The following is a 144179-nucleotide window of genomic DNA, read 5'->3' as shown; positions in this document are numbered from 1 at the left end:
CACGGATGCGGAGATACCTAATATGTATACAATTTTTTTTATTTATGTAAGTTTTACACAATGATTTCATTTTTAAAACAAAAAAAATGTTTTAGTGTCTCCATAGTCTAAGAGCCATAGTTTTTTCAGTTTTTGGGCGATTATCTTAAGTATGGTCTAATTTTGGGGTGCATATGACTTTTTGATTGCTTGCTATTACACTTTTTGTGACGTAAGATGACAAAAAATGGCTTTTTTGACACCGTTTTTATTTTTATTTTTTTACGGTGGTCACCTGAGGGGTTAGATCATGCGATATTTTTATAGAGCCGGTCGATACGGACGCGGCGATACCTAATATGTATACTATTTTTTATTTATGTAAGTTTTACACAATGATTTCATTTTTGAAACAAAAAAAATCATGTTTTAGTGTTTCCATAGTCTAAGAGCCATAGTTTTTTCCGTTTTTGGGCGATTATCTTGGGTAGGGTATGATTCTTGCGGGATGAGATGACGGTTTGATTGTTACAATTTTGGCGTACATGCGACTTTTTTGATCACTTTTATTACCTTTTTTGGGAAGTAAGGTGGGCAAAATTTAAATTTCATCATAGTTTTTTATTTTTTTATTTTTATGGCGTTCACCGTTCGGGTAAAGTAACATTACCGTTTTATAGATCAGGTCGTTACGGACGCGGCAATACCAAACATGTATAGGGAATTTTATTTTTTTCATTTTTAATCAGTGATAAATGTGTTTTTTGATTTTTACTTTATTTTCACTTTTATTCACTTTTTTTTGACTCAGACCCACTTGGTTCTTGAAGATCCAGTGGGTCTGATGTCTGTATAATACATTACAGTACAATATATATTGTACTGTACTGTATTTTACACTTTGTCTGAACAGATCTATGCCTTTTAGCACAGATCTGTTCAGCACCATGGACAGCAGGATGCCTGAGACGGCGTCCTGTTGCCATGGGAACCTTCCCCGTCTGCTCAGTACTGGCCAGAACTGCGCAGACGGGGAAGGGTAAGTAGGGGATCTGTCGGGGGGCTGTCTGGGGGCTCTCTCCCTCTCCATCGGGGGGCTGCAAAGGCACAGCAGCCCCCCGATGGGAGAGGGAGGGATCTCCCTGAGCTGTTAACCTTTTCCATACAGCGGTCCATACGGACCGCTGTATGGAAAGTGTTAAACGGCTGACATCGCAGCACAGATGTCAGCCGTTTATACCAGGGTGCCAGCAATATGCTGGCACCCTGGTATACCCACTAGACGCCAACGATTATTCAAGGGGAGGCGGGCGGGGGATCGGGACCGCGGGATCAGAAATTGCAGAAATCGCAGCAAACCGCAGGTCTGAATTGACCTGCGGTTTGCCGCGATCGCCGACATGGGGGGGTCACGGGGCCCCCCCGCGCATTTAGCCTAGGTGCCTGCTCAATGATTTGAGCAGGCACCGGGTACCGATCACTGCCGGCCGGGGGGCAATGATCGGAACAACACAGGGCGTACATGTACGCCCTGTGTCCTTAAGTACCAGGGAACAAGGGCGTACCTCTACGCCCTATGTCCTTAAGAGGTTAAAGTGTATAGTATACCCGCCGGTACTCGCATATCTAACCACGACAATCTTTTTCTGGGGAACATATCGAGAACAGTAATACTAACGTTTGTGGACGAGTCATTTTCAGGTCATTACCAAAGAAATCATTTGTGCTTCAACCACTATAATGTGAATTATGCGGCCTTATATTTGGATGGGCAACAGATACCCGCAAAACCGTTTCAACCTAATTTCCAAGACGAATCAGCGGTTCGAGAATATATGTCGCTTGTGCATATTTCGAGAAAGCATAATGCTGACAACGCTTTATCCGTGGACTGGTCCGAATTTTTGAATGGCTACACATTGTTCGCTTTTGATTTATCGCCGGATTAAGAACCCGGCGGTCATTTCTCACTAGTAAAAAGCGGAAATCTAAGAGCTGAAATTAGATTTGCTGAGCCGGTTGTAAACACTATTAACATGATTGTGTGCTCAGTTCATAAAAACATTATTGAAATAAATAATAGAAGGGAAGTTTTATATGATTTTCAATAAAAATGAATAATTATGAAATGACACGTGTTATTAAAATCGACTTTCACACCCGTCGCATATTTAAAGGTGTATTTCCGTGCGATTTATTACCTAAAAATAAAATCATCGACCGCCCGGCGGCCTACATTGTAAATACGGAAAATTAGTGTAAGCAGGGACGACACTAGATTTTAATTATATTACAGCCTGACGACGTATCTATATTTTTTGATAGTTATGGTGAGCTATTTCCTGCTGAATTCATTAAAAAATTTATTAAAAAATTATAAGACTATAAGGTATCAAAAAAGAAAAATCCAGGACGTCGCTAGTTCATTCTGCGGCAATTACTGCATCTATATCTCAAATTGTATAGCTAAAGGAATACCTTTTGAAAGTGTATTAAAAATGTTTACGAATGATTTTAGAAATATTGATCGTGTTGTGCGCTCCTTTGTAGCGAAGTGCATGAAACAATTATGTATACTCTGTTGTAATTACACACAAATTTGTCGGTCCCTAAGTGGTTGTTAAAAATGTAAGTTGACGTGTTGTAAATAAAGAAAAATTAATAAAACTTTTTAAAATGATTTAAATTTTGTCATCCTTGATTTTTTTATCGTTGCTATTATAATTAAAAGACGCCCGGCCGTGTAGTATACGTCTTTTGGACATGTCCGGGCATGTCAATATATAAAAGTCATATCAAAATGATATCACAGTGATATCAAATCACAAAATGACATAAAAGTGGTATAAAACCGTATCAAAATGTTATAAATGGGATATAAAGTGTTAATAAATTTTATATCAAATGATAAGCTTTTTATATCACTTTATAAGTCCTTATCAAATAATAAGCTTTTATTAACACTTTATATATGTTATAATATAATTTATATTAAACCATATAAAATTATATGAAAATCATATCAAAGTGGGAGGCATTTAGGCGTGGTTTGGGGCGGCGAGGGGAGAGAAATGGGTGGATCTGGGCCAGGTTAGGGCATTTCTGGGAGGGGTTATGTTGTGAAAAAGGGGCGGGGCACCTGTCACTTTGAGTTTGACGAGACATGTCCCACTATACTACTGACACCTTTGCATTAAAAAACACCTAAGTACTCTCTATAGCTGCTAGCATTCACAGGGTTAATATATCAATTTAGGTAACACTTCTTCAAAGGTCATGGAACCATTAGAACTCAAGAAAGCTCTTATTAAAGTCATGTTTTAATATAAAAAAGGGCACTGCATTCAAACAATTGGGTTAGTAAATATAACAAAAATATACAGAGATATAAACACAGTGCAAAATAACAGTTTCTAAAATAAAAGAAATAAAAACAGAACTTAATACATGAAAGGATGGTTAAGTCCGGTTGCCTGGGGAAGCAGAAATATTGTTCAGTCCATCAAGCTAGTGATCCCCAAGGAAATGACAGCTTTTCTCCATGCATGTGTTCTTGCTTCTGCCGGTTCCTTACCATTTTGATCACTGCAAACATAACATTGCGCAATTGCACTTTCAAATCATTGAACATGTGGCACAATCTCGCAGAGGGGGTAATCGGATTAAAATGTTGAAAAAACGCGAATCCTATTGGATTCATACATTACAGACATTGGAACCCATGGGGTTAAACCGGGAGTATGATTTGAATAGCTTCCTGTAATTTTCCAAGCTCCATTTTATATAATGTTTATATAAAAAAATAATTTTTATTCATTTGTCTTTTTATGTATTTTTTCAGAAAACGTGAGGAACCCCCAACCGCATCATCTGAATTACAAGTCGCCATGATCATTGACAGAATTCCATATGATCTTCAAATATCACTATTTTGATTGATGCTGCTGCAGTTGGGTCACTTCTCACGTGTTTCTGTTGTTGCTTTATTTTGTTTGATTGATCACTATGGTTACCTGATGTCATTTCCGCTTAGGCGGTCTATTTAAGTTTTTACAACCACTTGATGGAAACCAAGTCTGCCTCAAAATCTTTGTATTGAAATCTTTTCAGGTATTCATGTTAGCAATTTAATATTACCTCCATCAACTCCGTCCGAATGTCCTGTACACGTGCGTACCAAACATGGCGGAGGTAAGGGCAGGATAGCTGGAGTTATCTAATTGCTCCCTGTTACTGAGCTGGGATCGATTTGACTTTGATACCGTAGAAGCATATCCATGGCCTGAGTTCTCAGGAGGAAGCATGTGGCTCAAATATGGATTTGTCCACTTATTTCTTTGATGTATATTGCAAGATAGGGGTTTCATGTGTGAAAAGTTCACCTTATCCTGCAAAAAACAAGCTCTTATATTTAATGTGAATGGAGAAATAAAAACAGTTATGGCTCTAGGAAGGCAGAGAGTAAAAAACAAAAATGGGAAATTGCAGGGGTTAAAAAAGTAATATCCCCCAACTGGCACTAGTGTGTTTAAGAATAGAACTTGTGTCTATGCATTAGCAGACTTGGCCATTAAAGCATTTTGTCAGAGGATTATATTATGCAGTTATAGCAAATAAGGTGCATTGGTAGAATTGAAAGTTCCCCTAGAAACAGATTATATACAGTACAGACCAAAAGTTTGGACACACCTTCTCATTCAAAGAGTTTTCTATTTTTTCATGACTATGAAAATTGTAGATTCACACTGAAGGCATCAAAACTATGAATTAACACATGTGGAATTATATACATAACAAACAAGTGTGAAACAACTGAAAATATGTCATATTCTAGGTTCTTCAAAGTAGCCACCTTTTGCTTTGATTACTGCTTTGCACACTCTTGGCATTCTCTTGATGAGCTTCAAGAGGTAGTCCCCTGAAATGGTTTTCACTTCACAGGTGTGCCCTGTCAGGTTTAACAAGTGGGATTTCTTGCCTTATAAATGGGGTTGGGACCATCAGTGGCGTTGAGGAGAAGTCAGGTGGATACACAGCTGATAGTCCCACTGAATAGACTGTTAGAATTTGTATTATGGCAAGAAAAAAGCAGCTAAGTAAAGAAAAACGAGTGGCCATCATTACTTTAAGAAATGAAGGTCAGTCAGTCAGCCGAAAAATTGGGAAAACTTTGAAAGTAAGGGCTATTTGACCATGAAGGAGAGTTATGGGGTGCTGTGCCAGATGACCTGGCCTCCACAGTCACCGGACCTGAACCCAATCGAGATGGTTTGGGGTGAGCTGGACCTCAGAGTGAAGGAAAAAGGGCCAACAAGTGCTAAGCATCTCTGGGAACTCCTTCAAGACTGTTGGAAGACCATTTCAGGGGACTACCTCTTGAAGCTCATCAAGAGAATGCCAAGAGTGTGCAAAGCAGTAATCAAAGCAAAAGGTGGCTACTTTGAAGAACCCAGAATATAACATATTTTCAGTTGTTTCACACTTGTTTGTTATGTATATAATTCCACATGTGTTAATTCATAGTTTTGATGCCTTCATAGTCATGAAAATAAAGAAAACTCTTTGAATGAGAATGTGTGTCCAAACTTTTGGTCTGTACTGTATAGGGAAGGAGAAGTAAAAATTTGAAAAAGTGCTAGAGTTTGAGGGAATAAGCGTGAACTAAGGATGGGCAAATTAATTCTAAACAAATTGGATTTGTTAGGAATTTCACAAAAAATGTGTGATTTGCTCAGGACAAATCAAATAAAAAAGGTACCCAGCCGCATTTTACTGTTCATTTTGGAAGGGAAAAACCACGAGGGAGGAAGAAGATGGAGGATAACATGACACTGGGTAGAAGTGGGGAGGAGGGCTTGACCTGATTGGCTCAGAGGCAGCCAGACAGCCTGGATCATCCAATCAGGGTAGGGAGATGCCTAGCTTAGCCAGCACCAACTTTTTGTGAGTAGTGTATAATAATAAATTTACAAAAATGTGGGGTGGAGGCAAGATAAAAGTAAAAATGTGTAAAAAAACAAAAAAAAAAAAAACAACATTTTCATAAAAGGAATCTTAGGAAATTAGAGGGTGATATATACCAATTTTCAGAGCAATTGGAACAACTTTGATTCTTGGCGAATCAATTCTGGTCTGAACATAACTTTTAAAAAAACGTTATCAAGTCCGGCAGGAAATGAATCTCAATAAGTTAACACATCTCTAATGTGAACCTTTAGCTATACGATTAAAATACATAGTTTTGCATATTTCCTCACGCTTTACTTGTGCAGTTACATCCACCAAACCATGGTGACACTTAGATATGATAATTTTCCATGGCAATGAATCAAAGGTATAAGAAAAGTGTCTGGAATTCTCAGGATCACATTGCAGTGGTCAGGGAGGAACTGGAGCAGAGGATGCGAGAGGTAGTAGTTCTGGTTGTCACAGTCAATAACAGAGGCTTTCCTCATACCGTTGCTGCTATGCAGTGAAAGGAGGGTGCATGCTTTCTTCCCTCAGGTTACCCTGTTTCTTGGGCTCCTGCCTGATGATAGTTGTAGTGCCCGTGATATTAAGTGTCTGTATGGGTACGAGGCAGAATATGTGGAGTGGAATGGCTAGCCTATGGTGTATGAGTCAGAAAACTAAGCCAGTGGTAGAAGAATAAATGTCTCTCTTTACTGTAGTGCACAATGGGAATTGTACTACATCCATCTATAGCAGACACAGTTCCAATCTTAGATAGTGCAATTCTTTCTCATACAGTGATATATAGATTTAAGCAAGGATGGGAATTATGGCCCTTTACTTTTTATTCTAAGAATCTTTCATTAGAATATATGACTGGCAACAGTACCTTGTAAATAATGAATGTAGCGTCCACCGCAGGATACAGGGTTTTGAAGGCACATCTGGCCAGGACATTTCAATGTTTGAAGGGTGTCTCAATGGTGTCCCGCCATAGCAGCAAAATCTGAGTGACTGTAGTATACAGGTTACCTTGCTGACTCCAATGCTCAGCTGTACAGATTCTATGTTCTCTAATTCTCCCCTTTGTTTTTCTACCTTTCTGTGTATCTTGAATAGATCAATATACCCCCCCCCAACACACACACATATATATAATATTTCCCTTTCTTCCTTCATTTCTTCTACATTTTGATTTTTGCAGTTCTTGTCTTCTTGTAATGGCTTCACATAAAGTTTAAAATAAGACAAAGATACCTGAACAGATACAAAATACAGTTCTTAAGTGATAGTTTAATTCATGGAAGAAACAAATACCCATTCAGACTCTCCTTAACTATTACAAATATTATAGAAATTAAATGATTTGATCACTTTGTGTATCCTTTTCCATGTCTTGTAATAAAGGGACTGTGTCAGCACTCCTGACCATGTTGTGCTAAGTAGGGGATGGTGAGAGCAGTACAAACATGCCTTTTGTAGAGTTTTTCTCATCAGGAGCAATGAGAATATGAACTTTTATTCCCCTATATTTTGCTCAGGGCAGGGCTTTACTAGGAAGTGTTATCTGCGATCTGCATTCAGCTGCTTCACATTCTCTTCTCTCTACTTTGAGTGACAGCTGTAGCAGTTAGTCAGAAGATCAATAGAGTTGTCATTCACAGGGAAGAGGAAGTGAAGCAGCTCAATGCAGAGAATTGAGAATACTTTACAATGAAGCCCCACCCTGGCAACTTGAGGAGAACAAAATGTCATATTCACACTAATCCTGATGATAAAAAATCCATAAAAAGTATGTTTGTGTTGCTCTCGCCAGCCTCTACCAGGCACTGTCAACAGATTAGAATGATCAAAAATGCTGACAGACTTTCTTTAAATAGAATAATAGAGAATGGTCCTGGACTAAGACCCTGCTCAACTACTCCTAAACGTCTTGCATAAACAATAGCAAACTATAGGTAATGTTGGTGGCTGATGTGTATGTGGCATGTGGATACTAGCACTCTTCCAGTGATCAGCTGGATATAGAAAAGGGGTTGTCATAAATTGATAATGCACATGCAATAGGAGAACACAAACACTGAATAATAATGAATACTATTAAATATGCCATGGTAATAAGTGGATAAGGTTCCTCATAATCCTAAATGTGTGGAATGCATCACACCAACAGAGTAGTATTCCACAAAATGATTCTAAAATGTGTTTCTGCAACATTACCTGGACATTTATTTCACATTGAAAACTTCCTGAAATGGTAAAAATATCAGGCACAGACTATTTCATTCCCCAATTGCATTTTTGATTTATTTCTTGCAGCATTCTCATTATCTTTATGACACAGCCTGAACACTTGCAACAATACCCAGTGATAGAATGCAGCTCTAAAGCATTGCTGTTAACTCTTGAACGTGCATCACAATAATGATAGATATATCCCTATGGCATAAAATAAACTATCCACAGCTTTATAAATGAACAGGATGGTTTCTGAAATTGACTAAATTGCCTTCAATTATTAAAGCAAAAATAATAATAAAAAAGTTTGTGCTTTGGAGACAGCAAGCAATGATAATGTCTGTAAAGCACTGTGGAATATGTCAGTGCTATATAAGTGAGTGAAATAAATAAATGGTTTCTGAAATTGACTAAATTGCCTTCAATTATTAAAGCAAAAATAATAATAAAAAAGTTTGTGCTTTGGAGACAGCAAGCAATGATAATGTCTGTAAAGCACTGTGGAATATGTCAGTGCTATATAAGTGAGTGAAATAAATAAAAACTATATATGGTATATCATGAACAAAACCATACAAACATCGATCTATCATAAACCTATAGGTTGCCATATCTAAGATGTGGCAACTTTAATTTAAAATACACAAAAAGCCCATCATTTACAGCCAAGCTCTACAATACATCCAGATCTGCTCAGGCACTGAAGATAGAAAACATCTGCTAACAACGGGCATAGATTTTTAGAACAAGGATACCTTCCTTTCATAATAGAAAAACAAATCCAAAAAGCCACAAAGGTTCCAAGAAACGCCCCCCTGAATTACAACCAAAAACAGGGTACACCTTGTGGTCACCTACAACCCCAAAATGAACATTTTGAGCAGAATTGTTGGCAATCTCCAGCCTATATTCCAGAAAGATAATAGACTGAAACATGTTTTCCAACATCTACCTCTCTTTTCCTATAACTGCTAAACTTGAGGAATGTCTTGATTAGAACCAACAGAAATGGACACATTCTATTGTAACCAGGTGCACACAATAAAATCAAAAGGAAGACACACCTGGACCAGACCATAGTATCATATACTTAAAGGTCACTTTTTTTAATACTGAAAGGCAATTTTAAGACCAGCTAGGAGAGAAATTTTAAGACCAGCTAGGAGAGAAAAATCTGGGAATTCAAACTGATAAGTGATAACATCATTCCAGTCATTGAAAAGAGGACTCAGTCTAGCACCATGGTCAACCTTCTTCTGCCTCTGATTTAGACTGCCTCCAGATCTCCGTTATTCCTACAGTAAGTCTTAATGTAACACCCCAAAGTGGTGTTACCACTCCTGCACCCTGCTACTGTCTTTATTGGGCTAACATGAATGTCATCTATGTATTTCTATCCAGATCCTTTATATGGTGCAATGCTAATATATTTATGCAACTGTTATGTTCATGTAATATGCCTGGTTCACCAGTAGGTGGCAGCAAATATGGCAGAGCTATCTAAGATAGAATGTAACTTACCATTCCATTCTAACCTCCCTCTGTAGGGGAGTGGGCCAGCCCTACTTTCTGCAGGAAGGGTGGGGACCATTTAGTTCCAGTTTGGGTTTACCCCTGCAAGGGGAAGGGTGTGCAGGAACACATCTCTGCTGGACCTGCCCATGCCAGCCAGAGCACTTTAAGCTCTGTTGGCCATGGAGGCAGAATCCTAAAGCCTCAAGAGCCAGGAGTAAACTTCCTGAGCTGAAGATAAGTCAGACTACCGAGTGGAGTGCAGCATAAAGAAGAAGCCAAGTTACTAAGTCAACTTGTCAGTACAACAGAGTGAGAGAAGGATAGAGCAGAGTTGAGTTTGCCTACCAGTTTAATGCTAAAGCCTTTTATAACCAAGACAAAGCCTGAAACTGTTAAAAGAAACGTTTATTCAAAGCAAAGCTGCCATTGAACTTCATCTCAAGGTTCTGGACTCAAGTTATTTCCAATCCCTCAATTATTCCCACTTTTTATTGCTTCGGATTCAAAGCCTGGGGTCCAGCAGTATCCAGGTAGGAGCACCGTGACACATAAAGAGACATTTAGGCCGCACTACACCACTCAGCATTCCTACACCTGGAACGCGTTATGCGAAGTCCCCGGGGGGAGGCGCCTGTTGCATTAACCCTTATTGCGTGTCCATCTGTAACAATAACTGGAGTTTTATCTGTCTTGATTATGTATCATTCCATGTACAAATGTCTGTTGCATTGTTTAACCCCTTCTACCCGGGCCAGTTTTCACCCTCCTGCCCAGGGGATTTTTTGCAAATCTGACATGTGTCACTTTATGTGGTAATAACTTTGGAACATTTTTACTTATCCAAGCCATTTTGAGATTGTTTTCTCGTGACACATTGTACTTCATTATAGTCATAAATTTGACTCAATATATTTCACCTTTATTTATGAAAAAATCCCAAATTTACCCAAAAAGTTTGAAAAATTCTAAATTTTCAAAATTTCAGTTTATATGCTTTTAAAACAGAAAGTGATAACTCAAAATATTTATTACTTAACATTTCGCATGTCTACTTTATGTTGGCATCATTTTGTAAATGTAATTTTATTTTTTTAGGACGTTAGAAGGCTTAGAATTTTAAAAGCAATTCTTAAAATTTTTAAGAACATTTCTAAAACCCACTTTTTAAGGACCAATTCAGGTCTGAAGTCACTTTGTGGGGATGTCCGTTCCGTAGCACAGCCCAAAAAAATTTAACATGTCCTATTCTTGTCCGTTTTTCGGACGATTACCATGATGTAATATTATGTCAAAATGCGGTTAGTCACTTGCCGCCATGACGTACTATTACGTCATATATCGGGAAGTGGTTAAAGTGTACCTGAGTTTTCAAAAAAAGTTTGCATAAGAGCTGTGTTTTCTTTGTTCAGTCATAACTAAGAAGGAATGTGTCTTTTTGGGGCTTCATCAATGTCTTTATCAGCCTAATTATTCCCTGTTTCAGCTGCACATCTACATGCATTACACTCAGAAGCAAGGGGCGTATTCGTTCTCTGAAATTTGCCAGCACTGAACTGCTGTGATGTCCATTCCATTACTTCCCACTATGTCTGTTTTCAGCTCTGGAGCTGATAGAACATATAAGGAGGGGAAAATCACACTTATAGAAATGCAAGAGGCTCCTGAGAGATCAGATACAGTGTAGAAGCAATTATTTTATCAGGCTCCGAATCTCAGCTAGCTCTGACATGCTCTACTTGATCTCTGCCCCCTCTGTTACTAAGGATGCCTGATAACAGATAGTAAACTGCAAATTAGAAGTAAGTGAGTCCCCTAGTGGCAATGACTTTACTGTTTTTTAGGTGGATGCAGGCATACTTTTTAAATGAAGTGATTTATACATTTTCTAGTTACTCCATTCTCTATCAAATGAAATGAAATTGTGTGAAAGTACTATGAGTCTTTAAAAGCTATGTAAACCTTCGGAGATAATTTTTCTTTATAATTGCATTTTACTCATTTTTGGCTAAAAATCATATTTTCAATTGGCCTTTATTAAAAATATTGAGCCATTCTGTCAGAAAGGGTTAACTGTTTTTTTTAACTGTGTGACTGGTACTATCACTTTGTGATGATCATCTAATAACCCTTATCTCTAAACTACTAAGAGGTCATAAACACTTATTTAAGCCACATGCTAATTAGAAAGATAAGAACTGAGCTTTAATCAGTGTTTATAATGTCAGAGAGCAGAGATAAAGAGCCTGTCAGCTCCCCAACTGACGGCAAAGACAGAATATTAACAGGCTGCTAGTAGAGCATGTCAGCTCTGTACACAAAAAATGATTCCATGTTTTTAATAATGACCAATTGGAAAAAACTATTTTAGCTCAAAATAAGTACAATGCAATAATAAAATAAATTGCCCCCAAAGGTTTACATAGCCTTTCTCACAGTCATTCATTTGTATACTATCTGATGAAGGAGCTCTGTGCTTTGAAAACTTGCAAACATATTTTTTTATTTAGCCAATAAAGGTATCACTGTTATACTTTTGTCTTTTTAGCAAAGAGCTATCTAACACCACATCAGTATTTGGTCAGTGTTTTGAATATGTATTTATGAGAAAAAATATCATGGAAATATTTGTGCCATTTCTGTATTTTAGACTCTCTCCTTATTTTGGCTATGATAAACAATACTGACCAAATACTGACCGTGTGAAAGCTGCCTTTCGTCCAGACTTCAGGATAAAGTGTCATGTGCTGACGTGTCACCCCCTTTAATACACACCAAAGAGAGCATGAGAAAGGGTGCCTTCACACGCTGCAGTTTTTGTTAAAGAATTTTCAACCTCATTCTTGTGCACTGAACTTTTTAGTCACAGAAAATTTTGAAACAAAATCTGCAGCGTGTGAAGGCACCCTAATGTAGCCACCCTATCCTTATAACTGCTAACCGTCCTGGGGTTGAAAAAGGAGTCACCAGGGGTACTGTAGATCTCCTGAATAAAGATACTTGAAAAGGTAAATCGGTGGCGGTAAAAGAGGTGCATTTTTGAAATTTACTCACAATGATTTTATACCCTACACCATTATTATAAAAAACAAGAATTATAGCTAGGAAATATTGAAGAACAATTTATACAGGGCAACCTTCATTCAGCTTGCACACATACTACATAAAAATGGTAATATATTACCAGTAGCTTTCAATTTGAAATATCAGTTTGCGCAATATAATTAAATTTAACTTTTCATATTAATTTTACATTTCCCCAGGTTCCCTTCTCTCTCGTAAACATCTCAGTTCTATCATTCAGCACATTATTATCATATACTTCTGCAAATTAATTATGAAGCAGCCAGATAAGATGGGAAATGTTCATAGAGCACAGGAAGAAAACTATGAAATCTCAATTGCAGCATATAATGGGTAGAAAGCACCTTCCTTTTCAACATTGCTTTACACAGGAAATAATAATAATAACCTATAATAATCGAGGACCTGAACTACATGATGAAGATGATTCCCTAACCCTTTACTGATGCAGTAATTTTCCATTTTTGTTTTTTTCTCCCTGCCTTCCTGAGCCATAACTTTTCTATTGTTTACATAGCTGTATGAGGGTTTGATTTTTGTGGGACAAGTTGTATTTTATACCACCATTTAATATTGCATACAATGTATTGGGAAAAATTTGTAAATAGGGTGGAATAAAACAAAAATGCAATTCTGCCACAGTTGTACGGGCTTTATTTTAACGGCATTCAATATGCAGTAAAACTGACTTGTACTGACTTTTACTTTAACATTGACCCAAATACACTAGTGTAAGTAATACTGAAGGGCATGCTGACTGACTGTCTAGTGGCGCTGCCCAATCAGTGCTGACAGTTCCAGTCTGTGCAAGGACTCACCCCTTTGACATAAACTTCTAGAAGGAAAAAAAACAGAGGAAGACAGCACAGCTCCATAATTATTACTTTATGCAGAATGTAAGTATTTACAAAAACAAACATATCAGGAGAGCTGACGGGTGCTCCATAACTGATTTGGGTTAAATTGTTGATTTATGTGGAATAGTTAGACTATATTTTACCTTCTTTATAAATTGAGCTTATGCATAGTACATGTAATTAGATTAGTTCATAAAATGAAATAACGTTAGATTAGAATATTAGAACTTTTCTGAATAGGAAAGAGACCATAAAATGTCATATAAAACCAATATCTAAAACAAACTGTGAACTTTTCATACCTACAGCTTAGAGTGAGAAAGATATGAGGAAGACAAATGTCACAGCTAATACCAGAGATGAAAGACTTAATTACCTGACATTTATAGGGTTATTAAACATGTTCTAATATAAGGTAGATTGGGATATTTATTAAGTAGCTTGGAGATAATGAAAAAACTCTTGTTAAGGAGCAATTGACAGAATCTAGTCTCGTTCCGATGCCTACAGATTAACTGAGTTATTTACCAAGCACAACCCAAGTGAAACAGCAGCATGCAGCTTAGACTTCTGTACAATTCAGCTGTGATACAGACGTGTGCTTTTATGAGTAGGTGTACCAATTGGTTGTATTCATTAACCTGATTACTGTCATCACGATCACAGTGTGTGATGTCTCAGACAAGCATACTGGGGGTGCTCGCAAATACTGACCAAACCACAGGTCATATGATCCGAATTATGCCAAAAGATCCCAGGGATCGGTCTGATTGGGATTTGCAGCCCAAATGACACTTATCTAAATCTAGCTTAAATTAAATCTGTCACCAGAAATTTACTGCTAAAATAAGGCAGAATGCCCTATTGAGCTAGCCAAAAGGAATATAATAATATACATTAAAAAACAGGCTCCACTTAACAATACACACTCACATCATACCCTACCAAACAAAATCTTCAAAAATAAAAAGCTACTAGACCCAAAATACCACAATAAAACAACCATATTTCATGTTAAAATATAGTAAAGCCACATTAAATACAGATAAAAAACAAGGAGGGTGAGTCTGCATGCAGGATATAAACATAAATCGAAAATAACCAGTATAATGCAGGCAAGTGCCCAAGTGTCTCAAACAGTACAAAAGTTAAAAGCCCCTACATCACCAATACTACAGCAAGACTCACCAAGACTTGCGCTATTACCTTTCACAGATATCTGTTGCTTCATTCTGGAGAAAGAGTAAATGAGCAATTAAGTGCACTAAGGCGAGAAAAGGGCTAGCAGGGGGAGCAGGAGGAGTAAGGGTGGACAGAGTGGCTTGGGCCAGGCAGTGTAAACGTGATAACGCCTGCCTATTAATCAAAGTGCAGGGGGCGTGACAATTGCAGATAGCAGACCCTTTAGGAATAACGGCAACACCCCCATTGCACCTAGAGGCTGATTTGCATATATTGAAACTACATTTTTCTCAGCAATGCAGGCACATATGAACATGGGACCAACACAGATGCCTTTAGCTGCCAAGCGCACATGCAACAGGTCAGCTGCTGACAAATACCCTTTAAGGCCTTTTCAGGCCTGATCGTTAAGGGATAAACAGTGAATTGACTCATGTGACTCAGACTCTCTTTAAAGGTTTATAATGTGTTCTGTCTTTATAAGCTATGAAGGAATCAATTGCACCTCCATAAACATGACAATCACATTTTACTTTAAAACTGTATGGTAACAGTGAGTAGACTATCAACACTGATGCTAACCTAATATGAAGAAGATGCACATAGCGACCAATCAGATTACAACTTTCATTTAACAATTAACCTCTATAAAATGAGAGCTAAGTATCTGATTGGTTGTCATTAGAGATAAGCGAATCAAAGTTGACGAAGTGGAATTCGATCCGAATTTCAAGAAAAATGTGATTCCCACAGAAGCCGAATTTCCACTCGCTTCCTGGTAACTAATCGCATTTTTCCCTAAAATGGCTGCTGCATGTGTTAGCACATGGAGCAATAAACTCTGGGAACGAGGCATCACCCACAATGCCATGCATGCAGCCAATCAGCAGCCAGACAGCCCCTGTGATGTCACAGCCCTATAAATAGCCTCAGCCATCTTGGATTCAGCCATTTTCCAGTGTACTTAGTGCAGGGAGAGATGTGACAGGTAGGGCCGGTGCTACCATAAGGCAGACCAAGCGGCTGCCTTAGGTCGCACCCTGGGGGAGGGTGGAAAAATGAACCGTCTTTTTTTTTTTATCATTTACTTGTGAGTTGCACCGCAGCGCTGCCGGCCGCCAGCCCCAGCCTGAGTGCGCCGTGCGGCCCCGGCCCTCACTCACGGTCACAGGGTCACGCCAGGGAAGTGTGACTGGTGACTGACTGTGAGTCTGACTCACACACAGCCAGATTGCTGTAGCAGCAGGACAGGTGGGAAGGAGATCACTGATGAGCACACTTGGCGCCAGAGTGCATGGCATAAATGTGTTTTCAAATAATTATTACACAAACAACAATCATAAATAGAGGGTGGGTGGGGTGACCGTGACATGATGGGAGGGGGGACAATATCTGTAGTCTATGACATGGGGATGGGGCCAGGGACGGCCGGGGAAGGCGGGGTGATGTGCCATGGGGGGGGGCTGAAATGTGACACGAAGTGGATGATGTGACATGGGTTGGAGGGGGTGAAATTTGACATGGAGGGCTGATGTGAAATAGGTGATTTGACATGGAGGGGGAAAAATGTGGCATTGAGGCCTTGAGGGGGAGAAATGTGACATTGAGGGGGTGAAATGTGACATGGAGGGGGAGAAATCTGACAAGGGGGGAGAAATGTGACATGGGGGTGATGTGACAGAGGGGATTATGTAAAAAGGAGGGGGAGAAATGTGACATGGATGGCTGATGTGACATAGGGGGGTGATTTGACATGGAGGGGGAGAAATGTGACATGGGGGTGATGGCTGACATGGGGGCATGATGGCTTACATCGGGGCTGATGGATGGGGCTGATGGATGACATTAGGGGCTAATGGCTGACATGGGGGCATGATGGCTGACATGGGGGGCTGAAGGATAGGGGGCTTATGTCTGACATGGGGGTCTGATCTGAGGTCTGATTAACATTGGGGGTCTGATTGCTGGTCTGACCTGAGGTGTAATGGAAAATATTTTTTTCTTTTTATCCTCCTCTAAAGCCTAGGTGCGCCTTAGAGGGTGAAAAATACGTTCCTCAAACCAGCGATTGTTTGAAGCAGAGAGAAGATACCAGGACCACACAGAGGAGAAGCCAGCTGCTGCAGAAGGGACCAGGGCCAGGTGACCTGTGAGGGGGGGGGGGGGGGTGGCGCCAAAATGTAGCTTTGCTTGTGTTGGCAAAAATCCTTGCACCGGACCTGGTGACAGGCGCTAGGGACAGTGCTAGGAAAGACTTTATTGTGCTGAAAAATCGATTTAGAAGTTCAGGGAAAGATTTTTCAAGGTGTAGGGAAAGGATAGGGAAGCAACATCTACACTATCAAAGGAGAACAGGGTGCAAGAGGAGAGTGTACATCCTGGGTGATAGGAGTGATTCTATTACACCTTGCTGCACTAATTGGGGATCCAAATTGCAGTTATACTGCTGCTATTAGGTTGTTTGCACTATATGATACATCAGTAATTCCAGCAAATCTTGCTTGTTATCGGGCTGCAAATTCTGTGTGATACAGCCATTTACTGGGTGTATTAATAGGAAATATATGTATGTCCTATTAGCTGTTCTGTGTTGATTTTACATTGTTTAACTTTTTTTGGGGGGGGTATTAATAGGAAAAAAAAGGAAAAAATATGTGTCATAATTGCCGTTCAGCAGTGAAGTTACATTGTACTACAGCCATTTATTAGGAAAGATACTGTCACGGACGTACCGAGACATCTTTGAGACTGGCAACATGTTGTTTGATTTTACATGTTTATGTAAGGATGTGTGGCACGGGACCTTCAATGTATTACTCTGCTATGTTGTAAATTGCATAATTACTATAACATCATGATAAAAGTCTACATTGGAACTGCCTATCAGAGGAATACTAATAACCTATTTAGATTGCAAAGTTGGAAAATAGCAAATTTATGGGCTGTGTTGGACCATTACAAGTGTGATAGCAAACTGAATATTCAGGTTTGACACTGCACTTAGCAAATGACTTATATCATCACACTCTTCCTGTGTAAGGGGAGGAGGTTCCTCTAGAAGCAGAAAGTGAGCAGACGGAGCCTGTGTTTGGTGCTGCTGGAAACCACAAGGGATTATCTCTGCTGAATCTGAAAGGGAATGGACCGGCTCATGGTGGAGACTGGTTACAAGATGAAGGGGAGGTTTGCAGCAACGACCCCAGGAGTGTCGTGTCTGTAAGACCCAGTTCTGGCGTGGACCAGGAAATAAAGCAAAAAAGCACCAAGAACCTGCTCAAGGAACTCTAAGTGTGGCTTTGCCGCATCACATTGCACCACACTGTTGAACTGGCATTTGGACATACAATAACGCTCCAAGTACAGTTACATTGCGGTGTACAGTCTGCAATCTAATGCATAGCCCTAAGGGACTCATACAATGACACCTACCTATCTCACTGGCTGCTCATAGGGTGTTATATGCTGTGAGCTAGAGTAAGGATTAAAGTTACAAGAGATAGACATAATTTCCCTGTGGATTACAAATAGTATTGCGCAACACTTAGGGTGCACCCCAATGAGGAACTCGTCCAGGAACATACAAGTGAAGCTAGGCTGCTTAATGGACTTTGGGGAAAACATCACATTTACTGGTTTATTGTTAAATAGTGTTATATTTACTGATGGTTTATTCTCTGTGTACCAATCTGTTTTATATATTCATAACTTCTTGTTCACTACATTGTTCAGTAAACTCAACTGCTGGGAAAGAACCATTGTCTGTGTCTGTGTTGCATTGTGTATCCTCTGTACCTGTGGGCCCAGCCCTCAAGCTTCTTTAATTAACCTTGTGGATCAATAGGCGTCTGTGTTGTTTTTGGTACTGGCCACACCCTTAACCTCCAGGTGTTGCTATTGTGGTCATTTAACTTTCCCTATTTATAGTTATTTCTCCCACAATGCCGTGCGGTTTATAGCTTCAGTTGGACATGTGGATAGCTGGTGTTTGGATCTCGGTTGAGTTCAAGAAGCTATGGCAGCACCAGGGAAGTTAAAGGGGTTGGCCACTCTCCATGTATTTTCTACTACTGTGTGGGAGGCAGGGAAAAAGTACTTTCCCTAATATACAGTATGTCTTTAAGTAGATCTGCCTGTATTTTCTACAGTCTGAAGCCATGTCCTCTGATCGCCGCTCTGCTCATGGATGAACTGGCTGCACACAACATAGAGGAGCTTCGTGCATGCGCATGCGCTGCTTTTCCTCATCATTGCAGCGCATGCCCGAGTCTCACATAACCCTAATCCCCCCATCGATTGTACTATGTCCAGGGTCTGTGCTTGGAGCTGACTCTCATTTTACTGGCATCTAGCCTCCGCCGCAAAGCAACAGTGCACCCGAGAGCCCGGCTCACCCCGGCGTATCAGCATCCGCCGCCTGCAGATCCAGCACAAGCCCGCAACCATGTGACATGTATTTAGCGCCAGTGCCCTCCTGTGTTACCTACAGAAGCCCCTTCATGGTGCCCGTCACTGCCGCTGTACACGTAGTATATCCATAGAGTGCACGGAGGAACAGCCCCGCTCTCCTGTCACACGGCACATACAGGCGGGGCTAAGCTCTGTTCACTTGAATAAGGCTTAGCCCCGCCCATGCCATTGATACTAGTCGTGACGTCACTGGGCCTGCGGTAAATAGCGAGAAGGCCGCGGCACTACTGCCAGTGCCGTTGCCTTCTCAAACAGCTGCTCGGCAGGGATCCTGGGTGTCGGACCCCTGCTGATCAGATGCTGATGATCTATCCAGAGGACAGATCATCAGTTTAAAAAAACTGCAGAACCCCTTTAATGATAAATAAAGTTCCAACACTGTAAAGTAATTGTTGTGTCGCATGTCTCTTTATTCGTGGTATCAAAATTACAGCATGTGGATCAAACCTCACACTCCAACACCAGTTGACGCGTTTCAGACATATAGTCCTTAGTCATTACTGAGTTATAACTGCCATAAGACTAAGTGTCCGAAACGCATCAACTGGTGTGGGAGTGTGAGGTTTGATCCACATGCTGCAATTTTGCTACCACGAATAAAGAGACAAGCGACAGAACAATTACTTTACAGTGCGGGAACTTCATTTATCAATGTTTTGCTACCAAAGGACTTACTTACCTGTTCCGTGCACCAGGAGCTGATTAAATCTACTAAAGGTGAGCTGGAATTTTACTGTGGAAATAAAATTCCAACAAATCACAGCGCCAAGCATAGGCAGTCACCTATCTTATCGCAGACTATGAATTGCTTATGCTACTTACTGAAAAATCTTGTATTATTAAAAAGCATGTGACTAGAAAGTCGCAGTGTGTACAGTGTCTTATGGCAGTTATTAAAAACCTTTTGGAAAACCCCCCAAACTTCCCCTATAACAACTGAGAGCCTGGCTTACCCTGGGGAATCCGCATCCGCCGCTTGCCCCACACAGCGAGCCACAGCCCGCACAGAGTGATGCTATTAGGAGCTCCCCGCAGATCCAACACAAGACCATGACCCTGTGCAAGGCCATTCAGGGAAGGAACAGAGGGAGTACTAAGCCCTGCTCTGCCAACCCAGGAGGTGCCCTCTGTAGGTTCCATGGATGTCTGTATGTTTCTTGCCCTCTATAGGCTCCCTGGATTCAGCTGGCCTCAGTAGAGTTCTTACAGTAGTCCATTTACCCAGGTGCCCTCTGTAGGGTTGGTATCATTAGTTGCCCTTTGTAGGGTCCATGGAATCAGTGGTCATCCATAGGGTTAATTAATTCAGCTGCTCTTTATAGGGTCCATAGCTTGAACAGGTCCATGGATTCAGCACCCCAAATAAAAGATCCATGGATTTTGCTGTCCTCTGTAGTATACATGTAATCAGCCGTCATTCATAGGGTCCATGGATATAGCTACCATATATAGGGTCCATGGATATAGCTACCCTATATAGGGTCTATGGATACAGCTACTCTATATAGGATCCCTGGATATAGCTACCGTATATAGGGCTGTTTCACACGAGCGGATGCCGTGCGTGGCATCCGCTCCGTGAAAGAGTGCCAAGACCCGATGCAGACTGCAGAGGCACGGAGCATTAACATGACTGATAATGCTCCGTGCCTCTCTGTGATCTCTTTACTACGAAATCACAGTTGTCACTGTGATTTCGTCGGAATCAGTCTGTACCATCCTGGGGGCCGACTGACTCTTCAATCTGCATGACAGCCAGCACAAGCACAGGAAGAAGGTCATCGTACAAGCCTTCTCCAGGGAAGCCCTGGAGAACTTTGTACCCGTTGTTCTACCCATATTGTTTATAAATATAAATATATAATATATAAAGTAAATGTGTGCAATGTGCTGTTACAGATTATACTGCAATGTTAGTTTGACGTTGCTGCCATCTAGTGGTCAGAGTTAGTTATTATCTTGCCAGAGCTTGACGGGAAGTGGTATTTTTCTCAGAATGAGAGTCAGTAACCTTTAACCTGGAACTGTATTTCCTCCATTTCATGACTGCTCCTGGATCTAGCAGACTGCATGCAGAGGAGCTCTTGATCTATTCCTGGACTAATGGGGGAATTGTCTGTGAGTACTCTTACTGATGGAGTGAGGCTGCTGTATAATGTTTGATGTACTGACACATATGTTTTGTTTATGCTTATTTTGTAGTTTTACAAAGTTATTCAGAAAAAAAGAATACATACAGATCTGATGTCTCACGTTTCTTGACTTCTGAATTATTGTTAAGCTGTCTGACTAGTGTTATACAACAGTCAACGCAAAGCATAACAGTAAAAAGACACCCACGTGGCGGTCTGGAATAAACTGAGATGCCATTACTGCAGTATGAGTCTAAGATCAGGAACAAAGTACCAGGCTGATGACATGCTACCGCCGACACAGCAAGGCAGGAAGAAAATTCCCAGTGCCCAGCAAGACGATGCACAGTCACATGTGTCCAGATCTTCACGGGCTAGCAAGATGTCCTCAGCAAGTTCCTTAGCAGTTACAGCTTGTGCCAAGGCAGAAGCTGCCCCCGTCTAGCTACAGTACGCAGAAAAAGAAGCCATAATGATGCAGGAGTTAGCAGCAAAGAAAGCTGCCCTAGAACAAGAGAGAGCTAAGGAAGCAGCTAGGGAAGCTGCCATAGCACAAGAGAGAGCAGCTAGGGAAGCTGCCATAGCACAAAAGAGAGCAGCTAGGGAAGCTGCCATAGCACAAGAAGAAGCAGAATTAGAATCAAAATTGTTCATCCTGCAGCGACAGACTGCAGCTGCAGTTGCTGAAGCAGAGGCCGCTGCCTACATGGGAACAAGTCGGTAAGGAAGTTAAAAATCATATAAAGACTCAGAGGTTCCAGAAAAACCTCTATTCTCTGCAGATCGTACAAGTGAGTACATCCAGAACCTTACTGATGCGCATACAAAGGAACAGTCTCTTAAACCTGAAGCAAAGGAATTCAGGCCGAGATCAACATATACCCCCTGAGCAGGCCCAATCAACCACATGAGGTCAGCGGCTGCCAGCAAACCAAGAATGAAGCACCAGAAACCCCTAATAATAAAAAACAAATGTTCCCATCACCTCAACCTATAGATTACATGTGCGAACAACAATGTGCAGTGGATGTTACCAAATATCTAATTCGCAAAGAAATGTTTAGCTCAGGATTTCTCCAATTTGATGACTATCCTGAAAACTATTGGGCATGGAAATCTTCCTTTCTGAATGCCACTGAAGGTCTTAACTTATCACCAGCATAAATGCTTAATTTAATGATAAAATGGCTTGGTACTGAGTAAGCAGAGCATGCTAAGAGGATGAGAAGAGCAAACCTGTTCAACACTGCAGCAGGACTCAACATGACCTGAAAAAGACTAGAAGAAATGTATGTGTCCCCAGAGGTTAAAGAAGGAGCACTGTTAAAAAACTTGAAGTCTTTCCCAAGGTGGGCTACAGAGACAACGTGCGTCTACAAGAACTAAGTGATCTTCTACTAGAGATAGAATATGCCAAAGAGGATGGCTACTTGCCAGGACTTTCATATCTAGATACAGCTAGAGACACTAATCCCATAGCAGAGAAACTACCCTCAAATCTGCAAGACAAGGGGATGTCTGTTGGAGGTAAATTCAAAGAAGATTACGGAGTCGCTTTTCCCCCTTTCTCTGTGTTTTCTAGGTTTGTCCGACAGCAAGTGAAAATCCGAAGTGATCCCAGTTTCGCCTTGACCACCAGCGGCAATCAATCACACAGACCTGAGAGACTTCACAGACCTCACGGTAGGACCTCTGTATCCATACACAAAACAGCTATACCTTCAGAAGTCACAGACTACCAAAGCACCCACAAGGTACACACCATAGAAAACCCTGATAGATATTGCCCAATACACAAAAAAACACATCCACTAAAGAAATGCAAAGGCTTTAGAAGCAAACCCATTGCAGAGCGGATGTCCTTCCTTAAGCAAAACGACATCTGTTTCAAGTGCTGCGGATCTACTTATCACATTGCCAAAGACTGCAAAATACCAGTAGACTGTACAGAATGTGACAGTGAGAGACATATTGCAGCTTTGCACCCTGGCCCTGCTCCTGCCCCATTAGAGACTCTAGAACCCAGGAAAGATCAGGTCAGGGAGCAACAAGAGACCTCCTCAGTAATGTCTAATTGCACTCAAGTATGTGGGTAAGGCAAGAGTGCACGATCATGCTCTAAAATCTGTTTAGTGACTGTGTATCCCACTGGCAAAAGAGAAAGGGCAGTGAAAATGTATGCAGTGCTAGATGAACAGAGCAACAGATCCCTTGCAAAGTCAGATGTCTTAGATATATTTAACCTTAAGGCAAGTGCAGTTCCATACTCTCTAAGGACATGTGTGGGGATAAATGAAACCACAGGGAGAAGAGCTACTGACTTTACCATTGAATCCTTCAATAAGAAAGTGCAGTTCCCACTTCCTACCCTAATAGTGTGTGGCATAATACTTGACGACAGAACTGAGATTCCCTCTCCAGAAGTAGCCCATCACCACCCTCATCTCCGCTCAATTGCTCACCTTATCCCAGCTGTTGAGCCAGATGTTTCTATCCTTCTAGTTCTTGGGAGAGACATCCTTCAGGTACACATGGTGTGCCAGCAAATCAATGGACCTTATAATGCCCCCTATGCGCAGAGACTGGACCTGGGGTGGGTCATTGTAGGAGAAGTTTGCCTGGGGACAGTGCACCAGCCTGGCAACATTTGCACTTTGAAGACGTCTGTGTTAACAAATGGTCGTACATCCCTTCTCAGTCCCTGTCACAACAGCTTTGTTATCAAGGAAAGCTTTGGCAGGTCAACACAACACTGTGACTCTTCTACACTATATGGTAAAGAAGAAGTCAATTCCAACATTGAGACAGACAATCTAGGGATTACAGTGTTCCAGAAAACTAAAGATGATGATAAACAGGCCCTCTCTATAGAGGATCAGACCTTCTTGCAGATTATGGATAGAGAGGCTTACCAAAATGACAATCACAGTTGAGTGGTCCCTCTCCCCTTTCGCACACCCAGACGTGTTTTGCCTAGTAACAGGGATCAAGCCATGAAGCATTTGCATTCACTCAGCAAAACACTGCAGAGAAAGCCAGAAGTGAAAAGAGATTTCACTGAATTCATTGATGGGATGCTAGACAATAATCACGCTGAAGTTGCAGGACCACTTGAAACAGACAGGGAACACTGGTATCTACCAATGTTTGGTGTTTACCATCTACACAAACCTAACCAAATCAGAATAGTTTTTGATTCCAGCGCATAGTATAAAGGAGTCTCTTTAAATGACGTTCTGTTGAGTGGCCCTGACCTAAACAATACTTTGCTAGGTGTCCTCATGCACTTCAGAAAATAGTCTGTTGCTTTCCCAGCAGATGTGCAAAAAATGTTTATTGCTTTCTTGTCAGAGAAGACCACAGAGACTTTCTAAGTTTTCTCTGGTACAAAGACATAGACATAGACAAATAAATTGTCGAGTACAGAATTAAAGTGCATGTATTTGGCAATAACCCCTATCCTGCTGTCGCTATATACTGCATGCAAAAGGCTGCCCAGAAAAATGCAGAGTGCTATGGACAAGAAGCCAAACACTTTGTATTGAGACATTTCTATGTAGATGATGGACTCCCTTCTGCTAGCACACCTGAATATTCAATTTCCATCCTCAGTAAAGCAAAGCAAATGCTGGCAGAATACAATCTGTGTCTTCATAAAATCACTTCCAACAGCCAAAAAGTAATGGAAATCTTCCCTGTAGCAGACAGAGCTAAGGACCTTTAAGATCTTTGCCTAGGTACAGACACCCTTCCCCTGCAGAAAAGCCTAGGCCTAAGTTGGGATCTAGAAACAGATAGTTTTATTTTCAGAGTTTCCTCAGAGGAATAGCCTTTTACATGTAGATGCATTCTATCCGCCTCTATGATCCCCTAGGATTTGTATCCCCTGTGACAATAAAAGGTAAGGTCTTAGTTCAGGAACTGTCATCTGGGAAAAGTGAATGGGATGCATTGCTTCCACAGGGGACACTAAGTGAGTGGGTTCAATGGACAGAATCCTTGCACTGGCTGAGTGATAGAAAACAGAGTGTGGTTATTAACGGTACACACTCAGATTGGGTCACTGTCACTAGTGGGGTAAATCAGGGGTCAGTATTGGGCCCTATTCTCTTCAATATATTTATTAATGATCTTGTAGAAGGCTTGCATAGTAAAATATAAATTTTTGCAGGTGACGCTAAACTGTGTAAAGTAATTAACACTGAAGAGAACACTATACTGCTACAGAGGGATCTGGATAGATTGGAGGCTTGGGCAGATAAATGGCAGATGAGGTTTAACACTGACAAATGTAAAGTTATGCACATGGGAAGGAATAATGCAAGTCACTTGTATATACTAAATGGTAAAACACTCGGTAACACTGACATGGAAAAGGATCTAGGAATTTTAATAAACAGCAAACTAAGCTGCAAAAACCAGTGTCAGGCAGCTGCTGCCAAGGCCAATAAGATAATAGGTTGCATCAAAAAGGGCATAGATGCCCGTGATAAGAACATAGTCCTACCACTTTACTGTCACCGCCAGTTCTCTGAGAAGATCTGGCAGACGTTCTTCTGTACCTCTTGCATGATGTTCTTTGTTTTGGTTTCACTTTGTCATCTCCTTTCCTTCTCCCAGCTGTCACCTATTCACACTAATTGCCTCCCTTTATATTCCCTCCCATACTGCCTCACTTTGCGGTTCTACTTCCTGGATTGAAGTGATCACTGCTGGAGACTTCTGTTACTGCTTGTTCAGATAAGTCCTTTCTTGTATTGTGTTTCTTTGCTGGCTTGATTCTAGGTGACCCTGACTCCCTCCGTATTAAGTGCAGGGAGCCGGTGGTCGTGTCCCCTCACTATTATAGGGTTTTCAGGTGTCATACAGTCTAGGTACGAGGGCATGCAATCGTCTACCTCTGAGACCTTTTCTATGTGCTTAGCAGTCAGGGTGAGCTCTTAGGGTTTTACAGGGGTCACCTTTATGCTCCTTAGTTTGGGATCAAGCCAGTCGGATGTTTATCATTAATTTCCAGCTTTCTGCTATATCATCCGTGTCTCAGTTTCAGGTGACCGGTTCTGCTTGCGTTCATGGAGTTTGTTCAGAGCCTAAGATCTCGCTTCCGGATTTGTTCTCCGGGGGTAGTGAGAATTTTATTCGACCCTCAAAAAGATTTATTTGACCCTCGAAAAGATTTCCGCTGAGGGCCTGCTGGTGAGCTGACCCTCTAAAAGATTTAATTTTTTATATACGCACACTTTACACAGCAGATGTGGCGTGAATAATTTAACTGTCCACAGCGGACACCGTCTACGGAAAAAGTAGGATTGATGGCCTGCTGGTGACCCTCAAAAACAATAGGGGTGAGGGTCTGCTGCTGAGCTGACCATCTAAAACATTATGGGTGAGGGCATGCTGATGAGCTGATCCTCTAAAAGATTTTTGCTGAGGGCCTGCTGGTGAGCTGACCCTGTAAAACATTATATGGGAGGGCCTGCTGCTGAGCTGACCCGCTAAAACATTAGGGGCGAGGGCCTGCAATTGAGCTGACCCTATTAAAAAAAATAGAGTGGAGGGAATATATACAATCGGGATGAGAAGGAGAAGAAAAAAAGATTCAACCATATACTCTTTTTTTTGTGGTGGAAAGGTGCATGGGAATACACTACAGTATATTGGGTACATTATAAATTATAGAATAAAATTGTCTTTATGTTCATCATCAGCTCAGCTGTCCTCTGGTGGAGATGAGAAGTCGGGGGCAATCCAGGCCTTGTTCATTTTTATCTGCCAGTGCACAAACGGATACACTTATCTGTTATAATGCCACCAGCAGCACTAAATACACACTCAGACAAAACGCTGGCGGCAGGGCAGGCCAGCACCTCCAAGACGTAGAGCGCAAGTTCATGTCACGTGTTCAGCTTAGACACCCAGTAGTTGTAAGGCACTTTTCCCTCCTTGTACCACTAGGCCACACTTCAGAGTTACGTTGCTAGTGGGGTGTCATAAAAGTGTCCCATGCCTTGCAGAGTGTTGCCCTGCCTTTGTTGGAACTGCTGTGTGTTCTACTTGTCTCCCTTCTTCGGTTGCGTAAGGAAATACGGACTCTGCTGCCAGTTTTGTCAGATGGAAAATTTTGGAGCAATTTTCCGAAAAGGATCTTCTGGTATTGCACCATTTTGCTCGTCCTCTCCACCGAGGAATGAGAAATGAGAAGTTATCTTTGTAGCGGGGGTCGAGAAGGGTGAACACCCAGTAATCTGTGTTATCTAAAATGCATATATCGCGAGGGTCACTGGAATGGCTAACATGAAGTCAGCCATGTGTGCCAGAGTATCAACAGGCAAGACGTCTATGTCGACATCAGGATGACTCTCCATCTCCTCATCCTCCTCTTATGCCCATCCATGCTGAACAGATGGAATTACAGTGGAGTTTGTTCAGAGCCTAAGATCTCGCTTCCGGATTTGTTCTCCGGGGGTAGTGAGAATTTTATTCGACCCTCAAAAAGATTTATTTGACCCTCGAAAAGATTTCCGCTGAGGGCCTGCTGGTGAGCTGACCCTCTAAAAAATTTAATTTTTTATATACGCACACTTTACACAGCAGATGTGGCGTGAATAATTTAACTGTCCACAGCGGACACCGTCTACGGAAAAAGTAGGATTGATGGCCTGCTGGTGACCCTCAAAAACAATAGGGGTGAGGGTCTGCTGCTGAGCTGACCATCTAAAACATTATGGGTGAGGGCATGCTGATGAGCTGATCCTCTAAAAGATTTTTGCTGAGGGCCTGCTGGTGAGCTGACCCTGTAAAACATTATATGGGAGGGCCTGCTGCTGAGCTGACCCGCTAAAACATTAGGGGCGAGGGCCTGCAATTGAGCTGACCCTATTAAAAAAAATAGAGTGGAGGGAATATATACAATCGGGATGAGAAGGAGAAGAAAAAAAGATTCAACCATATACTCTTTTTTTTGTGGTGGAAAGGTGCATGGGAATACACTACAGTATATTGGGTACATTATAAATTATAGAATAAAATTGTCTTTATGTTCATCATCAGCTCAGCTGTCCTCTGGTGGAGATGAGAAGTCGGGGGCAATCCAGGCCTTGTTCATTTTTATCTGCCAGTGCACAAACGGATACACTTATCTGTTATAATGCTACCAGCAGCACTAAATACACACTCAGACAAAACGCTGGCGGCAGGGCAGGCCAGCACCTCCAAGACGTAGAGCGCAAGTTCATGTCACGTGTTCAGCTTAGACACCCAGTAGTTGTAAGGCACTTTTCCCTCCTTGTACCACTAGGCCACACTTCAGAGTTACGTTGCTAGTGGGGTGTCATAAAAGTGTCCCATGCCTTGCAGAGTGTTGCCCTGCCTTTGTTGGAACTGCTGTGTGTTCTACTTGTCTCCCTTCTTCGGTTGCGTAAGGAAATACGGACTCTGCTGCCAGTTTTGTCAGATGGAAAATTTTGGAGCAATTTTCCGAAAAGGATCTTCTGGTATTGCACCATTTTGCTCGTCCTCTCCACCGAGGAATGAGAGATGAGAAGTTATCTTTGTAGCGGGGGTCGAGAAGGGTGAACACCCAGTAATCTGTGTTATCTAAAATGCATATATCGCGAGGGTCACTGGAATGGCTAACATGAAGTCAGCCATGTGTGCCAGAGTATCAACAGGCAAGACGTCGATGTCGACATCAGGATGACTCTCCATCTCCTCATCCTCCTCTTATGCCCATCCATGCTGAACAGATGGAATTACAGTTCCATGGGTACTACCCTCTGTAGCAGAGGCAACTGTCTCCAGCTACTCCTCCTCTTCATGGTCCAATTCGCTCTGAGAAGACCAACCGAGGGTGGTCTGGCTATCACCCTGTGTAATGTCCTCCCCCATTTCCTCGTCTGCCACATTCAGAGCGTCGTCCTTAATTATGAGCAGCGATCGTTTAAGTAGACACAGAAGTGCAATGGTTACGCTGATAATAGCGTTATCGCCACTAACCATCTGTGTGGATTCATCAAAGTTTTTTAAAACCTCACAGAGGTTTGATATCAATGCCCAGTCCTCGCTTGTGAATAGTGGCAGTTGACTCGAAAGGCTGCGACCATGTTGCAGCTGGTATTCCACAACTGCCCTCTGCTGCTCACAAAGCCTGGCCAACATGTGGAACGTAGAGTTCCAGCGCGTGCTCGCGTAGCACAACAGTTGGTGAGCTGGAAGCCGTAAGCACTGCTGCAGCGTTGACAGACCGGCTGAAGCTTTGTACGACTTGTGGAAATGGGCACACATGCGGCACGCCTTCACTAGTAGCTCTGGCAAATTGGGGTAGGTTTTGATAAACTGCTTGTGACGGAATGAACCGTCACTGGGGCTTCTGGAGAAGCCTGATGGCTAGCCTCCTTCCTACGTACTATGGACCCAGAACTATGGAGACCTCCTCAGACCTTTTGGGGTTGCAAGGAACTATGAACTCTGATTTATGTGTGGAGTTTATATGCCACATATTTCCTATTGACCACTAAAGGTGCTGGGTGTGAATCCAGCAACACAAAAAGGGTTAACTCTGCACTGAGACTCCCACTGATTGTGTTAATGATGGGATTAAGATAGCTGACTCTAGTAGTAGCCGACTCCAGTGTAGATGAGTAGATCACCCTATGATACACTCAGGAGATAATCCCATCACATGTGTCTCCTCTCTCTCTATTCATTCATTAGGGAGGGGGGATGTTTGTTTGCATGTTGTTCTTGGTTTATTGATTTATGTTGTTAGACTTCTTGAACTGTATATATACTGAGTTGGTCTTAAATAAAGTCAGTTCCTGTTTTACCTTCAACATTAAGCCTCATCTCATGTGTGTGGGGATTGCTATACGCTGTATACTCCCCTGGCTATAATCCCTAGCTCTTGTAAGAGCTGTACCTGTTCCTTGTTCCTGCATTGCTCTCTGAAGGAAGAGAGGTTCACCCACTGGAACCTGGAGCCTTGTCGGGGTCCAGGGTGGGTAGGAGACAGCGAGACCCCAACCAAGCTGTGGTGGTTCATGGGTTCTGCAGTGCTTACGGTGTCAAGTGGAGTGCTTGGAGCCCTCGGGAAGCACTAGGAGCATCCATCAACGGAGGTACCCAGTCGGGGTGCCATGAGATCTGTTACATTAGTGGCAGCAGTGGGATAGCATCCTAGTGCGAGGAGAAGCAGCTTGGAGACAACGGTAATGTGTGAAGTATATTGAGGGCAACGCTAGTATCCATACAGCGACCCTGCATACAGCAGGATGGAATCGGCTAGTCTTTGGACAGCATTCCATGACGAGGAGGAGCAGGCGGCCGCGGACTATAGGGATACAGACAGAAAGGAATTCTGGTATGATTCCCTGGAAAATGCCTAGCGGCAGCGAGGTGAAGGTCTTCCCAGTTATGAGCAGAGGCTACAGAAGCGTGTGGTGATGCGGATGGGTTTCTTGGGAGAGCAGCTCCTGGACGAGTGAGTAAAAGAGCTCCAGAGCCTGGTATGTAAGGAGCTTTGGCTAGAGGACGCTTATCGGGACCTAAGGTGGCATGTCATTCAACATACCCCCTGGATGGCTGAGCACAACTTACCCGAAAGGAAGGATTATGATGGACCTGGGTTACTATGGGAGGCCTTGGAGGAGGACATTGAACTCGGCAGCATGGAGGAGTCTAGGTTTTGGGACATCTACAACTACCGGATGGGCATGCATGTTTATGATGACGGATGGAAGGTAAGCAAAGACATGACCTACCTGGTAACAAGAAAGTGGGAGCTGGAGCAGACCTACTAACACCTTCTCAGCTCCGTTCAGCCCCAACCTACCCGACAAGCAGAGCCAGATCTGCCATCCTACAACTGGGAAGACTGGGCGGTGATACCACCTGCTTCCCTACCAGCTCCCAAAGTAGGGAACTTCAACGACTGGTTCTGGGAAGACCTCCCGATGACAGGTAGAGATGGGACCTAAGTCTCTCCACCAACCCTACAGGGATGATGGGCAGCCAGCCCAGATCCCCAACTACAGCCAGCATTACCCGGAGTCCAAACAGTCGGTCTGACTCCCAAACGGCAGCCGGAGTTTCAGGGAGTAGGGACAGTCGGTCCTCCTCCCCAGCGACAGTATGTTTTGCAGGGAGAGGAGAGCAGCGTCTCCATTCCCCAGCGGCAGTGTACCTTGCAGGGAGAGGAAACAACCAGTCTCTCTCCCTAACCACAGGGGGACATCACCCCCTAACTCTGATTGTGCAGATGGGACTGCGGTCTCTGCACCAGACCTACAGGGATGATGGACGGCCGGTACAGATCCCCAACCAACTCTGCAGGAATGCCAGGAGGAGGAGGTAAGCAATCCATCCTCTCCACAGCCGATCCGCAACCAGGTCCTGGGGGTAGGATTCCCTGACCCCATCCCAGCGGAAGAGCTGGCATCTGGGCAGAGCGCAGTCGGCCTCAGCCCTCCCCTATCCTCTTGTCCAGAGCCTGACTCCCAACAGGCTACCCCAGTGGAAGAGCTGGCATCTGGGCAGAGCGCAGTCAGCCTCTGCCCTCCCCTATCCTCTTGTCTAGAGCCCAACTCCCCACAGGCTACCCCAGCGGAAGAGCTGGCATCTGGGCAGAGCGCAGTCAGCCTCTGACATCCCCTATCCTCTTGTCCAGAGCCTGACTCCCCACAGGCTACCACAGCGGAAGAGCTGGCATCTAGGCAGAGCGCAGTCGGCCTCTGCCCACCAAGTACCCACAGCTCCCATCTAGAGAGCAACAATGCAGCAAGGAGTAACAGATGCACACTCAACAGCTGGGGACATACATAACAGACCAAAATATATGAGAACAGAGTGCGGCGGCACCGCTACAATCAGCCACTACTTCTGGCCATGCGCCAACAATGCGATCCTAAACAACTTCGTATGTGGTGCTCCGCAATGAGAGGGAGAGTTGATTCAAAGTATCAAATGTAGAGAAGGTAAAAAAGGTTTGCGGCACTCACCGAAGTAGAAAAGCAGTTATTCTTTATTCATTCCTCTTGAGGAAGGTAACAAACTGGGTACAGGGGCGGACACAATGTTGCAGGTGGTGGCGGCTACGGCCATTTCGCGCGTACTGTCGCGCTTCTTCTGGCCTCTGTGGTCGTCATCGTGCAGCATTGCGCTTTATAGAGGCGGCGCCGCAAATTGGTTACGTAAAAACCACAAAGCATGGAAAAGAAGGCGTCAGGTCTCCTGACGGCAATAGAAGAAGAAGAAGAGGAAAGTGATGAAGCCCCCAACCCGTGTGCAATGGACATAGTGGTGAACCTCACGAGACTAGAACTGCCCCCGGGCTGCATCCCACTCCTGAACCGAGGGCTGGGATTCAGCCTAGCTGAGCAGTTCTGCCCAGTCGATTTTGAAATCGATCTATTCCTATCCGTCCGCAAATCATTTTTGAAAAAAATGTTCGCTGAATCCCCTCCCAGTGAGGTGGCACCACTGCCGGGAGAGGTCCCAGCGACAATCACGGGAACTGAGTTCCACTTAAAAGGTCGCTTTAATGAAGAGGAGATTGAGTGTATACAGTTTTTGGCCAACATGGAGACAGAGGAGACCTCCTGTAGTAGTCATCAGGTTGATAGATATGTATGCGGTGTCAGGTCCACCTTCCTTCCTCCCATGCCGGCCGGCTCGGCGATAGACCTGTTCCCCAAACGGGTATTGAGGGAGATACGTGTTCTGATTTACCCAGCAGCACCCCCGAACATTACTGGGGAAGAGTATCAGGCCCTTTTGTGGTTGAAACAACAGGAAAATATCGTCGTCAAAACGGCCGACAAGGGAGGGAACGTGGTCCTGATGACCAGGGAATATTATATGGAGGAGGCAGGTAGGCAATTAGAGGATGTTACAGTGTACCACAAGTTGAGAGGTGACCCTATTCCAGGAATCACCTCGAGACTTTCTGCACTTGTAGAGAAATACATTGTGGCCGGCTTCCTGCCGAGGGGCATGGCCAATAGGCTACATCCTGCTCACCCAAAAATCCCTGTGTGGTACTTTGTGCCGAAAATCCACAAGTCACTGACCCGACCCCCAGGTCGTCCTATTGTCGCCGGGATCGGGTCAGTGACAGAACCACTCTCCGGCTACGTGGACTGGCTCCTCAGGCCACTCCTTGTGGGTACTCCGACGTATCTCAAGGACACGGGGGACTTCCTCCGGGCACTCAAGTTCTTCGAGTGGCGGAGGGAGTTCAGTCTCGTGTCCTTGGACGTCGAGAGTCTCTATACCAGGATTCCTCATAATTTAGGAATCCGGGCCATTAACCTTGTACTCAGCAGGAGTAACAAGGGAACCATGTTTAACAACTTTATCCTTGAAGCACTGGACGCAGTCCTCACCAGCAATGTATTCCAATTTGATGGCCAGTGGTACCGCCAGGTACTAGGTACTGCAATGGGCACGCCAGTCTTGTGCACATTTGCGAACCTTTACCTGGCGGTATTTGAGGAGACCTATGTGTTCTCGGTGGGTAACCCCTTTCTGTGGTTCATACATCTTTTTTTGCACTATGTCGATGACATTTTCCTGGTCAACCTTCAGATTTATACTTTTTACCATTTATATAATTGAAGAACATTTTAGGGTTAGTTTTACTCTCTTTAGCAATTAATCTCTCGGCCTCTAGTTTGGCTGCTTTTATTTTATTTTTTTGCATATTCTAATTTTTTTCCTTGTTTTTCAGTGCTTCCTCGATACCCTCCTGTTTAAGTGATTTAAATGCTTTCTTTTTGTCATTTATTGCTTTCTTTACAGTTCTATCTATACACTTTTTTTTTTTTCTTGTACCTTAACCTTTTATACCCATAAGGTATGTACATCTCACAGTTAGATTGTAGGATACTTTTAAAAATATACAATTTTATGGCTATTTTGAGGACTTTGTCCCAGTTAGTTAGGCCTATGGCCTCTCTAGTTGGGTCCTTAACCAGTTGGGAAAAGTAGTTGTCTTTGGTTATTGCCAAAAACTATTTCTTTATGGGATATACAGGTTTCAGTTTCCCAGTCTATATCTGGGTAGTTGAAGTCCCCCATATTATAGACCTCATTATGATCGGCCACCTTGTCTATCTTGTTTAGTAGTAGACTTTATGTGGACTATTAGGTGGTTTTTAATAAACTCCTATTAGTATTTGCAGCAACTAGAGATGAGCGAAGTACTGGGAAATTACTTCATCACAAAGCACATTTTTTGTAAGTAGTGGGTGCAATGACAGGGAGCTGCGATACCGCCTCTCCCCATCATTGTACCCCTTAGATGCCGCGTTCTTACTTGATCGTGGCATCTGAGAGTAAAAACATCATAAAATCATACTTGACTCCTCCATTTGCTCATGCTGCCATCTTGCTTGAGGATCTTGCGCAGCGCGAGATTACGTCGTCCCACCGGCCGGCGTGGTGATGTCATATGTCACCATGCACGGGAATTTGGCCGAGATCTTCAATCAAAATGGTGGCCCATTCAGAGCAAATGGAGGAGGTAAGTATTATTTTTTATTATTTTTTTTACACTATTTCAGGTTAAATCAATTCACTAACACGAAGCATGAGGAAATTCGCTTTGCGGCAAATCAAATTTATCCTGAAATCGGGGGGGCGGAGCCAATGGAGCATGGTGCAGGACGCTTGAACTAAGAGCTCCTCATTAGTGATGAGCGGCAGGGGTCATATTCGAATTCGCGATATTTCGCAAATATTTTGTAGAATATTCGTCGAATATATTGCACTATATTGCCATATATTCTTGTTTTAGAATATTACGAATATTCGAAAAAACTAAGTTATAGCAATATAGCAAATATTCAAAAAGAAAAACGAATATAGAGCAATTTAGCTAATATAGTGCTATAATCTTCTTTGTCTAATAGTTGTAAGTTGAAAAAAATCGCAATAAAAATTTGAAAATTCACAAACAACACTACTCCTAAAGTCAAATATACTGCAGCCTTCTCATTGGCCCACAAGCTAAAAGCAGGGAGGGATCATGTGTACTGATTTTAAAAAAAAATTGAATATTCAAAATTACGAATATATATCACTATATTCGAAATATTCGCAAATTTTCGAAGTACCTATATTCGCGATAAAAATTCTAAATTCTAATATTCGTGATCAACACTACTCCTCACCACACCACCCGGCTTACCAGCTAAAACAGCGTTTTTACAGGCCGAATCATGGGCAAACTCGAAGATAGAAGATAAAGCATTTATATTATTCCACTCTCATGGATTCTCCAGGTGTGTGAGAGTCCAGGAGAATTCAGTTAAGATACTCACCAGATGGTATCGAACCCCAGATTTCCTTTATAGAATCAACTTAATCCAGTCCAATAAATGTTGGAGATGTTCTACTGGAGTGGGAAACATTTCACATATTTGGTGGACCTGCCCAGCTCTGAGACACTTCTGGCATGAGGTTGAAACTACCATAAACAAGGTTTGCCACTCCCAAATTAAACTCACAGGCCCTTTGATTTTATTGTGGCATCCTGAGAAAGACCTCAGACCAAATAAAGCTTCACTCACCACACATATGATTACTGCTGCAAAGCTTCTCATTCCCATTAAATGGAGAGAAACAGATCCACCCACTTTGACCATGTGGTACGAAAAAACGAACCTTCTATGTCAAATGGAGGAATTGGCGGGGTGGGAGAACAACAAAAGAAGTGAGTTCCTCAAAATATGGCAACCTTGGATATCACACATGGCAGAAAAATACGCTGAGGCTAAAAGGTAGCTACACCAGTTATGTTCCCTTTACTTTATTAACTATGTAGGTGTTGTCATCCCTATTTGTTCACATATCTCATGAAGCAGCAGTTTGCTGTCTATACGCAATAGATTTTGGCTTGTAGGGTTGAGATCCTGACTGACTTATTATTTTTATTTTTATTATTCTTTGATGTTTCGTTGTTTATTGTGACCTTTAATTGTCCTTCTTATATTGCTTTAACCAGAATGGCATGAGTCTAGCAGAAAGTATTATGTTCTCTAGCGAATGAGTGTATAGGGCAACAGTCAAAAGTAACGTGATTGGAGGAGTTAGTTGACTCCAGCTTAGGAAATAGTTACTGGCGCCCCTTATTTACATTTTTGAGCTCTTAGTGGTAGCTTGTTAGGTCTAGTGTCCATTCTGATTGATTGTCATTGAATTGATGCAATAATATGTGTATGTTCTAATGTCTGATGTACATATATGTGTTTTATATGTCTTGATTTTGAACAAAATTGACATAAATAAAGATTTTCAAAAAAATTTATCCTGAAATCTGGAGCGTGATAATTTTTTTCTGCAGATTTTCACATTGGATTTTACCATTTACATCAACAGCAAAATACCTCGACACAATCACGTGGGCAGGATTTGCCATGAATTTGCAGCATAATTTCTGCTATGCATGCTTCTACTTTATTTTAAACTGTATATTGTCTATCACTCATTTCAAATATCCTGGATTTCACAAGGTCTTCGGCTACTGCTGAAAATGATATTACAGAAATAGAGGTTATTAGCTGTTTAATGGTTCCATGTTTAAGTGCTATTTCGTTCACCTCCAGATCATTTAGTGGGTTATGCCATTTACAGAACACCTGTTGTTTTCATTTTCACTGCCATTTTTATATTAAAAAAGAGTAATGTTTGTTTCCCGTGCTTGTAATTGTGTCCATGCACCTGTTCTGTCAAGTAAATTTAAGCTGTATGAAATATTTACTTACATTATTAAAATAATGTCCCCCTTTCTATTTTTGTTCTTATTGCTTAGATTGACGTCAGTTTTGAACAGGAGTTCCAGTTTATTTCTGTCTTTGCAATAAAAGAACGATTATTTTACCAGGCGCTTGTGTAGTTTCTAAAATCAGAAACTATAATTATGCAACTTAATCTCAAATGAACTTACGTTTCCCTACTGAGTGTCACTATGGAGATGGAAGGTTCATTTGGTATTTAGATTTTCATTAAGAGTTAATGCACACAAACATATTTTCTTTCTTTCTTTCTGTTTTGCTTGTGGCCCGTATGCGGAACCTTTCATTTCAATGGGTCTGCAAAAAAAAAAGGAAATTACTCCATGTGCATTCCATTTCCGTATGTCCGTTCTGCAAAGAAATAGAACATGTCCTATTATTGTTCCGTTATAAAAAAATATGGAAGGCACATAGACGTCATCCGTATTTTTTGCGGATTTGTGTTTTGCGCACTGCAAAATACATGTTTGTGTGCATGAGCCCTTAACTGAGCCAAAACAATTTTCAAAGATTATAATTCAACATACATTACTTTCTGTGGGGCAGAGAATTCGTCTATGAGCCCATTAACACATATCTATTAGAGATGAGCAAATCGAAGCTGACAAATTTGCGAATTTCCTCACGCTTCGTGGTAACAAATCGCAATTTTCCAAAAATGGCAGCTGCATGTGTGAGGACTGAGGACATGGGGCATGGAACTCTGGGAAGGCGGGATCACCCAGATTGACATGCCTGCATGCAGCCAATCAGCAGCCAGCCCTGTGATGTCACAGCCCTAAAAATACGGCAGCCATTTTAGATTCTGCCATTTTCCAGCTTTCAGAATGCAGGAACAGACGTGTGAAGGTACAGCAATTGGAAAAACCTCTATGTTTAAAAAAAAATATGAAAAAAGGATTTATGAGTGCAGGATAAGGATAGAGACAAATCATTTCACAGCATCTTAGTGCAGGGAGGGACGTCAGAAGGCGCTAGGGACATTGATATGAAAGTGATTCACAAGTGCAGGGAACGATTATTTGGTGATCCAAATAGTCATTAGACAGCTCTAACATTCCAGATTTTTGTTATTGGGCTGAAAGTGTTATGTTGGAAAGCCTTTAGTGGCTTATATCTTAGTATCTTATCAGTACAGACCAAAAGTTTGGACACACCTTCTCATTCAAAGAGTTTTCTTTATTTTCATGACTATGAAAATTGTAGATTCACACTGAAGGCATCAAAACTATGAATTAACACATGTGGAATTATATACATAACAAACAAGTGTGAAACAACTGAAAATATGTCATATTCTAGGTTCTTCAAAGTAGCCACATTTTGCTTTGATTACTGCTTTGCACACTCTTGGCATTCTCTTGATGAGCTTCAAGAGGTAGTCCCCTGAAATGGTTTTCACTTCACAGGTGTGCCCTGTCAGGTTTAATAAGTGGGATTTCTTGCCTTATAAATGGGGTTGGGACGATCAGTTGCGTTGAGGAGAAGTCAGGTGGATACACAGCTGATAGTCCTACTGAATAGACTGTTAGAATTTGTATTATGGCAAGAAAAAAGCAGCTAAGTAAAGAAAAACGAGTGGCCATCATTACTTTAAGAAATGAAGGTCAGTCAGTCAGCCGAAAAATTGGGAAAACTTTGAAAGTAAGGGCTATTTGACCATGAAGGAGAGTGATGGGGTGCTGCGCCAGATGACCTGGCCTCCACACACAGTCACCGGACCTGAACCCAATCGAGATGGTTTGGGGTGAGCTGGACCGCAGAGTGAAGGCAAAAGGGCCAACAAGTGCTAAGCATCTCTGGGAACTCCTTCAAGACTGTTGGAAGACCGTTTCAGGGGACTACCTCTTGAAGCTCATCAAGAGAATGCCAAGAGTGTGCAAAGCAGTAATCAAAGCAAAAGGTGGCTACTTTGAAGAACCTAGAATATGACATATTTTCAGTTGTTTCACACTTGTTTGTTATGTATATAATTCCACATGTGTTAATTCATAGTTTTGATGCCTTTATAGTCATGAAAATAAAGAAAACTCTTTGAATGAGAAGGTGTGTCCAAACTTTTCGTCTGTACTGTATGTCGGTCTTAATCAGCTTGTCATGTAAGTTGGCACCACATGGTATTTCTATTGGATCAGAGGTCATTTAAATTAGCACACAGGTGGAATTAAGAATGTATCCTTGTTTATTGGTTTTACCATGTCACATGGGGGGCCTATTTGGGTATTTATATGATTGATCACCTTTTGTATCAGTATACTTAAGAAAGGCTACTGTGTAGCCGAAACTTTGTATTGCTATGTGTGTGCACTCTTGGTTCCCAATAAAAGTCAAACTAGATATGCTGCTGTGAAATCTTCTGTTATCTACAAAGACTGTGAACAGTCTTTTTTGTTTTTCCTTATGTGTCAATAAACACCAAACTGTTTAAGTTAAAGACTGTGATTGCCTCTATACTGTGTCCGCTAGCCTGTCTACCAGAGCAAAACCCCACAATATGCACTGCACTGTTGCAGTTATTTCTGGTGAAGGCGTATAGGGGCGTATTTTAGTAAAATAAGAAAAACATAAACGCACTGCACTATTTAATTGTTTTCTGACTAAAGCGTATAGTGATATTTAAATATGGGATTGGCACTCATATATGGAAAATGAACACTATTTATTATTGTGGGTAAAATAGGTATCAACCTATGGCATATACAATATCAATAGAAATACAATATAAATGAATGTAGTGATAAATCAAAACTCAATATGCATATTGTCAATGTTAAAAGATTAAAAAATCTGAAACAACGCAGGGACCGGTGGCACTTGGTCATCTCTCCTGCGTCTCCTAATATGGACCTATATAGGTCCTAGATGTTAATTATAGGCTTAATATAAGGTGGAGACAATGGTGCCGTCGGTCTCCGCTTTGGTACTCCTCCTAATGGGTTAAACTGAAATCTTCCCATACAATGTTCCTATGTTTTATGATAAAAGTCAAACCGGTTGGTCTAATAAGTCTCTGTATAATAATGTCCCGTGTCTACAGAATGGGTAAGCACTCCGTACCCTTAGTAGAATGTATCTACTTTTACTGTGATGACTGTGCACAGTTTCCGACAATTACTATGATGTTGTAATTAAGTTACCGGCAAGGTAAATCTTTAGTGAGTGAATAATAATATTCGCTGCTGTTCACTTCACCTCCTCATACCGTGATGTTATGCCTCATGTAGTTTCCCCACAAGTGTGGGCTTACCTCCTCCTGCGCTGCTGTTTGCTGGGACTTATTAGTTGATCTTTCTCTCCGCTTTATATGCCGGCGTCCTGGCTGCGGCGTTGTTAGCGTCCCTCGTGTTTCTCTCGGCTAATCGTCACGTGATAGTCGTATATAAGGTAAGCGACTCCTTGCCTCCAAGCGCTGGCGGGATGATGCGTTGAGGTATTTTTAAACGAAATAAGGATATCCTTCTCTTTGTTAAAGTGCACTATGTTCCATGTAAAATTCGGGGTATCTGTCCAGGATTGACGCCATGACGGCGTCAATCCTAGACAGATACCCCAAATTCTACATGGAACATGCACGCATCCAATGGCCCAGAAGCTGAAAATGCTTCTGTCCAAGTTGCTGGTGCTGCAGTCCCTCCCTTTCCAAGTGATAGACTCTGCAACTTTCAGAAAACTGATGGCTTGTGTCGAGCCGAGGTGGAGAGTCCTAAGCCGTCATATCTTTGCGAAAAAGAGAGTACCAGCCCTGCACACAACATACAGAACAGAAGTTGGGCCAGTTCTTGAGCCTGTCGGTGTCTGCCAAAGTGCACGGCAGCGCCGACGTGTGAAGCTGTAACTACAGTCAGGGACAATACATGTCCTTTACGGCCCACTGGGTGAATATGGTTCCTGCAGAGTCACACCAGTCACTCAGCTTCCGCCTCCACGTTGTCACGCCGTTAGTCCTGCGACAATGTCAGCCTCTGCTTCCTCATCCTCCAACATGTCCTCAGCCTCCACTGCAGGGACAAGTCACAGTGCCCTTCCAGCATATCACATGTTCAGGGCTCGGTGGTGTCACGCTGTTCTGCACCTGGTTTGCCTTGGAAAAATGGAGTCACACACGGGAGCAACTGCTCCATGTGATGCATCAAGACATTGAATCCTGGCTTTCTCCGCGTCAACTCAAAATCAGAACCATGGTGACCAACAACGGGAAGAACATGGTGTCCTCGCTGCGTCAAGGAAGGCTGAGCCATGCGCCCTGCATGGCACACGTGTTCAATCTGGTTGTCAAGCGGTTCCTGAAGTCTTCCACCCATCTGCAAGACATCCTAAAAATGGCCAGGAAAATTTGCATGCACTTCACCCACTCGTACACCACAAAACATACCCTCCTTGAGCTGCAGCGGCAGAACGACATCCCCAAACATAGACTGATATTCGATGTTTCCAACCGTTGGAATTCCACCCTCCATATGTTGGACCAACTATATGAACAGAGAAAGGCCATCAACGATTTATTGATGATGCAAGCGGATAGGAGTAATCTGCTGTGTAAATTTGATGTCAGCCAGTGGCAGCTCATGCATGACACCTGCCATTTGCTCAGTCCCTTTGAGGACGCCACGTTATTTGTCAGTCACCAGGACTACGGGATGAACGACGTCATTCGACTGCTTTATGTCCTGGAACAGATGCTGATAACAATGGCTGCTCAGGGGACAGGAGACGTGGCGTCTCGATCTCACGGCCACATGAGCCCTGTGGGGGCTGAACTGGAAGAGGAGGAGGAGGGGAGGAGTACATTGGAGCCAAATGGGTGGTTTTTCTACTCAGTTGACAGGACAGGAAGAGCAAGAGCAACCAGAGGCGATGAGGAAGACGAGAAAGAGGACCTGGACACACCGTGGCACTATGCAGTGGAGATGTAGGCAGGGAGTCTCTTGCACAAATGGCACGATGCATGCTCACATGCTTGGGTAGTGACAGCAGAATTGTCACCATTCGGCAGAGGAATTACTTCTGGCTCTCCACCTTGTTGGACCCTTGCTACCGGTCCAGAATGGGGGACTTTTTTACACCCACCTTAGAGAGAGGACAAAATGAACTACAGTCGTGGCCAAAAGTTTTGAGAATGACACAAATATTTGTTTTCACAAAGTTTGCTGCTAAACTGCTTTTAGATCTTTGTTTCAGTTGTTTCTGTGATGTAGTGAAATATAATTACACGCACTTCATACGTTTCAAAGGCTTTTATCGACAATTACATGACATTTATGCAAAGAGTCAGTATTTGCAGTGTTGGCCCTTCTTTTTCAGGACCTCTGCAATGCTCTCAATCAACTTCTGGGCCAATTCCTGACTGATAGCAACCCATTCTTTCATAATCACTTCTTGGAGTTTGTCAGAATTAGTGGGTTTTTGTTTGTCCACCCGCCTCTTGAGGATGAACCACAAGTTCTCAATGGGATTAAGATCTGGGGAGTTTCCAGGCCATGGACCCAAAATGTCAACGTTTTGGTCCCCGAGCCACTTAGTTATCACTTTTGCCTTATGGCACAGTGCTCCATCGTGCTTGAAAATGCATTGTTCTTCACCAAACTGTTGTTGGATTGTTGGAAGAAGTTGCTGTTGGAGGGTGTTTTGGTACCATTCTTTATTCATGGCTGTGTTTTTGGGCAAAATTGTGAGTGAGCCCACTCCCTTGGATGAGAAGCAACCCCACACATGAATGGTCTCAGGATGCTTTACTGTTGGCATGACACAGGACTGATGGTAGCGCTCACCTTTTCTTCTCCGGACAAGCCTTTTTCCAGATGCCCCAAACAATCGGAAAGAGGCTTCATCTGAGAATATGACTTTGCCCCAGTCCTCAGCAGTCCATTCACCATACTTTCTGCAGAAGATCAATCTGTCCCTGATGTTTTTTTGGAGAGAAGTGGCTTCTTTGCTGCCCTTCTTGACACCAGGCCATCTTCCAAAAGTCTTCGCCTCACTGTGCGTGCAGATGCTCTCACACCTGCCTGCTGCCATTCCTGAGCAAGCTCTGCACTGGTGGCACTCCGATCCCGCAGCTGAATCCTCTTTAGGAGACGATCCTGGCGCTTGCTGGACTTTCTTGGACGCCCTGAAGCCTTCTTAACAAGAATTGAACCTCTTTCCTTGAAGTTCTTGATGATCCTATAAATTGTTGATTGAGGTGCAATCTTAGTAGCCACAATATTCTTGCCTGTGAAGCCATTTTTATGCAACGCAATGAATGGCTGCACGCGTTTCTTTGCAGGTCACCATGGTTAACAATGGAAGAACAATGATTTCAAGCATCACCCTCCTTTTAACATGTCAAGTTTGCCATTTTAACCCAATCAGCCTGACATAATGATCTCCAGCCTTGTGCTCGTCAACATTCTCACCTGAGTTAACAAGACGATTACTGAAATGATCTCAGCAGGTCCTTTAATGACAGCAATGAAATGCAGTGGAAAGATTTTTTTGGGATTAAGTTAATTTTCATGGCAAAGAAGGACTATGCAATTCATCTGATCACTCTTCATAACATTCTGGAGTATATGCAAATTGCTATTATAAAAACTTAAGCAGCAACTTTTCCAATTTCCAATATTTATGTAATTCTCAAAACTTTTGGCCACGACTGTACTACAGAAACATCCTATGTAGTCAGTTGGCCGCTGCCTATCTGCGCCATCGTCTATCCTCTCACAGGTCTGACTGGGGTGGCCCTCTGTGCTCAAGTTCTACTGCCATGGCTGCTGGTGAGGGGTAGGTTGGAAGGAGCAGTACCAGCTCCATCAGCAGCAGCCTGAGTCTACAGTCACTGATGAGTAGATTTCTTCACCCGCATAGTGAAGAAACTACTCACCAGCAGCAGCAGGTAGACCTGGAGCAGGACGTGAGCCAGCAGGTGGTGGCATACTTGGACAGTACCCTGCCACCCCACATTGAAGATCCGCTGGACTACTGGGCAGCCAAACTGGATTTGCGGCCGCAACTAGCAGAGTTTGCCCTGGAAAAGCTGTAGTGTTGCACCAGAGCAGGTGTTTAGTGCGGCAGGGGCCATAATTACCCCAAGGAGAACTCGCCTGTCTACCCAAAATGTGGAGAGACTGACCTTTGTCAAGATGAATCAGGCGTGGATCATCCATGATTTCCAACCAATTCCTGATGCATCACACTAGATCATCCATGGTGCCACACCAACACTTTGATACAAGAGATCGGTTTATTCTTATTACCTGCCTCAGCTGCTACTTTGATGCTGCAACCCACCTGATGCCACACATCTGATGTCAAGTGCTCCTTATTTCACCCACCTTCGTCAGTGGGTACTGGTATTGCCACCCATCGGCCCACTCTGTTGCCGGGTCACTTTGTGGTTTCCTGATGCAGCTGCTGCTGCCATCTCCAGGCTATATCACCTTTCCACTCTGTGGTATCCTCCTGATGCTGCTGCTGCTACTGCCATCTCCACACTATGTCACCTTGCGTGTATGTGGTCCAGCTACAGCGTAACCATTGTAAAAAAATAATGAACTTTATTATTACTTACAACAAACAATATGCCCATTAGTGTCCAGGCACATACCAGACCACCAAAAAACGCTGGCCAGGATACGGGAATAAATAGCCCTACTTACGTGTCCTAAGACTAGGCCCTTAGCCCAGGGGCGACTCCTGATGGTGGAGGCCCCCTGTCCTCGAACCTGGCTAGTAACTCCTAGTTTACCCTAAAATACATGGGTTAAAAATCGTTGACATAGTGGTGGGCTGGTATAGGCGTGGACAGAGAGGATCAAATACAAAAATGCACAGTGTATACAGCCCTGATGGTATCATATACCAAAAGGTACACGGTGCAGCCAACTACAGAAAATAAAAGACACCTAATTACGATGACTATTGATGCCACAGAACCAATCTGTGGTCAATCCCAACGCGTTTCCCCCACGGTGTGGGATCATCAGGGGGTAAATGAATTAAGATTAGAGTTGAGCGAACACCTGGATGTTGGGGTTCGAGAAGTTCGGCCGAACTTCACAGAAATGTTCGGGTTCGGGATCCGAACCCGACCCGAACTTTGTCCCGAACCCGAACCCCATTGAAGTCAATGGGGACCCGAACTTTTGGGCACTAAAAAGGCTGTAAAACAGCCCAGGAAAGAGCTAGACGGCTGCAAAAGGCAGCAACATGTAGGTAAATCCCCTGCAAACAAATGTGGATAGGGAAATGAATTAAAATAAAAATTAAAAAAATTTAAATTAACCAATATCAAATGGACAGAGGTCCCATAGCAGAGAATCTGGCTTCACGTCAGCAGAGAATCAGTCTCTTCATGACATAGCAAAGAATCTGGCTTCATGTCAGCAGAGAATCAGTCTCTTCATGCCATAGCAGAGAATCTGGCTTCATGTCAGCGCAGCATCAGTCTTCATGTCATAGCAGAGAATCAGGCTTCACGTCACCCACCACTGGAACAGGCCACTGTCACATATTTAGGCCCAGGCACCCAGGCAGAGGAGAGAGGTCCCGTAACAGAGAATCTGGCCTTATGTCAGCACAGAATCTGTCTTCATGTCATAGCAGAGAATCAGGCTTCACGTCACCCACCCACTGGAACAGGCCACTGTCACATATTTAGGCCCAGGCACCCAGGCAGAGGAGAGAGGTCCCGTAACAGAGAATCTGGCCTTATGTCAGCACAGAATCAGTCTTCATGTCATAGCAGAGAATCAGGCTTCACCTCACCCACCACTGGAACAGGCCACTGTCACATATTTAGGCCCAGGCACCCAGGCAGAGGAGAGAGGTCCCGTAACAGAGAATCTGGCCTTATGTCAGCACAGAATCAGTCTTCATGTCATAGCAGAGAATCAGGCTTCACGTCACCCACCACTGGAGCAGGCCACTGTCACATATTTAGGCCCAGGCACCCAGGCAGAGGAGAGAGGTCCCGTAACAGAGAATCTGGCCTTATGTCAGCACATAATCAGTCTTCATGTCATAGCAGAGAATCAGGCTTTACGTCACCCACCACTGGAACAGGCCACTGTCACATATTTAGGCCCAGGCACCAAGGCAGAGGAGAGAGGTCCCGTAACAGAGAATCTGGCCTTATGTCAGCACAGAATCAGTCTTCATGTCATAGCAGAGAATCAGGCTTTACGTCACCCACCACTGAAACAGGCCACTGTCACATATTTAGGCCCAGGCACCCAGGCAGAGGAGAGAGGTCCCGTAACAGAGAATCTGGCCTTATGTCAGCACAGAATCAGTCTTCATGTCATAGCAGAGAATCAGGCTTCACGTCACCCACCACTGGAACAGGCCACTGTCACATATTTAGGCCCAGGCACCCAGGCAGAGGAGAGAGGTCCCGTAACAGAGAATCTGGCCTTATGTCAGCACAGAATCAGTCTTCATGTCATAGCAGAGTATCAGGCTTTACGTCACCCACCACTGAAACAGGCCACTGTCAGATATTTAGGCCCAGGCACCCAGGCAGAGGAGAGAGGTCCCGTAACAGAGAATCTGGCCTTATGTCAGCACAAAATCAGTCTTCATGTCATAGCAGAGAATCAGGCTTCACGTCACCCACCACTGGAACAGGCCACTGTCACATATTTAGGCCCAGGCACCCAGGCAGAGGAGAGCGGTCCCGTAACAGAGAATCTGGCCTTATGTCAGCACAGAATCAGTCTTCATGTCATAGCAGAGAATCAGGCTTCACGTCACCCACCACTGGAACAGGCCACTGTCACATATTTAGGCCCAGGCACCCAGGCAGAGGAGAGAGGTCCCGTAACAGAGAATCTGGCCTTATGTCAGCGCAGAATCAGTCTTCATGTCATAGCAGAGAATCAGGCTTCACGTCACCCACCACTGGAACAGACCACTGTCACATATTTAGGCCCAGACACCCAGGCAGAGGAGAGAGGTCCCGTAACAGAGAATCTGGCCTTATGTCAGCACAGAATCAGTCTTCATGTCATAGCAGAGAATCAGGCTTTACGTCACCCACCACTGGAACAGGCCACTGTCAAATATTTAAGCCCAGGCACCCAAACAGAGGAGAGAGGTCCCGTAACAGAGAATCTGGCCTTATGTCAGCACAGAGTCAGTCTTCATGTCATAGCAGAGAATCAGGCTTCACGTCACCCACCACTGGAACAGGCCACTGTCACATATCTAGGCCCAGGCACAACAGAGGAGGAGAGAGGTCCCGTAACAGAGAATCTGGCCTTATGTCAGCACAGAATCTGTCTTCATGTCATAGCAGAGAATCAGGCTTCACGTCACCCACCACTGGAACAGGCCACTGTCACACATTTAGGCTCCGGCACCCAGACAGAGGAGAGGTTCATTCAACTTTGGGTTGCCCCGCAATATAATGGTAAAATGAAAATAAAAATAGTATTGAATGAGGAAGTGCCCTGGAGTAGAATAATATATTGTTAAGGGGAGGTAGTAAATATCTAATCTGCACAAGGGATGGACAGGTCCTGTGGGATCCATGCCTGGTTCATTTTTATGAACGTCAGCTTGTCCACATTGGCTGTAGACAGCACCTCCAAGACATAAAAGGCTAGCTCTGGCCACGTGGACAATTTGGAGACCCAGAAGTTGAATGGGGCCGAACCATCAGTCAGTACGTGGAGGGGTGTTTACAGGTACTGTTCCACCATGTTAGTGAAATGTTGCCTCCTGCTAACACGTTCCGTATCCGGTGGTGGTGCAGTTAGATGTGGCGTGGTGACAAAACTTTTCCACATCTCTGCCATGCTAACCCTGCCCTCAGAAGAGCTGGCCGTGACACAGCTGCGTTGGCGACCTCTTGCTCCTCCTCTGCCTTCGCCTTAGGCTTCCACTGGTTCCCCTGTGACATTTGGGAATGCTCTCAGTAGCGCGTCTACCAACGTGCGCTTGTACTCGCGCATCTTCCTATCACGCTCCAGTGTAGGAAGTAAGGTGGGCACATTGTCTTTGTACCGGGGATCCAGCAGGGTGGCAACCCAGTAGTCCGCACACGTTAAAATGTGGGCAACTCTGCTGTCGTTGCGCAGGCACTGCAGCATGTAGTCGCTCATGTGTGCCAGGCTGCCCAGAGGTAAGGACAAGCTGTCCTCTGTGGGAGGCGTATCGTCATCGTCCTGTGTTTCCCCCCAGCCACGCACCAGTGATGGGCCCGAGCTGCTTTGGGTGCCACCCCGCTGTGAACATGCTTCATCCTCATCCTCCTCCACCTCCTCCTCATCCTCGTCCTCCTCGTCCTCCAGTAGTGGGCCCTGTCTGGCCACATTTGTACCTGGCCTCTGGTGTTGCAAAAAACCTCCCTCTGAGTCACTTTGAAGAGACTGGCCTGAAAGTGCTAAAAATGACCCCTCTTCCTCCTCTTCCTCCTGGGCCACCTCCTCTTCCATCATCGCCCTAAGTGTTTTCTCAAGGAGACATAGAAGTGGTATTGTAACGCTGATAACGGCGTCATCGCCACTGGCCATGTTGGTGGAGTACTCGAAACAACGCAACAGGGCACACAGGTCTCGCATGGAGGCCCAGTCATTGGTGGTAAAGTGTGTCTGATCCGCAGTGCGACTGACCCGTGCGTGCTGCAGCTGAAACTCCACTATGGCCTGCTGCTGCTCGCACAGTCTGTCCAGCATATGCAAGGTGGAGTTCCACCTGGTGGGTACGTCGCATATGAGGCGGTGAGCGGGAAGGCCGAAGTTACGCTGTAGCGCAGACAGGCGAGCAGCGGCAGGGTGTGAACGCCGGAAGCGCGAACAGACGGCCCACACTTTATGCAGCAGCTCTGACATGTCGGGGTAGTTGCGAATGAACTTCTGCACCACCAAATTCAGCACATGCGCCAGGCAAGGGATGTGCGTCAAACCGGCTAGTCCCAGAGCTGCAACGAGATTTCGCCCATTATCGCACACCACCAGGCCGGGCTTGAGGCTCACCGGCAGCAACCACTCGTCGGTCTGTTGTTCTATACCCCGCCACAACTCCTGTGCGGTGTGGGGCCTGTCCCCCAAACATATGAGTTTCAGAACGGCCTGCTGACGTTTACCCCGGGCTGTGCTGAAGTTGGTGGTGAAGGTGTGTGGCTGACTGGATGAGCAGGTGGAAGAAAAGGAGGAGGAAGCTGAGTAGGAGGAGGAGGAGACAGGAGGCAAAGAATGTTGCCCTGCGATCCTTGGCGGCGGAAGGACGTGCGCCAAACAGCTCTCCGCCTGGGGCACAGCCGCCACTACATTTACCCAGTGTGCAGTTAGGGAGATATAGCATCCCTGGCCGTGCTTACTGGTCCACGTATCTGTGGTTAGGTGGACCTTGCCACAGATGGCGTTGCGCAGTGCACACTTGATTTTATCGGACACTTGTTTGTGCAGGGAAGGCACAGCTCTCTTGGAGAAGTAGTGGCGGCTGGGAAAAACATACTGTGGTACAGCAAGCGACATGAGCTGTTTGAAGCTGTGTGTGTCCACCAGCCTAAATGACAGCATTTCATAGGCCAGTAGTTTAGAAATGCTGGCGTTCAGGGCCAGGGATCGAGGGTGGCTAGGTGGGAATTTACGCTTTCTCTCAAATGTTTGTGAGATGGAGAGCTGAACGCTGCCGTGTGACATGGTTGAGATGCTTGGTGACGCAGGTGGTGGTGTTGGTGGTACATCCAGTGTTTGCTGGGCGACAGGTGCCAACGTTCCTCCAGAGGCGGAGGAGAGGCCGAGGCGGCGGCAGCAGCAGCAGAAGAGGCCGAGGCGGCAGCAGCAGAAGAGGTAGCAGGGGGAGCCTGAGTGACTTCCTTGTTTTTAAGGTGTTTACTCCACTGCAGTTCATGCTTTGCATGCAGGTGCCTGGTCATGCAGGTTGTGCTAAGGTTCAGAACGTTAATGCCTCGCTTCAGGCTCTGATGGCACAGCGTGCAAACCATTCGGGTCTTGTCGTCAGCACATTGTTTGAAGAAGTGCCATGCCAGGGAACTCCTTGAAGCTGCCTTTGAAGTGCTCGGTCCCAGATGGCGGCGGTCAGTAGCAGGCGGAGTCTCTTGGTGGCGGGTTTTCTGATTTTGCCCACTGCTCCCTCTTTTGCTACGCTGTTGGCTCGGTCTCACCACTGCCTCTTCCTCCGAACTCTGAAAGTCAGTGGCACGACCTTCATTCCATGTGGGGTCTAGGACCTCATCGTCCCCTGCATCGTCTTCCACCCAGTCTTGATCCCTGACCTCCTGTTTAGTCTGCACACTGCAGAAAGACGCAGCAGTTGGCACCTGTGTTTCGTCATCATCAGAGACGTGCTGAGGTGGTATTCCCATGTCCTCATCATCAGGAAACATAAGTGGTTGTGCGTCAGTGCATTCTATGTCTTCCACCCCTGGGGAAGGGCTAGGTGGATGCCCTTGGGAAACCCTGGCAGCAGAGTCTTCAAACAGCATAAGAGACTGCTGCATAACTTGTGGCTCAGACAGTTTCCCTGATATCCATGGGGGTGATGTGACAGACCGATGGGCTTGGTTTTCATGCGCCATCTGTGCGCTTTCTGCAGAAGACTGGGTGGGAGATAATGTGAACGTGCTGGATCCACTGTCGGCCACCCAATTGACTAATGCCTGTACCTGCTCAGGCCTTACCATCCTTAGAACGGCATTGGGCCCCACCAAATATCGCTGTAAATTCGGCTGGCTACTAGGACCTGAGGTAGTTGGTTCACTAGGACGTGTGGCTGTGGCAGAACGGCCATGTCCTCTCCCAGCACCAGAGGGTCCACTAACACCACCACGACCATGTCCACGTCCGCGTCCGCGTCCCTTATTAGATGTTTTCCTCATTGGTCCAGTTCACCACAATTTTGAGAATGGCAAATTTGGGAATAGTTTTTCAACCCAGAACAAAAAGTGTGCTTTTACGGTCACTACAAATAACTTGACCAGCTAAAACAGTACAGATTTGGTTGAATAGAAATGTGAGGCCTGTTTTTTTTTGCGCTGTGTGACAGGTATAGGTTTAATCACAGAATTATGCTTGTATCTGCACGGTAGCGTGTGTGTTAGGTTTTTCTGAATGACACTATCAGCACCTTCAATGTAAGATATCCTTTTTGGGATAGATTTCAAGTAGGCCTCATATAGCAGAAACTAGTTATTTTGAGAATGGCAAATTTGGGAATAGTTTTTCAACCCAGAACAAAAAATGTGCTTTTACGGTCACTACAAATAACTTGACCAGCTAAAACAGTACAGATTTGGTTGAATAGAAATGTGAGGCCTGTTTTTTTTTGCGCTGTGTGACAGGTAAAGGTTTAATCACAGAATTAGACTTGTATCTGCACGGTAGCGTGTGTGTTAAATTTTTCTGAATGACACTATCAGCACCTTCAATGTAAGATATACTTTTTGGGATAGATTTCAAGTAGGCCTCATATAGCAGAAACTAGTTATTTTGAGAATGGCAAATTTGGGAATAGTTTTTCAACCCAGAACAAAAAGTGTGCTTTTACGGTCACTACAAATAACTTGACCAGCTAAAACAGTACAGATTTGGTTGAATAGAAATGTGAGGCCTGTTTTTTTTTGCGCTGTGTGACAGGTATAGGTTTAATCACAGAATTAGACTTGTATCTGCACGGTAGCGTGTGTGTTAAATTTTTCTGAATTCCACTAACAGCACCTTCAATGTAAGATATCCTTTTTCGGATAGATTTCAATTAGGCCTCATATAGCAGAAACTAGTAATTTTGAGAATGGCAAATTTGGGAATAGTTTTTCAACCCAGAACAAAAAATGTGCTTTTACGGTCACTACAAATAACTTGATCAGCTAAAACAGTACAGATTTGGTTGAATAGAAATGTGAGGCCTGTTTTTTTTTTGCGCTGTGTGACAGGTATAGGTTTAATCACAGAATTAGACTTGTATCTGCACGGTAGCATGTGTGTTAGGTTTTTCTGAATGACACTATCAGCACCTTCAATGTAAGATATCCTTTTTGGGATAGATTTCAAGTAGGCCTCATATAGCAGAAACTAGTTATTTTGAGAATGGCAAATTTGGGAATAGTTTTTCAACCCAGAACAAAAAGTGTGCTTTTACGGTCACTACAAATAACTTGACCAGCTAAAACAGTACAGATTTGGTTGAATAGAAATGTGAGGCCTGTTTTTTTTTGCGCTGTGTGACAGGTATAGGTTTAATCACAGAATTAGACTTGTATCTGCACGGTAGCGTGTGTGTTAAGTTTTTCTGAATGACACTATCAGCACCTTCAATGTAAGATATCCTTTTTGGGATAGATTTCAAGTAGGCCTCATATAGCAGAAACTAGTTATTTTGAGAATGCCAAATTTGGGAATAGTTTTTCAACCTAGAACAAAAAGTGTGCTTTTACGGTCACTACAAATAACTTGACCAGCTAAAACAGTACAAATTTGGTTGAAATGTCAGGTCTATTTTTTAGGCGCTGGGTGACAGGCTCAACTTGCCCCTGATGTAGTATATTGCCAAAAAATAACCACACTATTGATGGTTAAATGCACTTGGGTGACACAGGCTCAGCCTGCAGCTGATGTAGTATATGGCCAAAAAATAACCAGACTGTTGATGGTTAAATGCACTTCGGTGACACAGGCTCAGCCTGCAGCTGATGTAGGATATAGCAAAAAATAACCACACTATTGATGGTTAAATGCACTTGGGTGACACAGGCTCAGCCTGCAGCTGATGTAGGATATAGCACAAAATAACCACACTATTGATGGTTAAATACACTTGGTGATAGCTTGTGCTGGCGCACCACAAGCCACAAAATGGCCGCCGATCACCCCAGAAAAAAGTGATCTAAAAACGCTCTGGGCAGCCTCAAAAAAGTGAGCAAGTCGATATTAGCACTTCAATGATCCACAGCTGCAGATCGATCACAGAATGAAGTCTTTTGGAGGAGTTAATTTGCCTAATCTCGCCCTAACGGCGCAGCTGCAACCTCTCCCTATGCTTGAATCAGCAGAGTGACGTGCAGCGCTACGTGACCCAAGCTTATATAGAGGCTGGGTCACATGCTGCACTGGCCAATCACAGCCATGCCAATAGTAGGCAAGGCTGTGATGGCCTCTTGCGGCAAGTAGTATGACGCTTGTTGATTGGCTGCTTTGCAGCCTTTCAAAAAGCGCCAAGAAAGCGCCGAACACCGAACCCGAACCCGGACTTTTACGAAAATGTTCGGGTTCGGGTCCGTGTCACGGACACCACAAAATTCGGTAGGAACCCGAACTATACAGTTCGGGTTCGCTCATCCCTAATTAAGATATTTAAGTAGATACAAGAAGAAACGTAGGCCCAAATAATATTGGCGCATCCGTGATGTGGCCGTTCAACAAATAGTGTCTATAATGACGTTCAGTAATGGGATTAAAACATTGGACCAGATGACAATCCTGGGAGGGAAAGAAGGAGAGACAAATACCAACAGTCTTGATGTATAGAGCACGTATATCTCACGTGAGACAACCAGAATGGGTATCTGTAAAGAAAAAGGAGGATATACATATGTATATATGCGTAAGTTTGCACCCCAGCACCAAATTAAATAGCGTGAGGGACCACCACCAGCAAAAGCTATATTAAAGGGAGTCACTCACTATGTCCAGGGGAAATTCAGTACACATATATAGCCATGATCGGTCTCATAAATAATGCAAATATCAGCTTTCAAGATAATGGAGTTCACAGAGGCCAATCGTGTTAGTGGTGTTCACCAGAGGCTTCACACGTACCAATCGCAAGGGTAGACTAAAAGCATAATATAATTGCCAATCAATACAGAGTCATGCTATAAGAGACCCCCATAGGATAAAATCAGTGGATTAAGGAAGTAGGCATACCTTCAGATACGTGCTGGATCAGATAAATCAGCCACTTAGGGTAAAACAGCCTGTTTATTATAGGTCCACTGTATGACAAAGAAGCGTGTGTCACAAAAACACCATTACAGCCAACTCATGTCTAAGGGTGATACAGCAAAGTTACTTAGTGTTGGTGCTTCTAGATGACATATCCCTCCAATAAAGCAAACGTGTTTCCCCTCCCAGGGTCCAACAATAAGTCTCTCAAAGTAGCCCCCTCTTATAGTGATCACCTAAAGTACGATAATTGAAAATACCTGTGTCTGGGCAGGGATCTAAACCGCTCCTCCTCATACGTCCAGTAAGGGTGCCATCTTTACTAGCATGTTAGCTCTGTTGTAGCTAGCATGTGTTCCACGGTGGAACGCACGCCACACGACATCCGGTTCTGACGCCCGGATGTGGCGTCATAAGGCCATGCGCTCCACCCTGGAGCGCACATCAATGGTCGACTGATCGATCGCATAAACAGGCGTCCAGATATGACGTCATCACCTAAGGCCTTGCGTTCCAGCGTGGAGCGCAAACGGCCGGACCAGCCACAGGTCACTATGGACCACATGAGGAAGTGAAGGCACCTATTAGGTCTTTTAGGTCTACATCGTTAAGGCACCTATTAGATATACCGGGGAGAGACATTATAATGCTCAACCAGACCAGGGCTAATAAAAATAGATAATAAATCGCCACGCAGGGGCAATATTACCATCGAACGCTATGTTTATTTTAATTTACATATAGAGGATAGAAGTACCTCTATGAAAAATAGGTGAACAGGGGGACTGACAAAAGGACAGAAACATTGTTGCAATAGTTAATAGAAATCGATAGACAGATATATAATTAAACCAGTGAAACCATTCATGATCACTGTTCAAGATAACTACAGTTTAGGTGCTTCACGCACCAAGCCCAGTGAAAAGAGACAAAAATATCAACCGAGCCCATATGTTGCAGGGACAAGGGGAATGGGTCAGGGATGGGGGGGGGGGGGGGGGAAAGGGAAGGGAGGGGGGAGATTAGGATATGTCTGGAACAGGCCAGTAAGCAAAACAGGTCACAAAAAACATGAAAAAGTCAGTCTTTCATTAAGACCACGGGGGGATTGGGACCGGAGTCTATGGATCCATTCACTTTCCTTTTGTAGGATCCTCCTGTCCCAATTCCCCCCACGTGGAGATGGATGTACCATTTCAAGTACAGTGAAGCGAAGGCACATGGGATCACCCTCATGAAACTCATTCACATGTGTCGCAATCGGGGTGGCCTCCTTGTTTTTGACATCATTAACGTGTTCAAGAATTCGCCTTCTGAATTCTCTGATAGTCTTCCCGACTTAGTCCAGAGGGCAGGTACACTGACATAGATACACTAGACCCTTAGATCTGCAATTGATAAAATTGCGTATCTGAAAGGTCTAACCAGATGCTGATCCTATGATAGTTTTAGCTGTATTCAAGAACACGCATGCCTTACATCCACCGCATGTATGGATACCCACTGGCCTACGATCAAGCCAGGTACCCACCTTAGCAGGTGGTGTAAAATGACTAGCCACCAGCCGGTCCCTGAGACTCCTACCCTGTCGGTAAGAGACGGATGGACGTTCAGTCACGACCTCAGAGAGGTCGGGGTCCATTCTCAGGATAGGCCAATATTTGTTTAGGATTTTTTTGACATCCTGATTAACAGTGTCAAAATTAGAGATGATTCTCATCGGTTGGGGGCTGTCTGTTCTCCTTGTTTTAGGGATAAGTAGGTTGTTGTGTTCTCTAGTCTGTGCGTGCTTAAAGGCTTCCCTGAGCACCGGTTGTGGGTACCCCCTGGCTACAAATCTGTCCTGAAGGACCCTCGCCTCTCTGAAGAAGGCCTCGTCACTGGAGCAGTTCCTCCGCACCCGGAGGTATTGTCCCCTAGGGATACCTCGTTTGAGGGAGGTAGGGTGGTGACTGCTCCAGTGAAGGAGAGAATTGGTTGCTGTAGTTTTCCTGTATATATTAGTAGATAACCGGTCCCCCACTATTGTTACCTTGACGTCAAGAAATGTAATGCTAGACGGATGTTGTTCAAAGGTAAAGTGGAGTCCGATTTCATTCATATTGAGGTCAGATACAAATCGTTTAAGCTCAGTTGAATCTCCTTTCCAGACGACGAACACGTCGTCTATATAGCGGGTCCAGAACTGAATGTTCCTGGACCACCAGACGTCATGGTCCGGAAAGACATGAGTATCCTCCCACCAGTCCAGGAAGAGGTTGGCGTAGGTGGGGGCACAGGGGCTACCCATCGCCATCCCCATGAGCTGGTGGTAGAATTTGGAGTTAAATAGGAAAAAGTTATGGGTAAGGGTATACTCAAGCAGCCTGATGATAAAGCTATTATGTAAGTCATATTGAATACCCCTAGCACATAAAAAATACTCAATGGCTTTAAGGCCATGCTGGTGTGGAATTGAGCTATAAAGCGACTCAACGTCAATACTACATAGAATACAGTCAGGATCAAGAGTTAGGGCATCAATTTTGTTGAGGAAGTCCATTGTGTCCCTCGTATAGGCTGGGAGGGCCACAACGAACTCCCTCAACACTTTGTCCAAATATATCCCACAATTCTGAGTAAGTGAATTTACACCTGATACTATGGGGCGGCCCTTCAACGGGTTAGTCCCTTTATGAATCTTCGGGAGCCCGTAGAAGGTCGCTATCAGCGGTTTGGTGGGTAGGAGGAACTCAAATTCCGATGCCCCAATCACTTTGTTCTCAAGGCCATACAGCAAAATATGTCAGAGTCGGGTTAGAGGGTAAAATTCTATAACCCTCCTGATCCTTCAGAAGTTCAAGGCACATACGCATATAGGCCTCATTCTCGAGCACAACCAGATTACCGCCTTTATCTGAAGGTTTTATTATAATAGTGCGGTCTCTTTCAAGAGATTGTAATGCCTGCATCTCTGAAATAGAGAGATTGAAGGATTTTGGGCCTAGTCGGTCAAGTTGTTCAAGGTCACTTGTGACCATCTGCAGGAAAATGTCTACATGTTCGTAGTTTGCGGGAGGGGGAATTTTCTTACTTTTTGGTCTCAATGCAGTAAACGGGCCTGATCCAGTGGTGCGGGTATGATCCCTATTTAGATCAGTGAGGGTTTGAAGATCATCAAATCCTCTTCGTCCAGGCCCAGCCTACTGCATGTGTCTCTATTTGAGGCTCTAAAAAATTTGTGCCACTTAAGTCTCCTGCAGAAGAGGTGAAGGTCCTTGGTCCATGAAAATAGACTAAAGTTAGAGGTAGGCACAAATGACAGACCTCTCTTAAGGACCTCCACCGGAGTGAGACCCCGTGTAGACAGATTTACAATTTGAAGATCTGTCACTGTCCCTTGTCCGGTCGACCCCAGTCGCGTAACTGATATGGCATCACATTCTTCTCTAAAAAAGAGGAAGGTTGTGGTTGAGTTTGAGTATTGGAATAACCAGAGGGAGGCGAGGAGGAGGAGGTATTCGGGTATCCTGATCACCGTGTTCCCCGTCCCCTTCCTCTGAAGCCGCCTCCCCTCTGCCATCCCCGACCACCACGTCGTTTTGTGCCTTGGCGACCTGAGTAGGAAGATCTACCGTAAGATTTAGAATACGAGTCGGTGTCTGAAGAATCAAACTCAGAGGAGGAAGGTTCTAGTCCCCCTACTGGTCCCTGCGTTACAGTATAAGCTCAATTCTCCTTGAACTCACTCAGGTCCCTGACAAACTGTCTATGCTTTTGTTCTTTGATCAGTCCCTGGAAGAGTTCGACAGCAGTTTGGAGGGATACCTCTCGCCTGGAGAATTCAGGGTCCTCTTTTAATTTCAGGGCACTCTCTATTTGCTCATGTATAGAGTTGAGCGAACACCTGGATGTTCGGGTTCGAGAAGTTCGGCCGAACTTCCCGGAAATGTTCGAGTTCGGGATCCGAAACCGACCCGAACTTCGTCCCGAACCCGAACCCCAACCCCATTGAAGTCAATGGGGACCCGAACTTTTCGGCACTAAAAAGGCTGTAAAACAGCCCAGGAAAGAGCTAGAGGGCTGCAAAAGGCAGCAACATGTAGGTAAATCCCCTGCAAACAAATGTGGATAGGGAAATGAATAAAAATAAAAATAAAAAAAATAAAAATTAACCAATATCAATTGGACAGAGGTCCCAGAGAATCGGGCTTCACGTCAGCAGAGAATCAGTCTCTTCATGCCATAGCAGAGAATCTGGCTTCATGTCAGCAGAGAATCAGTCTTCATGTCATAGCAGAGAATCAGGCTTCACGTCACCCACCACTGGAACAGGCCACTGTCACATATTTAGGCCCCGTAACCCAGACAGAGGAGAGCGGTCCCGTAACAGAGAATCTGGCTTCATGTCAGCACAGAATCAGTCTTCATGTCATAGCAGAGAATCAGGCTTCACGTCACCCACCACTGGAACAGGCCACTGTCACATATTTAGGCCCCGGCACCCAGACAGAGGAGAGAGGTCCCGTAACAGAGAATTTGGCTTCATGTCAGCACAGAATCAGTCTTCATGTCATAGCAGAGAATCAGGCTTCACGTCACCCACCACTGGAACAGGCCACTGTCACATATTTAGGCCCCGGCACCCAGACAGAGGAGAGAGGTCCCGTAACAGAGAATCTGGCTTCATGTCAGCACAGAATCAGTCTTCATGTCATAGGAGAGAATCAGGCTTCACGTCACCCACCACTGGAACAGGCCACTGTCACACATTTAGGCCCTGGCACCCAGACGGAGGAGAGAGGTCCCGTAACAGAAAATCTGGCTTCATGTCAGCACAGAATCAGTCTTCATGTCATAGCAGAGAATCAGGCTTTACGTCACCCACCACGTGAAGAGGCCACTGTCACACATTTAGGCCCTGGCACCCAGACGGAGGAGAGAGGTCCCGTAACAGAAAATCTGGCTTCATGTCAGCACAGAATCAGTCTTCATGTCATAGCAGAGAATCAGGCTTCACGTCACCCACCACGTGAAGAGGCCACTGTCACATATTTAGGCCCCGGTACCCAGACAGAGGAGAGAGGTCCCGTAACAGAGAATCTGGCTTCATGTCAGCACAGAATCAGTCTTCATGTCATAGCAGAGAATCAGGCTTCACGTCACCCACCACTGGAACAGGCCACTGTCACATATTTAGGCCCCGGCACCCAGACAGAGGAGAGGTTCATTCAACTTTGGGTTGCCCCGCAATATAATGGTAAAATGAAAATAAAAATAGGATTGAATGAGGAAGTGCCCTGGAGTACAATAATATATGGTTAAGGGGAGGTAGTTAATGTCTAATCTGCACAAGGGATGGACAGGTCCTGTGGGATCCATGCCTGGTTCATTTTTATGAACGTCAGCTTGTCCACATTGGCTGTAGACAGGCGGCTGCGTTTGTCTGTAATGACGCACCCTGCCGTGCTGAATACACGTTCAGACAAAATGCTGGCCGCCGGGCAGGCCAGCACCTCCAAGACATAAAAGGCTAGCTCTGGCCACGTGGACAATTTGGAGACCCAGAAGTTGAATGGGGCCGAACCATCAGTCAGTACGTGGAGGGGTGTGCACAGGTACTGTTCCACCATGTTAGTGAAATGTTGCCTCCTGCTAACACGTTCCGTATCAGGTGGTGGTGCAGTTAGCTGTGGCGTGGTGACAAAACTTTTCCACATCTCTGCCATGCTGACCCGGCCCTCAGAGCCCTGGCCGTGACACAGCTGCGTTGGCGACCTCTTGCTCCTCCTCTGCCTTCGCCTTGGGCTTCCACTGGTTCCCCTGTGACATTTGGGAATGCTCTCAGTAGCACGTCTACCAACGTGCGCTTGTACTCGCGCATCTTCCTATCACGCTCCAGTGTAGGAAGTAAGGTGGGCACATTGTCTTTGTACCGGGGATCCAGCAGGGTGGCAACCCAGTAGTCCGCACACGTTAAAATGTGGGCAACTCTGCTGTCGTTGCGCAGGCACTGCAGCATGTAGTCGCTCATGTGTGCCAGGCTGCCCAGAGGTAAGGACAAGCTGTCCTCTGTGGGAGGCGTATCGTCATCGTCCTGTGTTTCCCCCCAGCCACGCACCAGTGATGGGCCCGAGCTGCTTTGGGTGCCACCCCGCTGTGAACATGATCCTCATCCTCCTCCACCTCCTCCTCATCCTCGTCCTCCTCGTCCTCCAGTAGTGGGCTCTCTCTGAGTCACTTCGAAGAGACTGGCCTGAAAGTGCTAAAAATGACCCCTCTTCCTCCTCTTCCTCCTGGGCCACCTCCTCTTCCATCATCGCCCTAAGTGTTTTCTCAAGGAGACATAGAAGTGGTATTGTAACGCTGATAACGGCGTCATCGCCACTGGCCATGTTGGTGGAGTACTCGAAACAGCGCAACAGGGCACACAGGTCTCGCATGGAGGCCCAGTCATTGGTGGTTAAGTGGTGCTGTTCCGCAGTGCGACTGACCCGTGCCTGCTGCAGCTGAAACTCCACTATGGCCTGCTGCTGCTCGCACAGTCTGTCCTGCATGTGCAAGGTGGAGTTCCACCTGGTTGGCACGTCGCATATGAGGCGGTGAGCGGGAAGGCCGAAGTTACGCTGTAGCGCAGACAGGCGAGCAGCGGCAGGGTGTGAACGCCGGAAGCGCGAACAGACGGCCCGCACTTTATGCAGCAGCTCTGACATGTCGGGGTAGTTGCGAATGAACTTCTGCACCACCAAATTCAGCACTTGCGCCAGGCAAGGGATGTGCGTCAAACCGGCTAGTCCCAGAGCTGCAACGAGATTTCGCCCATTATCGCACACCACCAGGCCGGGCTTGAGGCTCACCGGCAGCAACCACTCGTCGGTCTGTTGTTCTATACCCCGCCACAACTCCTGTGCGGTGTGGGGCCTGTCCCCCAAACATATGAGTTTCAGAACGGCCTGCTGACGTTTACCCCGGGCTGTGCTGAAGTTGGTGGTGAAGGTGTGTGGCTGACTGGATGAGCAGGTGGAAGAAGAGGAGGAGGAAGCTGAGTAGGAGGAGGAGGAGACAGGAGGCAAAGAATGTTGCCCTGCGATCCTTGGTGGCGGAAGGACGTGCGCCAAACAGCTCTCCGCCTGGGGCCCAGCCGCCACTACATTTACCCAGTGTGCAGTTAGGGAGATATAGCGTCCCTGGCCGTGCTTACTGGTCCACGTATCTGTGGTTAGGTGGACCTTGCCACAGATGGCGTTGCGCAGTGCACACTTGATTTTATAGGACACTTGGTTGTGCAGGGAAGGCACGGCTCTCTTGAAGAAGTAGTGGCGGCTGGGAACAACATACTGTGGGACAGCAAGCGACATGAGCTGTTTGAAGCTGCCTGTGCCCACCAGCCTAAATGACAGCATTTCATAGGCCAGTAGTTTAGAAATGCTGGCATTCAGGGCCAGGGATCGAGGGTGGCTAGGTGGGAATTTACGCTTTCTCTCAAATGTTTGTGAGATGGAGAGCTGAACGCTGCCGTGTGACATGGTTGAGATGCTTGGTGACGCAGGGGGTGGTGTTGGTGGTACATCCCATGTTTGCTGGGCGGCAGGTGCCAACGTTCCTCCAGAGGCGGAGGAAGAGGCCGAGGCGGCAGCAGCAGAAGAGGCCGAGGCGGCAGCAGCAGAAGAGGTAGCAGGGGGAGCCTGAGTGACTTCCTTGTTTTTAAGGTGTTTACTCCACTGCAGTTCATGCTTTGCATGCAGGTGCCTGGTCATGCAGGTTGTGCTAAGGTTCAGAACGTTAATGCCTCACTTCAGGCTCTGATGGCACAGCGTGCAAACCACTCTGGTCTTGTCGTCAGCACATTGTTTGAAGAAGTGCCATGCCAGGGAACTCCTTGAAGCTGCCTTTGGGGTGCTCGGTCCCAGAAGGCGGCGGTCAGTAGCAGGCGGAGTCTCTTGGCGGCGGGTGTTCTGATTTTGCCCACTGCTCCCTCTTTTGCTACGCTGTTGGCTCGGTCTCACCACTGCCTCTTCCTCCGAACTCTGAAAGTCAGTGGCACGACCTTCATTCCATGTGGGGTCTAGGACCTCATCGTCCCCTGCATCGTCTTCCACCCAGTCTTGACCCCTGACCTCCTGTTCAGTCTGCACAGTGCAGAAAGATGCAGCAGTTGGAACCTGTGTTTCGTCATCATCAGAGACGTGCTGAGGTGGTATTCCCATGTCCTCATCATCAGGAAACATAAGTGGTTGTGCGTTAGTGCATTCTATCTCTTCCACCCCTGGGGAAGGGCTAGGTGGGTGCCCTTGGGAAACCCTGCCAGCAGAGTCTTCAAACAGCATAAGAGACTGCTGCATAACTTGAGGCTCAGACAGTTTAACTGATATGCATGGGGGTGATGTGACAAACTGATGGGCTTGGTTTTCATGCGCCATCTGTGCGCTTTCTGCAGAAGACTGGGTGGGAGATAATGTGAACGTGCTGGATCCACTGTCGGCCACCCAATTGACTAATGCCTGTACCTGCTCAGGCCTTACCATCCTTAGAACGGCATTTGCCCCCACAAACTATCGCTGTAAATTCTGCTGGCTACTGAGACCTGAGGTAGTTGGTTCACTAAGACGTGTGGCTGTGGCAGAACGGCCACGTCATCTCCCAGCACCAGACGGTCCACTAACACCACCACGACCATTTCCACGTCCGCGTCCCTTACTAGATGTTTTCCTCATTGTTACCGTTCACCACAATAAGAAAAATATTATTCGGGCCAATGTATTGAATTCAAATTCAGGCCTTTTTTTTACAGACACCTAACACTATCTGGCTATCTAATTAGGTACCGTATTACACTAATACAGGCACACCAGTAATGACAGATTTAGCTGAATATAAATTTGAGGCCCATTATTTAGGCGCTGGGTGACAGGTATACGTTTACGGACAGAATTAGACTTGGATCTGCACAGTAGCGTGTGTGTGAAGTTATTGAGAACTACCCTATCAGCACCTTGAATCTAATATACTCTTTTAGGGATAGATTTTAAGTAGGCCTGATACAGCAGAAACCACTAATTTAGAGAATTGCAAAATTGGGAATTATATTTCAACCCAGAACAAAAACTGTGCTTTGACGGACACTAAATAACTTGACCAGCTAAAGCAGTAATGACAGATTTGGATGAATATAAATGTGAGGCCTATTTTTTAGGCGCTGGGTGACAGGTATACGTTTAATCACAGAATTAGACTTGGATCTGCACAGTAGCGTGTGTGTGAAGTTATTGAGAACTACCCTATCACCACATTGAATCTAATATACCCTTTTTGGGATAGATTTAAAGTAGGCCTGATACAGCAGAAACCACTAATTTAGAGAATTGCAAAATTGGGAATTGTATTTCAACCCAGAACAAAAACTGTGCTTTGACGGACACTAAATAACTTGACCAGCTAAAGCAGTAATGACAGATTTGGATGAATATAAATGTGAGGCCTATTTTTTAGGCGCTGGGTGACAGGTATACGTTTAATCACAGAATTAGACTTGGATCTGCGTGTGTGTGAAGTGATTGAGAATAACCTTCGTGACAGGCTCAGCTTGACCCTGATGTAGGATATAGCCAAAAAATAACCACACTATTGATGGTTAAATGCACTTGGTGACAGGCTCAGCTTGCCCCTGATGTAGTATATGGCCAAAAAATAACCACACTATTGATGGTTAAATGCACTTGATGACAGCTTGACCCTGCTGTAGGATATAGTCAAAAAATAACCACACTATTGATGGTTAAATGCACTTGGTGACAGGCTCAACTTGCCCCTGATGTAGTATATGGCCAAAAAATAACCACACTATTAATGGTTAAATGCACTTGATGACAGCTTGACCCTGATGTAGGATATAGCCAAAAAATAACCACACTATTGATGGTTAAATGCACTTGTATGATAGGCTCAGCTTGCCCCTGATGTAGTATATGGCCAAATAATAACCACACTATTGATGGTTAAAAGCACTTGATGACAGCTTGACCCTGATGTAGGATATAGCCAAAAAATAACCACACTATTGATGGTTAAATGCACTTGGGTGACAGGCTCAGCTTGCCCCTGATGTAGTATATGGCCAAAAAATAACCACACTATTGATGGTTAAATGCACTTGATGACAGCTTGACCCTGATGTAGGATATAGCCAAAAAATAACCACACTATTGATGGTTAAATGCACTTGGGTGACAGGCTCAGCTTGCCACTGATGTAGTATATGGCCAAGAAATAACCACACTATTGATGGTTAAATGCACTTGATGACAGCTTGACCCTGATGTAGGATATAGCCAAAAAATAACCACACTATTGATGGTTAAATGCATTTGGGTGACAGGCTCAGCTTGCCCCTGATGTAGTATATGGCCAAAAAATAACCACATTATTGATGGTTAAATGCACTTGATGACAGCTTGACCCTGATGTAGGATATAGCCAAAAAATAACCACACTATTGATGGTTAAATGCACTTGGGTGACAGGCTCAGCTTGCCCCTGATGTAGTATATGGCCAAAAAATAACCACACTATTGATGATTAAATGCACTTGATGACAGCTTGACCCTGATGTAGGATATAGCAAAAAATAACCACACTATTGATGGTTAAATGTACTTGGTGGCAGCTTGTGCTGGCGCACCACAAGCCACAAAATGGCCGCCAATCACTACAGAAAAAAGTGACAGAAAAACGCTCTGGGCAGCCTAAAAACAGTGAGCAATTGAATAGCAGCACTTCAATGATCCACAGCTGTAGATCGATCACTGAATGAAGTCTTTTGGAGGAGTTAATCACTGCCTAATCTCGCCCTAACGGCGCAGCTGCAACCTCTCCCTACACTTGTATCAGCAGAGTGACGTGCAGAGCTACGTGACCCAAGCTTATATAGAGCCTGGATCACATGCTGCACTGGCCAATCACAGCCATGCCAATAGTAGGCATGGCTGTGATGGCCTCTTGGGGCAAGTAGTATGATGCTTGTTGATTGGCTGCTTTGCAGCCTTTCAAAAAGCGCCAAGAAAGCGCCGAACACCGAACCCGAACCCGGACTTTTACGAAAATGTATACAGTTCGGGTTCGCTCATCCCTAAGAAACCACTCAAAATCTTGCATGATAACTAGTGATGATCGAACACCAAAGTATTCTGGTGTTCGGCCCAAACACATTGCTGTATTCGTGTTCTCGACCGAGCACCCGAGTATAATGGAAGTCAATGGGAGACAACCAGGCACCCCCTGCTCTGAAGAGGGGAGGGTGCCCGGTCCATTGGAAAAAGTCGAAAAGTGACAGAAACACCACAGAAATGGATCGGGAACAGCACGGGGATGATGTCTGGATGCATCTTGGACTTCCAAGTCGCTGCTGGGAACCATGTTGTCCGAGTTGTACGCCACTTTTACGGACTGACAAAAATACGCACAACACCCCCCAAAAAAATCAATTTTACAGGAAAAATTGTTAGGAAACATTCTTTCCTGTATATTCAATTGTATATAAAGTGCAATTGCTGCAAAAAATTACAAGCAAGAGGCACTCCGAAACAGCCTGTATATCACATAAAGGAGGGCCTCATTCACATTGTGGTACAATTGTTCAGGTAGTGGGACTCCTACACTTATAAAGCCTATGCACCAAGTGAAAAGGCTTCTAAATATTACAAGGATTCGGAACTCCAAAAGACCCTTTGTTACACATAAAGGAGGGCATTATACACACCCTTGAAAGATTATGATTAATGGCCTGCTGGTGACCCTCTAAAACATGAGGTGCGAGGGCCTGCTGCTGATCTGACCATCTAAAACATTAGGGGTAAGGGTCTGCTGCTGAGATGACCCTCTAAAACATTAGGGGTGAGGGCCTGCTGATGATCTGACCATTTAAAACATTAGGGGTGAAGGTCTGCTGCTGATCTCACCATCTAAAACATTGGTGACTCAAGATAACCTCTGGGCGATTGCACGTCCCCGTGATGGCGACAATATATTTGGATGTCTTCCCTATCAACTTTCGATGTTCTTTTCTGCGCCTACCATGTTGATCACTGGTAACGGGGAATCAGGGTTCGATGTCAGAGAGGGAGCCTGAGAAAGGGCTACCACATTCAAGGGAGGTCAATGGCTGGTTAATCTGTTTGGCTGTTGTTGCCTTGTCCCTTATTTTCCTAACTGTGAACCACCCAATGAGGGTGGGTAAAGTTATTAAAGCACAAGAATCCAAAGAAAGGCAGCAGGCGCACGGAAATTACCCACTCCTGACTAGGGGAGGTAGTAACAATACAGCACTCCTAAGTGGCCCTGTTATTGGAATGAGTACACTTGCTCCCGGCCTCCACAATGTTCACCCAGTGTGCCATCATGGTAAGGATTGTGTTGACCAGACTCTTGGCTACTGAGACTGGACTTGTAGGTGAGGGCCTGCTGCCGCTTTGTTGAATCTAGATAACTTCTAGGCGATCGCACGTCCCCGTGACGGCGACAATCCATTTGGATGTCTGCCCTATCAACTTTGGAGCAATTTTTCAACAAGGGCCTTCTGGTATAGCACCGTTTTGCTTGTCCTCTCCACCATAGGAATGAGAGATGAGAAGTTCTCTTTGTAGCGAGGGTCGAGAAGGGTGAACAACCAGTAATCCGTGTTGTCTAAAATGCGTATAACGCATGGGTCGGGGGAAAGGCAGCCTAACATGAAGTCAGCAATGTGTGCCAGAGTACCAACAGGCAAGACTTCGCTGTCGTCATCAGAAGGTGAGCTGACCCTGTAAAACGTTGTGGGTGAGGGCCTGCAGGTGAGCTGACCCTGTAAAACATTATATGTGAGGGCCTGCAGTTGGTCTGACCCTGTGAAACATTATATGCGAGGTTCTGTAGGTGAGCTCATCCTGTAAAACATTATATGCGAGGGCCTGCAGGTGAGCTGACCCTGTAAAAAATTATACGTGAGGGCATATATGTGAGGGAATTATATGTGAAAAATAAGCATGTTGATTTGATGGAAGAGGACGATGAGAAAAGGAAGATTCAACCATATACACATAAAGGAGGGCCTCATTCACATTGTGGTACAATAGTTCAGGTAGTGGGACTCCTACTAATAAAGCCTATGCACTAAGTGAAAGGGCTGCCAAAAATTACAAGGAACAAGCACTCCAAAACAGCCTTTATTACACATAAAGGAGGGCATCATACACACCCTTGAAAAATTATGATTGATGGCCTGCTGATGACCCTCAATAACATTTGGAGCAAGGGCTTGCTGATCTGACCATCCAAAACATGAGGGGCGAGGGCCTGCTGCTGAGCTGACCCTCTAAAACATTAGCGGTGAGGGCCTGCTGGTAAGCTGACACTCTAAAACATTATATGCGAGTGCCTGCTGGTGAGCTGATGCTCTAAAACATTATATGCGAGTGCATGCTGTTCAGCTGACGCTCTAAAGCATTATATGCGAGTGCATGCTGTTCAAATGACGCTCTAAAACATTATATGCGAGTGCATGCTGTATAGCTGACGCTTTAAAACATTTTCAAGGGCATGTTTTTCAGCTGACGCTCTAAAACATTATTTGCGAGTGCCTTCAGGTGAGCTTGAGCTGACCCTATAAAAAAAATTGAGTTGAGGGCCTGCAGTTAAGCTGACCCTATTAAAAATAAATGAGAGTGGAGCTAAACCTTTTCCATCCCTATACTAATTCCTCCACTCTTGCATATCTAAATATATACCATATCAAGCACTACTAAGACCCCTAACCTGGTTCGAAAGCCTAATCTGCTCACAGCCCACTCCTAAAAAATAAATTTCACAATTATATAAAAGACTTGGCTTCTCTATCTTTATACCTAAATTAGCCTTTATTGGCTCTTGGGAGAAAGACCTAGGGGTCTCTCTTTCCCTGGAAGACCAATTACGGCTTTATAAGGAACCCCATACTTCTTCCAGGTGTGTCAGAATACAAGAAAACGGGTATAAAATTCTCACCAGGTGATATTAAACTCCTGAAGTCACTTGTAGGTTTGATGCAACGGAGTCTGACGCCTGCTGGAGGTGTGGAGAGAGGAGAGGTAATTTCTATGACATTTGGTGGACTTGTCCGCTAATCTACAAATGGGGGACTGAGATCTTTAAGCAATGCAACCTAATATGTAAGATGTAGATCTTACCATCTCCCCAATTAGCTCTTCTAGGGCTCTCCTCTTTAAGCACTACCACCAGTGTCACACTACTGTTCAAAAAATTACTAATGGCAGCTCGTCTGCTAGTCCCTCGTTATTGGTTATTGGTATAAACAAGGTGGATACCATATAAAGATTTGAAGAACTGGCTGCTTGGGAGAGTCGTTCCCACAATAAATTATGTGCCCTATGGAAATATTGGGAGGAGTTTAACAGAAGCCACTGACTGTGCACTGACCTCGCTTTAATCCCTATATTAGACATATGAGTTGCTATTACTGAAGATATATATTGTGACCTGAGATGACATCTACTCTGTTACCTTAAATGTTAATACGCAGCATATTATTGTTTACTGCTGCAAACTGTTTTACATTCTTTATATGTAATACTGATACTTTCAATAAAGCATTGAAAATTAAAAAAATTAATTATATACAATCTGGATGAGGAGGAGGAGAAAACAAGATTCAACTGTATGCTCTTTTTTTGTGGTGGAAAAGGTGAATGGGAATACACTACAGTAGATTGAGTACATTATAAATTTTAGATTTAAATTGCCTCTATGTTCATCATCAGCTCAGCTCTCCTCTGGTGGAGATAAGAAGTCAGGGGCAATCCTGGCCTTGTTAATTTTTATCTAAATCAACCTGTTAGCATTGCCAGTGGACAAGCGTATACGCTTATTTGTTATAATGCCACCAGCAGCACTAAATACACGCTCAGACAAAACGCTGATGGCAGGGCAGGCCAGCACCTCCAAGGTGTAGAGCGCAAGTTCATGCCACGTATCCAGCTTGGACACCCAGTAGTTATAAGGCACTGAGGGATCATTTAGGACGCTGACACAGTCTGCGCTGTATTCCTTCACCATCTTCCAAAACTTTTCCTCCTTGTACCATTTAGGCTGAGGGTGCTGGCGGGGTGTCATGAAAGTGTCCCATGCCTTGGAGAGTGTTGCCCTGCCTTTGTTGGAACTGCTGTGTGTTCCCCTTGTCTCCATTCCTCGGTTGCCTAAGGAAATACGAACTCTAACGGGCGCGTTGTCAGATTGAAAATTTTGTAGCAATCTCTCAACAAGTACCTTCTGGTATTGCACCGCTTTACTTGTCCTCTCCACCACAGGAATGAGAAATGAGAAGTTCTCTTTGTGGTGGGGGTCGAGAAGGGTGAACACCCAGTAATCTGTGCTATTTAAAATGCATATAACGCAAGGGTCACGGGAAAGGCAGACTAACATGAAGTCAGCCATGTGTGCCAGAGTACCAACAGGCAAGACGTTGATGTCGACATCAGGATGACTCTCCATCTCCTCATCCTCCTCCTCTTCTGCCCATCCACGCTGAACAGATGGAATTAAAGTTACATGGGTACTACCCTCTGTAGCAGAGGCAACTGCCTCCTCCTCCTCCTCTTCATGGTCCAATTCGCTCTAAGAAGACGAACTGTGGGTGGTCTGGCTATCACCCTGTGTAATGTCCTTCCCCATTCCCTCGTCTGCCACATTCAGAGCTTCGTCCTTAATTGTGAGCAGCGATCATTTGAGTAAACACAGCAGTAGGATGGTTACGCTGATAATAGCGTTATCGCCACTAAACATCTGTGTGGATTCATCAAAGTTTTTTAAAACCTCACAGAGGTCTGACATCAAAGCCCACTCCTCGCTTGTGAATAATGGCAGTTGTCTCAAAAGGCGACGACCATGTTGCAGCTGGTATTCTACAACTGCCCTCTGCTGCTCATAAAGCCTGGCCAACATATGGAACGTAGAGTTCCAGCATGTGCTCACGTCGCACAACAGTCGGTGAGCTGGAAGCGGCAAGCGCTGCTGCAGTGTTGACAGACCGGCTGAAGCTGTGGACAACTTGCGGAAATGGGCACATACGCGGCGCGCATTCACTAGTAGCTCAGGAAAATTGGGGTAGGTTTTGATAAACCGCTGAACCACTAAGTTTAAGACGTGGGCTACGCATGGGATGTGTGTCAGGTTGCCGAGCTCCAAAGCCGCCACCAAGTTACGGCCATTATCAGACACATCCATTCCTAGTTGTATGTTGAGTGGTGAGAGCCACAGCTCGGTCTGGTCCCTTATACCCTGCCACAGCTCTGCAACGGTATGCTGTTTGTCCCGTAATCAGATCAGCTTCAGCGCGGCCTGTTGGCGCTTGCCCACAGCAGTGCTACACTGCTTCCCGCTAGCGACTGATGTCTGACTCCTGCTGGCGATGGAAGTGGAGGAGGAGGCGGCGGAGGAGGAGTAGTGGGGGTTGGAGCCAGTAACATAGCTACTGATGGAGACCCTGATGGACGTAGGGCCCGCAATCCTGGGCGTGGGTAGCACCTGTGCCATCCCAGGGAACGACTCACTCCCGGCCTTCACAGCATTCACCCAGCATGCGGTCAGGGAAATGTAGAATCCCTAGCCACCAACACTTGTCCATGTGTGTGTGGTTAAGTGGACCTTCCTAGTAAGTCCGTTGGTCAGGGCACAGGTGATGTTCTGGGACACATGCTAGTGTAAGGAGGGTACGGCACACCATGAAAAATAGTGGCGGCTGGGGACTGCGTACCGAGGGATGGACGCCGACATGGCTGTGGAAGTTTTCAGTGTCTACAAGCCTAAATGGCAACATTTGAAGGGCCAGTAATTTTGAAAGTTGCGCATTTAGTGCTATGGCCTGTGGGTGGGTGGGTATTTGCGCTTGCGTTCAAATGACTGTGTTATGGACATTTGGACGCTGTGCTGGGACAAGGAAGTGGATGTTGTTGCTGAATGTTCATTCGAAGTTCCAGGTGCAGGGCGAGGAGCATCCAGGCCTGTGTCTTCGACACTGGATTGGCCAGCAGTGCGTAACACAGGGGAAGAGGAGGCAGTGGTGTGACCCGCAGACCCAGATTGTGGACCCAGGCATTTGGCCCACTTATTAGGGTGCTTGGATGCCATGTGGCGGATCATGCTGGTGGTGGTGAGGTTGCTAGTGTTCACGCTCTGGTTCATTTTGGTACGGCACAGGTTGCAAACTACCACTCTTTTGTAATCTGCACTTTCCTCAAAAAAGCGCCATACTTCGGAACCCCTACTCCTTGGCAAGGTAGATTTACGCATGGGGGTGCTCTGTGTAATGGTTGCGGGCCTGTTTGGTGTGGGCCGACTTCTCCCTTTTGCAACCCCACTGCCTCTTCCAGCCTGTTGCGGTGCTGCGGATCCCTCCCCCTCTGTATTGCTGTCCTCGCTCGGCTTTTGACCTTCCCATGTTGAGTCAGTGACCTCATATTTTACTACCTCCTCTTCCACTTCCTTACTCTGCTTATCCTCCTGACTTGACCTAACCACAACCTCAGTGATTGACAACTGTGTCTCATCATTATCCACCTCGTAAACGAATGATTGCCGTTCACCACCGTCATCTTCTTGAGACTGTGAAGGCTCAAGAGGTTGGAATCAGGGCACAATATCTCAGGTCCCTCTTCAAACATGCTGGGCGCGAGGGCCAAATGTAATGGTGGTGCTGGAAAGAGATCCTCGGAATATCCGAGTGTGGGATCACTCGTTTGGCAAGCCTCTCCATGGTGGGAGGAAAGATGATCAGAGTAAGGATTCGGTTGACCAGACTCTTGGCTACAGAGACTGGACTTAGTGGAAGAGAGAATGGTGCTTAACCGACTGGAAGCATTATCTTCAGCAATCCAACTGTTCGCACTGGTCCGACTTGGACAGTGTTGTCCTGCGCCGCCCAGCTAAGTTTGACATGAAGCTGGGTATGGTGGATGTTTTTTTTTTCTGGTTCACTGGCAGCAGGCACAGTTTCATTGCGCCCAGAACCACGGCCTCTGCGTGCGCGATCAGCATTAGGCCCCCTTCCCCGTCCCTTAGTGCTCGCCTTCTTCATATTAATGGTTTTGTCACTAGATGTGTCACAGATTGTTTTACTGTCCGCTAAAGACACAGTTTTCGGATGCAGAACAGTATATGTCACAGAAACCCACAGAATATGGACACTATATTAGGCCCAGATTATTGGAATCTGCAATACTGACACTATTTACTGATGTAGTACAGTATTGGTTACAGAACACCACATATTATGGACACTATATCAGGTCCAGATTATTGGAATCTGCAATACAGACACTATTTACTGATGTAGTACAGTATTGGCTAAAGATCACCACAGATTATGGACACTATATTAGGCCCAGATTATTGGAATCTGCAAAACGGACACTGTTTTCTGATGTAGTACAGTATTGGTTACAGAACACCACAGATTATGGACACTATATTAGGCCCAGAATAATGGAATCTGTAATAAAGATACTGTTTTCTGATGTAGTACAGTATTGATTACAGAACACCACAGATTATGGACACTATATTAGGCCAAGATTAATGGAATCTGTAATACAGACACTGTTTTCTGATGTAGTACAGTTTTTGGTTAAAGAACACCACAGATTATGGACACTATATTATGCCCAGATTATTGGAATCTGCAAAACAGACACTGTTTTCTGATGTAGTACAGTACTGGTTGCAGAACACCACAGATTATGGACACTATATTAGGCCCAGATTATTGAAATTTGCAATACAGACACTGTTTTCTGATGTAGTAAAGTATTGGTTACAGAACACCACATATTATGGACACTATATTAGGCCCAGATTAATGGAATCTGCAATACAGACACTGATTTCTGATGTAGTACTGTATTTGTTACAGAACACCACAGAATATGGACACTATATTAGGCCCAGATTATTGGAATTTGTAATACAGACACAGTTTTCAGATGCAAGACAGTATATGTCAAGGAAACCCACAGATTATGGACACTATATTAGGCCCAGATTATTGGAATCTGCAATACAGACACTGTTTTCTGATGTAGTACAGTATTGGTTACAGAACACCACAGATTATGGACACTATATTAAGCCCAGATTATCGGAATTTACAATACAGACACTGATTTCTGATGTAATACTGTATTGGTTACAGAACACCACAGAATATGGACACTGTATTATGCCCAGATTATTGGAATTTGCAATACAGACACAGTTTTCGGCTGTAGGACAGAATTGGTTGCAGAACACCCCAGATTATGGACATTATATTAGGCCCAGATAATTGGAATCTGCAATACAGACACAGTTTTCGGATGCAGAACAGTATATGTCACAGAACACCACAGATTATGGACACTATATTAGGCCCAGATATTTGGAATCTGCAATACAGACACTGTTTTCTGATGTAGTACTGTATTTGTTACAGAACACCACAGATTATGGACACTATATTAGGCCCAGATTATTGTAATTTACAATACAGACACTGTTTTCTGATGTAGTACTGTATTGGTTACAGAACACCACAGAATATGGACACTATATTTGGCCCAGATTATTGGAATTTGCAATACATACACAGTTTTCGGATGCAGGACAGTATATGTCAAGGAAACCCACAGAATATGGACACTATATTAGGCCCAGATTATTGGAATCTGCAATACAAACACTGTTTTCTGCTGCAGTACAGTATTGGTTACAGAACACCACAGATTATGGACTTTATATTAGGCCCAGATTATTGGAATTTGCAATACAGACACTGTTTTTGGATGTAGTACAGTATTGGTTACAGAACACCACAGAATATGGACACTATATTAGTTCCAGAATTTTGGAATTTGTAATACAGACACTGTTTGCAGATGTATTTCAGTATTTTTTACACAAAGCCACACACTATGCCAAGAAATGTGCCCTCTTATGGTGGATATGCCAAGATATGTGCCCAGTGCCCCCTTCACAGTGGTTATGCCCAAATGTGCCCCTTCACAGGAAGTGAAAAAAATAACAATAAATACTCCTTGCCTCAATCACCTGGCTCCTCCCATGATCAGCTCTCCCCATCAGCAGCCTTCACTCACTGCGCATGTGCCGAATACTAAATGGGATGGCGCAGGCACAGGATTTACGGGACACTGAGGAGAACTCAAAAGGCAATCAAGTGGACGATGAGGAGAACTCAAAAGTCACCTAGAGGCTCATTAGCATATTTCTAAAGTCTTTTTTTTTTAAGAGAACGGCGAGAGGCAAGGATTTATAAAGCATACTGTTAAGTACTGCTGACATTAGCACATCGCTAATGTCAGTCAGCTACATAACGTTATTTCTCATGACAGAAATCCTTTAACTCTAGTTACAACTAGTGAAGAGCGGCATAGGCAATATTCATTTTCACGATATTTCACAAATTTTTCACATAATATTCGCAAATTAATTTGTGATTTTTAGAATTTGTGATCTAATCATTATTTTCACGATTGCACAAATCGGCACTAATGATGCACATTTTTTTTTCGCAATACATGCAACTTCACATTTTATCAGGCCTGTGTAGATATTACTGGTTGGTGCAGTAAGTATTGTTGTGACATCACAGCAATATGTCTGTAGCATGTATGTATGGACAGCAGAGAAACAGTAAGCCCCCTTTCACACGGGTGAGTATTCCGTGCGGGTGCAATGCGTGAGGTGAATGCATCGCACCCACACTGAATCCTGACCCATTCATTTCAATTGGACTGTGTACATTAGCGATGTTTTTCATGCATCAGTTGTGCGCTGCGTGAAAATCGCAGCATGTTCTATATTTTGCGTTTTTCACGCAATATAGGCCCCATAGAAATTATGGGATCTACATGAAAATCGCATAGCGTCCGCAAGCAAGTGCGGATGTGATGAGATTTTCACAGATGGTTGCGAAGGAGACGAGGGATGAGTGACCCGGGACCCCATTTACTTTATTATTTTCTATTATAACATGATTATAATGGAAAATAATACCAATCTTTAATACAGAATTTAAAGTCAAATGTCAATTGAGGGTTAAAAAATAATAAAAACATTACTCACCCCATCCACTTGATCATGGAGCCGAGATCCTCTTCTTTGTTCTTCATTCAGCAGGACCTGTGCTGACGTCACCGTGCGATGACGTCAGCGAAGGTCCTTTTGCAGATCCTTCAAGAGGAACAAAGAAGAGGATCCCGGCTGCGCGATCAAGTGGATAGGGTGAGTAATGTTTTTATAATTTTTTTAACCCTCAGTTGACATTTGACTTTACATTCTGTATTAAAGAATACTATTATTTTCCATTATAACCATGTTATAATGGAAAATATTAAAATCTACAGAACACTGAACCCAAACCCGAACTTCCGGGTTCGGGTCTGGGTATCAAACATTCAGTTTTTTATCACACGCGTGCAAAACACATTGCACTTGGGCGAAAAAAACGGAAGAATGCAACGATTTTCCCTGAATGCATCCGCATCCTATCTGGCCCTCACCCGCGACACCTGTGTGAAAGAGGCCTAATTCCTATCACACTACCTAACACCCTGCACTGGAACCAATCAGCTACACAATATCACTATCTAACCTACACTGACTATCTCCCACTAACTATCTGTATTATATATATTACCTAAATAACTATATATGTAATTGGATAAGGAATAGGATCCAGATGAAAACACAGAGCACAGCAATGTCACTGCTCTTTTTCTCTCAGAACTGCAAAAAACAGCAGAAAATGGCTGCTGGGGAGGTTCTTATATAGTAATGTGTAGACAACTTTCCTATTGGTTGCTAGGGATGTTGCTATGCTCTGACAAAGATAGTGCAGCCTTCTCATTGGCTTACAAGCAAGAAGGGAGGTTACTGATAAAAAAAAAATCTAGAATATTCGCAATTACGAATATATAGCACTATATTCTACATCTTGGCGAATTCTCAAAGTGCCGACATTCGCAATAAAAATTTGGGATTAGAATATCCGCAATCAACACTAGTTATAACTCCCTATGTCAGCACTGGTGTGAATTCTACCAGACACCGAGGGGACCATGGACCTTCTGCTGGATGTAATTGTACAGCTTTTATTAGAAAAATAATGTTGGCTTGCGACTCTCCACCTTGGGTGGGCATCAGTTCTCTGAAATGTGCAGAGTCAACTACATGGAAATGGAGGGACTGTAGTACCAGCAACTTGGCCAGGTGCAATTCAACTTTTGCCTCAGTGATCAAGTGACAAGGAGTGGGAGGAGAAGGAGCATCATGAGCAATAAACCACAGTGAAGTAGATTGAAGGATCAACAGCTTCCTTCTGCTGACGTTGTCAAGCTCTGACTGCTGGAGAATGGTGGTGGGGGCCGGAGGGAGATGCAGGGGTTGCTGCATTAGGCTGTAACACTAATTAAGTGGTTCGGTTTCCTCATGCCTCTTTATAATGACCCTGGCCATGCCCAACCTTCTGCCCACATATCCTACACACCGCCACGCTAGTGCCCCCCAGCGACTTGGTGAAAAAGGCATTTTCCCAACAGTGTATGATGCCTGCCTGCTGCTTTTATGAACCTGTGCACTGCTTGTGTCTTCCTCACAGGTAGACTCCCAAGTAATTGACAGTGTACCCCTCTGACATTTGGTTGCAGATTTCCCACTGCTTCGACCCTACTGTTATACGGGCATGCTGCCACCCTCACCCCCTGATGATGATGCCCCATCTTCATGTGGCTCTCATGCGATCGGCTATATCATTATCTATATCTGTTTGGTCATCAATTGTGTCATCCTTACCTGTCTCTTGCACATGACCCTGACCTCCCTCCCATAAAAATGCCATCATAGGTAGTTGCACGCCTAGTGGAGTCCGCAGCGATCATCTCCAAGTCTGCTGACTGTCCTCACAAAGCTTATCCTCGCTGAAAAGTGGAGCAGAGCCGGCGGCTATCATTACTTGGCTAGCAGAAGGAGAAGCAAAAGAAAGAGGCAAGTTCAGGACAGGTGAGAGCACAGAGGCAGTTCCTGGGCCATGCCAACTAAGTGTGGTGTCAGAGGAATCCACCAATTACTGGCTGTTTCTATCTGCTGTCACTTGAGATGACATTGAAGAGCGAGTCAACAATTCCAGTACAGCTGGATTGTTGGTCAAAACACGACCTTTGGATCACAGTGGCGGCGCTGGCTTGTGGCTGCTGCTGCTATTACCCCCATCCCTTCATCTGCTCCTACTTGTGTCAGCTACAGCAACATTTTTGCCACTGTAGGTCCCAGGCAACTGTCTTTTGATAATAGTGTACCGTAACTGTATCAATTTTTAACGCATTATCTAAGAATGTGACACCAGTGGAAAAAGATGCACACAGCAATATATTAGAGTGTCCTTTTATACTGAGGCACAGTAATTCAGTGTGTAAACTGATTAACGGGGATTGTGGCAGTAGTTGAACAAGATGCACATGTCAATATATTAGACCATCTTTCTCTACTGAGGCTCAGTAATTATATGTATAAACTAACAGGTTAACGGGGATTGTGGTAGCAGTTGAAAATCTAGCACACAATCATATATTAGACTGTCCTTTAATATTGAGGGATAGTAATTCAATATATATAAACTAACAGATTATCGGGCATTGTGCGAGAAGTTCAACAAGATGCAGATGACAATATATTAGACCGTCCTTTTAATAGTGAGGCACAGTAATTCTATATATAAACAAACAGATTACCGGGGATTGTGGCAGCAGTTGAACAAGAAGAACGTGGATACATATTAGACTGCACTTTACTCCTGAGTCAGATCAATTCAATGTATAAACTATTAGATTAACTGGGTTTGTGGCAGCAGTTCAACGAGATGCACATAAGGATTACACTCAACCTGCACTGTCCCTGCAATCTCCCTATGCTCTTCCTATAGTGTCTAAAACTCTTCCTACGATCTCCCTGCATTGTCTCTGCACTCTCCCTATCCAATATTCTCCAGTAGAAAGCTTAGCATATGCGCTTGTCACGTGTTTACCTAAGCTAAACTCACAGTGAAATGGAGGAGACTGCGTGGGATGAGGCCTTTTATAGGGCTGTGACATCACAGGGGCCGGCTATCTGCTGATTGGCTGGCTGCACAGCCTTATGAGTCATATCTCGTTACTGGGCTTGTTATTTTCTCTTTGTAACATGTGCAGCAGCCATTTTAGAAAAAAAATAAAGAATTGTTGCCACAAAGTGTGAGGAAATCCGGATTTGTGGCAAATCTAATTTTTCCTAAACTTCAGATCGAATTCTATTTCAGATGCTTCAATTTGCTCAACACTACTGTTATTGCATTCAAGAGCTTGGGGAGGAGGAGAGAAAATGCCAAAAAATTAAAAAAATAAAATAATGGAAAGATATAACACTAGGACACTAAAGGATGTTATATACAAATTTACAGGGCAATTGAAGCCAATCTGGTTCATCCCAAACCAATTTTGGTCTGAACTGAACTTTAAAAAAAAAATAATATCAGTGAACCGGAACCAAACAAAATTTTGACAGATTCACTCATCTGTAATATGTACAGTATATTAACAATTTACTACTATTTCAAATGTCTTACAGAAAGTAAAGTAATGCACTAAGTAATACTTTTCAGCATAACCAAGCAAATTTCATTCAGTAGAGCACAGCCTGGAATGTTATTCTGTTTAGCATAAAAATGTTAAGGAAAAGGGCCACTTTACATAATAAAAATCATTCAAGGCTTCCTAAAATGTTAATGTTCTTTTAATAGGTGTCACAGATAACATTTACAGTTAAAATAAAGTTGGTTTGTTGCACTGTGCTCTGTATATTCATTTTGACATTTTACCTAATGGTTCCATTGGGAACAATATTACTTCTCTTAACCTCCATGTCCTACAAAATTGTATTTACCAGTAGACCTACAGAGCCATTTCCATAAAGATACAATAATATTCCTGCTCAGTCTAACAATGAAATTAGGCTCTACCATTTTATGTAATGCCTGTTCAGCATATGCTAGGTACAAGGTTTATCTAAGATCAATGTTCTTGTTATCAATAAAGCAATGCAATATGTTATATACAAAAAATAAAATATTACGAGATAAACAAATATCACTTTATTCATTATGGTTTTTCGACTTGATAATATAAACTGTATATTTCTATATTTTTTTTTATTTAACAAATAAAACATACATATAACGGTCATGTAATGTAGCAATATCCTAAATGCTATTAATATACAATGGAAATTGCAGTCCAGAAATATATGCAATAATGTGACGGGCCCAGCAACTTATCTGTTATACAGTGGGATGCGAACGTTTGGGCAACTTTGTTAATCGTCATGATTTTCCTGTATAAATCATTGGTTGTTACGATAAAAAATGTCAGTTAAATATATCATATAGGAGACACACACAGTGATATTTGAGAAGTGAAATGAAGTTTATTGGATTTATAGAAAGTGTGCTATAATCGTGCATAAATTTCGGCACCACAAAAAAGAAATGAAATCAATATTTAGTAGATCCTCCTTTTGCAGAAATTACAGCCTCTAAACGCTTCCTGTAGGTTCCAATGAGAGTCTGGATTCTGGTTGAAGGTATTTTGGACCATTCCTCTTAACAAAACATCTTTAGTTCATTCAGGTTTGATGGCTTCCGAGCATGGACAGCTCTCTTTAAGTCACACCACAGATTTTCAATTATATTCAGGTCTGGGGACTGAGATGGCCATTCCAGAATGTTGTACTTGTTCCTCTGCATAAATGCCTTAGTGGATTTTGAGAAGTGTTTAGGGTTGTTGTCTTGTTGAAAGATCCAGCCCTGGTGCAGCTTCAGTTTTGTCACTGATTCCTGGACATTGGTCTCCAGAATCTGCTGATACTGAGTGGTATCCATGCGTCCCTCAACTTTGACAAGATTCCCAGTCCCTGCACTGGCCACACAGCCCCACAGCATGATGGAACCACCACCATGTTTTACTGTAGGTAGCAGGTGTTTTTCTTGGAATGCTGTGTTCTTTTTCCTCCACGCATAACGCCCCTTGTTATGGCCAAATAACTCAATTTTAGTTTCATCTGTCCACAGCACCTTATTCCAAAATGAAGCTGGCTTGTCCAAATGTGCTTTAGCCCACCTCAAGCGGCACTTTTTGTGCTGTTGGCGGAGAAAAGGCTTCCTCTGCATCACTCTCGCATACAGCATCTCCTTGTGTAAAGTGCGCCGAATGGTTGAACGATGCACAGTGACTCCATCTGCAGCAAGATGATGTTGTAGGTCTTTGGTGCTGGTCTGTGGGTTGACTCTGACTGTTCTCACCATTTGTCGCTTCTGTCTATCCGAGATTTTTCTTGGTCTGCCACTTCGAGTCTTAACTTGAACTGAGCCTGTGGTCTTCCATTTCCATGATGGTGAACAATCTTTGTCTTCAGGTCATTTAAGAGTTGTTTTGAGACCCCCATGTTGCTACTCTTCAGAGAAAAGAGGAGGGAAACTTACAATTGACCCCCTTAAATACTCTTTCTCATAATTGGGTTCACCTGTGTATGTAGGTCAGGGGTCACTGAGCTTACCAAGCCAATTTGAGTTCCAATAATTAGTTCTAAAGGTTTTGGAATCAATAAAATGACAACAGTGCCCAAATTTATGCACCTGCCTAATTTTGTTTAAACAATTATAGCACACTTTCTGTAAATCCAATAAACTTCATTTCACTTCTCAAATACGTCTCCTATATGATATATTTAACTGACATTTTTTATCGTAACAACTAACGATTTATACAGGAAAATCATGACGATTAACAAGGTTGCCCAAACTTTCACATCCCACTGTATATGGATCAATAAAAATCAAGAAGAGTCTGAGTAAAAATATATGACCCAATAATTAGTGCAAAAAATGCAATGTGCAAATATCTTTCTTATAGCACCAATCAATTAGTGGCCACACTTGAGCATTGATAATCCAATAAAGTAAGTGTTCCTTATTATAAGGTGACGCTGGCAATATCTCACAATACAGGTAACGTTAGGTGACAGTGTACTTTACCAAATTTTATAGCCTGTATGTAGATCATAACTAGCAGTGTCCTGTAGCAGTGAGGAAATACTTTGATTGTGGCATGGCTCTTCAGCTGTGAACAGAGTTGTATATGTGCTCCGTGGTGATCTTTGGTCTGCTGAGTGTTTTTGTTCGACAGGTCTATCCAGGTATTATGGATAACTGGAGTAACTCAGTATAACGGCAACTATTCAGTTGATAGATTTCAAAATGAATACAGCTGATAGTAGTAGCGGGATTACAAAATATATATATATATATAAAAAATAATAAAATAAATAAATAAATAAAAAGACAGTCTTTTGCGGTCTGGCTGCAAGCATTTCGGTGGTCCCAGCCCCCTCTCCAGTAGCCACAGAACAAGCTCATCCGCACAGGTGATTTTCCTAATTTATAGGATAAAACACAAATTCTGGTCTGGAATCAATTCGAAAACCCGAACTGGAACATTATATAGTACACATTATAACCACAAATTAAATTGACAAAACCAAATCAATTAAATCTAATAAAAAATACACTGGACAGATAAACATAATGCATGCAAAAGGTAAGAAAATCCTAGTTCAGTGGGATTTAATTCATATAGGGATAATGCCGCTCATATTATTTTTTACTTTTAAGTTAAGTGTGAATGCCTCCCAATATACATACAATACTGATTGAGCCTATACAATATAGATGGTTAATATGGATCTTTTTACTGAATCTATATGTTCTGCTACAGAGATATTCAAACTGACATCTTAGATTACCACCTGGCTCTACCTAGTCAGTTAATTGTGGTCTTCTCAAATGTGATGTGAACAGGGATCTAATGAATCAAAGGGGGAGCTATGTATTATCTTGCAAAGGTACCAAACCTAGCATCATTAATAAACAGCTGGATCTGCTCGGTCAGTTGTTTAGTGTTTTCTCATATGTGGTGTGAACATGAATCTAGTCAAAGCAGCCTGACATGGATGAGCAATGTGCCACCCCCAAGGGGTGATTGTGTCCCAGGTTTTTAGGAATGCAAAATGGTGTGGTGCAGCCTTAATAGTTTCTGAGATTGGCATCGTGCTCCTACCTGGATACCATTGCTCCCCAGGGCTTGGCTCCAAAGCAATAAAAGGGATAGTAATGGTGGAGATGGAGAAATAAGTCCAGACTTTTATAAATTTCAACAGCTTTACTTGCATCAACTTGTATCCAGACAATATTAAGGCTTTCTCTTGGTCCCAGACAGCTTTGGCATAAACTGGCAGGCAAAACTTGAATACTCTGCTTTCTCTCTCCGCTATGCTAAACTCGGCTCTATTCTGGCAGCTGGACTTTAGGACTGTTCTGATATCTTGAGAGTAGGGTGCCTTTGGCTTTTGACCCCCTCTCAATATTCTGTCTGCAAATCTGTAAGGATTCCCGCTGCTGTAGGAGGGGAGGGGGGGGGGGGTGCTGCAAAATCATGGCATGCCTTTTTAGCTCCACTGTGTATACTAGAATAAATTAGAACTGCAACCCCTCCCTTTGGTAGGAAACAGCCCACATCTGCCCAAAAGGGTGAGAATGGAATGGTAAGTTCCATTCTATCTAAGGATCTCTCTCACTTTGCCAGATACACATGCCATCTGCTGGACAACCAGGCACATTACATGAACATAACAGTGTGACGAATCCCACACCTCACAGCCCTGCCTGACACCAACTATGTTGAGCCCACAAGTCACGGTTTCGTCACTGGTTTTCAAGAAGTGACATGCCTTCCCTGGGAGCACGTAAGGTCAGCTTGGAACAGTTTACACAGACACCTTCTGTCCAAGCAGGCACAGGGAGGCATGAGAAGTGAGAGATGGTGGTCCAAGCTGCCTCAGGTGTAACTCCACACTCGCTCACAACCCTGACAAGCTGAGAGGGCCTTTTCACTGCCCCAGTGAAACAGTGCCCTGTCAGCTTGGTAAACTGCCACTAGTCCCTCAGTAGATATATGCCCGGTCTGCTAGTGGGAATATATCAGGGCAGGAAGCACCACAGGTAGCTATACTATGACTAAACACGGACGTGGAGATTTCTTGGGGATAGTAGCACTATATAAGTACATACAATAAATAAATAAATATTTAATTTCCTTAACCTTTTCTACACCGGGCCAGTTTTCACCTTGCAGCCCAGGCTTTTTTTTGCCAATCCGATGTGTCACTTTATGTGGTAATAACTTTGGAACACTTTTATTTATCCAGGCCATTCTGAGATTGTTTTCTAGTGACACATTGTACATCATGATAGTCATAAATTTGAGTCAATATATTTCACCTTTATTTATGAAAAAAATACAAATTTACCAAACATTTTGAAAAATTTTCAATTTTCTAAATTTCAATTTCTCTGCTTTTAAAACAGAAAGTGATACCTCATAAAATATTTATTACTCGACATTCCCCATATGTCTACTTTATGTTGGCATCCTTTTGTAAATGTAATTTTATTTTTTTAGGACGTTAGAAGGCTTAGGGTACTTTCACACTAGCGGTAGGATGGATCCGACTGGCTGTTCACCCTGTTGGATCCATCCTGCCGCTATTTCACCGTGCTACCGGACCGCCGCTCTGTCACCATTGACTATAATAGGGACGGGCGGAGCTCTGGCGCAGCATGGCAGTGCACGGCGAAAGGCCGCCGGACTAAAAAGTCGGATATGCAGTACTTTTAGTCCGGCAGCCTCTCACCGTGCACTGCCGTGCTGTGCAGGAGCTCCGCCCGGTCCCCATTAGAGTCAAAGGGGACGAAGCGGTGGTCCGGCGGCACGGCAAAATAGCGCCAGGATGGATCAGACAGGGTGAACAGCCTGTCAGATCCATCCTGCCGCTAGTGTGAAAGTAGCCGTACAAGTTTAGAAGCAATTCTTAAAATTATTAAGAAAATTTACAAAACCCACTTTTTAATGACCAGTTCAGGTCTGAAGTCACTTTGTGGGGCTTACATAGTGGAAACCCCCCATAAATGACCCCATTGTAGAAACTACACCCCTTAAGCTACTCAAAACTGATTTTACTAACTTTGTTAACCCTTTAGGTGTTCCACAAGAATTAAAGGAAAATGGAGATGAAATTTCAAAATTTTCATCCATTTTTTGGGTTAACAGCCAAACAAAACTACATTTTTATTACCCTGATTCTGCGGTTTACAGAAACACCCCACATGTGGTCGTAAACTGATGTAAGGGCACACGGCAGGGCGCAGAAGGAAAGGAGTGCCATATGGTTTTTGGAAGGCAGATTTTGCTGGACTGGTTTTTAGATGCTATGTCCCATTTTAAGCCCCCCTGATGCACCCTTACAGTAGAAACTCCCAAAAAGTGACGCCATTTTGGAAACTAGGGAATAAGGTGCCAGTTTTATTGGTACTATTTTGGGGTACATATGATTTTTATTTGCTCTATATTACATTTTTTGTGAGGCAAGGTAACGAAAAAATGTCTGTTTTGGCACCGTTTTTATTTTTTACAACATTTATCTGATGGTAGATCATGTGTTATTTTTATAGAGCAGGTTGTTACGGATGCAATGATATCAAGTATGTCTATTTTCTTTCTTTCTTTGTTTCAGTTTTTGTGTCTCCATTTTCTTAACGCCATATTTGTTTTATTTTTCTGCCGATCGTCTTGTGCAGGGGCTCGTTTTTTGCAGAAAGTGTTGAGGTTTTTATTGGTACCATTTTTGGGTACATAGGATTTTTTGATCATTCATTATTACACTTTATGGGGCAAGGTGAAGAGATTCTGGAGAGAGATTCCCTATCAAAGGTTTTTTCACCTGTGATAGTAGTTTCCTAGTCTATATTTTGAAATGCCCCTGTGGATTATTGTATGTTGGGGAGACATTGACATATTTTCCAAACATAAAACTACAATAAGGAAGAAAAACTTACTGTTATCTATACCCTTCCATTTTGATCGCTGTCGCCACAACATCTGTCAATTACAGTTTCAAATTATTGAGCAAGTACAACCTCTTCGCAGGGGAGGAGACAGAGTCCAGTTTAAAAAAAAACGCGAGGCATTCTGGATCCACAGGTTACGAACCTTGGAGCCAGGAGGCTTAAAGAGGACCTTTCACCTGAAAATGAAAGTTAAACTAAAGATATAGCCTTACTTACATGCCCCCGGTATTGCTTATTTAGTCATTCATTTTTCAATCAGTGCCCCCGTTTGTCAGCGCTGCCCCCCAGAATATTTGCCGCCTTGTATGCTAATGAGCCATTCGGCTCAACTGGGCGGGCCTTCAAAAGTTCTCCCGGGTATGGCATTCCTCTCCCTGGCACGGAGCGCATCCAATCAGCGCGCTCCACTCTTAGCCAGGGAGAAGACGCTCCAGTTCTCGCGAGATGGCGCCGGCTCCGGATGGATGAAATCGCTCCAGTTCTCGCGAACTATACTCTAGACTTAGACTGTTATTCAAATCATCAGTGTTGCTTAAAAATATACAAAAACATTTTGATGCAAGGTCCTTTCTTCTGCAACAATATTTTCTTAGATCTAGATAACAGATAAGTATCAAGCATATACCTAAGTTACATCTAAATATTAGGTATTTATCAAGCATGTAAGTAGGTTACATTTGTAGGTACATAAGGAACAGAAGTACCACAGATGTATGATCAACTTCAGATTAACAATATGTTAGCTACATACATCTTTGATAGTTCCTTATTACCTATATGTATACTAATGTAACCTGTATGCTTGATACTTATGCAACAATAAATATTACAGTGGTCCCTCACATTTCAATTTTAATTGGTTTCAGGTGGACCATTGTATGCTGAAACTATTGTAACTTTAGTCCATAATTCTATGGACAGCTAGTAATTGGTTCCAAAGCCCCAAAATATAATCTCAAGATAAGAGAAAATGAAAATGTAAGCACTAGAAGCAGGTAACTAAGAAAACAGTCAGGAAAAGATGCTGGAAACTGTAAATTACTTTCTATGATAAGGACAGGCGCTTCGTCAGGGTTCTATATAACACACAGTGTATCAGAAAAATAAAATGGAGCCACCTTTACCTAGCATTCAAAGGAGGAGCTCATCCTGGTTCAGACAAAGAGCAATATAGGATATATAGTCCCATATTGTACTGTAAAGTGGAGCTACTAGGCAACCAGCATAGGTGTTTTACCAGATAAATGGCCATGATTATTTGATGGATCTGAGCTTGAGGTATTGTATGTTGTGTCTAATTTCAATTTACGATGGACCAGAAAAGATCTTTGCATATTGCAAACATTGTATCTTTAGACCATTGCAGCTTGAGGGACCACTGTATCAAAACCCCCACTATGGGGAACTATCAGGAATGTCTATCAGCAACACAATAGGTGTTGATTTGCAGCGAAGCTGAATTTCCTTGTGCTTCATGGAATCGATTTAACCTTAAATAGTGCAAAAAGAAAATCATACTTACCTGCTCTCGCTTGAAGATCTTGTCCAAAATCCCATGCGTGGTAACGTATGACATCACCACGCCAGCGGGCATGTTGACATCATTTCGGGCCACGAGAGATTTTGCTCCAGATCTTCAATCAAGATGGCAGCAGCCGGCCCGTCACGAGTAGGTAAGTATGATTTTTTATTTATTTAACACCGGATTATTGCTGTCAGATGCCGCGATCATGTATGAATGTAGCATCTGAGGGGTACAATGATGGGGGGTGACGCAAGCGCCGCTCCCTGTCATTGCATCCACTACGTACAAAGAAATGCACTTTGTGACTAAGTAAATTATCGCAAAGTAAAAAAATAATTAACTTTCGGCAAAGCAGCCGAATCAAATTTTCAAATACTTTGATTCCTGCCAATTATTAATGTATAAAATAGTTCTATCTGCAGTAATGTGTGAGGCATAAACTGGCCCAATATTACATATCATAATTATATATAAAATCTACTATAAGGCTAGGTTCACATCTGTGGCAGCTATTCTCTGGAACTGACACTCCCAGATGCAACTGGGGACCGGGGGAGATCCGCCCACAATCCGTCAAAAATACTGAGAACTGGCTGGACAGAAAACGCTGCAAGGTTCCCAAAAGCTACATGTAAGAGAGCAAGACATAGCTGTTCTCCATCCACCATAGATATTTTATTAAGCAGGGATTGACTGGGAACTTAAAGTGGCCCTGGAAAAAACTTAAAAGTGGCCCCATGTTATAAGCAGGACGAAACTGAAAGAAGGTGGAGCAACATAAGTAGGCAGGGTGAGCAATACATCTGAAGGATTCTAGCATTGATGAATGCAGAGTGCATCACAGATGTATCCAGATGGCAAGTATGTAGGGCCCTTAGGGTCTATTGCCAGTCCATTCCTGTTATTAAGTCACATCAAAAGCAACAAGTACAAAATAGAAAGTGGATCTAATACCTATGCATTTCAGGCCATCATCAGACATGGCATGTAATAATGTGATACATAGTTTAAAAACATATAAACTCAGATCACATGGAAGGATGTGGCCCGGACCTTTTGCATAAACTGTTGCAATACCATATTAACCTGTTATATAACATTACTCATGATAATATGCCACTGAATGTTTTTTACTATATATATAGCAAAAAGATATGCATAGTTCAGCACATAATTTTAATAGAAATACATAGCATCAGAACGTAAGATTAGCCTTTTAGTGTAATGTGTTACTAGTTGCCTAATCTGGTCCGTCTCCCCCTCTCTGTGGTTCACATTCCACAACCTGTGGGTGTGTTGCATCCCCAGCATGTTCACTTAGTAAATGACAGGAGGCTGCATAGAAATACTATGTATTTCTACTAAAATTATGTGTATATCCTTTTGCTTTACATACAGTATATGAAGTACACAATATCCATGTTATATCAGTACTAATGTTATATGACGGGTTGCTACAGTATTATGCTTCAGCAGTTAATGTCAGGGGTCCGGCCCACATCATTCCATGTGATCTAGGCTTGTATTTTTTTAACCTATGCATAACATTATTGTATGCAATGACTAATGACGGCATGAGACTGTCTGAAACTCATAGGAGCACTTTTCATTTTGTTCCAAAATATAAAGTATACACGGGTGGCACCACACAGTCCAGCCAGCTCATGGATAAACACGGTTACACAGGCATAGTGCATCGGGTAACGTTTCGCGTCCACAGACCATTTTTCATTTTGTACCTGTTGTTTTTAATATGACCTAATCAAATTTCCAAGGATTTTGGGATGACTTTCTGAGACATTTTATTATTGGATTGGACTATGAAGTTCCGCAGTTGAGGCAGTTTGAAGCATCAATGACCCAGGATGTTTTTATTTTTTTACATCTCCTTCCTCCATCTCTTGTTGCATCAGCCTCAGCTTTAAAAATTCCCCTCACTGTGAAAATTTCCCCAAAATGTTTAAAATTATTAAGAAAATAAGCCCAAAAAGTCTTAAAGTCTCATTTTTAGACTTTTCTAAGCCAGAATTCTAGGGTGCAGGGCTTGGAAAATATCCTCCCTTGCTTATTTTTTTTTTTAAAGGGGGTTGACTCATTTGAGACACTGGTGGCATATCGCTAGGCTATACCACCAATGTCAGATAGGTAAAGTGAAGAAGGAATTGGATCCCCAAAGTGAACGAGAGTGAACCACGCAAGTGCGGCCACCCTCCATTCACTTCTATGGGAGTTTCAAAAATAGCCAAGCAGTCTCCTTGATGTGAATGGAAAGATGTCTTTGCATGTGCAGTGCACTCTCCATTCACTTTTAAAAGACTTCAGAAAATAGCCAAGCACCCGTGCTAGGGTATTTTCGTAACTCCTATAGAAGTGAATAGAGGGAACGCAGCACAGTGCTCTGTAATTCACTTTAGAAGCCCCATTCTAGAGATAAGTGTGGGTATCCGAAGTGACCGGCAACCAGGGTCTCAGTGTCTAGTGATATGGCACCAGTGTCTGAGGTGACACAATTAGTGTTGGCTGAGCATGCTCGGCTGAACACCATTTTGACTCGAGCATCATGATGCTCAGCACATCGTGGTGTTCGGCTGAACACCGCTTGTGCTCGAGCATGATGCTCGAGTCTCCTCCACGCACGTTTGTTGGCTGCTATGCAGCCAATAAACATGTGGTGAAGTACTGGCACTCACTGTAATGCCATAGCCATGTTGGTTACTGGCACTACAGTGATTGGCTGGCCGGAACGCGTCATCGTGTGCTATATAGCACCCAAGGATACGTGGTTCGGCTCAGTCTTAGTCAGGGAGAGCTGCAGCAGAAGGGACAGATAGTGTAGGAACAGGAATTGTTTCTTTTCTTCAGGCAGGGTTTACTGTCGAAAGGTGTTAGAAACCCAAAAGTCCTTTTAAGGACTATTGTTTTATCTGGCTGCAATATATATTATTAGCGCAACCTGCTCTAAATTGCGTGCAGCGATATTACCTGTGCTACATCTCCTGTATATTGTTTGCGCATCCTAAATATCTGTGACATTCAGTGTAATTTTTTTGCCACTGCTAACAGCGAGATTACCTGCGCTACATCTCCTGTTTAATGTTTACGCATTCTAAATATCTTTGACATTCAGTGTAATTTTTTTGTTGCTGGTGACAGCGACATTTCCTGCGCTTCATCTCCTGTTTAATGTTTGCGCATCCTTAATATCTGTGACATTCAGTGTAATTTATATGCGCATACACTTACAAAACCTGCGCTACCTTTTTGAACCCAGAAGGAAAACAAACCAGGCTGGTGTAGTGAGCTGCATTTATATTTATATAAGGAGATATATAACGCGAGTTTGACCGCGACGCGTGGTTGATTAAGTGTGGTTGCATAAGTGTGTGACTTAAGATTAAGTGAGGGAGTATCTGAGAGCTAAATTATTTGTGGACATTGATGAGTGGCTGCGTTTGACTGTATTGTGTGCTGTGATAACACTTTTTTTCCTTCTCCAGGGGTTGCACAGGTGAGTAATTAGGGTGTGGCTGTCTAATTAGGAGACTATAAAAACTCAGCAGTGAGAGCAGCACAGCCTTTTTGAATCCAGAGGGAAAACAAACCAGGCTGGTGCAGTGAGCTGCATTTACATTTATATAAGGAGATATATAACACGAATGGTGATTTTTATGTAAAACTTAACTTTTAATTATTTTTATATATAGAATATGGTCCCAAGATGTTCTATTTAGAATCAAAAAAGTGCATGATAACACCTGGGATACAAACAAACATTGTGCACGACGGCACCTTAGGTACAATATAGTATGTGCGCGGCGGCACCTTGTAAAAACCAGTGGTCCTACCGTGCAGGCCCGGATCCTCCGGTCACCGTAGATGTTCAGTGGATACAATTAGCTGAAAAAAGAGCAAACACGGAGCACCCGTTCTAATAAGAACGACCCCGTCCGGAACCTTGCCCTTTATTTCTACTTGGCCCTATTGTGCCCTAGTGTAGCTAGTCCCTACACGCATGTTTCGTATAGAAAACTCATCAGGGGAATTTTAGGCACACATAATGGGGAAATACATTAAGAACTATGGTGTTGATCTTTCGATTATTTGTCAACATATATAGTTTTACATGTAGTTCTACACAGTTATATTTAAACAGTGAGTGACACAAATGGTACCTTACAGTGGTAGCCTTTAGTCCAGGCTCCACTAAAGTACCAGGGCTTAAGACTTGCCTAACGGTATTCAGGCAGTGTTGAGAGGTTGACCTAGATGGTGGTCCGATCCTTCTCCTGGGGCGCAGTGATTTTTATCCCCGCCCATTATTAAAAGCCCCTCCTACATATAATAGGCCACTCCCAACAAACACTGTACAGCTGACATTCTATAGTTGCGGCCTGTCTCTACACATCATACGGAGAGAGGGGGAGGTCTGTCCTGGCTGCACTGCCTGCTTCACATTATACAATAGACAGCCGGCTACAGCCAGGGAGCTCCTCCGCTCTCCTCCCTCCCCTGATCCTGCTCAAGGCCTGTGGTTCCCCCCACCATCTGCCACCCGCCCGTGGCCTGCTGCCCCCCTTGACCGTCCTCACCCAGCTCTGAATCCTCCTTCTGCAAATGGCAGGGGGAGGAGCCGGAGCATCTCCTCTCCTACATAGCGCCCCATACCTCTTACATCCAGTGATGTCACCTTTGTTGTAGACGTTCTCTTTCCTCATCTTCTCCATTCAGACCAGACCGCCATGATGATTTTTTTTTTCAGCCATCTCCCATCTCTGCAGAGATTAACAAACAGACATTAGTTTCCCACATTTCCATCATCTTCACATCTTCTGAACACCCTTTCCTGCCACCCCAATACTGTGCCCGCTGTGCCCCCAATACTATACTGCAGAAACAGTCCCCCTGGAAATACTACTACCACACAGATAGTGCCCCCTTCAACAATTATTGGCACACAGTGCTCTAAAAAAATAACTGCGCCCAGACACTAATAGTATAAAGATAATGTCCCCCAAAAATTATTGTGCTAAGCTGATACTGTGGCAGTGTGCCCCCAAAAGTAACAGGGCTCCCCAAAATAGAAATAATTCTCTGCCAGAGCACACTTAGTAGTAATAATGCCCCTATAGTGCCCATACTAGTAATCATGTTCCTCATAGCCCCCCAGTATTAGCAAAGCTCCGCATAATACCTCCTAGTACTAATAATTCTCCCTACAATATGACAGTACATGAAATACCCCCTCTTAGTGCCCGCTGTTGAGCTAATGTCCCCATAATGTATGCCAGTATAAAATACCCCTATATAGTGCCCCAGTAAATGCCCTCATAGTGCTCCTCTCCACCTTCCCCATAGTGTCCCCCATAATATGCCAGTAGAAAATGCCCCTTCTAAGTGCCACCATATGCCCCAATAGTACTCCACTCCCCCATAGTGCCGCTCTCCCCTATAGTGCCACCAGATGCCATAATTCCCCCATAATGTGCCAATAAGAATAAAGGCCCCTTTAGAGCCCCCACTTCCCCTTAGTGCCCCCAAATAATGCCCCTATAGTGCCACCAGATGCCCCATAGTGCCATTCTCCCCTATAGTGCCCCCATAATATGTCAATAAAAAAAAGCCCCTTTAGACCCCCCAGATGCCCCCATAGTGCTCCTCTCCCCCATGGTGCCGCCCCATAATGTGCCAGTAAAAAATGCCCCTTCAAAGTGCCACCATATGCCCCAATAGTGCTCCACTCCTCCATAGTGCTGCCCATAATGTGCCAGTAAAAAATGCCCCCTTAGTGCCACCAGATGCCATAATGCCCCCATGTGCCAATAAGAAAAAAAGGCCCCTTTAGAACCCCCACTTCCCCATAGTGCCCCCAAATAATGCCCCTATAGTGCCACCAGATTCCCCATAGTGCCTTTCTCCCATATAGTGCCCCCCATAATGTATATAAAAAAAGCCCCTTTAGAGCCCCCATAGTGCTCCTCTCCCCCATGGTGCCCCCCAAATAATGCCCCTATAGTGCCACCAGATGCCCCCTAGTGCCCCCCATAATGTGTAAAAAAATAAAATAAAAAAAGCCCCTTTAGAGCTTTAGAGCCCCCATAGTGCTCCTCTCCCCCATGGTGCCCCCCCCCCCATAATGTGCCAGTAAGAAGTGCCACCTAAAAAAAAAGTACCACCAGATGCCCCATAGTGCCGTTCTCCCATTTAGTGCCCCCATAGTGCCAGCTCCCCCCATCCAAAAAAAAAAAAAAAAAAATACACTGATACTTACCTCCATCAGCAGCGATGCGATGCAGGCTCTTCCGGCCTGTGTCCCTGCTGTGTGCTGCCCGGCTCAGGCGCGTGATGATGATGCTCTAAAACAATATTTGTGAGTGCCTTCAGGTGAGCTGATGCTATAAAACATTATATGCGAGTGCATGCTGCTCAAATGATGCTCTAAAACATTATATGCAAGTGCATGCTGTTCAGCTGACGCTCTAAATCATTATTTGTGCCAGGATCGGCTGAATGAGAACTACGTACCTGTACCTACCTGAAGCAGTAGAGTTATGCCGGAACTGCTGTATTGAGGGTAGCCTGAAGGGGGCTACCCCAGTGTGGATTATGTGAGGAAAAGGGGGGGTTGGGTGGGCAGATGTGCCGGCGATCGTGCTGCAGCAGATACCGTCTGCTGCCTTTTAACCCTGTGTGGCCCCGCCTCCCCTAGCACAAACCCAGCAATGACATCATTGCTTAACACTTGTGCCAGGATCGGCTGAATGAGAACTACGTACCTGTACCTACCTGAAGCATTAGAGTTATGCCGGAACTGCTGTATTGAGGGTAGCCTGAAGGGGGCTACCGCAGTGTGGATTATGTGAGGAAAAGGAGGGGTTGGGTGGGCAGACGTGCCGGCGATCGTGCTGCAGCAGATACCGTCTGCTGCCTTTTAACCCTGTGTGGCCCCGCCTCCCCTAGCACAAACCCAGCAATGACATCATTGCTTAACACTTGTGCCAGGATCGGCTGAATGAGAACTACGTACCTGTACCTACCTGAAGCAGTAGAGTTATGACGGAACTGCTGTATTGAGGGTAGCCTGAAGGGGCCAAAAACCACACGGATGCAGGGAAGGTTTAAATCTGTGTATTCTAAGTGAAATTACAACAACAAATGATTGAATGCAAGTGACATTTCCTGTTGGGGATCAGGAACATAACGAGCGTAGCATGCGGATTTCCACCTGCCCAATTTCTGAATGACATGTGCAGGTACATTATTTTTGGAGGCCGCGGACGCGGCACCTATGCGAAACGAATGCCCCGTGATAGCTAACGGTTTAACCCCTGACGAGGAGACTAGTAGGCGAACGTATCTGAGGAAAGTCTGAATGTTCAAGGGAAACCCATCCAATTGGGACAGGGGGGACTCTGCGGGCACGTTCCCGGTGTACTGCAACCTCGCGTATGATAGTTACTGGGCACCACTTGTTGTTGGTGACGAAGTACCTGACCTGCACGGATTCCCCAGGTCGGCCCGTCTTGCTGGAGTCCAAGCTGAGAATGAGGCGCGTACCGTCCCAAAGCAGTTGGTTCCTCCGCAAGAACTTGCTTGATGATTTTGCACAAGTGAACTCGCCTGGCCTGAGGAACCCGTAGAATGCCAGATACAATGCGCCCTGACGAGTGAGCTGATTTATTGGCCGAACGGGTTATTGGCCAGTGTGTCAGAAACTATCCTAACCATGTTGCCGGTAAAAGGTTGCCTGGTGGGTCTTCTTTTGATGGACTGTTTCTGGATGCCCCTCAACAAGGATTTGATCGGATGGGCCGTGAACAGTGATGGTTGATCCGGAAACTGCATATACCAATGATGCTGTATGCCCGCGAGATACAGCTTAATGGTGCTATAGGATAGATTTAGCTGTGAGGGGCAAAAAGCTGTAAACGCAAGCAGGTATGTGATAGGACCTTCACCAGCCGGAGGGTATGAGAATTTGAACCTGTTGAACAAACGCCAGGCCGTCCTGTACACCTTTTGTGTATTGCTGGACAGAGAATCAAACATGAGGCTCTTAGCCATCTTGAGAAATGGCGCTACTCCATCACTAGCTGGCCATGAGGCGGGGTTGGTGTTTGGGAGAGATCTGCTTCGGGAAAGACCTGAAAGAAGAGGGGAAAGTTAAACCGAGATAGAGCATCGGCTGCGATATTACGTTGCCCACTTATGTGTGTGCAAATGAAATTGAAATTGTTTTGCAGAGCCAGCCACATGAGCTTCCGCATGAACGCCATGATGTCCCTGGAGGCTGACCTCCCCTTCATTAGAATGTCAGCAAGAGCCTCATTGTCAGTCAGAAACAGGACTGTCTGGTTTCTACATTGTGCCCCCCATGTGACTGCTGCTGCTACTATGGGATAGATTTCAAAGAGTGAGGAACTCCTTGAAAACCCTGCTATGCTGGTGATATCTACCGGCCATGATTGAGCGAACCAGTGAGTACCATGTATGGCTGCAAAGCCGGCAGCGGGCGAGGCGTCTTTGTGGACCACCGGGGAATTACTGGATGCCACTGGAATAAACAAGGAAACCCCATTCCATTGGGAGAGGAAGTTGTCCCACATCAGTAAGTCAGCGATGGCGTTCTGGTCCAGCTGGACTGGGCTGTCCTGGCAGGGTGCTTGCGGGAGGAGTGCCAGGAGCCTTGAAATGAAGGACCTGCCCTGCGGCATGATTCGCATAGTAAAATTCAACATGCCAAGGAGTGACTGAAGATCTGCACTGGTAGTTACCCTCACTTGTGCTAGTCTGTGAACGACAGCCTTGATTCTGGCCAACTTCTCCTGAGGAAGACTGGCCTTCATGTCCACTGTGTTCAAGCAAATGCCTAGAAAGGTGATCTCTGTGCTAGGTCCCTCCACCTTGTGTGGGGCCAACGGAATTTTGAGGTCTGAAAAAGCTGTGCGCAGGACCTGTAGATCTTGAGGTACTTGATCTGGGGATTCTACCAGGAGAAAGTCATCCAGGTAGTGGATGACATGATTAACCCTGAAGGTGTTGGTCAATACCCAATGCAGCGCGCTGGCCAGCTGGTCGAACAACCAGGGGCTGGACTTTGACACGAAGGTCAGTTTACTGGCGAAATAATAAGCACCCTGCCATTTCATGCCATGCCACTGCCATAACTCAGGATGGATGGGTAGTAACTTGAAGGCATCGGTGATGTCTGCTTTTGACAGCCAGGTGCCTTTACCTAATTTGATTATGACTTGTATTGCCTCGTCTATTGATGCGTATCTCATGGAGAATTCCTCGGATGGAATCAATGAGTTCAAGCTTGGTATGTGTAAAGAATGTGGGGCGGACAAATCATAGATTAGGGTTTTTTTATTGTTGAACTTGCCGGTCATAATATCTACTGGATTGATCCTCCAGCATGCGAAGGGAGGTTGGTTGAGCCCTATCAAGTACCCCCAGTCTAGCTCGGTGTGGATCAACTGAGTTACCACCTCTGGGTCTCTGGCTGCAGACTGCAAATTATCACATTCGAATGTGGTTTGAGGGAGAGCGAGAAGCCCTGTATGGAAACCGTGTGTCAAGCCGTGGATAACGAACCGCACCCAGGCCGGGTGTGGATGCTCAGCCAAGAATAATGCAAGCAGATCCACGTCGACCACGCTTAGTCACGCCGGGCCTTGATTCCTTTGAGGGCATGCTGCGCGTGGATGGGCCCTAAAACAGATCGCACACAAGTGTAGCAACCTGCACTGATTGTAGTGACAAATGGCGTAATTGTAACTGTTGCATATCTGGCTTCTGCCAATTTATTTTATGGGACGACCTAACTTATCAACCCCGGATGCTGGCTTAACATTTGATGGACCTGGGGCTGAATAAGGTTGTGCTGGATCTGCTATGTGGCCCGTATTGGAACACCAACCCGTATTGTGGGAGTACGAGTTGCAGATCGTACACGTCGGGGCTTTTAGCCCTGCAAAGTGGCGGCAGAACAATTCCGTGTCTATGTTAGACCAATCCAACACGTGCTGGCACTGTATCAGGGCAGCTGCTGCTTTGGCTGAGAATGACCGGTGGTAGTCAAAGAATGCTGTGCCGCCATATTTATATCCTAATTCCACCACCTTGTACATGTACAAATCTAGCTCGGCCCTCCTATGAGGGTTGGCTGTGCAACTGACGTCCCGGTATAAGCTGAATGCTAGGACAAATTCCATGACGTTCAATTTCCTGTTAAGCCTAGTGTCCTTAGACTTCAGGATGACTGAAACCTCCCCACAAGCAATGGTTCTATTGTCCGGGGCCTCATGTGTCGCAATGAGCAGGGATGCCAAGTTGACGTCTTTGCCCTCCAATATATCCTGCCTGATATTGGCCGGAATGAAATGGGACAGGGCGACTGAGGGAAACTGGGATGACCCACCAGAAGTACTGGATTGCACTGCCGCAGGTTCCGCAGGTGTTGGTGTCGCTAATGCTGCCGCCGCAGACCCGGCTTCCACTGATTCCATTCTGGCCTGTAGGTCTGACATGGATGACGCCATACTGTTGATCACGGCATGTAGTTGGGTGAGCGACGTCTGAATGGTTCCCATGGATACCTCATCCTGGCTCACAGGTGGTACGTCTGACATCAGAAGACGATACAACTCGGCTTTTCTTGCAGATGCTGGAAAGGGGATGCCCCTTCGACACAGCTCGGCGGACAACTTCGGGATGGTCCAGGAACGTAAGGAGGGTCCCACGCTTCGCTCCGACTGGGTGTCCCCGCTATCCTGCGACGTGGAAGAGCCTCCAGGCGTGAATACTTGCAACATCTTCCTACTGGTCATTAATTGAGAGCCATTAGTACCCCCCTTTTCCCCGAGTTGTGCACTGTGACCTTGTGCCCGTGTGCCCAAACACTAACGGGTCCTGTCCGCCCTGCAGTTGCCGTGGCGGACAAGCGTGCCACCGCCACCTGTGTGATAGCGCCCAGTGGCCTCCCGGGTCTGTGAGTCTGTAGTCGTGACAGATTTGACCAGGCGGCACCTGTGGTGTGACCATGACTGAGAGGACGTCCTGGTACGTGTGCCTGTGGTCGTGACAGGACTTTGTGCTGATGTGTGGACGAGCAGGTGGTGTGCCTGTAGTCATGACAGGACTTTGACCGGCCTGTGGACGTGAAAGATGTGTATGCCAAGACTGCCTGTGGTCGTGACAGGACTTTATTGCGAATCTGTGGACGTGACAGACGTTGGAACACGAACACCTGTAGTCGTGACAGTTTTTTTTTTTTTTTTCTTCTTAATCGAATGCCTGTAGTCGTGACCGTTTTTTTTTTTCTTTATCGAATGCCTGTAGTCGTGACAGTTTTTTTTTTTTTCTTCTTTATCGAATGCCTGTAGTCGTGACAGGGTTTTTTGTTTTTTGTTTTTTTTTCTTTATCGAATGCCTGTAGTCGTGACAGGATTGTACCGCAAGTCTGAAGACGTGACAGACGTGTTTGAATGCCCGTGGTCGTGACAGGACTTATGTGAGTCTGAGCTCGTGACAATGGAACGCACCCCTGCCCGCTGCCTATGCAAGGCCGCGGTAATTTGTATATGCCCTGTTTATGCGAAGGGCCTGAACAGACCTGGTGCGTGGATGCGATGGCCTGGGTACACAATCAGCTTCTAGGGTAATTACAGGATGACCATCTCTTACGTATTGAGCAAACACGTGCTGCCGCAAATCCTCCTAAAGAACATTCATGAAGTGCTGGCGAACGTAGTAATATTGTAATTACACAAATGCAGTACATCCCTTTCATCAACATGTGGACAGTTCAGACCTTCAGCACAGTCTGTGTACTCAAAGGTCAAAATGCAATTGAATTTCTGTTTCTGAACCATGGCCTGCTGCCCACGTCAAATGAAATAGCTGTGCGAGTTTATGTCTGACTCAGAATTATTCACACTTGTGTATGGGCGTCTTTGTGACCAGCATGACCTGTATGGCGATATTATACCAGACAAAAGGGGGAAACACTGCGGAAATATGCTTTGCGATATAGACAATCAGCTGATTATGTAGCCAGTTCCCTGGTCTGCCGCCGAACCCCCGACTGTTGCCGTCAGTGCCCACCAGGTGGCGCTGTGCGGTGCGAGTCCCGCCGCTTGAGCGGGACTGTGGTTTGAACTGCACAGCACCCGCCGCCCGTGAGAAGACTGGAGCGCGCCCGTCGGTTTGTGCCACCCCCCCACAGCGTCCAGGAACCGTACCGCCACCCCCGTCTTACTTGAAGTCGCGATGATGCGACCAGCCCTCACGCTGCCAGACCTGACCACAACTACCCGGAAGTGCTCTGCCTCCTGACCCCCAGACGTGCCGGCGATCGTGCTGCAGCAGGTACCGTCTGCTGCCTTTTAACCCTGTGTGGCCCCGCCTCCCCTAGCACAAACCCAGCAATGACATCATTGCTTAACACATGCGAGTGCATGCTGGTAAACTGATGGTCTAAAACATTATATGCGAGTGCATGCTATACAACTGACGCTCTAAAACATTGAGTTGAGGGCCTGCAGTTGAGCTGACCCTATGAAAAATTAGAGTGGAAGAAATATATACAATCTGGATGAGGAGGTGGAGAAAACAAGATTCAACCATATACTCTTTTTTTGTGGTGGCAAAGGTGCATGGGAATACACTACAGTAGATTGAGTACATTATAAATGATAGATTGAAATTGCCTTTATGTTCATCATCAGCATAGCTCTCCTCTGGTGTAGTTGAGAAGTCAGGGGCAATCCAGGCCTTGTTCATTTTTATCTGAGTCAACCTGTCAGCATTGCCAGTGGACAAGCAGATACGCTTATCTGTTATAATGCCACCAGCAGCACTAAATACACGCTCAGACAAAACGCTGGCGGCAGGGCAGGCCATCACTTCCAAGGCGTACAGCACAAGTTTGCGCCACGTGTACAGCTTGGACACCCAGCACTGAGGGATTATTTAGGACGCTGACACGGTCTGCTATGTATTCCTTCACCATCTTCCAAAACTGTTCCCTCCTTGTGCCACTAGGCCGTGCTTCAGGGTGAGGGTGCTGGCGGGGTGTCATGAAAGTGTCCCATGCCTTGGAGAGTGTTGCCCTGCCTTTGTTCAAACTGCTGTGTGTTCTCCTTGTCTCCCTTCCTCGGTTGCCTAAGGAAGTACGGACTCTGCCAGCCGCGTTGTCAGATGGAAAATTTTGGAGCAATCTCTCAACAAGTACCTTCTGGTAATGCACTATTTTACTTGTCCTCTCCACCACTAAATGAGAGATGAGAAGTAATCTGTGCTATCTAAAATGCGTATAACGCGAGGGTCGCGGGAAAGGCAGCCCAACGGGTGCCAGAGTACCAACAGGCAAGACGTCAATGTCGACATCAGGATGACTCTCCATCTCCTCCTCCTCCTCTTCTGCCCATCCATGCTGAACAGATGGAATTAAAGTTCCATGGGTACTACCGTCTGTAGCAGAGGCAACTGTCTCCAGTTCCTCCTCCTCCTGTTCATGGTCCAATTTGCGATGAGAAGACGAACTGTGGGTGGTCTGGATATCACCCTGTTTAACGTCCTCCCCCATTTTCTCGTCTGCCACATTCAGTGTGTCGTCCTTAATTGTGAGCAGCGATCGTTTGAGTAGACACTGCAGTGGGATGGTTACGCTGATAATAGCGTTATCGCCACTAACCATCTGTGTGGATTCATCAAAGTTTTTTAAAACCTCACAGAGGTCTGACATCAATGCCCACTCCTCACTTGTGAATAGTGGCAGTTGACTCAAAAGGCAACGACCATGTTGCAGCTGGTATTCCACAACTGCCCTCTGCTGCTTACAAAGCCTGGCCATCATGTAGAACGTAGAATTCCAGTGCGTGCTCACGTCGCACAATAGTCGGTGAGCTGGAAGCCGCAAGCGCTGCTGCAGCGTTGACAGACCGGCTGAAGCTTTGGACGACATGAGGAAATAGGCACACACGCGGCGAACCTTCATTAGTAGCTCTGGCAAATTGGGATAGTTTTTGAAAAACCACTGAACCACTAAATTTAAGACGTGGGCTAGGCATGGAATGTATATCAGGTTGCTGAGCTCCAAAGCCGCCACCAAGTTACAGCCATTGTCAGACACAACCATGCCTGGTTGTAGGTTAAGTGGCGAGAGCCACAGCTCGGTCTGGTCCCTTATACCCTGCCACAGCTCTGCAGCAGTGTGCTGTTTGTCCCCTAAGCAGATCAGCTTCAGCACGTCCTGTTAATGCTTACCCACAGCAGTGCTAACACTGCTTCCAGCTAGCGACTGATGGCTGACTGCTGCTGGAGGTGGAAGTGGAGGAGGAGACGGCAGAGGAGGAGAAGTGGGTGTTGGAGCCAGTAACATAGCTGCTGGCGGAGACCCTGATAGACGTAGGGCCCGCAATCCTGGGCGTGGGTAGCACCTGTGCCATCCCAGGGTACGACTTGCTCCTGGCCTCCACATTCACCCAGTGTGCCGTCAGGGAAATGCAGCGTCCCTGGCCGAAAGCACTTGTCTATGTGTCTGTGGTTAAGTGTACCTTCCCAGTAACTGCATTGGTCAGGGGCACGTGTGATGTTATGGGACACATGTTACTGTAAGGCTGGCACAGCACACCTTGAGAAATAGTGGCGGCTGGGGACTGCATACCGAGGGACGGCGGTCGACATCAGGCTGCGGAAGGCCTCAGTGTCCACAAGCCTAATTGGTAACATTTCAAGGGCCAGTAATTTTGAAAGTTGCGCATTTAGTGCTATGGCCTGTGGGTGGGTGGGTATTTGCGCTTGCGTTCAAATGACTGTGTTATGGACATTTGGACGCTGTGCTGGAACAAGGAAGTGGATGTTGTTGCTGATGGTTCATGCAAATGTCCAGGTGCAGAGCGAAGGGCATCCGGGCCTGTGCCTTCGACAGGGGATTGGCCAGCAGTGCGTAACACAGGGGAAGAGGAGGCAGTGGTGTGACTAGCAGACCCAGATTGTGGACTCAGGCGTTCGGCCCACTTATTAGGGTGCCTGGATGCCATGTGGCGGATCATACTGGTGGTGGTGAGGTTGCTAGTGTTTACGCCCCGGCTCAGTTTGGTACGGCACAGGTTGCAAACTACCACTCTTTTGTCGTCTGCACTTTCCTCAAAAAAGCGCCATACTGCGGAACACCTACACAGTAGTCCTTAAGAGGACTTTGGGTCTTTGAAATGCTTTGGTAGTAAAAACTGCAAATGTATCTCCCTGCACTATCTGTCCCTTCCTCAGCACTGTCCCTGAGACTGCAGGTAAATAAATTGCTGCTCTAAAACACACACACACACAGTAGTCCTTAAAAGGACTTTTGGGCCTTGGAAATGCCTTCTCAGAATATAGCACCCGATGACGCCTTCCGACCAGCCAATCACTTCAATGTAAGCAGCCAATATGGCTTCTGTCATTACAGTGAGGGCAGTACTTACCTGCACCTTTATTGGCTGCTTAAAACCCAAAAAACTTGCGGGGAGGAGACTCGAGCATTGCACTCGAGCTGATGCAGCACTCAGTCGAGTACCGCCATGTGCAGAGCCTACCGATACTCGAGTCAAACAGATATTCGGCCGAGCATGCTCGCTCTTCACTAGTGCATGGAAATACAGTCTAGCACTACATTAAAAACAACACATGTAAAGTGCCTTTATGTTCATCAGAGTCGAGAAGTCACGGTCAATCCAGGCCTTGTTCATTTTTATATGAGTCAACCTGGCAGCATTTTCAGTTGACAGGCAGATACGCTTATCTGTTATAATGCCACCAGCAGCACTAAATACAAGCTCATACAAAATGCTGGTGGCAGGGCAAGCCAGCACCTCCAAAGCGTTGAGCGCAAATTCGTGCCACGTGTCCAGCTTGGACACCTAGTAGTTGTAAGGCACTGAGGGATCATTGAGGACGCTGACACGGTCTTCTATGTACTCCTTCACCATCTTCCAAACTGTTTCTCTCTTTGCGGCAGTAGGCCGCACATCAGTGTGAGGGTGCTGGCGGGGTGTCATAAAACTGTCCCAGGCCTTGTAGAGTGTTACCCTGCCTGTGTTGGAACTGCTGTGTGTTCTCCTTGTCTCCCCTCCCCGGTTGTCCAAGCAAGTACGGACTCTGCCGCCAGCGTTGTCAGATGGAAAATTTTGGAGCAATTTTCCAACAAGGATCTTCTGGTATTGCACCATTTTGCTTGTCCTCTCCACCAGAGGAATGAGAGATGAGAAGTTCTCTTTGTAGCGGGGGTCAAGAAGGGTGAACAGACAGTAATCCGTGTTGTTTAAAATGCGTATAACGCGCGGATCGCGGGAAAGACAGCCTAACATGAAGTCAGCCATGTTTGCTAGAGTACCAACTGGCGAGACTTCGCTGTCGTCATCAGGAGGATCACTCCCAATCTCCTCATCCTCTTCCACCTCTTCTTCCCACCCAAGCAGAACAGATGGAAATAAACTTCCATGGGTACTACCTATGTAGCTGAGGCAACCGTCTCCTGCTCCTCCACTTCAGCCTCCAATTCACGCTGAGAAGATGAACTGAGGGTGGTGTGGCTATCATCAACCTGTGTAAGGTTGAGTGGCGAGAGCCACAGCTCAGTCTGGTCCCTTATACCCTGCCACAGCTCTGCGGCAGTGTGCTGTTTGTCCCCTAAGCAAATCAGCTTCAGCACGGCCTGTTGATGCTTACCCACAGCAGTGCTACACTGCTTCCAGCTAGCGACTGATGGCTGACTGCTGCTAGAGGTGGAAGTGGAGGAGGAGACGGCAGAGGAGGAGAAGTGGGGGTTGGAGCCAGTAACATAGCTGCTGGCGGAGACCCTGATGGACGTAGGGCCCGCAATCCTGGGAGTAGGTAGCACCTGTGCCATCCCAGGGTACGACTCGCTCCTGGCCTCCACAACATTCACCCAGTGTGCCATCAGGGAAATGCAGCGTCCCTGGCTGAAAGCACTTGTCCATGTGTCTGTGGTTAAGCGGACCTTCCCAGTAACTGTGTTGGTCAGGGGCACGTGTGATGTTATGGGACACATGTTGCTGTATGGCTGGCACAGCACACCTTGAGAAATAGTGGCGGCTGGGGACTACGTAAGGAGGGACGGCCACCCACATCAGGCTGCGGAAAGCCTCAGTGTCCACAAGCCTAAATGGCAACATTTCCAGGGCCGGTAATTTGGAAATCTGCGCATTTAGTGCTATGGCCTGTGGGTGGGTGGCTGGGTATTTGCTCTGAATTCAAATGCCTGGGGTAATGACATTTGGACACTGCGCTGGGACAGGGAAGTGGATGCGGTCGTTGATGGTGCTTGCAAAGGTCCAGGTGGAGGGCGGGAGGCATCCGGGCCTGCGTCTTGGACAGGGGATTGGGCAGCATGTAGCAAAGGGGAAGAGGAGGCAGTGGTGTGACCCGCAGACCCATATTGTGCACCCAGATGTTCGGCTCACCTATTAGGGTGCTTTGATGCCATGTGGCGGATCATGCTATTGGTGGTGAGGTTACCCCATACCTACCGCTCGGCAAGGGAGATTTCTGCAAGGGGGTCCTCCGTGGAACAGTTGCAGGCCTATTCGGTGGTGCCTGCCTTGTACCTTTTGCCACCCCACTGCCTCTTCCAGCCTGTTTCAGTGCTGCAGATCCCTTCCCCTCTGTACTGCTCTCCTCGCTCAGCTTGTTGCCACATTCCCAGGTTGGGTCAGTAACCTCGTCATCCAGCACCTCCTCTTCCACTCTCTCACTCTGATCATCCTCCGGATTTGTTGACCTAACCACAACCTCAGTGAATGACAACTGTGTGTCATCCTCTTCCTCAACCTCCTGAGAGAGTAATTGTAATTGAGTCATTGGCAACCGTATCTCATCATCATCCACCTCATTACACACTAATTGCCATTCCACAACGTCATGTTTTTGTGACTCTGGATGCTCAAGAGGTTGGGAATCAGGGTACAATCTTAGGTCCCTCTTCAAGCGTGGCTGGCGAGAGGGCCAAATCAATTAATGGCGATGCAAAGAGATCCTCAGAAAAGTGTGGGATCACTTGTTTGGCCAGACTGTAAATGGTGGAAGGAAGGAGGATCAGGGTGAGGATTGTGTGAACCAGACTCCTGGCTACTGAGACTGGACTTGGTCGAAGACAACTGGAAGCACTATCTGCTGCAATCCAACCGACCACCTGATTGCACTGGGCTGACTTCAAGAGTGGTGTCCTGCGCCGCCATGCAAACTGGGAAATGAAGCTAGGTATCTTGGATGATTGTTTTTCTTGTTCTCTGGCAGCAGGCACACTTTCACTGCGCCCAGGGCCATGGCCTCTGCATGCACCATCAGCATCATGGCCACTTCCCTGTCCCTTAATGCTCGCCTTCTTCATATTAAATGTTATATGTTATAAGGGACCATTTATAGGAAAAATTTGCATAAATTATGGAAAATATATATTTGTTGTCAGTAATATTTTTCACCAATATCTGGCCCTGACACACACACACATGCTCTTGCAGCGCAGATGTGACAATTCCCTGCAGACACCGTTTATAGGAAAAGTGTGGATAAATTATATAAAATATATATTTGTTGCCAGTGATATTTTTCCCCAATATCTGGCCCTGACACACTCACACGCGCCTGCAGCGCAGATGTGACGATTCACTGCAGACGCCGTTTATAGACAAAGTGTGGATAAATTATGGAAAATATATATTTGTTGTCAGTAATATTTTTTACCAATATCTGGCCTGACACACACACGCTTGCAGCGCAGATGTGACAAATCACTGCTGACACCGTTTATAGGCAAAGTGTGAATAAATTATGGAAAATATATATTTGTTGTCAGTAATATATTTCACCAATATCTGGCCCTGACACACACACACGCTCTTGCAGCGCAGATGTGACAATTCACTGCAGAGACCGTTTATAGGAAAAGTGTGGATAAATTATATATATTATATATTTGTTGTCAATAATATTTTTTACCGATATCTGGCCCTGACACACACACGCGCGCGCGCTTGCAGTGCAGATGTGACGATTCACTGCAGACGCCGTTTATAAGAAAAGTGTGGATAAATTATGGAAAAATATATTTGTTGTCAGTAATATTTTTCCCAATATCTGCCCCTGACAAACATGCACGAGCTTGCAGCGCGTGTATGTCAATACACTGCATACACCGTTTATAGACAAAGTGTGGATAAATTATGGAAAATATATATTTGTTGTCAGTAATATTTTTCACCAATATCTGTCCCTGACACACACACACGCAGCTGCAGCGCAGATATGACAATTCACTGCAGAAACCATTTATAGGAAAAGTGTGGATAAATTATGGAAAATATATATTTGTTGTCAGTAGTATTTTTTACCAATATCTGTCCCTGACACACACGGGCTTGCAGCGCAGATGTGACAATTCACGGCAGACACCGTTTATAGGCAAAGTGTGGATAAATTATGGAAAATATATATTTGTTGTCAGTAATATATTTCACCAATATCTGGCCCTGACACACACACACACACTCTTGCAGCGCAGATGTGACAATTCCCTGCATACACCGTTTATAGGAAAAGTGTGGATAAATTATATAAAATATATATTTGTTGTCAGTAATATTTTTTACCAATATCTGGCCTGACACACACACACACACACGCTTGCAGCGCAGATGTGACAAATCACTGCCGACACCGTTTATAGGCAAAGTGTGAATAAATTATGGAAAATATATATTTGTTGTCAGTAATATATTTCACCAATATCTGGCCCTGACACACAAACACGTGCCTGCAACGCAGAAGATGTGACAATTCACTGCAGACACCGTTTATAGGCAAAGTGTGGATAAATTATGGAAAATATATATTTGTTGTTGTCATTAATATTTTTCCCAATATCTGGCCCTGACACACACACACACGTGCTTGCAGTGCAGATGTGACAATTCACTGCCGACACCGTTTATAGGCAAAGTGTGGAAAAAATTATGGAAAAAATATATATATTTTTTGTCAGTAATATTTTTTCCAATATCTGGCCCTGACACACGCTATTGCAGCGCAGATGTTACAATTCACTGCAGACACTGTTTATAGGCAAAGTGTAGATAAATTATGGAAAATATTTATTTGTTGTCAGTAATATTTTTCACTAATATCTGGCCCTGACACACACTATTGCAACACAGATGTGACAATTCACTACAGACACCGTTTATGGGCAAAGTGTGGATAAATTCCAGGGAAAAAAATCTAATATCTGGCCCTGACACACAGAAGGTATTGCAGCACAGATGTCACAAGTCACTGCAGATACCCTATATCGAAAAAGTATTGAAAAGTATTGAAAAAAAAATTTGCTGGCTAAATGATATTGCTGCCAGCCTTCCACCACACACAATAGTCCTTAAAAGGACTTTTGGGTCTTTGAAATGTTTTTCTATCGAATATATTGCGATCACATTTCCGAAACTATCTCTCCCTTCCTAAGCGCAGCTCTCTCTGACTCACAATGAGATAAACCGGCCAGCCAATCACTGTAATGCCAGTATCCAACATGGCTACTGGCATTACAGTGATGGCTGTACTTACCTGCGCGTTTATTGGCTGCTTAGCAGCCGTGAAACATTTTGAAAGGAGACTCGAGCATGGCGCTCGAGCACATGCAGTACTCGGCGGAGTACTGCCATGTTCCGAGCATAGCGATGCCCAAGCCGAACAGGTGTCCGGCCGAGCATGCTCGTTCAACACTACAGTCTAATATACAGTACAGACCAAAAGTTTGGACACACCTTCTCATTCAAAGAGTTTTCTTTATTTTCATGACTATAAAGGCATCAAAACTATGAATTAACACATGTGGAATTATATACATAACAAACAAGTGTGAAACAGCTGAAAATATGTAATATTCTAGGTTCTTCAAAGTAGCCACCTGTCACAGCCACTATCTCTGGCTGTGACCTTCCGTCATTGCTTGTTCAGCACTCCTCGCTGAAGTTCCGTTCCTGTGTCATTTGTGGTTCTGTATGGGTTAACTCCCCTGTATTCCTATTAGGAGTTAATCCTCTGTCTGCTCCATGGGTGTGGTCTCTCTGCTGCACCCATGGAACCTGTATATAAGGCTGAGCTTTCCTCAGTTCTGTGTCAGCTCTCCTGGTGTGTGCTGTCTTGTCCTGCTTTGCTCCTGGTTTGTACTCTCCCATGCTGCTGACCCATGGAATCTGTGTCTGCCTGTGCTCTGTGAGTTTCCCTACTTGTTCATTTGTGTCCTTTTTCCTGTCTTTCTGTTCTGCCAGTTATGTTTTAGTTACTTTGTGTTTATTCTGATGTCTGTGTTCTGCAAGCCTTTGCAGCAGAGTGGCATGACAAGGCCATGCAGATTTCTACTGGTGGAGCAAGTCCTTCTCTGCTCATTGCCACTCCTGCTCCCTTGCATGAACTCCTGCTTGTGTTATTATTTGCCCTGTTTTGTATTTACCTGTCTGTTATGTTTGCCTATGTGCCGTCGGTACCTTCTGGTACCTGTTGTCCATTCGCTCCTGCTGTCACTGTCTAGGTCACGCTCCAGAGTGGACCCTGGCAACTTTCTGCGGCTAAGTCTAACCCTACCATCTAGGGCTCTAGTGAAAACCAGGAGTTGCTTAGTTACGCCCCTCTGGAGTATTACTAGACAGTGGCGCAGTGGGGGTTTTCTCCCACTGTGCTGACGGTACATTGAGCTCAAGTTTTGTCGGTGCTGCCTTCCCTGTTTTGTTTGTGCAATAAACTCTTATGTGTCTGTACCTGATTTCCGTCCGTTTATTGCATGACGACGCGGTGGTCTCTCCGGGGACCTCCAACTCGTGACACCACCTTTTGCTTTGATTACTGCTTTGCACACTCTTGGCATTCTCTTGATGAGCTTCAAGAGGTAGTCCCCTGAAATGGTCTTCCAACAGTCTTGAAGGAGTTCCCAGAGATGCTTAGCACTTGTTGGCCCTTTTGCCTTCACTCTGCGGTCCAGCTCACCCCAAACCATCTCGCTTGGGTTCAGGTCCGGTGACTGTGGAGGCCAGGTCATCTGGCGCAGCACCCCATCACTCTCCTTCATGGTCAAATAGCCCTTACTTTCAAAGTTTTCCCAATTTTTCGGCTGACTGACTGACCTTCATTTCTTAAAGTAATGATGGCCACTCGTTTTTCTTTACTTAGCTGCTTTTTTCTTGCCATAATACAAATTCTAACAGTCTATTCAGTAGGACTATCAGCTGTGTATCCACCTTACTTCTCCTCAACGCCACTGACGGTCCCAACCCCATTTATAAGGAAATAAATCCCACTTATTAAACCTGACAGGGCACACCTGTGAAGTGAAAACCATTTCAGGGGACTACCTCTTGAAGCTCATCAAGAGTGTGCAAAGCAGTATTCAAAGCAAAAGGTGGCTACTTTGAAGAACCTAGAATATTACATATTTTCAGTTGTTTCACACTTGTTTGTTATGTATATAATTCCACATGTGTTAATTTGTAGTTTTGATGCCTTCAGTGTGAATCTACAATTTTCATAGTCATGAAAATAAAGAAAACTCTTTGAATAAGGTGTGTCCAAACTTTTGGTCTGTACTGTACCTCTGGCCACATAATCACTTGATCATTTATGTACGTTGAATGCATAATTTTCTGGGGCCTATAATCTAACAGTAAAATTGTTATACGGTGACTGCCTAATGTACCTCCAGCCACATTATCAATTGTTGTTTTCTGTACGATGAATGAAAAATGTTTGGGGCCAGTAATCCACTGGCCTGCAGTAAAATTTATATCCATTGACCGTCTAATATATCTCCAGCTACATAATCACTTGATCTTTTATGTACGGTGGAATGCATAATTTTTGGAGCTTGTAATCTAACTGACAACACTAAAATTGTTATACGGAGACCACCTAATTTACCTCCAGCCACATTATCAATTGTGCTTTTCTGTACAGTGAATTAATAATTTTTGGGGCCTGTAGTCCACTGGCCTGCAGTAAAATTGATATCTATTTACCGTCTAATATACCTCCGGCCACATAATAACTTGATATTTTATGTACGGTGAATAAAAAAAATTTGGGGTCTGTAATCTAACTGTAAAATTTTTATACGATGACCGACTAATGTACCTCCATCCACATTATCAATTCTTCTTTTCTGTCCGGTGATTGTCCTAATGTTTCGAGCCTTTACTACACCGGCCTGCAGTAAAATTGTTATTAAAGGACCTTCTAATATACCTCCAGCCACATAATTACTTCTTTTCTGTCCAGTGAATGCCTAATGTTTGGGACCTCGGAGGACGACCAATGTCAAATTTCAACTATTATCATTTGTTTTTTCAAGAGGGGGGATTTCGTTAGCCATGTTTTTAATCCAAAATTGAAAATAGATGATGGCAGGCATCCATTATCTGTAACCATCCGCAGGTGACGGGTGAAAAATATTTTATTAAGTGTATATATATAAAAGTAAAATCAATAATAAAAAATTTAAAAATCAATAAGATACTGATCCAAAAAATGCAAGGAGGATAACAGAGTGGATATGGAAAGATATACACTGCTCAAAAAAATAAAGGGAACACTTAAACAACACAATGTAACTCCAAGTCAATCACACTTCTGTGAAATCAAACTGTCCACTTAGGAAGCAACACTGAGTGACAATCAATTTCACATGCTGTTGTGCAAATGGGATAGACAACAGGTGGAAATTATAGGCAATTAGCAAGACACCCCCAATAAAGGAGTGGTTCTGCAGGTGGTGACTACAGACCACTTCTCAGTTTCTATGCGTCCTGGCTGATGTTTTGGTCACTTTTGAATGCTGGCGGTGCTTTCACTCTAGTGGTAGCATGAGACGGAGTCTACAACCCACACAAGTGGCTCAGGTAGTGCAGCTTATCCAGGATGGCACATCAATGCGAGCTGTGGCAAGAAGGTTTGCTGTGTCTGTCAGCGTAGTGTCCAGAGCATGGAGGCGCTACCAGGAGACAGGCCAGTACATCAGGAGACGTGGAGGAGGCCAACAACCCAGCAGCAGGACCGCTACCTCCGCCTTTGTGCAAGGAGGAACAGGAGGAGCACTGCCAGAGCCCTGCAAAATGACCTCCAGCAGGCCACAAATGTGCATGTGTCTGCTCAAACGGTCAGAAACAGACTCCATGAGGGTGATATGAGGGCCTGACGTCCACAGGTGGGGGTTGTGCTTACAGCCCAACACCGTGCAGGACGTTTGCCATTTGCCAGAGAACACCAAGATTGGCAAATTCGCCTCTGGCGCCCTGTGCTCTTCACAGATGAAAGCAGGTTCACACTGAGCACGTGACAGACGTGACAGAGTCTGGAAACGCCATGGAGAACGTTCTGCTGCCTGCAACATCCTCCAGCATGACCGGATTGGCATTGGGTCAGTAATGGTGTGGGGTGGCATTTCTTTGGAGGGCCGCACAGCCCTCCATGTGCTCGCCAGAGGTAGCCTGACTGCCATTAGGTACCGAGATGAGATCCTCAGACCCCTTGTGAGACCATATGCTGGTGCGGTTGGCCCTGGGTTCCTCCTAATGCAAGACAATGCTAGACCTCATGTGGCTGGAGTGTGTAAGCAGTTCCTGCAAGACGAAGGCATTGATGCTATGGACTGGCCCGTCCGTTCCCCAGACCTGAATCCAATTGAGCACATCTGGGACATCATGTCTCGCTCTATCCACCAACGTCACGTTGCACCACAGACTGTCCAGGAGTTGGCAGATGCTTTAGTCCAGGTCTGGGAGGAGATCCCTCAGGAGACCGTCCGCCACCTCATCAGGAGCATGCACAGGCATTGTAGGGAGGTCATACAGGCACACGGAGGCCACACACACTACTGAGCCTCATTTTGACTTGTTTTAAGGACATTACATCAAAGTTGGATCAGCCTGTAGTGTGGTTTTCCACTTTAATTTTGAGTGTGACTCCAAATCCAGACCTCCATGGGTTGAAAAATTTGATTTCCATTTTTTATTTTTGTGTGATTTTGTTGTCAGCACATTCAACTATGTAAAGAACAAAGTATTTCAGAAGAATATTTAATTAACTAAGATCTAGGATGTGTTATTTTTGTGTTCCCTTTATTTTTTTGAGCAGTGTATATAGATAGTCATATAGTTACATCAATGTATATGTCCTTCTAAATAACAATTAAAAGGGTATTGTCCCAGGCGGTTGTCCTAGGAGTAAAAAATAGTTCATCAATGTTTATAAATACATGAGTACATATAAATAGTGGTTAAATGGTTAAAAAAGTTGGCAATAGTTAAAAGGTCAAAGGGATGGTAGGTGTCCTCATGGAGTTATTTCCAACTAAGGTGCAATTTTGTTAGATACAATGAATGGTATATATAGTTAATATTACTTGCTATTACTTCCAAGTATCGCTCACTTGCCCCTCACTGTTATTCAGGTTTAGTAGCTTTAGTGCCCACTGCTACTCTGTGGTGTCCCACGTGTGCAGCTGGGTATACAGAAGTTTTTTACCTCTTTCTTGGAGAATCGAAAGTCATTTGTGTGTAGCTGGGTACATGGAAGTCTCCTACCTCTCTCCTGGAGAAGCGAGGGTCACTGGAGCTGCTCTGTGCTGTTCGCGTTGGGCGTCTCACGTGATGCCGTGGTTCGAAGTTCAAGAGATGTCACGTGTGTCGGCACTACGTCCGCGATCTTGTGCTCGTTCTCCTGCCGTCAATAAGGCATTGGGAGGAACGTTTCACTGCAATGTCTGTATATAGATTGAATTATCAAATTTTGCTAGGATCGTTTCTCCTATATATCTATAGTTTTAAAGTGGTGGAAATAGTCAACAATAGCAGGTCTAAAAACACCAAACACGTTTCGGAATATACCTTACTCCTTCCCCTGTGGTTGCCTGCTGTTTCGTGGTCTCCCTTTTTATAATCATCTAGGACAAGTGGTTGTCCCAAAAATCTGGAATCCTGGTTTTTGCCAAAATCTGCTTTTCCTGAGTTGATATCTCTCTTTCCTTTAGTTCTTTTACAGATTTGGTTTATAGGTTATATACATCTTGTGTATTTGCAGCTTCTCCCAAAAAAACACGTTTGCGGTTTTGGTGCGTTTTTGATGCGTTTTTTCAAAATACTGTGATTTCTGTGTCTGGAAGTGACATTTACATCATTTGTGTGTAATTCTGTACAGTGGGCTCCTATTTAAGGTCTTTTTTGTAGGAGGTAATTATACCATATTTAAGTCTAGCAATGGGATTATTGTTTTCTATATATCACATGTATTATATAGTAAGCATATACATAATGTATGATATAAAAGGACATGATATACAAGCATGATATAAAAGCGTACACAGGAATATACTGAACTGTAATCAATGACCCAATGTAAATAGGAATATAAAAAATATGAATGTAAAAAATATGAAGAGCAATAAAAGAGGCGGAGTGTATACACATCGTGGGAGAGAAACTAGTAGATAGTTCAGGGCTTGTATTGTGTCAGATAATATTTCAGATAATATTTCTTATAATGTGTATTTCTTATAATGTGTATTCTAGCTAAGTGGGAGCCTTCCCCCAAGGAGAGATTGAAGCGCTGGTAAAACAGCCTGGCATCCGATCTCCCGTCAGAGGAGGGCACCCCACAAATCACATACAGTCGTGGCCAAAAGTTTTGAGAATTACATAAATATTGGAAATTGGAAAAGTTGCTGAATAAGTTTTTATAATAGCAATTTGCATATACTCCAGAATCTTATGAAGAGTGATCAGATGAATTACATAGTCCTTCTTTGCCATGAAAATTAACTTAATCCCAAAAAAAACTTTCCACTGCATTTCATTGCTGTCATTAAGGGACCTACTGAGATCATTTCAGTAATCGTCTTGTTAACTCAGGTGAGAATGTTGACAAGCACAAGGCTGGAGATCATTATGTCAGGCTGATTGGGTTAAAATGGTAGACTTGACATGTTAAAAGGAGGGTGATGCTTGAAATCATTGTTCTTCCATTGTTAACCATGGTGACCTGCAAAGAAACGCGTGCAGCCATCATTGCGTTGCATAAAAATGGCTTCACAGGAAAGGATATTGTGGCTACTAAGATTGCACCTCAATGAACAATTTATAGGATCATCAAGAACTTCAAGGAAAGAGGTTCAATTCTTGTTAAGAAGGCTTCAGGGCATCCAAGAAAGTCCAGCAAGCGCCAGGATCGTCTCCTAAAGAGGATTCAGCTGTGGGATCGGAGTGCCACCAGTGCAGAGCTTGCTCAGGAATGGCAGCAGGCAGGTGTGAGCGCATCTGCACGCACAGTGAGGCGAAGACTTTTGGAAGATGGCCTGGTGTCAAGAAGGGCAGCAAAGAAGCCACTTCTCTCCAAAAAAAACATCAGGGACAGATTGATCTTCTGCAGAAAGTATGGTGAATGGACTGCTGAGGACTGGGGCGAAGTCATATTCTCCGATGAAGCCTCTTTCCGATTGTTTGGGGCATCTGGAAAAAGGCTTGTCCAGAGAAGAAAAGGTGAGCGCTACCATCAGTCCTGTGTCATGCCAACAGTAAAGCATCCTGAGACCATTCATGTGTGGGGTTGCTTCTCATCCAAGGTAGTGGGCTCACTCACAATTTTGCCCAAAAACACAGCCATGAATAAAGAATAGTACCAAAACACCCTGCAACAGCAACTTCTTCCAACAATCCAACAACAGTTTGGTGAAGAACAATGCATTTTTCAGCACGATAGAGCACCGTGCCATAAGGCAAAAGTGATAACTAAGTGGCTCGGGGACCAAAACGTTGACATTTTGGGTCCATGGCTTGGAAACTCCCCAGATCTTAATCCCATTGAGAACTTGTGGTCAATCCTCAAGAGGCGGGTGGACAAACAAAAACCCACAAATTTTGACAAACTCCAAGAAGTATTTATGAAAGAATGGGTTGCTATCAGTCAGGAATTGGCCCAGAAGTTGATTGAGAACATGCCTAGTCGAATTGCAGAGGTCCTGAAAAAGAAGGGCCAACACTACAAATACTGACTCTTTGCATAAATGTCATGTAATTGTCGATAAAAGCCTTTGAAACGTATGAAGTGCGTGTAATTATATTTCACTACATCACAGAAACAACTGAAACAAAGATCTAAAAGCAGTTTAGCAGCAAACTTTGTGAAAACTAATATTTGTGTCATTCTCAAAACTTTTGACCACGACTGTACACAAAAGCCCCAAATCTAGGTCTTAAGGTGGCACCGTCAATTAAATCTTGTAAGAAAGAGACCAACAGTACAAAAATGGCTGAACATCAAGGGCTTTTACCGTTGCGACCAATGCAACAACTGTAAAATGACAAATTTCCCCCCCAAAAAAACAGAACGAATAACCTCCACACAAAATGGCCACATACATGTGATACATGTGAATTCCTGACATGCAGTTCCACCAATGTCATATATATCATCGAATGCCCATGTTGCAACAATATATAGGTCAAACCAAGAGAACCCTGAAAAATAGAATTGCCGAACATAAAACAAACATTAAAAACGGATATAAGAAGCATACCTTGTTGGACCATTTTAGACGATGCCACAATCAGAATCCACAAGGTCTCACCTTCACAGCTCTAGAACAAGTAGGAAGATACCTGAGGGGGGAGACCACATAGAAAGAATGTCAAGACTAGAATCAAGGCAAATCTTTGTATTCAACACATTGGCACCAAATGGACTCAACGCCGAACTAGAAATATTCTGCTTTCTTTGAGGACCTGGGTTGCCTTCCCCAGATGAGAGATGAGATGCCTGGCTGTTCTATCAGCGCTACGATCTCCCCTTGGAGGAGGGCTCCCAGCTTTCCAACAATGTTTCCAATCACGTTTTCAACCAGATACAGTGAGGGTTGCCCTCCTTTGATGGGAGATCGGATGCCAGGCTGTTTTACCAGCGCTCCGATCTCTCTTTGAGGGAAGGCTCCCACTGAGCTAGAATACACATTATAAGAAATACACATTATAAGAAATATTATCTGACACAATACAAGCTCTGAACTATCTACTAGTTACTCTCCCACGATTTGTATACACTCCATCTCTTTTATTGCTCTTCATATTTTTTAAATTAATATTTTTTAATATTTTTATACTTTTTATATTCCTAATTGTATTTGTATTTACATTGGGTCATTGATTACAGGTCAGTATATTCCTGCGTACGCTTTTATATAATGTTTGTATATCATGTTCTTTTTATTTAACATATGCTTTTATATCATACATTATGTATATTCTTACTATATAATGCATGTGATGTATACAAAACAATAAACCCATTGCTAGACTTAAAAATGGTATAATTGCCTCCTACAAAAAAGACCTTAAATAGGAGCCCACTGTACAGAATTACACACAAATGATGTAAATGTCAACTTCCAGACACAGAAATCACAGTATTTTGAAAAAACGCATCAAAACCGCAATCACATTTTTCTGGGAAAAGCTGCAATTAAATACACAAGATGTATATAACCTATAAACCAAATCTGGCAAAAACCAGGATTCCAGATTTTTGGGACAACCACTTGTCCTAGATGACTATAAAAAGGGAGACCACGAAACAGCAGGCAACCACTGAGGAAGGAGTAAGGTATACTCTGAAATGCGTTTGGTGTTTATAGACCTGCTATTGTGGACTATTTCCACCACTTTACAACTATGGATATATAGGAGAAACAATCCCAGCAAAATTCGATAATCCAATCTATATACAGACATTGCAGTGAAACGTTCCTCCCAATGCCTTATTGACGGCAGGAGAGCGAGCGCAAGATAGCGGGCGTAGTGCCGGCACACGTGACATCTCTTGAACTTCGAACCACGGGATCACGTGAGACGCCCAACGCAAACAGCACAGAGCAGCTCCAGTGACCAACGCTTCTCCAGGAGAGAGGTAGGAGACTTCCATGTACCCAGCTGCACACAAATTACGTTCGATTCTACAAGAAAGAGGTAAAAAAAATCTGTATACCCAGCTGCACACGTGGGACACCACAGAGTAGCAGTGGGCACTAAAGCTACTAAACCTAAATAACAGTGAGGGGAAAGTGAGCGATACTTAGAAGTAATAGCAAGTAATATCAACTATATATACTATTCATTGTATCTAACAAAATTGCACCTTAGTTGGAAATAACTCCATGAGGACACCTACCATTCCTTTGACCTTTTAATTATTGCCAACTTTTTTAACCATTTAACCACTATGTATATGTACTCATGTATTTATGAACATTGATGAACTATATTTTACTCCTTGGACAACCGCCTTGGACAATTCCCTTTTAATTGTTATTTAGAAGGACATAAACATTGATGTAACCATATGACTATATATATATATATATATATATATATATCTCTTTCCATATATTCTTTCTACTTTTTTTATCCACTCTGTTATCCTCCTTGCATTTTTTGGATTGGTATCTTATTGATTTTTTTTTAGATTTTATATTGATTTTACTTTTATATATATACTTAATAAAATATTTTTCACCCGTCGGGTGGTTACAGATAATGAGTGCCTGCCATTTTCTATTTTCAATTTTAACCACCTTCTATTAATTGTGTATAATCAATCAGGGCCAGTTCACCATACCCATATTAACAGACGGGTGAGCCTCTATATTACTATGTAATCTATGTTTTTAGTCCAATTTTATATTTTTTGTTCTTTTAAACATTTTTTACATATTTTACATCTATTTGTACTGACCTGAAGTAAAATTGATATCGAATGACTGTCTAATATCCCTCCAGCCACATAATTACTTGTTCTCATCTGTCTTGTGAATGCCTAATGTTTGGGGCCTGTACTCCACTGGCCTGCATTAAAATTGATATCCATTGACCGTCTAATATAACTCCAGCCACATATTCACTTGATCATTTTTGTACGGTGGAATGCATGATTTTTTGGGGCCTGTAATCTAAATGTCCACCAGTAAAATTGTTATACAGAGACTACCTAATGTACCTCCAGCCACATTATCAATAGTTTTTTTCTGTACAGTGAATGAATAATTTTTGGGGCCACTGGCCTGCAGTAAAATTGATATCCAATGACCGTCTAACATACCTCCAGACGCAACATAATTACTTGTTCTTTTCTGTCCGGTTAATGCCTAATGTTTGGGGCCTGTACTCGAGTGGCCTACATTAAAAATTTTATTCATTGACCGCATAATGTACCTCGAGCCACATAATCACAATTTCTTTTACGTCAGGGGAATGCCTAATTTTTAAGGACCGTACTCCTGTGGCCTAAATAAAAAAAATTCTAGGCTCCAGCAGGGCACATTTCTGAGAATTTCCCTTTAAGACGCATAAAAATGGCCCCTAATTAAAAAACATATTTTTGGGGGGAATTTTTGCCATTAATCCCCCTCTGGTATGTCACTGTCCATGTTGTGGGACGATTTGTTCACTTCTTGTAAATATTTGGTGGCTGCAAATATGACCTGAAGGTTTTTCAGGTTTGCCTGCAATTAAAGTGAATGGGGCCCGCCACGAACTTGCGAATCGTCCCGGCCGATGTACGTCCATCACTATACTATACATTTTATCTTCAGTTTTTTGCGTATTATCGTCAGTCTGTAAAAGTGGCGTACTTCTCGGACAACATTGTTTCCAGCAGCGACCTGGGAGTCCAAGATGCATCCAGACATCCTCCCTATGCTGTTCCCGAACCATTTCAGTGGTGTTTCCATAAATTTCTGACCTTTTCCTGTGAACCAGACACCCCTCCCTCTTCAGAGCAGGGGGTGCCTGGTATAATGCTCTGGTTCTCCCATTGACTTTCATTGTGCTCTGGTGTTTTGTAGAGCACCCGAGCATCCCAGTGTTCTACTCAAGCACCCGAGCACTTTGGTGCTCGATCAACACTAGACACAATCCCTTTAAGAAAATGGAAGGTTTGGGCATATGCTGTATTACTGTTGCCTGAAAACCATGAGATGTTATAAAACAAGTATAGCCACCATTATTTTGACTAGCTTAGAGCATGTACACATCTATTCGGGGCCTCTGTCACAAATTCTGCCAAAAAGAGCAAACAAAAAGTACACTAGAAACTCCTAAAAAAGGGGACACTTTAATGTATTATAAATAATAGGATTTGTTCGGCATATTGGTTTCAGGTATGTGCCGTATCCAGCACTTCCATTATTTTGTTTGTTCTGCACCTCTAATGGAGAGGAACGACAGACTAGCAGAGATTGAATGTGCTCCTAACGTGTTACTGCATCACAAACACAGTAATACAACTAATTGTGTTAAAATGACCATCCTGGTGACTTTGGTGTCACCTGTAGCTGCATCAGCATTGCTTTAACTACTGCGCCGGTGAACGGCGTGAAACCAGCAGCAAGGGGGCGTTCACCGGCGCATGCGCAGTAGTTAAAGCAATGCCGTGTCCACAATGGGCATCGTAGTGCGAATGCCCCAGCCCGGTGAGGCAGTGCGCATGCGTGGGATCTTGGCCGGACCGAAGGATGATGCAAGGGAATAGGAGGGCAGGCAGAGGCAGAGGCTGGGGAAGGGAAACAATTAAAAAAGGCAGAGCAGCATGGGCTCCAACACAGTGAACACTGCCCCTGGGCACTTGCTAGTGCTCATTTGCATATGAATTAAACTTAGTTTTTCCAGCTTCTGCAAGTGTAAAGAAAAAGATTGTGAAAATCGGCAATGTAATATATTTGCGATAAAAATTTGCGATAATATTCGCAATCAACACTAAGAGGTAGGCAACTTTCTTATTGGTTGCTAGGGATGTTGCTAAGGGCCGATATTCGCGATAAATTCGCGATCAACAATATTCGCGAATACGAATATATAGCACTATATTCTAAATAATCACGAATACTCCAAGTGGCGATATTCGCGATTAAAATTTGTGATTCGAATAGTCACGCTCAACACTAGTCATTATAGCTAGATCACGGAAAATGACATGTATCCTGTTCAAAAATATTATATTTCCCTGTGTAAATAAATGACCTGGGTAACTGCATTCCCTCAGTAAAATCCATATAATGTTCTGCATGCTATGGAAGACTTTGTTGTGATTTATTTGCAGAAAAATATTCTTATGATGACTACAACACCATCAGGGAAGGTATTCTTATGTAAATGTGTGCTTTAAAATTCTGAAAAGCATCTGCAGAGACCTAGAAGAAAAATGACAGAGTGCTAAAACTTTGCAGTATTTGTTCAGAAAGATAATTCTATTAAAATATGCCAGTGCAATGCCTTTCTACTGGTCCTAAAACACGATGCACAGTAATTCTTAAAAGAACTTTGTGGAGCTGTGTAAAACCGCAGAGGTGTAATGTTCTCCTACTGTTAAACCCCCTTTGGCAGTTTTTGTTTTCAGCTTGAAGCACAAATGTATGTATGTGTGTGTGGGGGATGGTGGGTGACACGCTGCATTAATGCATGAAATACTGATTACAAGCCACAGGCTAAAATGAGCATATGTTAATAATAATCATAGGCTATGCGTATCATTTGTCATGTGTCTCATTGTATTGCTTGTAGTTTAAGTGAGAATGTTTGGCAGCCAGATAAGCTGGCTTCTAATGGTGAATACATAAATCGTTGATAGCTTTATATAAGAATGTGGTGAATCTTTAGCGATATGCAGCCTGATAGACTTTAGATGTAGTTTGCTGGGAGTTTGTTTTACAAGAGCTAGAGAGTCACAGGTGACACACCTTACAATACATATTTGGTAACTGTAAAAGAAGACATCTTTCTCTTATATAACTGAACATGTCTGACTTAAGTCCTACAATTAAAGTTGAGCGAACACCTGGATGTTCGAGTTCGAGAAGTTCGGCCGAACTTCCCGGAAATGTTCGGGTTCGGGATCCGAACCCGAACTGAACTTCGTCCCGAACCCCATTAAAGTCAATGGGGACCCGAACTTTTGGGCACTAAAAAGGCTGTAAAACAGCCCAGGAAAGAGCTAGAGGGCTGCAAAAGGCAGCAACATGTAGGTAAATCCCCTGCAAACAAATGTGGATAGGGAAATGAATTAAAATAAAAATAAAAAAAATAAAAATGAACCAATATCAATTGGACAGAGGTCCCATAGCAGAGATTCTGGCTTCACGTCAGCAGAGAATCAGTCTCTTCATGCCATAGCAAAGAATCTGGCTTCATGTCAGCACAGAATCAGTCTCTTCATGCCATAGCAGAGAATCTGGCTTCATGTCAGCACAGAATCAGTCTTCATGTCATAGCAGAGAATCAGGCTTCACGTCACCCACCACTGGAACAGGCCACTGTCACACATTTAGGCCCCGGCACCCAGACAGAGGAGAGCGGTCCCGTAACAGAGAATCTGGCCTTATGTCAGCGCAGAATCTGTCTTCATGTCATAGCAGAGAATCAGGCTTCACGTCACCCACCACTGGAACAGGCCACTGTCACACATTTAGGCCCCGGCACCCAGACAGAGGAGAGCGGTCCCGTAACAGAGAATCTGGCTTTATGTCAGCGCAGAATCTGTCTTCATGTCATAGCAGAGAATTTCATGATTTTCCTATTTTATGACGTAAAGTCATGATTTTATTAAAGACACGGAGGCGAGTATTGCTTTAACTTCCTTTACTGTTACCATAGCAGCAAAGAATGAATATGTCAATCAAAAGAAAAACCATAGTAACCGACTCCTCCCCACTATCCCAGCATATAATGACTCCACGCTCTGGGATCATCCTCTTTCTTTGAGCAGCTACTCCAACTGCAGAACTCTTCCGGAAATTATGCCTCCCGGACCTCAACCGACAACTTGAACCTTCAAACCAAACTTTTCAACAGAAGGAGAAACGGTCTTTAACGATGTAACGGAATCAACCCCGTAATCTGAACCGGAACTGTAGAGAAAACGACGTCTCAGCCTGTAGGATGAAAAACCGAGATAGACTCACAAGGCAATGGAATGAAAATCAAACATAAATCTCAAATTAGAAATAAATAATACAGAAAAAATGTCATAACAAGCAATGGAAAAATATATCCACATTCAAGACAAACCAAGAAGGGGTGGGAAGGGTGGGCAATACTCGCCTCCGTGTCTTTAATAAAATCATGACTTTACGTCATAAAATAGGAAAATCATGAAATTTTATCACAAGACACGGAGGCTTCGTATTGCTAGTTTAAAGCTGAGAAATGACAGAATCAAAAGCATGTGTAGCAGGACGAAAATAAAATTCACGAAAAGTGGAAACCCTAGACCAGTCCGCCAAGCGCATAACGTCCTCCAGACGGGCCCCTGAGATTGACATGGAGGTAGCAGAGGCACTGCGGACGGAATGAGCCGTGAAGATATTGGTGTCAATACCTGCCTGACTCATGATTTCTTTAACCCAGCGCGACAGGGTCACGCTAGATACCGGAGCATAGGGTCTCCTAAAAGAGATAAACAGATTAGGGAAAGTAGGAGTACGCAGGGAAGCAGTACGAGATTCATACTCCTGTAAGCATGTAACCGGACAAAGTTGTGGGGACTGCCGGAAAGCAGGATAAGAGACTGAACGAATGCCCGTCTTAGTACGCCTGGAAATGTTAAAGAGAACACCATCTGGGGTAAATGATCGTGCATCGTAGTCTAGGGCCCGGACGTCCGAAACCCTCTTACAAGAGATGAGACATAACAATGTAACTAACTTCGCTGAGAGCTGGCGAAGGGACAACTGGTCATTAGAAGACCATGAGGATAAAAAGTTCAAGACTAACCCCACATCCCAAGTTGTAGAGAACCGAGGTCTGGGAGGTCTGGTCAGACGAGAGCCTTTTAACAAGCGACACACCAGAGGATGTTGACCCGCAGGACAACCCTCAAAACCCTCGTGCCTAGAGGATATCGCTGATCTGTAGAGGTTTATCGTACGATAAGCCTTACCGGAATCATACAAGGAAGACAAGAATGACAAGACTGAAACTACAGGGGCTCGAAGGGGATCCAGGTCGCGTTCTCCGCACCAACGAGCCCAAGCGTCCCAGGCGGCTCGATAAGCCCGTCTGGTACCGGGAGCCCATGCGTTCTCCAATAGGAAAACAGTTGTGTTCGAAACTCCAGACAGTGAGCCGGAACACCCGAGATCCTGCAAGCGAGAAGGCGAAGTAAACCTGCTCAAATAAGGGGGTGGGCCTCCCCCGACGGGTCTCGCAGCAGAAAGGGGAGATCCGGCAGGTGGAGAGGAGGTTGCACCAACAGGTCCAGGACCAGAGGGAACCAAGGTTGAGATCGCCACAGAGGTATCACTAAGACCAACTCCGCCGCTTGGCGCTGAACTTGAAGGAGAACCCGGGGAATCAAAGCAAATGGGGGAAAGGCATACATTAACGCTCCCTTCCACTGTTGTAGGAATGCGTCCACTGCTTCTGCCAGAGGATCCGGTCGCCAGCTGAAGAACCTGGATATCTTGGCGTTCAAACGATTGGCAAATAAATCAACCGAGGGAAGACCCCAGTGAGATGATATAGCTAGGAATACCTCCTCGTCTAACTTCCAATCGCTGGAATCCGTGAAATAACGTGAATTCCAGTCCGCCAACGTATTGTGGAGGCCGGGAAGATGCTCCGCTATCACTACAATACCCTTGGCGAGGCAGAATTCCCAAAAGTCCTGAGCTAGGTAGGTGAGGACTGAGGAACGAGTTCCGCCCATCCCGTTGACGTATCGGACCGCGGACACGTTGTCCATCCGCAGTCTGATACAGGTAGTGAGCGTGCCATTGGCGAAACTGCGAATCGCCAGAGACCCTGCCAGCAACTCCAGTCCGTTGATATGGAGACGAGACTCCTCGGAGGACCAGGGGCCCCCGGTGGACACCCCATTGCAGTGGGCTCCCCAACCGCGTAAGCTGGCGTCCGACTCTATGATTAATTCCGGTACCGGACCGAATAAGGCCTTGCCATTCCAGACCGATAGGTTCTGGATCCACCACCGTAGCTCGTCCCTCGTCTCTGCGTCCAGAGTGATCATGTCCGAGTACGTGGCTCCAGTCCGGAGATGGGCAATCTTGAGCCTCTGAAGGGCCCGGTAGTGCAAGGGAGCTGGAAAAATGGCCTGGATAGAAGCAGCTAGAAGTCCTATTAGACGTGCCAGGTGTCGAAGTGACAATTGAGGTAGGAGCAGCGCATGTCGCAATTCTTTGCGAATAGATCGGACCTTGGACAGGGGGAGATGAAGGGTCATGGAAGTGGAGTCTATTTGGAAACCCAGAAACTCCATAGACGTTGATGGAGTGAGACAAGATTTCTCCTGGTTTATGATGAAACCTAACCCTGAGAGGAGACTGGTGGTCATGGAGAGGTGTTTGTGGAGAAGGGACGGACTTCGTGCCATGATAAGGATATCGTCCAGATAAATTATCATGCGTACCCCTCTGCTGCGTAGCCAGGCTACCACTGGTTTCATAACCTTGGTGAAACACAAAGGGGCGGACGATAGGCCGAACGGCAGGCAGGTGAAACGCCAAATTTGGTCTCCCCAAAGGAAACGCAGTAGATCCCTGGAGGCGGGGGCCACCGGGACCGTGAGATACGCATCCTTGAGGTCGAGTTTGACCATCCAATCGCCCGGGAGAAGCATGTCCCTTAAAAGATGGATGACTTCCATCTTGAAGTGGCGATACTGTACTAGCGAGTTGAGGGATTTCAAATTGATAACAGGGCGCATCTGACCACCCTTTTTCTGTACCAGAAACATATTGCTGATCACACCGGTGGTGTGAGGGGTGGCACGTTCTATCGCTTGTTTGTGGACTAATTCTTTTAGTTCCCTGTGTAAGTGGTGTCGAAGCGACTCGGACAAGTGAATGGGATGGGGGGCGGGAAGAAGAATTGGGGAGGCTACCAATTCTATGGTGAAACCCTTTATGGTGTCCAGTACCCATCGGTCTGAGGTGATCTCGGACCAAGCATTGAAAAAGAGACGGAGTCTGCCCCCGACACAGTCTGTTGAAGAATACAATGTTAGAACGGGTTGAGAACTTACCAACTGGTCGTCGATAGGAGGGAGCTCCACGGAAACCTCTGAAACGTCCTGTAGCGCCCCGAGAGGGGAAAAAGGAAGGTTGGTGCCTGGGATCCTGGAGTGAGGATCTATAGCTGAAGGAGCCTCTTCCCGTGCCTCGGGAATTAAAATCGGATCGGCCGGACAGACGGCCCCTAGAACTGCCGGCCCTATTGGAGAAACGGGTGTTAAATACCCTCTTCATAGATGTTTGAGCTTTATCTAGAGCCGTGAATGCTCCGACATATCTACCCAACTCCTTTATAAAGGAGTCTCCAAAAAGAAGGCCCTGGGCATTCTTGCCCGCCTCAGATAAGGCCAGGTTGGAGAGTTTTGGCTCCACCTTCATCAAAATGGCTTTTCGCCTTTCTATGGCCAAGGAGGTATTAACATTGCCAGCAATGCAAATGGCCCTCTGGATCCATCCCCCCAATTCGATAGGGTCGACAGCTCTACCCTCTATCTTGGCGGATTCCGCCATATCGAAGATCCTGGCTAGGGGACCCGTGATATCCAGGAGCTTATCTTGAACGGCCCGTAGGGCCGAATCTAGCCCTTTCTTCGGGTTAAACCTTGTTTTTGTCAGGAATTGAACCATCTTCGGGTCCACCGTAGGCGTCTCACACACCTTATTGGGAATAATAGGGCGAGGGCATTCCGCTCGCAACTTGTTGCGGGATTCCTTACTTAAAGGAGTGCGGATTTTTGCTTCCAAATATTGAGCTACGTGAGTGGCGGGAAGCCATTCTGCGGAGCGTGGATGATGAAGCTCATCTGGGTTGAATAGGGGGGTGCCCAGGGAATCAACCAGAATGTCGTCTAGTGAGGACTGACCCTCTTGCCTAGTAGCCACATGTGTGGGTGGTGTGGGATCGGGCATAAACTCTAGCGGGTCAACAGCCACGTCTTCGAGTTCGTCTACTGAGTCATAATGTGACTCGTTCAATGCCTCCTCAATTAATTCCTTATCTGAATCAGACAGTGGCTCAGGAAGAGTCCTGGCCGTTTTCCATGCGCGAGATCGTTCTGCCTGTTGCGTGCAGGCTCTTTTTCGCGGGACAACCGCGTGGTCATGTGATGGATTGCCATCAGTCATAGAGGTTCTGGAGGCTGATGGCCTGTTCAGGTCAGTAACTGACTGTGAACACAGGGCCTGGGATATAGATTGCGGGAGTGCTGAGGACATAGAGCCCATGGCAGCCATGATCGCAGTAGATATAGATTGCTGCAGTGCAGCGTTTTGTTCCTCCTGTGAGGTGTCATCCCTGCGGCTAATTAGCGTAGAGGGCATAGGAGGGGTAGTGGGGACACCCTGTCTAGGGGTAGAAGAGGCACTGTGACGAGACATGAGAGTGATGGCAGGAGTAATTCACCCCAGACCACCAGAAACTAGCACAAGAGACCTAGAAGGAGAGAAAAACGCATAATGAGGGGCTGTCCAGAGAAAAAGGGGGTGATAATAGGCGCAGTGGGTGAACACTCACCGACAATACCGGCACAGGAGGACCCAGAAGGAATGCGGTGTGGGCGCGAAAAGATCCGGTGTAAGACGCCGAGATCCCGCGAGATTTGCAGGAGGTGACGTCAGAGGACGAGCGGCAAGAGACGCGGCAGCCGAAGCGCCCGAAATCTCGAGGTGGACGTGCTGAGGCCTAAGAAGGCGGCCGAAGTCTCAGGTATCGCGAGACTACGGCCGGCCGAGCTGGTAATGGGCGCGCGAGGAAACAACCCGGCACAGGGAACGGTAAGCGCCGCGACAACCAACAAAAGGTGGGCCTAAACGCAGGGAGGTAGGGAAGGAGGAAAAATGGATCAGCAAGGATAAGCTGAATGAGCGGAACCGAGGGGAACCAGCAAGCCAAAAAACCAGGAAGAGACCTGGAGGCCGCAAATAAATAGCAAAGTAACCTGCAAGTAAAATTCCTAATACATAACAAGCAAAGTAATCTTAAAACCTTAAGGCAAAATTAAGCATTATCATTTGAGGTACTTATCTGCTATGGTAGCAGCAAAGAAAGAGGATGATCCCAGAGCGTGGAGTCATTATATGCTGGGATAGTGGGGAGGAGTCGGTTACTATGGTTTTTCTTTTGATTGACATATTCATTCTTTGCTGCTATGGTAACAGTAAAGGAAGTTAAAGCAATACGAAGCCTCCGTGTCTTGTGATAAAATCAGGCTTCACGTCACCCACCACTGGAACAGGCCACTGTCACATATTTAAGCCCAGGCACCCAGGCAGAGGAGAGAGGTCGCGTAACAGAGAATCTGGCCTTATGTCAGCACAGAATCTGTCTTCATGTCATAGCAGAGAATCAGGCTTCACGTCACCCACCACTGGAACAGGCCACTGTCACACATTTAGGCCCCGGCACCCAGTCAGAGGAGAGCGGTCCCGTAACAGAGAATCTGGCCTTATGTCAGCGCAGAATCTGTCTTCATGTCATAGCAGAGAATCAGGCTTCTTGTCACCCACCACTGGAACAGGCCACTGTCACATATTTAGGCCCAGGCACCCAGGCAGAGGAGAGAGGTCGTGTAACAGAGAATCTGGCCTTATGTCAGCACAGAATCTGTCTTCATGTCATAGCAGAAAATCAGGCTTCACGTCACCCACCACTGGAACAGGCCACTGTCACACATTTAGGCCCCGGCACCCAGACAGAGGAGAGCGGTCCCGTAACAGAGAATCTGGCCTTATGTCAGCACAGAATCTGTCTTCATGTCATAGCAGAGAATCAGGCTTCACGTCACCCACCACTGGAACAGGCCACTGTCACACATTTAGGCCCCGGCACCCAGACAGAGGAGAGCGGTCCCGTAACAGAGAATCTGGCCTTATGTCAGCACAGAATCTGTCTTCATGTCATAGCAGAGAATCAGGCTTCACGTCACCCACCACTGGAACAGGCCACTGTCACACATTTAGGCCCCGGCACCCAGACAGAGGAGAGCGGTCCCGTAACAGAGAATCTGGCCTTATGTCAGCGCAGAATCTGTCTTCATGTCATAGCAGAGAATCAGGCTTCACGTCACCCACCACTGGAACAGGCCACTGTCACACATTTAGGCCCCGGCACCCAGACAGAGGAGAGCGGTCCCGTAACAGAGAATCTGGCCTTATGTCAGTGCAGAATCTGTCTTCATGTCATAGCAGAGAATCAGGCTTCACGTCACCCACCACTGGAACAGGCCACTGTCACATATTTAGGCCCAGGCACCCAGGCAGAGGAGAGAGGTTGCGTAACAGAGAATCTGGCCTTATGTCAGCACAGAATCTGTCTTCATGTCATAGCAGAGAATCAGGCTTCACGTCACCCACCACTGGAACAGGCCACTGTCACACATTTAGGCCCCGGCACCCAGACAGAGGAGAGCGGTCCCGTAACAGAGAATCTGGCCTTATGTCAGCGCAGAATCTGTCTTCATGTCATAGCAGAGAATCAGGCTTCACGTCACCCAACACTGGAACAGGCTACTGTCACATATTTAGGCCCAGGCACCCAGGCAGAGGAGAGAGGTCGCGTAACAGAGAATCTGGCCTTATGTCAGCACAGAATCTGTCTTCATGTCATAGCAGAGAATCAGGCTTCACGTCACCCACCACAGGAACAGGCCACTGTCACACATTTAGGCCCCGGCACCCAGACAGAGGAGAGCGGTCCCGTAACAGAGAATCTGGCCTTATGTCAGCGCAGAATCTGTCTTCATGTCATAACAGAGAATCAGGCTTCACGTCACCCACCACTGGAACAGGCCACTGTCACACATTTAGGCCCAGGCACCCAGGCAGAGGAGAGAGGTCGCGTAACAGAGAATCTGGCCTTATGTCAGCACAGAATCTGTCTTCATGTCATAGCAGAGAATCAGGCTTCACGTCACCCACCGCTGGAACAGGCCACTGTCACACATTTAGGCCCCGGCACCCAGACAGAGGAGAGCGGTCCCGTAACAGAGAATCTGGCCTTATGTCAGCGCAGAATCTGTCTTCATGTCATAGCAGAGAATCAGGCTTCACATCACCCACCACTGGAACAGGCCACTGTCACATATTTAGGCCCAGGCACCCAGGCAGAGGAGAGGTTCATTCAACTTTGGGTTGCCCCGCAATATAATGGTAAAATGAAATTAAAAATAGTATTGAATGAGGAAGTGCCCTGGAGTAGAATAATATATTGTTAAGGGGAGGTAGTTAATATCTAATCTGCACAAGGGATGGACAGGTCCTGTGGGATCCATGCCTGGTTCATTTTTATGAACGTCAGCTTGTCCACATTGGCTGTAGACAGGCGGCTTCGTTTGTCTGTAATGACGCCCCCTGCCGTGCTGAATACACGTTCAGACAAAACGCTGGCCGCCGGGCAGGCCAGCACCTCCAAGGCATAAAAAGCTAGCTCTGGCCACGTGGACAATTTGGAGACCCAGAAGTTGAATGGGGCCGAACTATCAGTCAGTACGTGGAGGGGTGTGCACAGGTACTGTTCCACCATGTTAGTGAAATGTTGCCTCCTGCTAACACGTTCCGTATCAGGTGGTGGTGCAGTTAGCTGTGGCGTGGTGACAAAACTTTTCCACATCTCTGCCATGCTAACCCTGCCCTCAGAGGAGCTGGCCGTGACACAGCTGCGTTGGCGACCTCTTGCTCCTCCTCTGCCTTCGCCTTGGGCTTCCACTGGTTTCCCTGTGACATTTGGGAATGCTCTCATGACGGGGTATTGGTTATTACCCGCTCGCCCCTCATGATCAGTCACCTACTAACCCTTGACTCACTTACCACAAGCCCTAACCTTCTAAACTGGCCCCGTCAGAACCCCAATAAGACACGGACACCAAGTTGGATTATATCGGCCACAGCAGCCGTTTATTGAAAACATATACATGAATAATTAACCTTTTATTTCCCACAAAACATCCCCATAAGATATAACCAACTTAATTCACCTGAGTAACACGGGGGAGGTCCTGGAAGCCCCAAACCTCGGAATTTTCCCAGTATCCTTTTTGAGCCGACTTGCCCCCAGCCGTTAAGCACCAGCTCGGAGGCACCACTGATGGCTCGCCCAAACTCAGCCACAACCGACCACCAGCCATAGGAGTCCAGCCCCAACCGTGGGGCCCTCCCATCCTCGTCACCTGAATCTCTCCAACTTCAAGGACTTCCCACCGCCATGAACGCCCATGCTTGACACCTTAAACATGTGCGTCCCTCCACATCCGCAAAGCTGTCTCAATGCCTTCCTGTATTGCCAGACACCACATGTCAATCCTCACTGCGTTCAAGTGAACGCCGTCAGACCGCCAAAAAGCTCCAACCCCTTTTTCCAGCTCGGTATGCCGCACTACCACTGCCCCATTCCTTGCCATAAACCGCCCTATTGCCCGGTTAGCTTTTATCCTAGCCTTATTTATCCCTTCCACTGAACGCGCCCCCCTCCACACCTTGCGGGGAACAATGTCCGACCAAACGGAAATAAGACCCGGGAACAGCGCCCACAACCGGAGTAGATCGAATTTAACGTCCTTCACCAATTCCCGCAACGGCCGCGCCCCCAAATCGTTGCCCCCCACGTGTAACACCAACACATCCGGCACCCTATCCAACCTCACAAACTTGTGGACCTCAGGTAGCACGCCCCCCCACACCATACCCCTACGCCCCAACCATCTTACCACCGCCACCGACCGGTCAATCCCCAACTGTTGTCCATCCGCTGCCCGGATGGCTCCCCAGAAAACATAGGAGTGACCCATTATCCAGATCAGCGCTGGGTCCGAACCTGCAACGAAATAACAATAACAAAAGCATACCGTGCGGGATGAGACAGAAAACAATGCAATATCACAACCGATCTAGACGAATATATGATCTAAAGCGAATCGATTCCCACCTTCCTATCCGCATGATCACATCCTGCCCCAATCCGCGTCTGGCCGCCTCCGTCGCAGCCCCAATTCTGAAAGAATGGCTAGAGTAACCCCCAAGCGCTAAGCCCAACTGCCCTAGACACCGCTTAAAGACCGCCGTGAACTGGAAACGGGAAAGGAAAGACCCGTCCGCATGCACTAAGAGAGGGGAATTCATCCCCACCACCGCGACCCCGTACTCCCTCAAGCAACATACCGGACACATTGCGCAACCCGGGACCGCAAACAAAACAACCTTCCGACCTCTCCCTTCCACATCAGTTTTTGACCGCCTAATACGAAACTCCACCCTGTCCTGAAAAAGGTCTACATCATCCCTAAACAAACCACCCCGTCTCTTAACCGACGGAGAAACCAACTCCCCCAAACGCAAGGCCCCAAAAAATGCCAGCGAAAAAGCCAACCGAAACAAACGTAACTCCCACGGCGAGGCACAAACGTCGACTAGTTGATCCCCCAGCCTCAACAGCAAAGCAAAAGACACCGGCCTACGGTCATCCTGCACTGACTGAGAACGCCGCCAACCCTTCAAAGCCCTCACCACCAGAAAAGACTTGGTGACGTCCGGCAGATTCCTAAGACGAAAACCGAAAGCCAATCCTGAAGCACAACTATTAATCCTAGAGACAGACCACCCCTCCTCTCTACAATGCCCAATGAACAATAGCAAAGGAATCTCAAAGTCATCCGACACAACAGCCAACCTGGCCTTCCAATCCTCCCAGCATTGCCATGCCCTATCATATGTCTCCCACGTACCGGGTGCAAGTGAAGCCCGTATGAGACCCGCTACGGTGTCTCCAGAAGTTCCCACAGGCCACTCGGGCAGTCCAGCCCGCGCTCCTCTGCCCCCGGGGCCAGCTGGCGGAAACGCTCCCACTGTGAACGAGAGAGAGCATCAGCAATACAGTTATCAACCCCTGGTACATGTACTGCTACCACCCAAGCATTGAGTGACAAGCACTCCAGCACCAGCCTCTGCAACAGACGCACCACCAACGGTGAAGAAGCTGACAACCCGTTAATCGCTTGCACCACCCCCAAGTTGTCACAATGGAAACAAACCTTCTTGTTCCTAAACTCCTCCCCCCATAACATTACTGCCACCATAATGGGGAACAATTCCAGCAACGCTAAATTCTTGACCCAGCCTCTCTCCACCCAGGTATCAGGCCAACCCCCAGCACACCACTGCCCCCCACAATAGACCCCGAAACCGCCTCCCCCCACCACGTCAGAGAAAAGGTCAAAATCAAAGGAGTCTACCGCCTCACCCATAAACAGACCTCTGCCATTATAACACTCCAGAAACGATGCACAAACTTGCAAATCCGCCCTAAGCTCCTTCCCCAATCTAATAAAATGGTGCGGCACCGCCACCCCCGCCGTTGCCGCCGCCAAACGCCTACTAAATACCCTACCCATGGGGATAATCCTACAGGCAAAATTCAGCTTCCCCAGGAGTGACTGTAGGCTCCGCAATTGGATTTTCTGCAGTCGCCTCGCCCTGTCGACCTCCATTTTCAAGTCCTCAACCTTGTCCAAGGGCAGCCTACATTCCATCCTCACTGAGTCAATCACTATGCCTAGGAAGCTCAATTCCGTGGTCGGCCCCACCGTTTTCCCTGCCGCCAAGGGAACCCCAAAGGAATCAAACAACGCCTCCATCGTGTGCAACAGCAAAGAGCACACCCTGGATCCCGGGGGGCCAATACATAAGAAATCATCCAGATAGTGAATAAGTGATTCACATCCGGAGGAATCCACTACCGCCCATTCTAGAAAAGAACTGAACTTCTCAAAATACGCGCAGGACAACGAACACCCCATTGGCAAACAACGATCAACAAAAAACTTACCCTCCCAAAAACATCCCAACAAATGCAGGCTCTCTGGGTGCACCGGCAACAACCTAAAAGCTGACTCAATATCTGTTTTCGCCATCAACGCACCCCTCCCAAACTTCCTAACCCACTTCACTGCCGCATCAAACGAGGTATAGACTACCGAGCACAGCGTCGGGTCAATACCATCGTTGACCGACGATCCCTTAGGAAAGGATAGATGTTGAATCAGGCGAAACGTATTCGCCTCCTTATTTGGGACCACCCCCAGAGGCGACACACGCAAGTTCTGCAAAGGTGGTTCCAAAAACGGGCCAGCCATCCTTCCAAGTCTAACTTCCTTCTCTAACTTTTTTGTCACCACATCAGGGTGCTCCCTAGCCGACTGCAAATTCTTCTTAAGCAACACAGGCCCCGATGGAACAAACAGAATTTTAAACCCCCCAAAAAACCTTCCCGCAACAATTGCACAGCCCCCCTATCCGGATATCTAGCGAGAAACCGGTCCATCTCCCCCAGCCGCACTGGCGTCTCCCCCTTTTCCAGAACTCTCACCCCCCTTCTGTCTTGCCCCTCTAAAACAGAGCGTGGCTCCGTGAGACCCGCCACAGGTGGAGCATTCGTGCTTAAATTTGCACTTGGCTCCAAATTTACACCCCCTTCATTGAATAAAAAACACAACCCCTTCGCAGATGCTGCCGCGAATCCGGATTGTCCCCCCGCCCCTGATTCACTCCGAAAGGGCTGACCCGACCGAACCGGCGCCGTCACTTTGAGCCACAAAGCGATATCCTTGTGGTCCCATTTGATGCTAGGGCGTACCGCCTTCCGCTGCCTAAACTGTTCGTCGTAACGCAGCCAGGCCATACCCCCATACACCCGGTAAGTTTCTCCAATAGCATCGAGGTAACAAAAAAGCGCGGAGCAGCACTCCGGCGCCTTCTCCCCTATCACACTGGCCAATATCGCGAACGCCTGCAACCAGTTTGGGAACATCCGCGGTATCAGGCGGTGCCTACGCTTCTCCTCGTCCTCCCTCTTACCCTCATCCTTCCGCGCCCTATCCAAATTGAACCAGTCCAAAGGGAGTAAGGAAAATATATCCACATACTCCCCTTTCCAAATGCGCTCCCTAACCTCCTGCTTCAAATGTGCCCCCAACGGGCCTTCGAAACAAACATAAACTTCCCCCTTAGCCCTATCGTCTAACCGCATTCCATCCTCCTGATCAGACCCACCTACCTGCGTCTGAACGGACGCCGAAGTCCCACATGAAACCACCGTAGGTGCACTCGAAGCTGGCGGCCCCCCAGCGACCGCCCCCACACCTCACGCCGGCAATGGCCCTGACGCTACCGCCCCGCCGACGCCACACCCCAAGCCCCCCACCGGTAACACGGGATTCCCTGCCGCCCCCAAATTTGCTAACAACCCCACCAAACCCCCCAAGAGCTGGCCCAGTCCCTTACTCAAATCCGACTGAGACCCCCCAGCCCCCCCAGACACTAACTGACATAAAGGTCCCCAAGGTGCCTCACCTGGCTGCCTGGGTGCTGTGACCCCATCAGCCGAAGGTCCTGACTCCCGCCGCTCGGTCCTCTGAGACGGTCCTGGCACAGCGAGCTCCCACGGATGTCCCCTGGCCGGGCTGGGGCCAGGGACGTGATCTTCCGGATCCTCTCTGGAAACGACTTGCCCGGCGACGACTTCCTCCTCGACTTGCCTGGCCGCCGAGGGCCTGCTGCCAAGGTCCGCAGCAGCCCCGTGCCCTCTGGAACACTGCTCTGGCTGAGGGGCCTCATCCACATCAGGATCCTGGAGAGAGCCCGCCGTTCCTGGTCCCGACCACAAGGTGGCGCTGCTGCGCTGCTGATGAGGCCTACTGAGGCCTGCCTGAAGGCTCCGCCTCCTGGCTGGATTCCTTCCACGTCTGGATGCCCGGGAAGGAGCTGCACCCGGCGCCTGCAGGCGTGAAGGGTCCTGAAAAGCAGGGCTCCGTCTGCGGCGCTGAGCCCTAGGGGAGGCCATATCTGGGCTGAGGCGCGCCGTCGGCCGGGCCCGCCGCGGCCGGGATGCCCGTGGCTGAGGCGAAGCGGGAGCCTCAGCCGCCCCTCTGAGCAGCTGCTGGACCTGCTCCTGGAGCCAGCCGGGTCCCCGAGCAGCTGCTGCCGACCTGAGATCCGACAGGAGTGATTCTACGTCCATGATAAATGTAAGTGCGCACGGAGTGTAGGTGTATACAGCTCCGTTCTTTCCACAAAATGGCCTCCTTCATCCCGGGCCCTCACCTATTCAACCCCTCGTTCCACCGCCCCCATAAGTTAAACTGACCAATCCCTCCCCAGGGGCTCCCTCAAACCAGCCCCCCGTCATGGTCGCCTCCCCCCAAGGCTGCGCCCCCAGTCCGGCTCTGTCTGTAGCGCGTCTACCAACGTGCGCTTGTACTCGCGCATCTTCCTATCACGCTCCAGTGTAGGAAGTAAGGTGGGCACATTGTCTTTGTACCGGGGATCCAGCAGGGTGGCAACCCTGTAGTCCGCACACGTTAAAATGTGGGCAACTCTGCTGTCGTTGCGCAGGCACTGCAGCATGTAGTCGCTCATGTGTGCCAGGCTGCCCAGAGGTAAGGACAAGCTGTCCTCTGTGGGAGGCGTATCGTCATCGTCCTGTGTTTCCCCCCAGCCACGCACCAGTGATGGGCCCGAGCTGCTTTGGGTGCCACCCCGCTGTGAACATGCTTCATCCTCATCCTCCTGCACCTCCTCCTCATCCTCGTCCTCCTCGTCCTCCAGTAGTGGGCCCTGTCTGGCCACATTTGTACCTGGCCTCTGGTGTTGCAAAAACCTCCCTCTGAGTCACTTCGAAGAGACTGGCCTGAAAGTGCTAAAAATGACCCCTCTTCCTCCTCTTCCTCCTGGGCCACCTCCTCTTCCATCATCGCCCTAAGTGTTTTCTCAAGGAGACATAGAAGTGGTATTGTAACGCTGATAACGGCGTCATCGCCACTGGCCATGTTGGTGGAGTACTCGAAACAGCGCAACAGGGCACACAGGTCTCGCATGGAGGCCCAGTCATTGGTGGTGAAGTGTGTCTGATCCACAGTGCGACTGACCCGTGCGTGCTGCAGCTGAAACTCCACTATGGCCTGCTGCTGCTCGCACAGTCTGTCCAGCATATGCAAGGTGGAGTTCCACCTGATGAGTACGTCGCATATGAGGCGGTGAGCGGGAAGGCCGAAGTTACGCTGTAGCGCAGACAGGCGAGCAGCGGCAGAGTGTGAACGCCGGAAGCGCGAACAGACGGCCCGCACTTTATGCAGCAGCTCTGAAATGTCGGGGTAGTTGCGAATGAACTTCTGCACCACCAAATTCAGCACATGCGCCAGGCAACGGATGTGCGTCAAACCGGCTAGTCCCAGAGCTGCAACGAGATTTCGCCCATTATCGCACACCACCAGGCCGGGCTTGAGGCTCACCGGCAGCAACCACTCGTCGGTCTGTTGTTCTATACCCCGCCACAACTCCTGTGCGGTGTGGGGCCTGTCCCCCAAACATATGAGTTTCAGAATGGCCTGCTGACGTTTACCCCGGGCTGTGCTGAAGTTGGTGGTGAAGGTGTGTGGCTGACTGGATGAGCAGGTGGAAGAAGAGGAGGAGGAAGCTGAGTAGGAGGAGGAGGAGACAGGAGGCAAAGAATGTTGCCCTGCGATCCTTGGCGGCGGAAGGACGTGCGCCAAACTGCTCTCCGCCTGGGGCCCAGCCGCCACTACATTTACCCAGTGTGCAGTTAGGGAGATATAGCGTCCCTGGCCGTGCTTACTGGTCCACGTATCTGTGGTTAGGTGGACCTTGCCACAGATGGCGTTGCGCAGTGCACACTTGATTTTATCGGACACTTGTTTGTGCAGGGAAGGCACGGCTCTCTTGGAGAAGTAGTGGCGGCTGGGAAAAACATACTGTGGGACAGCAAGTGACATGAGCTGTTTGAAGCTGTGTGTGTCCACCAGCCTAAATGACAGCATTTCATAGGCCAGTAGTTTAGAAATGCTGGCATTCAGGGCCAGGGATCGAGGGTGGCTAGGTGGGAATTTACGCTTTCTCTCAAATGTTTGTGAGATGGAGAGCTGAACGCTGCCGTGTGACATGGTTGAGATGCTTGGTGACGCAGGTGGTAATGTTGGTGGTACATCCCATGTTTGCTGGGCGGCAGGTGCCAACGTTCCTCCAGAGGCAGAGGAAGAGGCCGAGGCGGCGGCAGCAGCAGAAGAGGCCGAGGCAGCGGCAGCAGCAGAAGAGGCCGATGCGGCAGCAGCAGAAGAGGCAGCAGGGGGAGCCTGAGTGACTTCCTTGTTTTTAAGGTGTTTACTCCACTGCAGTTCATGCTTTGCATGCAGGTGCCTGGTCATGCAGGTTGTGCTAAGGTTCAGAACGTTAATGCCTCGCTTCAGGCTCTGATGGCACAGCGTGCAAACCACTCGGGTCTTGTCGTCAGCACATTGTTTGAAGAAGTGCCATGCCAGGGAACTCCTTGAAGCTGCCTTTGGGGTGCTCGGTCCCAGATGGCGGCGGTCAGTAGCAGGCGGAGTCTCTTGGCGGCGGGTGTTCTGATTTTGCCCACTGCTCCCTCTTTTGCTACACTGTTGGCTTGGTCTCACCACTGCCTCTTCCTCCGAACTGTGAAAGTCAGTGGCACGACCTTCATTCCATGTGGGGTCTAGGACCTCATCGTCCCCTGCATCGTCTTCCACCCAGTCTTGATCCCTGACCTCCTGTTCAGTCTGCACACTGCAGAAAGACGCAGCAGTTGGCACCTATGTTTCGTCATCATCAGAGACGTGCTGAGGTGGTATTCCCATGTCCTCATCATCAGGAAACATAAGTGGTTGTGCGTTAATGCATTCTATCTCTTCCACCCATGGTGAAGAGCTAGGTGGATGCCCTTGGGAAACCCTGGCAGCAGAGTCTTCAAACAGCATAAGAGACTGCTGCATAACTTGAGGCTCAGACAGTTTCCCTGATATGCATGGGGGTGATGTGACAGACTGATGGGCTTGGTTTTCATGCGCCATCTGTGCGCTTTCTGCAGAAGACTGGGTGGGAGATAATGTGAACGTGCTGGATGCACTGTCGGCCACCCAATTGACTAATGCCTGTACCTGCTCAGGCCTTACCATCCTTAGAACGGCATTGGGCTTCACCAAATATCCTTGTAAATTCTGGCGGCTACTGGGACCTGAGGTAGTTGGTACACTTGGATGTGTGGCTGTGGCAGAACGGCCACGTCCTCTCCCAGCACCAGAGGGTCCACTAACACCACCACGACCATGTCCACGTCCGCGTCCCTTATTAGATGTTTTCCTCATTGTTCCCGTTCACCACAATTTTGAGAATGGCAAATTTGGAAATAGTTTTTCAACCCAGAAAATAAAATGTGCTTTTACGGTCACTACAAATAACTTGACCAGCTAAAACAGTACAGATTTGCTTGAATAGAAATGTGAGACCTGTTTTTTTTTGCACTGTGTGACAGGTTAAGGTTTAATCTCAGAATCAGACCTCTATCTGCACGGTAGCGTGTGTCTTAGGTTTTTCTGAATGACACTATCAGTACCTTCAATGTAAGATATCCTTTTTGGGATAGATTTCAAGTAGGCCTCAAATACCAGAAACTAGTTATTTTGAGAATGGCAAATTTGGGAATAGTTTTTCAAACCAGAAAAAAAAATGTGCTTTTACGGTCACTACAAATAACTTGACCAGCTAAAACAGTACAGATTTGCTTGAATAGAAATGTGAGACCTGTTTTTTTTTGCACTGTGTGACAGGTTAAGGTTTAATCTCAGAATCAGACTTCTATCTGCATGGTAGCGTGTGTCTTAGGTTTTTCTGAATGACACTATCAGTACCTTCAATGTAAGATATCCTTTTTGGGATAGATTTCAAGTAGGCCTCAAATACCAGAAACTAGTTATTTTGAGAATGGCAAATTTGGGAATAGTTTTTCAACCCAGAAAAAAAAATGTGCTTTTACGGTCACTACAAATAACTTGACCAACTAAAACAGTACAGATTTGCTTGAATAGAAATGTGAGACCTGTTTTTTTTTGCACTGTGTGACAGGTTTAGGTTTAATCACAGAATCAGACTTCTATCTGCACGGTAGCGTGTGTCTTAGGTTTTTCTGAATGACACTATCAGTACCTTCAATGTAAGATATCCTTTTTGGGATAGATTTCAAGTAGGCCTCAAATAACAGAAACTAGTTATTTTGAGAATGGCAAATTTGGGAATAGTTTTTCAAACCAGAAAATAAAATGTGCTTTTACGGTCGCTACAAATAACTTGACCAGCTAAAACAGTACAGATTTGGTTGAATAGAAATGTGAGACCTGTTTTTTTTTGCACTGTGTGACAGGTTAAGGTTTAATCTCAGAATCAGACTTCTATCTGCACGGTAGCGTGTGTCTTAGGTTTTTCTGAATGACACTATCAGTACCTTCAATGTAAGATATCCTTTTTGGGATAGATTTCAAGTAGGCCTCAAATACCAGAAACTAGTTATTTTGAGAATGGCAAATTTGGGAATAGTTTTTCAACCCAGAAAAAAAAATGTGCTTTTACGGTCACTACAAATAACTTGACCAACTAAAACAGGACAGATTTGCTTGAATAGAAATGTGAGACCTGTTTTTTTTTGCACTGTGTGACAGGTTAAGGTTTAATCACAGAATCAGACTTCTATCTGCACGGTAGCGTGTGTCTTAGGTTTTTCTGAATGACACTATCAGTACCTTCAATGTAAGATATCCTTTTTGGGATAGATTTCAAGTAGGCCTCATATACCAGAAACTAGTTATTTTGAGAATGGCAAATTTGGGAATAGTTTTTCAACCCACATCAAAAAGTGTGCTTTTACGGTCACTACAAATAACTTGACCAGCTAAAACAGTACAGATTTGGTTGAATAGAAATGTCAGGTCTATTTTTTAGGCGCTGGGTGACAGGCTCAACTTGCCCCTGATGTAGTATATGGCCAAAAAATAACCACACTGTTGATGGTTAAATGCACTTGGGTGACACAGGCTCAGCCTGCACCAGATGTAGTATATGGCCAAAAAATAATCAGACTGTTGATGGTTAAATGCACTTCGGTGACACAGGCTCAGCCTGCAGCTGATGTAGTATATGGCCAAAAAATAACCAGACTGTTGATGGTTAAATGCACTTCGGTGACACAGGCTCAGCCTGCAGCTGATGTAGGATATTGCACAAAATAACCACACTATTGATGGTTAAATACACTTGGTGATAGCTTGTGCTGGCGCACCACAAGTCACAAAATGGCCGCCGATCACCCCAGAAAAAAAGTGATCTAAAAACGCTCTGGGCAGCCTCAAAAAAGTGAGCAAGTCAATATTAGCACTTCAATGATCCACAGCTGCAGATCGATCACAGAATGAAGTCTTTTGGAGGAGTTAATCACTGCCTAATCTCGCCCTACCGTCGCAGCTGCAACCTCTCCCTATGCTTCAATCAGCAGAGTGACGTGCAGCGCAACGTGACTCAAGCTTATATAGAGGCTGGGTCACATGCTGCACTGGCCAATAACAGCCATGCCAATAGTAGGCAAGGCTGTGATGGCCTCTTGGGGCAAGTAGTATGACGCTTGTTGATTGGCTGCTTTGCAGCCTTTCAAAAAGCGCCAAGAAAGCGCCGAACACCGAACCCGAACACAGACTTTTACGAAAATGTTCGGGTTCGGGTCCGTGTCACGGACACCCCAAAATTCGGTTCGAACCCGAACTATACAGTTCGGGTTCGCTCATCCCTACCTACAATCTCTTAAAATGTAGAACGTGAAATGCAAAAAAGTGAATTTTTCACACTACAAGACCCAAACTATAGCAGCAATCTACCTGAGTGTCAAGCCTCAATCGTCAGTTTACGTATATTCAGTTATCACACGGTTGCAATAATTTTGTTTTTGGGGGTGTTCAATTTAATTATGCTGCATTCAGTATATACGTGATTACTGCAGCAATACACAAGGTGTACCAGCAATCTACCAGTGTGTATTAAGGTGAAATTTAGCATCATATTAAACCAGCATGTATATGTGATTACTGCAAAACATAGGGTAAGGCAACAATCTACCTGTGAGTGATAATGAGAAATTGATCATCAGGCCTCATTTGTCCATTTTCTTGAACTTTATTTCCACACGATTGTATTTTTTTTTGGGACTTGTTCAATTAAATTAAACCAGCATATAGGTGGACTGGTGATCAACACCAAAACATAGGCCAGCACATAAAAGTATCTGTGAGGAATAACACCAAAACTGCTTTCCCTTATAAAGTAACATTAATCCATATACATAATATACTACAAAAAACAATAGAGACTTATGTGGTTGGATAATAAAAAGGTGTGATCGGCCCTGATTAGGGGCATCTTCCGTACCATCTCAAGTGAACTCTTTCAAAACTTTTGTGCTCAAAAATGGTTGCACAACTCACTTTGAGCCATGTGTTCATCATTACGAGGTAAAAGAAAAGCTTTTTAACCTCTTTAAAGCACCAGACATCATTCCTACCCTTTATGACAACTTAGCAAGATCAGTGTTTTGTACAACACCAGAGGACAAAGAGTTTATTAAAATAATGGACAATGGTTTCTTCAAAGATTCATCTAACCACTGGGTTGCACCTTTTCCTTTCCGTGCTGTAAGAGCCAGACTTCCTGATAACCGGGAACAGGCACTATCCAGATTCATACACATAAGTGAGGTAGGGGGCGGCACCGCCACACAAACAATTCGCACCAATAGCCACACGACTCCCACGGCTGATGAGGACACACACTGCCGGTGGTGCACAGCTGAGCGTAACAGGTAGAGTGCATATGATAACAATGTAGAAGAAGAAGTAAACAGGGGCACTCACCAGTGTGTTCAAATAGTTGCGGTTTATTCCACAGATAAGGTAATGGCAGGGGGCGGACAATTCTAACACGCATCAAACAGCAACGGCCGTTTCGCGCTACTAGCGCTTCCTCGGGCTGTGCGTCCAGGTTCATCTCTTGCAACGTACATTAAAAAACAAACCCAAAATGAAAAATTATTTTGTGGCCTTCATGGAAAAGATATTTCACAATGACCATGCAGAGCCAGCTCCACCTTCCCTCCTTTGGAGTATATCACCCACGGAAACCAAACCAGATAAGAGTGGTATTCCACTCAAGTGCCAAACATAATGGCATATCTCTGAACAACATTCTTCTCACTGGTCCAAACCTGACCAATAATCTGGTAGGAGTACTTATGAGATTGAGAAAGGAGCCAGTTGCCATTACTGCAGACATTGAACAAATGTTCCACTGCTTTATCATATGGCAAGACCACAGAAATTATCTCAGGTTTCTTTGGCACAGAGACAATGACACCAGCAAGGAAATGGTTGAATACCGCATGAAGATGCACGTGTTCGGTAACAGTCCTTCACCTGCTGTTGCTACATATGGTCTACGTAGTGCTGACTCTGATGGTGAGTCAGAGTTTGAGAAAGATGCCCGAAACTTCATTGAAAGAGACTTTTACGTGGACGACACACTCAAACCCTTGCCCACAGAGGAGGAAGCCATAGATATTCTCAAAAGAACACAAGGTCAAGTTTTTGCTGAACCTGAGTAAATAAACTCCTACTCAAGATGTCTTTAGTCTCCAAGACCCTCATGAAGATCCAGACATTCGCCCTGAAGTTAGTACCCTTGTTACCAAGTCTGAAAGGAGGGCTGGCTTGGGCTGTCATTGCTTTAAACGCTTCTCCAGATGGTCAAGGCTTTTTCACACCATTGCAAAGTTTGCCCACATTATACATTGTATCGCGCTGACAAACATAACACTGAATGTTACAGTTGGGATGTGTGCCATAAACCTCTCACTGCAGAAGATATTGCACTAAGTGAGTTACTTGTGATACGTAATGTACAGCAGCGTGCCTTTCACATGGAACTGAAATGTATACATTATACATGACAAGCAAGATATTCCAAAAAGCAGCCCCATTGTCAACTTGAAACCAGTAACTGACGATCACGGCATACTGAGGGTTGGTGATTGCCTAAACAAGGCTAAGTTAGAGATTTCAGAAAGGAATCCCCTCATTATTCCTGCCAATCACCATGTTACTACACTGCTGATACAGCATTATCATGAAAGAATCAAGCACCAAGGGAGACATTTCATTGAGGGTGCTTTAAGAGCCACAGGTCTTTGGATAGTGGGAGCAAAAAGACAGGTTGCTTATATAATTCACCATTGCAATAAATGTCGCAAGACAAGGGGAAAACTGCAACATCCACAAATGTCTGATTTGCCAATTGATAGGACAAGCACTGAACCACCGTTTACTTATGTTGGTCTGGATGTCTTCAGGCCATGGACAGTCACTGCACCAAGGACCAGAGGTGGTCATGCAGACAGCAAACGAAGGGCAGAGTTGTTTACATGCTTAAGTATAAGTGCTATGCACATTGAAGTAATAGAATCCATGAATGCATCTAGTTTCATCAATGCTTTAAGACAATTTCTAGCCATCAGAGGACCAGTAAAGCAAATGAAATCTGACTGTGGAACCAACTTCATAGTCACCTGCTGAGAATTGCAAATCAACTCTAAGCCAGTTCAAGACTACTTGGCCAACAATGGTTGTACATGGATATTTAACCCCCCTCATGCCTCTCATATGGGCGGTTCATGGGAAAGAATGATAGGCATCACCCGCAAAATATTAGATTGTATGCTTATGGACTTAAACTTCTTAAGGCTCACCCACCTTCCTAGCTGAGGTATTTGCTATCGTCAACGCAAGGCCTCTTGTACCTGTATCTGTGGAGCCAGAATCCCCTGCCATTCTCACTCCAGCAAATTTTCTCACTCAGAAGTTTGGATCTGTTCCTAATCCACCTGAAGAGTCTTCTTCTGGTAACCTATATCAAAAATGGTGGAACCACGTTAAACATCTGGCCAACTGTTTCTGGAGCAGGAGGAAAAAGGAGTACTTAACCCTTCTTCAAGGATGTAGGAAGTGGCAGCAGGTTAAGCCAAACTTACAAATAGGAGAACTTGTTCTCATGAAAGACCAAAAGGTGGAAAGAAATTCCTGGCCCATGGGTCTCATCTCAAAAATCTTTGCCAGTGAAGATGGCGAGGTCCGAAAGGTGGGAGTGACCATCGTAAAACAAGGCAATTTAAAGTCCTTCATCAGGCCTGCATCTGAGATTGTTCTCCTCTCACCCATTGAGAAATGATTTCTTCTACCTTGAGGAACTTTGTAAGAACTTTTCTTCCATTTAGTCGTCCATCTCCGGACTATTCATAAAATTCCAGACATTGAACTGTTCCTGTCCACTCATTCCAGTTTATAGTGTTTTCGTTGTTGCCTTTCGTCTTTCAGGTTCTAGTATTTTCATTGGAAGTCTTATGGACATTCATGTTTTGCATATAGTGTGAAATCCTAGGATTTCAGAAGGGGAGCGTGCTGTTCCAGCATTTATTTCTTCCATTTAAGATAAATTGCTGTATTTATGTTATGATATAATTAACATGTTATGTAATGCTTCCACCCTGTGGGCATT

Source organism: Bufo bufo, chromosome 4 (genome assembly GCF_905171765.1).
Source record: "Bufo bufo chromosome 4, aBufBuf1.1, whole genome shotgun sequence".
Classification (NCBI taxonomy): Eukaryota; Metazoa; Chordata; class Amphibia; order Anura; family Bufonidae; genus Bufo; species Bufo bufo.
Note: the sequence above shows the minus strand (reverse complement) of the source record.